At 40.5% G+C, this 144,179-nt stretch overlaps 3 long non-coding RNA genes across 5 annotated transcripts; all 3 read right to left on the reverse strand.

Moving 5' to 3' along the window:
• Positions 1-56,824: 56,824 nt before the first annotated feature.
• Positions 56,825-58,037, reverse strand: LOC148314884 (uncharacterized). Its single transcript, XR_015841436.1, has 3 exons — positions 57,733-58,037; positions 57,113-57,166; positions 56,825-57,023 (listed from the first exon to the last, which is right to left on the reverse strand). It is a non-coding gene; the product is annotated as an uncharacterized LOC148314884 (long non-coding RNA).
• Positions 58,038-59,211: 1,174 nt separating this feature from the next.
• On the reverse strand, positions 59,212-65,410 carry LOC148314885 (uncharacterized). 3 transcript variants are annotated; one of them, XR_015841438.1, is made up of 7 exons: positions 65,200-65,410; positions 64,420-64,539; positions 63,648-63,811; positions 63,117-63,305; positions 60,747-60,842; positions 59,535-59,687; positions 59,212-59,427 (listed from the first exon to the last, which is right to left on the reverse strand). It is a non-coding gene; the product is annotated as an uncharacterized LOC148314885 (long non-coding RNA). The 3 variants fall into 3 exon arrangements; XR_015841439.1 differs by having other exon boundaries at positions 59,278-59,427; positions 59,535-59,751; XR_015841440.1 differs by lacking the exons at positions 59,212-59,427; positions 59,535-59,687; positions 60,747-60,842 and adding an exon at positions 62,162-62,176 and having other exon boundaries at positions 65,200-65,381.
• Positions 65,411-102,008: 36,598 nt separating this feature from the next.
• LOC148314886 (uncharacterized) lies at positions 102,009-109,425 on the reverse strand. The gene is made up of 5 exons (XR_015841437.1): positions 109,402-109,425; positions 108,859-109,028; positions 107,921-108,058; positions 107,715-107,805; positions 102,009-102,115 (listed from the first exon to the last, which is right to left on the reverse strand). It is a non-coding gene; the product is annotated as an uncharacterized LOC148314886 (long non-coding RNA).
• Positions 109,426-144,179: the final 34,754 nt, after the last annotated feature.

Here is a 144,179-nt window from a genome sequence, read left to right on the forward strand (position 1 = left end):
CAGTCATTAATTTGATTGTCCAATATTTCCCTTATGAGATAATGCCTCTCATAGCAAATGTGTACAGTGCGAGCTGAAAATGCATTTACAGCACTAAAAAAACAAACTTTTATAACAGCTAAACCAAACGTTTCCAATGTAAATTTCCACCTTTATATAGTGTAAAAAGACATCCTGAAGCCTGGGCAGTCATTAATTTGATTGTCCAATATTTCCCTTATGAGATAATGCCTCTCATAGCAAATGTGTACAGCGCGAGCTGAAAATGCATTTACAGCACTAAAAAACCAAACTTTTATAACAGCTAAACCAAACGTTTCCAATGTAAATTTCCACCTTTATATAGTCTAGAAAGGCATCCTGAAGCCTGGAAAGTCATTAATTTGATTGTCCAGTATTTCCTTCATGAGATATTGCAACACTTAGAAAAAGTGTACAGCGCCAGCAGACAATGAATTTTCAGCACTAAAAAAAACGAAACTTCATTAACAGCTAAACCAAACGTTTCCAATGTAAATTTCCACATTTATAGAGTGTAAAAAGGCATCCTGAAGCCTGGGAAGTCATTAATTTGATTGTCCAGTATTTCCCTTATGAGATAATACCTCTCATTGCAAATGTGTACAGCGCGAGCTGAAAATGCATTTTCAGCACTAAAAAACCAAACTTTTATAACACCTAAACCAAACGTTTCCAATGTAAATTTCCTCCTTTATATAGTGTAAAAAGACATCCTGAAGCCTGGGCAGTCATTAATTTGATTTTCCAATATTTCCCTTATGAGATAATGCCTCTCATAGCAAATGTGTACAGCGCGAGCTGAAAATGCATTTACAGCACTAAAAAACCAAACTTTTATAACAGCTAAACCAAACGTTTCCAATGTAAATTTCCACCTTTATATAGTGTAGAAAGGCATCCTGAAGCCTGGAAAGTCCTTAATTTGATTGTCCAGTATTTCCTTCATGAGATATTGCAACATTTAGAAAAAGTGTACAGCGCCAGCAGACAATGAATTTTCAGCACTAAAAAAACGAAACTTCATTAACAGCTAAACTAAACGTTTCCAATGTAAATTTCCACCTTTATATAGTGTAAAAAGACATCCTGAAGCCCGGGCAGCCATTAATTTGATTGTCCAATATTTCCCTTATGAGATAATGCCTCTCATAGCAAATGTGTACAGCGCGAGCTGAAAATACATTTACAGCACTAAAAAACCAAACTTTTATAACAGCTAAACCAAACGTTTCCAATGTAAATTTCCACCTTTATATAGTGTAAAAAGACATCCTGAAGCCTGGGCAGTCATTAATTTGATTGTCCAATATTTCCCTTATGAGATAATGCCTCTCATAGCAAATGTGTACAGCGCGAGCTGAAAATGCATTTACAGCACTAAAAAAACAAACTTTTATAACAGCTAAACCAAACGTTTCCAATGTAAATTTCCACCTTTATATAGTGTAGAAAGGCATCCTGAAGCCTGGAAAGTCATTAATTTGATTGTCCAGTATTTCCTTCATGAGATATTGCAACACTTAGAAAAAGTGTACAGCGCCAGCAGACAATGAATTTTCAGCACTAAAAAAACGAAACTTCATTAACAGCTAAACTAAATGTTTCCAATGTAAATTTCCACCTTTATATAGTGTAAAAAGACATCCTGAAGCCTGGGCAGTCATTAATTTGATTGTCCAATATTTCCCTTATGAGATAATGCCTCTCATAGCAAATGTGTACAGCGCGAGCTGAAAATGCATTTACAGCACTAAAAAACCAAACTTTTATAACAGCTAAACCAAACGTTTCCAATGTAAATTTCCACCTTTATATAGTGTAAAAAGGCATCCTGAAGCCTGGAAAGTCTTTAATTTGATTGTCCAGTATTTCCTTCATGAGATATTGCAACACTTAGAAAAAGTGTACAGCGCCAGCAGACAATGAATTTCCAGCACTAAAAAAACGAAACTTCATTAACAGCTAAACTAAACGTTTCCAATGTAAATTTCCACCTTTATATAGTGTAAAAAGACATCCTGAAGCCTGGGCAGTCATTAATTTGATTGTCCAATATTTCCCTTATGAGATAATGCCTCTCATAGCAAATGTGTACAGCGCGAGCTGAAAATGCATTTACAGCACTAAAAAACCAAACTTTTATAACAGCTAAACCAAACGTTTCCAATGTAAATTTCCACCTTTATATAGTGTAGAAAGGCATCCTGAAGCCTGGAAAGTCATTAATTTGATTGTCCAGTATTTCCTTCATGAGATATTGCAACACTTAGAAAAAGTGTACAGCGCCAGCAGACAATGAATTTTCAGCACTAAAAAAACGAAACTTCATTAACAGCTAAACCAAACGTTTCCAATGTAAATTTCCACATTTATAGAGTGTAAAAAGGCATCCTGAAGCCTGGGAAGTCATTAATTTGATTGTCCAGTATTTCCCTTATGAGATAATGCCTCACATAGCAAATGTGTACAGTGCGAGCTGAAAATGCATTTTCAGCACTAAAAAACCAAACTTTTATAACAGCTAAACCAAACGTTTCCAATGTAAATTTCCACCTTTATATAGTGTAAAAAGACATCCTGAAGCCTGGGCAGTCATTAATTTGATTGTCCAATATTTCCCTTATGAGATAATGCCTCTCATAGCAAATGTGTACAGCGCGAGCTGAAAATGCATTTACAGCACTAAAAAACCAAACTTTTATAACAGCTAAACCAAACGTTTCCAATGTAAATTTCCACCTTTATATAGTGTAAAAAGACATCCTGAAGCCTGGGCAGTCATTAATTTGATTGTCCAATATTTCCCTTATGAGATAATGCCTCTCATAGCAAATGTGTACAGCGCGAGCTGAAAATGCATTTACAGCACTAAAAAAACAAACTTTTATAACAGCTAAACCAAACGTTTCCAATGTAAATTTCCACCTTTATATAGTGTAGAAAGGCATCCTGAAGCCTGGAAAGTCATTAATTTGATTGTCCAGTATTTCCTTCATGAGATATTGCAACACTTAGAAAAAGTGTACAGCGCCAGCAGACAATGAATTTTCAGCACTAAAAAAACGAAACTTCATTAACAGCTAAACTAAATGTTTCCAATGTAAATTTCCACCTTTATATAGTGTAAAAAGACATCCTGAAGCCTGGGCAGTCATTAATTTGATTGTCCAATATTTCCCTTATGAGATAATGCCTCTCATAGCAAATGTGTACAGCGCGAGCTGAAAATGCATTTACAGCACTAAAAAACCAAACTTTTATAACAGCTAAACCAAACGTTTCCAATGTAAATTTCCACCTTTATATAGTGTAAAAAGGCATCCTGAAGCCTGGAAAGTCTTTAATTTGATTGTCCAGTATTTCCTTCATGAGATATTGCAACACTTAGAAAAAGTGTACAGCGCCAGCAGACAATGAATTTCCAGCACTAAAAAAACGAAACTTCATTAACAGCTAAACTAAACGTTTCCAATGTAAATTTCCACCTTTATATAGTGTAAAAAGACATCCTGAAGCCTGGGCAGTCATTAATTTGATTGTCCAATATTTCCCTTATGAGATAATGCCTCTCATAGCAAATGTGTACAGCGCGAGCTGAAAATGCATTTACAGCACTAAAAAACCAAACTTTTATAACAGCTAAACCAAACGTTTCCAATGTAAATTTCCACCTTTATATAGTGTAGAAAGGCATCCTGAAGCCTGGAAAGTCATTAATTTGATTGTCCAGTATTTCCTTCATGAGATATTGCAACACTTAGAAAAAGTGTACAGCGCCAGCAGACAATGAATTTTCAGCACTAAAAAAACGAAACTTCATTAACAGCTAAACCAAACGTTTCCAATGTAAATTTCCACATTTATAGAGTGTAAAAAGGCATCCTGAAGCCTGGGAAGTCATTAATTTGATTGTCCAGTATTTCCCTTATGAGATAATGCCTCACATAGCAAATGTGTACAGTGCGAGCTGAAAATGCATTTTCAGCACTAAAAAACCAAACTTTTATAACAGCTAAATCAAACGTTTCCAATGTAAATTTCCACCTTTATATAGTGTAAAAAGACATCCTGAAGCCTGGGCAGTCATTAATTTGATTGTCCAGTATTTCCCTTATGAGATAATGCCTCACATAGCAAATGTGTACAGCGCGAGCTGAAAATGCATTTACAGCACTAAAAAAACAAACTTTTATAACAGCTAAACCAAACGTTTCCAATGTAAATTTCCACATTTATAGAGTGTAAAAATGCATCCTGAAGCCTGGGAAGTCATTAATTTGATTGTCCAGTATTTCCCTTATGAGATAATGCCTCACATAGCAAATGTGTACAGTGCGAGCTGAAAATGCATTTTCAGCACTAAAAAACCAAACTTTTATAACAGCTAAACCAAACGTTTCCAATGTAAATTTCCACCTTTATATAGTGTAAAAAGACATCCTGAAGCCTGGGCAGTCATTAATTTGATTGTCCAATATTTCCCTTATGAGATAATGCCTCTCATAGCAAATGTGTACAGCGCGAGCTGAAAATGCATTTACAGCACTAAAAAACCAAACTTTTATAACAGCTAAACCAAACGTTTCCAATGTAAATTTCCACCTTTATATAGTGTAGAAAGGCATCCTGAAGCCTGGAAAGTCATTAATTTGATTGTCCAGTATTTCCTTCATGAGATATTGCAACACTTAGAAAAAGTGTACAGCGCCAGTAGACAATGAATTTTCAGCACTAAAAAAACGAAACTTCATTAACAGCTAAACTAAACGTTTCCAATGTAAATTTCCACCTTTATATAGTGTAAAAAGACATCCTGAAGCCTGGGCAGTCATTAATTTGATTGTCCAATATTTCCCTTATGAGATAATGCCTCTCATAGCAAATGTGTACAGCGCGAGCTGAAAATGCATTTACAGCACTAAAACACCAAACTTTTATAACAGCTAAACCAAACGTTTCCAATGTAAATTTCCACCTTTATATAGTGTAGAAAGGCATCCTGGAGCCTGGAAAGTCATTAATTTGATTGTCCAGTATTTCCTTCATGAGATATTGCAACACTTAGAAAAAGTGTACAGCGCCAGCAGACAATGAATTTTCAGCACTAAAAAAACCAAACTTTTATAACAGCTAAACCAAACGTTTCCAATGTAAATTTCCACCTTTATATAGTGTAAAAAGACATCCTGAAGCCTGGGCAGTCATTAATTTGATTGTCCAGTATTTCCCTTATGAGATAATGCCTCACATAGCAAATGTGTACAGCGCGAGCTGAAAATGCATTTACAGCACTAAAAAAACAAACTTTTATAACAGCTAAACCAAACGTTTCCAATGTAAATTTCCACCTTTATATAGTGTAGAAAGGCATCCTGAAGCCTGGAAAGTCATTAATTTGATTGTCCAGTATTTCCTACATGAGATATTGCAAAACTTAGAAAAAGTGTACAGCGCCAGCAGACAATGAATTTTCAGCACTAAAAAAACGAAACTTCATTAACAGCTAAACCAAACGTTTCCAATGTAAATTTCCACATTTATAGAGTGTAAAAAGGCATCCTGAAGCCTGGGAAGTCATTAATTTGATTGTCCAGTATTTCCCTTATGAGATAATGCCTCACATAGCAAATGTGTACAGTGCGAGCTGAAAATGCATTTTCAGCACTAAAAAACCAAACTTATATAACACCTAAACCAAACGTTTCCAATGTAAATTTCCACCTTTATATAGTGTAAAAAGACATCCTGAAGCCTGGGCAGTCATTAATTTGATTGTCCAATATTTCCCTTATGAGATAATGCCTCTCATAGCAAATGTGTACAGCGCGAGCTGAAAATGCATTTACAGCACTAAAAAACCAAACTTTTATAACAGCTAAACCAAACGTTTCCAATGTAAATTTCCACCTTTATATAGTGTAAAAAGACATCCTGAAGCCTGGGCAGTCATTAATTTGATTGTCCAATATTTCCCTTATGAGATAATGCCTCTCATAGCAAATGTGTACAGCGCGAGCTGAAAATGCATTTTCAGCACTAAAAAACCAAACTTTTATAACAGCTAAACCAAACGTTTCAAATGTAAATTTCCACCTTTATATAGTGTAAAAGGACATCCTGAAGCCTGGGCAGTCATTAATTTGATTGTCCAATATTTCCCTTATGAGATAATGCCTCTCATAGCAAATGTGTACAGCGCGAGCTGAAAATGCATTTACAGCACTAAAAAACCAAACTTTTATAACAGCTAAACCAAACGTTTCCAATGTAAATTTCCACCTTTATATAGTGTAGAAAGGCATCCTGAAGCCTGGAAAGTCATTAATTTGATTGTCCAGTATTTCCTTCATGAGATATTGCAACACTTAGAAAAAGTGTACAGCGCCAGCAGACAATGAATTTTCAGCACTAAAAAAACGAAACTTCATTAACAGCTAAACCAAACGTTTCCAATGTAAATTTCCACATTTATAGAGTGTAAAAAGGCATCCTGAAGCCTGGGAAGTCATTAATTTGATTGTCCAGTATTTCCCTTATGAGATAATGCCTCTCATAGCAAATGTGTACAGCGCGAGCTGAAAATGCATTTACAGCACTAAAAAACCAAACTTTTATAACAGCTAAACCAAACGTTTCCAATGTAAATTTCCACCTTTATATAGTGTAAAAAGACATCCTGAAGCCTGGGCAGTCATTAATTTGATTGTCCAATATTTCCCTTATGAGATAATGCCTCTCATAGCAAATGTGTACAGCGCGAGCTGAAAATGCATTTACAGCACTAAAAAAACAAACTTTTATAACAGCTAAACCAAACGTTTCCAATGTAAATTTCCACCTTTATATAGTGTAGAAAGGCATCCTGAAGCCTGGAAAGTCATTAATTTGATTGTCCAGTATTTCCTTCATGAGATATTGCAACACTTAGAAAAAGTGTACAGCGCCAGCAGACAATGAATTTTCAGCACTAAATAAACGAAACTTCATTAACAGCTAAAGTAAACGTTTCCAATGTAAATTTCCACCTTTATATAGTGTAAAAAGACATCCTGAAGCCTGGGCAGTCATTAATTTGATTGTCCAATATTTCCCTTATGAGATAATGCCTCTCATAGCAAATGTGTACAGTGCGAGCTGAAAATGCATTTACAGCACTAAAAAAACAAACTTTTATAACAGCTAAACCAAACGTTTCCAATGTAAATTTCCACCTTTATATAGTGTAAAAAGACATCCTGAAGCCTGGGCAGTCATTAATTTGATTGTCCAATATTTCCCTTATGAGATAATGCCTCTCATAGCAAATGTGTACAGCGCGAGCTGAAAATGCATTTACAGCTCTAAAAAACCAAACTTTTATAACAGCTAAACCAAACGTTTCCAATTTAAATTTCCACCTTTATATAGTGTAGAAAGGCATCCTGAAGCCTGGAAAGTCATTAATTTGATTGTCCAGTATTTCCTTCATGAGATATTGCAACACTTAGAAAAAGTGTACAGCGCCAGCAGACAATGAATTTTCAGCACTAAAAAAACGAAACTTCATTAACAGCTAAACCAAACGTTTCCAATGTAAATTTCCACATTTATAGAGTGTAAAAAGGCATCCTGAAGCCTGGGAAGTCATTAATTTGATTGTCCAGTATTTCCCTTATGAGATAATGCCTCACATAGCAAATGTGTACAGTGCGAGCTGAAAATGCATTTTCAGCACTAAAAAACCAAACTTATATAACACCTAAACCAAACGTTTCCAATGTAAATTTCCACCTTTATATAGTGTAAAAAGACATCCTGAAGCCCGGGCAGCCATTAATTTGATTGTCCAATATTTCCCTTATGAGATAATGCCTCTCATAGCAAATGTGTACAGCGCGAGCTGAAAATGCATTTACAGCACTAAAAAACCAAACTTTTATAACAGCTAAACCAAACGTTTCCAATGTAAATTTCCACCTTTATATAGTGTAAAAAGACATCCTGAAGCCTGCGCAGTCATTAATTTGATTGTCCAATATTTCCCTTATGAGATAATGCCTCTCATAGCAAATGTGTACAGCGCGAGCTGAAAATGCATTTACAGCACTAAAAAACCAAACTTTTATAACAGCTAAACCAAACGTTTCCAATGTAAATTTCTACCTTTATATAGTGTAGAAAGGCATCCTGAAGCCTGGAAAGTCATTAATTTGATTGTCCAGTATTTCCTTCATGAGATATTGCAACACTTAGAAAAAGTGTACAGCGCCAGCAGACAATGAATTTTCAGCACTAAAAAAACGAAACTTCATTAACAGCTAAACTAAACGTTTCCAATGTAAATTTCCACCTTTATATAGTGTAAAAAGACATTCTGAAGCCTGGGCAGTCATTAATTTGATTGTCCAATATTTCCCTTATGAGATAATGCCTCTCATAGCAAATGTGTACAGCGCGAGCTGAAAATGCATTTACAGAACTAAAAAACCAAACTTTTATAACAGCTAAACCAAACGTTTCCAATGTAAATTTCCACCTTTATATAGTGTAGAAAGGCATCCTGAAGCCTGGAAAGTCATTAATTTGATTGTCCAGTATTTCCTTCATGAGATATTGCAACACTTAGAAAAAGTGTACAGCGCCAGCAGACAATGAATTTTCAGCACTAAAAAAACGAAACTTCATTAACAGCTAAACCAAACGTTTCCAATGTAAATTTCCACATTTATAGAGTGTAAAAAGGCATCCTGAAGCCTGGGAAGTCATTAATTTGATTGTCCAGTATTTCCCTTCTGAGATAATGCCTCACGTAGCAAATGTGTACAGTGCGAGCTGAAAATGCATTTTCAGCACTAAAAAAACAAACTTTTATAACAGCTAAACTAAACGTTTCCAATGTAAATTTCCACCTTTATATAGTGTAAAAAGACATCCTGAAGCCTGGGCAGTCATTAATTTGATTGTCCAATATTTCCCTTATGAGATAATGCCTCTCATAGCAAATGTGTACAGCGCGAGCTGAAAATGCATTTACAGCACTAAAAAAACAAACTTTTATAACAGCTAAACTAAACGTTTCCAATGTAAATTTCCACCTTTATATAGTGTAAAAAGACATCCTGAAGCCTGGGCAGTCATTAATTTGATTGTCCAATATTTCCCTTATGAGATAATGCCTCTCATAGCAAATGTGTACAGCGCGAGCTGAAAATGCATTTACAGCACTAAAAACCCAAACTTTTATAACAGCTAAACCAAACGTTTCCAATGTAAATTTCCACCTTTATATAGTGTAGAAAGGCATCCTGAAGCCTGGAAAGTCATTAATTTGATTGTCCAGTATTTCCTTCATGAGATATTGCAACACTTAGAAAAGGTGTCCAGCGCCAGCAGACAATGAATTTTCAGCACTAAAAAAACGAAACTTCATTAACAGCTAAACCAAACGTTTCCAATGTAAATTTCCACATTTATAGAGTGTAAAAATGCATCCTGAAGCCTGGGAAGTCATTAATTTGATTGTGCAGTATTTCCCTTATGAGATAATGCCTCACATAGCAAATGTGTACAGTGCGAGCTGAAAATGCATTTTCAGCACTAAAAAACCAAACTTTTATAACAGCTAAACCAAACGTTTCCAATGTAAATTTCCACCTTTATATAGTGTAAAAAGGCATCCTGAAGCCTGGAAAGTCATTAATTTGATTGTCCAGTATTTCCTTCATGAGATATTGCAACACTTAGAAAAAGTGTACAGCGCCAGTAGACAATGAATTTTCAGCACTAAAAAAACGAAACTTCATTAACAGCTAAACTAAACGTTTCCAATGTAAATTTCCACCTTTATATAGTGTAAAAAGACATCCTGAAGCCTGGGCAGTCATTAATTTGATTGTCCAATATTTCCCTTATGAGATAATGCCTCTCATAGCAAATGTGTACAGCGCGAGCTGAAAATGCATTTACAGCACTAAAAAACCAAACTTTTATAACAGCTAAACCAAACGTTTCCAATGTAAATTTCCACCTTTATATAGTGTAAAAAGGCATCCTGAAGCCTGGAAAGTCTTTAATTTGATTGTCCAGTATTTCCTTCATGAGATATTGCAACACTTAGAAAAAGTGTACAGCGCCAGCAGACAATGAATTTTCAGCACTAAAAAAACGAAACTTCATTAACAGCTAAACTAAATGTTTCCAATGTAAATTTCCACCTTTATATAGTGTAAAAAGACATCCTGAAGCCTGGGCAGTCATTAATTTGATTGTCCAATATTTCCCTTATGAGATAATGCCTCTCATAGCAAATGTGTACAGCGCGAGCTGAAAATGCATTTACAGCACTAAAAAACCAAACTTTTATAACAGCTAAACCAAACGTTTCCAATGTAAATTTCCACCTTTATATAGTGTAAAAAGGCATCCTGAAGCCTGGAAAGTCTTTAATTTGATTGTCCAGTATTTCCTTCATGAGATATTGCAACACTTAGAAAAAGTGTACAGCGCCAGCAGACAATGAATTTCCAGCACTAAAAAAACGAAACTTCATTAACAGCTAAACTAAACGTTTCCAATGTAAATTTCCACCTTTATATAGTGTAAAAAGACATCCTGAAGCCTGGGCAGTCATTAATTTGATTGTCCAATATTTCCCTTATGAGATAATGCCTCTCATAGCAAATGTGTACAGCGCGAGCTGAAAATGCATTTACAGCACTAAAAAACCAAACTTTTATAACAGCTAAACCAAACGTTTCCAATGTAAATTTCCACCTTTATATAGTGTAGAAAGGCATCCTGAAGCCTGGAAAGTCATTAATTTGATTGTCCAGTATTTCCTTCATGAGATATTGCAACACTTAGAAAAAGTGTACAGCGCCAGCAGACAATGAATTTCCAGCACTAAAAAAACGAAACTTCATTAACAGCTAAACTAAACGTTTCCAATGTAAATTTCCACCTTTATATAGTGTAAAAAGACATCCTGAAGCCTGGGCAGTCATTAATTTGATTGTCCAATATTTCCCTTATGAGATAATGCCTCTCATAGCAAATGTGTACAGCGCGAGCTGAAAATGCATTTACAGCACTAAAAAACCAAACTTATATAACACCTAAACCAAACGTTTCCAATGTAAATTTCCACCTTTATATAGTGTAAAAAGACATCCTGAAGCCTGGGCAGTCATTAATTTGATTGTCCAATATTTCCCTTATGAGATAATGCCTCTCATAGCAAATGTGTACAGCGCGAGCTGAAAATGCATTTACAGCACTAAAAAACCAAACTTTTATAACAGCTAAACCAAACGTTTCCAATGTAAATTTCCACCTTTATATAGTGTAAAAAGACATCCTGAAGCCTGGGCAGTCATTAATTTGATTGTCCAATATTTCCCTTATGAGATAATGCCTCTCATAGCAAATGTGTACAGCGCGAGCTGAAAATGCATTTTCAGCACTAAAAAACCAAACTTTTATAACAGCTAAACCAAACGTTTCAAATGTAAATTTCCACCTTTATATAGTGTAAAAGGACATCCTGAAGCCTGGGCAGTCATTAATTTGATTGTCCAATATTTCCCTTATGAGATAATGCCTCTCATAGCAAATGTGTACAGCGCGAGCTGAAAATGCATTTACAGCACTAAAAAACCAAACTTTTATAACAGCTAAACCAAACGTTTCCAATGTAAATTTCCACCTTTATATAGTGTAGAAAGGCATCCTGAAGCCTGGAAAGTCATTAATTTGATTGTCCAGTATTTCCTTCATGAGATATTGCAACACTTAGAAAAAGTGTACAGCGCCAGCAGACAATGAATTTTCAGCACTAAAAAAACGAAACTTCATTAACAGCTAAACCAAACGTTTCCAATGTAAATTTCCACATTTATAGAGTGTAAAAAGGCATCCTGAAGCCTGGGAAGTCATTAATTTGATTGTCCAGTATTTCCCTTATGAGATAATGCCTCTCATAGCAAATGTGTACAGCGCGAGCTGAAAATGCATTTACAGCACTAAAAAACCAAACTTTTATAACAGCTAAACCAAACGTTTCCAATGTAAATTTCCACCTTTATATAGTGTAAAAAGACATCCTGAAGCCTGGGCAGTCATTAATTTGATTGTCCAATATTTCCCTTATGAGATAATGCCTCTCATAGCAAATGTGTACAGCGCGAGCTGAAAATGCATTTACAGCACTAAAAAAACAAACTTTTATAACAGCTAAACCAAACGTTTCCAATGTAAATTTCCACCTTTATATAGTGTAGAAAGGCATCCTGAAGCCTGGAAAGTCATTAATTTGATTGTCCAGTATTTCCTTCATGAGATATTGCAACACTTAGAAAAAGTGTACAGCGCCAGCAGACAATGAATTTTCAGCACTAAATAAACGAAACTTCATTAACAGCTAAAGTAAACGTTTCCAATGTAAATTTCCACCTTTATATAGTGTAAAAAGACATCCTGAAGCCTGGGCAGTCATTAATTTGATTGTCCAATATTTCCCTTATGAGATAATGCCTCTCATAGCAAATGTGTACAGTGCGAGCTGAAAATGCATTTACAGCACTAAAAAAACAAACTTTTATAACAGCTAAACCAAACGTTTCCAATGTAAATTTCCACCTTTATATAGTGTAAAAAGACATCCTGAAGCCTGGGCAGTCATTAATTTGATTGTCCAATATTTCCCTTATGAGATAATGCCTCTCATAGCAAATGTGTACAGCGCGAGCTGAAAATGCATTTACAGCTCTAAAAAACCAAACTTTTATAACAGCTAAACCAAACGTTTCCAATTTAAATTTCCACCTTTATATAGTGTAGAAAGGCATCCTGAAGCCTGGAAAGTCATTAATTTGATTGTCCAGTATTTCCTTCATGAGATATTGCAACACTTAGAAAAAGTGTACAGCGCCAGCAGACAATGAATTTTCAGCACTAAAAAAACGAAACTTCATTAACAGCTAAACCAAACGTTTCCAATGTAAATTTCCACATTTATAGAGTGTAAAAAGGCATCCTGAAGCCTGGGAAGTCATTAATTTGATTGTCCAGTATTTCCCTTATGAGATAATGCCTCACATAGCAAATGTGTACAGTGCGAGCTGAAAATGCATTTTCAGCACTAAAAAACCAAACTTATATAACACCTAAACCAAACGTTTCCAATGTAAATTTCCACCTTTATATAGTGTAAAAAGACATCCTGAAGCCCGGGCAGCCATTAATTTGATTGTCCAATATTTCCCTTATGAGATAATGCCTCTCATAGCAAATGTGTACAGCGCGAGCTGAAAATGCATTTACAGCACTAAAAAACCAAACTTTTATAACAGCTAAACCAAACGTTTCCAATGTAAATTTCCACCTTTATATAGTGTAAAAAGACATCCTGAAGCCTGCGCAGTCATTAATTTGATTGTCCAATATTTCCCTTATGAGATAATGCCTCTCATAGCAAATGTGTACAGCGCGAGCTGAAAATGCATTTACAGCACTAAAAAACCAAACTTTTATAACAGCTAAACCAAACGTTTCCAATGTAAATTTCTACCTTTATATAGTGTAGAAAGGCATCCTGAAGCCTGGAAAGTCATTAATTTGATTGTCCAGTATTTCCTTCATGAGATATTGCAACACTTAGAAAAAGTGTACAGCGCCAGCAGACAATGAATTTTCAGCACTAAAAAAACGAAACTTCATTAACAGCTAAACTAAACGTTTCCAATGTAAATTTCCACCTTTATATAGTGTAAAAAGACATTCTGAAGCCTGGGCAGTCATTAATTTGATTGTCCAATATTTCCCTTATGAGATAATGCCTCTCATAGCAAATGTGTACAGCGCGAGCTGAAAATGCATTTACAGAACTAAAAAACCAAACTTTTATAACAGCTAAACCAAACGTTTCCAATGTAAATTTCCACCTTTATATAGTGTAGAAAGGCATCCTGAAGCCTGGAAAGTCATTAATTTGATTGTCCAGTATTTCCTTCATGAGATATTGCAACACTTAGAAAAAGTGTACAGCGCCAGCAGACAATGAATTTTCAGCACTAAAAAAACGAAACTTCATTAACAGCTAAACCAAACGTTTCCAATGTAAATTTCCACATTTATAGAGTGTAAAAAGGCATCCTGAAGCCTGGGAAGTCATTAATTTGATTGTCCAGTATTTCCCTTCTGAGATAATGCCTCACGTAGCAAATGTGTACAGTGCGAGCTGAAAATGCATTTTCAGCACTAAAAAAACAAACTTTTATAACAGCTAAACTAAACGTTTCCAATGTAAATTTCCACCTTTATATAGTGTAAAAAGACATCCTGAAGCCTGGGCAGTCATTAATTTGATTGTCCAATATTTCCCTTATGAGATAATGCCTCTCATAGCAAATGTGTACAGCGCGAGCTGAAAATGCATTTACAGCACTAAAAAAACAAACTTTTATAACAGCTAAACTAAACGTTTCCAATGTAAATTTCCACCTTTATATAGTGTAAAAAGACATCCTGAAGCCTGGGCAGTCATTAATTTGATTGTCCAATATTTCCCTTATGAGATAATGCCTCTCATAGCAAATGTGTACAGCGCGAGCTGAAAATGCATTTACAGCACTAAAAACCCAAACTTTTATAACAGCTAAACCAAACGTTTCCAATGTAAATTTCCACCTTTATATAGTGTAGAAAGGCATCCTGAAGCCTGGAAAGTCATTAATTTGATTGTCCAGTATTTCCTTCATGAGATATTGCAACACTTAGAAAAGGTGTCCAGCGCCAGCAGACAATGAATTTTCAGCACTAAAAAAACGAAACTTCATTAACAGCTAAACCAAACGTTTCCAATGTAAATTTCCACATTTATAGAGTGTAAAAATGCATCCTGAAGCCTGGGAAGTCATTAATTTGATTGTGCAGTATTTCCCTTATGAGATAATGCCTCACATAGCAAATGTGTACAGTGCGAGCTGAAAATGCATTTTCAGCACTAAAAAACCAAACTTTTATAACAGCTAAACCAAACGTTTCCAATGTAAATTTCCACCTTTATATAGTGTAAAAAGGCATCCTGAAGCCTGGAAAGTCATTAATTTGATTGTCCAGTATTTCCTTCATGAGATATTGCAACACTTAGAAAAAGTGTACAGCGCCAGTAGACAATGAATTTTCAGCACTAAAAAAACGAAACTTCATTAACAGCTAAACTAAACGTTTCCAATGTAAATTTCCACCTTTATATAGTGTAAAAAGACATCCTGAAGCCTGGGCAGTCATTAATTTGATTGTCCAATATTTCCCTTATGAGATAATGCCTCTCATAGCAAATGTGTACAGCGCGAGCTGAAAATGCATTTACAGCACTAAAAAACCAAACTTTTATAACAGCTAAACCAAACGTTTCCAATGTAAATTTCCACCTTTATATAGTGTAAAAAGGCATCCTGAAGCCTGGAAAGTCTTTAATTTGATTGTCCAGTATTTCCTTCATGAGATATTGCAACACTTAGAAAAAGTGTACAGCGCCAGCAGACAATGAATTTTCAGCACTAAAAAAACGAAACTTCATTAACAGCTAAACTAAATGTTTCCAATGTAAATTTCCACCTTTATATAGTGTAAAAAGACATCCTGAAGCCTGGGCAGTCATTAATTTGATTGTCCAATATTTCCCTTATGAGATAATGCCTCTCATAGCAAATGTGTACAGCGCGAGCTGAAAATGCATTTACAGCACTAAAAAACCAAACTTTTATAACAGCTAAACCAAACGTTTCCAATGTAAATTTCCACCTTTATATAGTGTAAAAAGGCATCCTGAAGCCTGGAAAGTCTTTAATTTGATTGTCCAGTATTTCCTTCATGAGATATTGCAACACTTAGAAAAAGTGTACAGCGCCAGCAGACAATGAATTTCCAGCACTAAAAAAACGAAACTTCATTAACAGCTAAACTAAACGTTTCCAATGTAAATTTCCACCTTTATATAGTGTAAAAAGACATCCTGAAGCCTGGGCAGTCATTAATTTGATTGTCCAATATTTCCCTTATGAGATAATGCCTCTCATAGCAAATGTGTACAGCGCGAGCTGAAAATGCATTTACAGCACTAAAAAACCAAACTTTTATAACAGCTAAACCAAACGTTTCCAATGTAAATTTCCACCTTTATATAGTGTAGAAAGGCATCCTGAAGCCTGGAAAGTCATTAATTTGATTGTCCAGTATTTCCTTCATGAGATATTGCAACACTTAGAAAAAGTGTACAGCGCCAGCAGACAATGAATTTCCAGCACTAAAAAAACGAAACTTCATTAACAGCTAAACTAAACGTTTCCAATGTAAATTTCCACCTTTATATAGTGTAAAAAGACATCCTGAAGCCTGGGCAGTCATTAATTTGATTGTCCAATATTTCCCTTATGAGATAATGCCTCTCATAGCAAATGTGTACAGCGCGAGCTGAAAATGCATTTACAGCACTAAAAAAACAAACTTTTATAACAGCTAAACCAAACGTTTCCAATGTAAATTTCCACCTTTATATAGTGTAAAAAGACATCCTGAAGCCTGGGCAGTCATTAATTTGATTGTCCAATATTTCCCTTATGAGATAATGCCTCTCATAGCAAATGTGTACAGCGCGAGCTGAAAATGCATTTACAGCACTAAAAAACCAAACTTTTATAACAGCTAAACCAAACGTTTCCAATGTAAATTTCCACCTTTATATAGTGTAGAAAGGCATCCTGAAGCCTGGAAAGTCATTAATTTGATTGTCCAGTATTTCCTTCATGAGATATTGCAACACTTAGAAAAAGTGTACAGCGCCAGCAGACAATGAATTTTCAGCACTAAAAAAACGAAACTTCATTAACAGCTAAACCAAACGTTTCCAATGTAAATTTCCACATTTATAGAGTGTAAAAAGGCATCCTGAAGCCTGGGAAGTCATTAATTTGATTGTCCAGTATTTCCCTTATGATATAATGCCTCACATAGCAAATGTGTACAGCGCGAGCTGAAAATGCATTTACAGCACTAAAAAACCAAACTTTTATAACAGCTAAACCAAACGTTTCCAATGTAAATTTCCACCTTTATATAGTGTAGAAAGGCATCCTGAAGCCTGGAAAGTGATTAATTTGATTGTCCAGTATTTCCTTCATGAGATATTGCAACACTTAGAAAAAGTGTACAGCGCCAGCAGACAATGAATTTTCAGCACTAAAAAACCGAAACTTCATTAACAGCTAAACTAAACGTTTCCAATGTAAATTTCCACCTTTATATAGTGTAAAAAGACATCCTGAAGCCTGGGCAGTCATTAATTTGATTGTCCAATATTTCCCTTATGAGATAATGCCTCTCATAGCAAATGTGTACAGCGCGAGCTGAAAATGCATTTACAGCACTAAAAAACCAAACTTTTGTAACAGCTAAACCAAACGTTTCCAATGTAAATTTCCACCTTTATATAGTGTAAAAAGACATCCTGAAGCCTGGGCAGTCATTAATTTGATTGTCCAGTATTTCCCTTATGAGATAATGCCTCACATAGCAAATGTGTACAGCGCGAGCTGAAAATGCATTTACAGCACTAAAAAAACAAACTTTTATAACAGCTAAACCAAACGTTTCCAATGTAAATTTCCACATTTATAGAGTGTAAAAATGCATCCTGAAGCCTGGGAAGTCATTAATTTGATTGTCCAGTATTTCCCTTATGAGATAATGCCTCACATAGCAAATGTGTACAGTGCGAGCTGAAAATGCATTTTCAGCACTAAAAAACCAAACTTTTATAACAGCTAAACCAAACGTTTCCAATGTAAATTTCCACCTTTATATAGTGTAAAAAGACATCCTGAAGCCTGGGCAGTCATTAATTTGATTGTCCAATATTTCCCTTATGAGATAATGCCTCTCATAGCAAATGTGTACAGCGCGAGCTGAAAATGCATTTACAGCACTAAAAAACCAAACTTTTATAACAGCTAAACCAAACGTTTCCAATGTAAATTTCCACCTTTATATAGTGTAGAAAGGCATCCTGAAGCCTGGAAAGTCATTAATTTGATTGTCCAGTATTTCCTTCATGAGATATTGCAACACTTAGAAAAAGTGTACAGCGTCAGTAGACAATGAATTTTCAGCACTAAAAAAACGATACTTCATTAACAGCTAAACTAAACGTTTCCAATGTAAATTTCCACCTTTATATAGTGTAAAAAGACATCCTGAAGCCTGGGCAGTCATTAATATGATTGTCCAATATTTCCCTTATGAGATAATGCCTCTCATAGCAAATGTGTACAGCGCGAGCTGAAAATGCATTTACAGCACTAAAAAACCAAACTTTTATAACAGCTAAACCAAACGTTTCCAATGTAAATTTCCACCTTTATATAGTGTAGAAAGGCATCCTGGAGCCTGGAAAGTCATTAATTTGATTGTCCAGTATTTCCTTCATGAGATATTGCAACACTTAGAAAAAGTGTACAGCGCCAGCAGACAATGAATTTTCAGCACTAAAAAAACCAAACTTTTATAACAGCTAAACCAAACGTTTCCAATGTAAATTTCCACCTTTATATAGTGTAAAAAGGCATCCTGAAGCCTGGGAAGTCATTAATTTGATTGTCCAGTATTTCCCTTATGAGATAATGCCTCACATAGCAAATGTGTACAGTGCGAGCTGAAAATGCATTTTCAGCACTAAAAAAACAAACTTATATAACACCTAAACCAAACGTTTCCAATGTAAATTTCCACCTTTATATAGTGTAAAAAGACATCCTGAAGCCTGGGCAGTCATTAATTTGATTGTCCAATATTTCCCTTATGAGATAATGCCTCTCATAGCAAATGTGTACAGCGCGAGCTGAAAATGCATTTACAGCACTAAAAAAACAAACTTTTATAACAGCTAAACCAAACGTTTCCAATGTAAATTTCCACCTTTATATAGTGTAAAAAGACATCCTGAATCCTGGGCAGTCATTAATTTGATTGTCCAATATTTCCCTTATGAGATAATGCCTCTCATAGCAAATGTGTACAGCGCGAGCTGAAAATGCATTTACAGCACTAAAAAACCAAACTTTTATAACAGCTAAACCAAACGTTTCCAATGTAAATTTCCACCTTTATATAGTGTAGAAAGGCATCCTGAAGCCTGGAAAGTCATTAATTTGATTGTCCAGTATTTCCTTCATGAGATATTGCAACACTTAGAAAAAGTGTACAGCGCCAGCAGACAATGAATTTTCAGCACTAAAAAAAACGAAACTTCATTAACAGCTAAACCAAACGTTTCCAATGTAAATTTCCACATTTATAGAGTGTAAAAAGGCATCCTGAAGCCTGGGAAGTCATTAATTTGATTGTCCAGTATTTCCCTTATGAGATAATGCCTCACATAGCAAATGTGTACAGTGCGAGCTGAAAATGCATTTACAGCACTAAAAAAACAAACTTTTATAACAGCTAAACCAAACGTTTCCAATGTAAATTTCCACCTTTATATAGTGTAGAAAGGCATCCTGAAGCCTGGAAAGTCATTAATTTGATTGTCCAGTATTTCCTTCATGAGATATTGCAACACTTAGAAAAAGTGTACAGCGCCAGCAGACAATGAATTTTCAGCACTAAATAAACGAAACTTCATTAACAGCTAAAGTAAACGTTTCCAATGTAAATTTCCACCTTTATATAGTGTAAAAAGACATCCTGAAGCCTGGGCAGTCATTAATTTGATTGTCCAATATTTCCCTTATGAGATAATGCCTCTCATAGCAAATGTGTACAGTGCGAGCTGAAAATGCATTTACAGCACTAAAAAAACAAACTTTTATAACAGCTAAACCAAACGTTTCCAATGTAAATTTCCACCTTTATATAGTGTAAAAAGACATCCTGAAGCCTGGGCAGTCATTAATTTGATTGTCCAATATTTCCCTTATGAGATAATGCCTCTCATAGCAAATGTGTACAGCGCGAGCTGAAAATGCATTTACAGCACTAAAAAACCAAACTTTTATAACAGCTAAACCAAACGTTTCCAATGTAAATTTCCACCTTTATATAGTGTAGAAAGGCATCCTGAAGCCTGGAAAGTCATTAATTTGATTGTCCAGTATTTCCTTCATGAGATATTGCAACACTTAGAAAAAGTGTACAGCGCCAGCAGACAATGAATTTTCAGCACTAAAAAAAACGAAACTTCATTAACAGCTAAACCAAACGTTTCCAATGTAAATTTCCACATTTATAGAGTGTAAAAAGGCATCCTGAAGCCTGGGAAGTAATTAATTTGATTGTCCAGTATTTCCCTTATGAGATAATACCTCTCATTGCAAATGTGTACAGCGCGAGCTGAAAATGCATTTTCAGCACTAAAAAACCAAACTTTTATAACACCTAAACCAAACGTTTCCAATGTAAATTTCCTCCTTTATATAGTGTAAAAAGACATCCTGAAGCCTGGGCAGTCATTAATTTGATTGTCCAATATTTCCCTTATGAGATAATGCCTCTCATAGCAAATGTGTACAGCGCGAGCTGAAAATGCATTTACAGCACTAAAAAACCAAACTTTTATAACAGCTAAACCAAACGTTTCCAATGTAAATTTCCACCTTTATATAGTGTAGAAAGGCATCCTGAAGCCTGGAAAGTCCTTAATTTGATTGTCCAGTATTTCCTTCATGAGATATTGCAACATTTAGAAAAAGTGTACAGCGCCAGCAGACAATGAATTTTCAGCACTAAAAAAACGAAACTTCATTAACAGCTAAACTAAACGTTTCCAATGTAAATTTCCACCTTTATATAGTGTAAAAAGACATCCTGAAGCCCGGGCAGCCATTAATTTGATTGTCCAATATTTCCCTTATGAGATAATGCCTCTCATAGCAAATGTGTACAGCGCGAGCTGAAAATGCATTTACAGCACTAAAAAACCAAACTTTTATAACAGCTAAACCAAACGTTTCCAATGTAAATTTCCACCTTTATATAGTGTAAAAAGACATCCTGAAGCCTGGGCAGTCATTAATTTGATTGTCCAATATTTCCCTTATGAGATAATGCCTCTCATAGCAAATGTGTACAGCGCGAGCTGAAAATGCATTTACAGCACTAAAAAAACAAACTTTTATAACAGCTAAACCAAACGTTTCCAATGTAAATTTCCACCTTTATATAGTGTAGAAAGGCATCCTGAAGCCTGGAAAGTCATTAATTTGATTGTCCAGTATTTCCTTCATGAGATATTGCAACACTTAGAAAAAGTGTACAGCGCCAGCAGACAATGAATTTTCAGCACTAAAAAAACGAAACTTCATTAACAGCTAAACTAAATGTTTCCAATGTAAATTTCCACCTTTATATAGTGTAAAAAGACATCCTGAAGCCTGGGCAGTCATTAATTTGATTGTCCAATATTTCCCTTATGAGATAATGCCTCTCATAGCAAATGTGTACAGCGCGAGCTGAAAATGCATTTACAGCACTAAAAAACCAAACTTTTATAACAGCTAAACCAAACGTTTCCAATGTAAATTTCCACCTTTATATAGTGTAAAAAGGCATCCTGAAGCCTGGAAAGTCTTTAATTTGATTGTCCAGTATTTCCTTCATGAGATATTGCAACACTTAGAAAAAGTGTACAGCGCCAGCAGACAATGAATTTCCAGCACTAAAAAAACGAAACTTCATTAACAGCTAAACTAAACGTTTCCAATGTAAATTTCCACCTTTATATAGTGTAAAAAGACATCCTGAAGCCTGGGAAGTCATTAATTTGATTGTCCAGTATTTCCCTTATGAGATAATGCCTCACATAGCAAATGTGTACAGTGCGAGCTGAAAATGCATTTTCAGCACTAAAAAACCAAACTTTTATAACAGCTAAACCAAACGTTTCCAATGTAAATTTCCACCTTTATATAGTGTAAAAAGACATCCTGAAGCCTGGGCAGTCATTAATTTGATTGTCCAGTATTTCCCTTATGAGATAATGCCTCACATAGCAAATGTGTACAGCGCGAGCTGAAAATGCATTTACAGCACTAAAAAAACAAACTTTTATAACAGCTAAACCAAACGTTTCCAATGTAAATTTCCACATTTATAGAGTGTAAAAATGCATCCTGAAGCCTGGGAAGTCATTAATTTGATTGTCCAGTATTTCCCTTATGAGATAATGCCTCACATAGCAAATGTGTACAGTGCGAGCTGAAAATGCATTTTCAGCACTAAAAAACCAAACTTTTATAACAGCTAAACCAAACGTTTCCAATGTAAATTTCCACCTTTATATAGTGTAAAAAGACATCCTGAAGCCTGGGCAGTCATTAATTTGATTGTCCAATATTTCCCTTATGAGATAATGCCTCTCATAGCAAATGTGTACAGCGCGAGCTGAAAATGCATTTACAGCACTAAAAAACCAAACTTTTATAACAGCTAAACCAAACGTTTCCAATGTAAATTTCCACCTTTATATAGTGTAAAAAGACATCCTGAAGCCTGGGCAGTCATTAATTTGATTGTCCAATATTTCCCTTATGAGATAATGCCTCTCATAGCAAATGTGTACAGCGCGAGCTGAAAATGCATTTACAGCACTAAAAAAACAAACTTTTATAACAGCTAAACCAAACGTTTCCAATGTAAATTTCCACCTTTATATAGTGTAGAAAGGCATCCTGAAGCCTGGAAAGTCATTAATTTGATTGTCCAGTATTTCCTTCATGAGATATTGCAACACTTAGAAAAAGTGTACAGCGCCAGCAGACAATGAATTTTCAGCACTAAAAAAACGAAACTTCATTAACAGCTAAACTAAATGTTTCCAATGTAAATTTCCACCTTTATATAGTGTAAAAAGACATCCTGAAGCCTGGGCAGTCATTAATTTGATTGTCCAATATTTCCCTTATGAGATAATGCCTCTCATAGCAAATGTGTACAGCGCGAGCTGAAAATGCATTTACAGCACTAAAAAACCAAACTTTTATAACAGCTAAACCAAACGTTTCCAATGTAAATTTCCACCTTTATATAGTGTAAAAAGGCATCCTGAAGCCTGGAAAGTCTTTAATTTGATTGTCCAGTATTTCCTTCATGAGATATTGCAACACTTAGAAAAAGTGTACAGCGCCAGCAGACAATGAATTTCCAGCACTAAAAAAACGAAACTTCATTAACAGCTAAACTAAACGTTTCCAATGTAAATTTCCACCTTTATATAGTGTAAAAAGACATCCTGAAGCCTGGGCAGTCATTAATTTGATTGTCCAATATTTCCCTTATGAGATAATGCCTCTCATAGCAAATGTGTACAGCGCGAGCTGAAAATGCATTTACAGCACTAAAAAACCAAACTTTTATAACAGCTAAACCAAACGTTTCCAATGTAAATTTCCACCTTTATATAGTGTAGAAAGGCATCCTGAAGCCTGGAAAGTCATTAATTTGATTGTCCAGTATTTCCTTCATGAGATATTGCAACACTTAGAAAAAGTGTACAGCGCCAGCAGACAATGAATTTTCAGCACTAAAAAAACGAAACTTCATTAACAGCTAAACCAAACGTTTCCAATGTAAATTTCCACATTTATAGAGTGTAAAAAGGCATCCTGAAGCCTGGGAAGTCATTAATTTGATTGTCCAGTATTTCCCTTATGAGATAATGCCTCACATAGCAAATGTGTACAGTGCGAGCTGAAAATGCATTTTCAGCACTAAAAAACCAAACTTTTATAACAGCTAAACCAAACGTTTCCAATGTAAATTTCCACCTTTATATAGTGTAAAAAGACATCCTGAAGCCTGGGCAGTCATTAATTTGATTGTCCAGTATTTCCCTTATGAGATAATGCCTCACATAGCAAATGTGTACAGCGCGAGCTGAAAATGCATTTACAGCACTAAAAAAACAAACTTTTATAACAGCTAAACCAAACGTTTCCAATGTAAATTTCCACATTTATAGAGTGTAAAAATGCATCCTGAAGCCTGGGAAGTCATTAATTTGATTGTCCAGTATTTCCCTTATGAGATAATGCCTCACATAGCAAATGTGTACAGTGCGAGCTGAAAATGCATTTTCAGCACTAAAAAACCAAACTTTTATAACAGCTAAACCAAACGTTTCCAATGTAAATTTCCACCTTTATATAGTGTAAAAAGACATCCTGAAGCCTGGGCAGTCATTAATTTGATTGTCCAATATTTCCCTTATGAGATAATGCCTCTCATAGCAAATGTGTACAGCGCGAGCTGAAAATGCATTTACAGCACTAAAAAACCAAACTTTTATAACAGCTAAACCAAACGTTTCCAATGTAAATTTCCACCTTTATATAGTGTAAAAAGACATCCTGAAGCCTGGGCAGTCATTAATTTGATTGTCCAATATTTCCCTTATGAGATAATGCCTCTCATAGCAAATGTGTACAGCGCGAGCTGAAAATGCATTTACAGCACTAAAAAAACAAACTTTTATAACAGCTAAACCAAACGTTTCCAATGTAAATTTCCACCTTTATATAGTGTAGAAAGGCATCCTGAAGCCTGGAAAGTCATTAATTTGATTGTCCAGTATTTCCTTCATGAGATATTGCAACACTTAGAAAAAGTGTACAGCGCCAGCAGACAATGAATTTTCAGCACTAAAAAAACGAAACTTCATTAACAGCTAAACTAAATGTTTCCAATGTAAATTTCCACCTTTATATAGTGTAAAAAGACATCCTGAAGCCTGGGCAGTCATTAATTTGATTGTCCAATATTTCCCTTATGAGATAATGCCTCTCATAGCAAATGTGTACAGCGCGAGCTGAAAATGCATTTACAGCACTAAAAAACCAAACTTTTATAACAGCTAAACCAAACGTTTCCAATGTAAATTTCCACCTTTATATAGTGTAAAAAGGCATCCTGAAGCCTGGAAAGTCTTTAATTTGATTGTCCAGTATTTCCTTCATGAGATATTGCAACACTTAGAAAAAGTGTACAGCGCCAGCAGACAATGAATTTCCAGCACTAAAAAAACGAAACTTCATTAACAGCTAAACTAAACGTTTCCAATGTAAATTTCCACCTTTATATAGTGTAAAAAGACATCCTGAAGCCTGGGCAGTCATTAATTTGATTGTCCAATATTTCCCTTATGAGATAATGCCTCTCATAGCAAATGTGTACAGCGCGAGCTGAAAATGCATTTACAGCACTAAAAAACCAAACTTTTATAACAGCTAAACCAAACGTTTCCAATGTAAATTTCCACCTTTATATAGTGTAGAAAGGCATCCTGAAGCCTGGAAAGTCATTAATTTGATTGTCCAGTATTTCCTTCATGAGATATTGCAACACTTAGAAAAAGTGTACAGCGCCAGCAGACAATGAATTTTCAGCACTAAAAAAACGAAACTTCATTAACAGCTAAACCAAACGTTTCCAATGTAAATTTCCACATTTATAGAGTGTAAAAAGGCATCCTGAAGCCTGGGAAGTCATTAATTTGATTGTCCAGTATTTCCCTTATGAGATAATGCCTCACATAGCAAATGTGTACAGTGCGAGCTGAAAATGCATTTTCAGCACTAAAAAACCAAACTTTTATAACAGCTAAATCAAACGTTTCCAATGTAAATTTCCACCTTTATATAGTGTAAAAAGACATCCTGAAGCCTGGGCAGTCATTAATTTGATTGTCCAGTATTTCCCTTATGAGATAATGCCTCACATAGCAAATGTGTACAGCGCGAGCTGAAAATGCATTTACAGCACTAAAAAAACAAACTTTTATAACAGCTAAACCAAACGTTTCCAATGTAAATTTCCACATTTATAGAGTGTAAAAATGCATCCTGAAGCCTGGGAAGTCATTAATTTGATTGTCCAGTATTTCCCTTATGAGATAATGCCTCACATAGCAAATGTGTACAGTGCGAGCTGAAAATGCATTTTCAGCACTAAAAAACCAAACTTTTATAACAGCTAAACCAAACGTTTCCAATGTAAATTTCCACCTTTATATAGTGTAAAAAGACATCCTGAAGCCTGGGCAGTCATTAATTTGATTGTCCAATATTTCCCTTATGAGATAATGCCTCTCATAGCAAATGTGTACAGCGCGAGCTGAAAATGCATTTACAGCACTAAAAAACCAAACTTTTATAACAGCTAAACCAAACGTTTCCAATGTAAATTTCCACCTTTATATAGTGTAGAAAGGCATCCTGAAGCCTGGAAAGTCATTAATTTGATTGTCCAGTATTTCCTTCATGAGATATTGCAACACTTAGAAAAAGTGTACAGCGCCAGTAGACAATGAATTTTCAGCACTAAAAAAACGAAACTTCATTAACAGCTAAACTAAACGTTTCCAATGTAAATTTCCACCTTTATATAGTGTAAAAAGACATCCTGAAGCCTGGGCAGTCATTAATTTGATTGTCCAATATTTCCCTTATGAGATAATGCCTCTCATAGCAAATGTGTACAGCGCGAGCTGAAAATGCATTTACAGCACTAAAACACCAAACTTTTATAACAGCTAAACCAAACGTTTCCAATGTAAATTTCCACCTTTATATAGTGTAGAAAGGCATCCTGGAGCCTGGAAAGTCATTAATTTGATTGTCCAGTATTTCCTTCATGAGATATTGCAACACTTAGAAAAAGTGTACAGCGCCAGCAGACAATGAATTTTCAGCACTAAAAAAACCAAACTTTTATAACAGCTAAACCAAACGTTTCCAATGTAAATTTCCACCTTTATATAGTGTAAAAAGACATCCTGAAGCCTGGGCAGTCATTAATTTGATTGTCCAGTATTTCCCTTATGAGATAATGCCTCACATAGCAAATGTGTACAGCGCGAGCTGAAAATGCATTTACAGCACTAAAAAAACAAACTTTTATAACAGCTAAACCAAACGTTTCCAATGTAAATTTCCACCTTTATATAGTGTAGAAAGGCATCCTGAAGCCTGGAAAGTCATTAATTTGATTGTCCAGTATTTCCTACATGAGATATTGCAAAACTTAGAAAAAGTGTACAGCGCCAGCAGACAATGAATTTTCAGCACTAAAAAAACGAAACTTCATTAACAGCTAAACCAAACGTTTCCAATGTAAATTTCCACATTTATAGAGTGTAAAAAGGCATCCTGAAGCCTGGGAAGTCATTAATTTGATTGTCCAGTATTTCCCTTATGAGATAATGCCTCACATAGCAAATGTGTACAGTGCGAGCTGAAAATGCATTTTCAGCACTAAAAAACCAAACTTATATAACACCTAAACCAAACGTTTCCAATGTAAATTTCCACCTTTATATAGTGTAAAAAGACATCCTGAAGCCTGGGCAGTCATTAATTTGATTGTCCAATATTTCCCTTATGAGATAATGCCTCTCATAGCAAATGTGTACAGCGCGAGCTGAAAATGCATTTACAGCACTAAAAAACCAAACTTTTATAACAGCTAAACCAAACGTTTCCAATGTAAATTTCCACCTTTATATAGTGTAAAAAGACATCCTGAAGCCTGGGCAGTCATTAATTTGATTGTCCAATATTTCCCTTATGAGATAATGCCTCTCATAGCAAATGTGTACAGCGCGAGCTGAAAATGCATTTTCAGCACTAAAAAACCAAACTTTTATAACAGCTAAACCAAACGTTTCAAATGTAAATTTCCACCTTTATATAGTGTAAAAGGACATCCTGAAGCCTGGGCAGTCATTAATTTGATTGTCCAATATTTCCCTTATGAGATAATGCCTCTCATAGCAAATGTGTACAGCGCGAGCTGAAAATGCATTTACAGCACTAAAAAACCAAACTTTTATAACAGCTAAACCAAACGTTTCCAATGTAAATTTCCACCTTTATATAGTGTAGAAAGGCATCCTGAAGCCTGGAAAGTCATTAATTTGATTGTCCAGTATTTCCTTCATGAGATATTGCAACACTTAGAAAAAGTGTACAGCGCCAGCAGACAATGAATTTTCAGTTCTAAAAAAACGAAACTTCATTAACAGCTAAACCAAACGTTTCCAATGTAAATTTCCACATTTATAGAGTGTAAAAAGGCATCCTGAAGCCTGGGAAGTCATTAATTTGATTGTCCAGTATTTCCCTTATGAGATAATGCCTCACATAGCAAATGTGTACAGTGCGAGCTGAAAATGCATTTACAGCACTAAAAAAACAAACTTTTATAACAGCTAAACCAAACGTTTCCAATGTAAATTTCCACCTTTATATAGTGTAGAAAGGCATCCTGAAGCCTGGAAAGTCATTAATTTGATTGTCCAGTATTTCCTTCATGAGATATCGCAACACTTAGAAAAAGTGTACAGCGCCAGCAGACAATGAATTTTCAGCACTAAATAAACGAAACTTCATTAACAGCTAAAGTAAACGTTTCCAATGTAAATTTCCACCTTTATATAGTGTAAAAAGACATCCTGAAGCCTGGGCAGTCATTAATTTGATTGTCCAATATTTCCCTTATGAGATAATGCCTCTCATAGCAAATGTGTACAGTGCGAGCTGAAAATGCATTTACAGCACTAAAAAAACAAACTTTTATAACAGCTAAACCAAACGTTTCCAATGTAAATTTCCACCTTTATATAGTGTAAAAAGACATCCTGAAGCCTGGGCAGTCATTAATTTGATTGTCCAATATTTCCCTTATGAGATAATGCCTCTCATAGCAAATGTGTACAGCGCGAGCTGAAAATGCATTTACAGCTCTAAAAAACCAAACTTTTATAACAGCTAAACCAAACGTTTCCAATTTAAATTTCCACCATTATATAGTGTAGAAAGGCATCCTGAAGCCTGGAAAGTCATTAATTTGATTGTCCAGTATTTCCTTCATGAGATATTGCAACACTTAGAAAAAGTGTACAGCGCCAGCAGACAATGAATTTTCAGCACTAAAAAAACGAAACTTCATTAACAGCTAAACCAAACGTTTCCAATGTAAATTTCCACATTTATAGAGTGTAAAAAGGCATCCTGAAGCCTGGGAAGTCATTAATTTGATTGTCCAGTATTTCCCTTATGAGATAATGCCTCACATAGCAAATGTGTACAGTGCGAGCTGAAAATGCATTTTCAGCACTAAAAAACCAAACTTATATAACACCTAAACCAAACGTTTCCAATGTAAGTTTCCACCTTTATATAGTGTAAAAAGACATCCTGAAGCCTGGGCAGTCATTAATTTGATTGTCCAATATTTCCCTGATGAGATAATGCCTCTCATAGCAAATGTGTACAGCGCGAGCTGAAAATGCATTTACAGCACTAAAAAAACCAAACTTTTATAACAGCTAAACCAAACGTTTCCAATGTAAATTTCCACCTTTATATAGTGTAGAAAGGCATCCTGAAGCCTGGAAAGTCATTAATTTGATTGTCCAGTATTTCCTTCATGAGATATTGCAACATTTAGAAAAAGTGTACAGCGCCAGCAGACAATGAATTTTCAGCACTAAAAAAACGAAACTTCATTAACAGCTAAACTAAACGTTTCCAATGTAAATTTCCACCTTTATATAGTGTAAAAAGACATCCTGAAGCCCGGGCAGCCATTAATTTGATTGTCCAATATTTCCCTTATGAGATAATGCCTCTCATAGCAAATGTGTACAGCGCGAGCTGAAAATGCATTTACAGCACTAAAAAACCAAACTTTTATAACAGCTAAACCAAACGTTTCCAATGTAAATTTCCACCTTTATATAGTGTAAAAAGACATCCTGAAGCCTGCGCAGTCATTAATTTGATTGTCCAATATTTCCCTTATGAGATAATGCCTCTCATAGCAAATGTGTACAGCGCGAGCTGAAAATGCATTTACAGCACTAAAAAACCAAACTTTTATAACAGCTAAACCAAACGTTTCCAATGTAAATTTCTACCTTTATATAGTGTAGAAAGGCATCCTGAAGCCTGGAAAGTCATTAATTTGATTGTCCAGTATTTCCTTCATGAGATATTGCAACACTTAGAAAAAGTGTACAGCGCCAGCAGACAATGAATTTTCAGCACTAAAAAAACGAAACTTCATTAACAGCTAAACTAAACGTTTCCAATGTAAATTTCCACCTTTATATAGTGTAAAAAGACATTCTGAAGCCTGGGAAGTCATTAATTTGATTGTCCAATATTTCCCTTATGAGATAATGCCTCTCATAGCAAATGTGTACAGCGCGAGCTGAAAATGCATTTACAGAACTAAAAAACCAAACTTTTATAACAGCTAAACCAAACGTTTCCAATGTAAATTTCCACCTTTATATAGTGTAGAAAGGCATCCTGAAGCCTGGAAAGTCATTAATTTGATTGTCCAGTATTTCCTTCATGAGATATTGCAACACTTAGAAAAAGTGTACAGCGCCAGCAGACAATGAATTTTCAGCACTAAAAAAACGAAACTTCATTAACAGCTAAACCAAACGTTTCCAATGTAAATTTCCACATTTATAGAGTGTAAAAAGGCATCCTGAAGCCTGGGAAGTCATTAATTTGATTGTCCAGTATTTCCCTTCTGAGATAATGCCTCACGTAGCAAATGTGTACAGTGCGAGCTGAAAATGCATTTTCAGCACTAAAAAAACAAACTTTTATAACAGCTAAACTAAACGTTTCCAATGTAAATTTCCACCTTTATATAGTGTAAAAAGACATCCTGAAGCCTGGGCAGTCATTAATTTGATTGTCCAATATTTCCCTTATGAGATAATGCCTCTCATAGCAAATGTGTACAGCGCGAGCTGAAAATGCATTTACAGCACTAAAAAAACAAACTTTTATAACAGCTAAACTAAACGTTTCCAATGTAAATTTCCACCTTTATATAGTGTAAAAAGACATCCTGAAGCCTGGGCAGTCATTAATTTGATTGTCCAATATTTCCCTTATGAGATAATGCCTCTCATAGCAAATGTGTACAGCGCGAGCTGAAAATGCATTTACAGCACTAAAAACCCAAACTTTTATAACAGCTAAACCAAACGTTTCCAATGTAAATTTCCACCTTTATATAGTGTAGAAAGGCATCCTGAAGCCTGGAAAGTCATTAATTTGATTGTCCAGTATTTCCTTCATGAGATATTGCAACACTTAGAAAAGGTGTCCAGCGCCAGCAGACAATGAATTTTCAGCACTAAAAAAACGAAACTTCATTAACAGCTAAACCAAACGTTTCCAATGTAAATTTCCACATTTATAGAGTGTAAAAATGCATCCTGAAGCCTGGGAAGTCATTAATTTGATTGTGCAGTATTTCCCTTATGAGATAATGCCTCACATAGCAAATGTGTACAGTGCAAGCTGAAAATGCATTTTCAGCACTAAAAAACCAAACTTTTATAACAGCTAAACCAAACGTTTCCAATGTAAATTTCCACCTTTATATAGTGTAAAAAGGCATCCTGAAGCCTGGAAAGTCATTAATTTGATTGTCCAGTATTTCCTTCATGAGATATTGCAACACTTAGAAAAAGTGTACAGCGCCAGTAGACAATGAATTTTCAGCACTAAAAAAACGAAACTTCATTAACAGCTAAACTAAACGTTTCCAATGTAAATTTCCACCTTTATATAGTGTAAAAAGACATCCTGAAGCCTGGGCAGTCATTAATTTGATTGTCCAATATTTCCCTTATGAGATAATGCCTCTCATAGCAAATGTGTACAGCGCGAGCTGAAAATGCATTTACAGCACTAAAAAACCAAACTTTTATAACAGCTAAACCAAACGTTTCCAATGTAAATTTCCACCTTTATATCGTGTAGAAAGGCATCCTGGAGCCTGGAAAGTCATTAATTTGATTGTCCAGTATTTCCTTCATGAGATATTGCAACACTTAGAAAAAGTGTACAGCGCCAGCAGACAATGAATTTTCAGCACTAAAAAAACCAAACTTTTATAACAGCTAAACCAAACGTTTCCAATGTAAATTTCCACCTTTATATAGTGTAAAAAGACATCCTGAAGCCTGGGCAGTCATTAATTTGATTGTCCAGTATTTCCCTTATGAGATAATGCCTCACATAGCAAATGTGTACAGCGCGAGCTGAAAATGCATTTACAGCACTAAAAAAACAAACTTTTATAACAGCTAAACCAAACGTTTCCAATGTAAATTTCCACCTTTATATAGTGTAGAAAGGCATCCTGAAGCCTGGAAAGTCATTAATTTGATTGTCCAGTATTTCCTACATGAGATATTGCAAAACTTAGAAAAAGTGTACAGCGCCAGCAGACAATGTTTTTTCAGCACTAAAAAAACGAAACTTCATTAACAGCTAAACCAAACGTTTCCAATGTAAATTTCCACATTTATAGAGTGTAAAAAGGCATCCTGAAGCCTGGGAAGTCATTAATTTGATTGTCCAGTATTTCCCTTATGAGATAATGCCTCACATAGCAAATGTGTACAGCGCGAGCTGAAAATGCATTTACAGCACTAAAAAACCAAACTTTTATAACAGCTAAACCAAACGTTTCCAATGTAAATTTCCACCTTTATATAGTGTAGAAAGGCATCCTGAAGCCTGGAAAGTCATTAATTTGATTGTCCAGTATTTCCTTCATGAGATATTGCAACACTTAGAAAAAGTGTACAGCGCCAGCAGACAATGAATTTTCAGCACTAAAAAAACGAAACTTCATTAACAGCTAAACCAAACGTTTCCAATGTAAATTTCCACATTTATAGAGTGTAAAAAGGCATCCTGAAGCCTGGGAAGTCATTAATTTGATTGTCCAGTATTTCCCTTATGAGATAATGCCTCACATAGCAAATGTGTACAGTGCGAGCTGAAAATGCATTTTCAGCACTAAAAAACCAAACTTTTATAACACCTAAACCAAACGTTTCCAATGTAAATTTCCACCTTTATATAGTGTAGAAAGGCATCCTGAAGCCTGGAAAGTCATTAATTTGATTGTCCAGTATTTCCTTCATGAGATATTGCAACACTTAGAAAAAGTGTACAGCGCCAGCAGACAATGAATTTTCAGCACTAAAAAAACGAAACTTCATTAACAGCTAAACCAAACGTTTCCAATGTAAATTTCCACATTTATAGAGTGTAAAAAGGCATCCTGAAGCCTGGGAAGTCATTAATTTGATTGTCCAGTATTTCCCTTATGAGATAATGCCTCACATAGCAAATGTGTACAGTGCGAGCTGAAAATGCATTTTCAGCACTAAAAAACCAAACTTTTATAACAGCTAAACCAAACGTTTCCAATGTAAATTTCCACCTTTATATAGTGTAAAAAGACATCCTGAAGCCTGGGCAGTCATTAATTTGATTGTCCAGTATTTCCCTTATGAGATAATGCCTCACATAGCAAATGTGTACAGCGCGAGCTGAAAATGCATTTACAGCACTAAAAAAACAAACTTTTATAACAGCTAAACTAAACGTTTCCAATGTAAATTTCCACCTTTATATAGTGTAAAAAGACATTCTGAAGCCTGGGCAGTCATTAATTTGATTGTCCAGTATTTCCCTTATGAGATAATACCTCTCATAGCAAATGTGTACAGCGCGAGCTGAAAATGCATTTACAGCACTAAAAAACCAAACTTTTATAACAGCTAAACCAAACGTTTCCAATGTAAATTTCCACCTTTATATAGTGTAGAAAGGCATCATGAAGCCTGGAAAGTCATTAATTTGATTGTCCAGTATTTCCTTCATGAGATATTGCAACACTTAGAAAAAGTGTACAGCGCCAGCAGACAATGAATTTTCAGCACTAAAAAAACGAAACTTCATTAACAGCTAAACCAAACGTTTCCAATGTAAATTTCCACATTTATAGAGTGTAAAAAGGCATCCTGAAGCCTGGGAAGTCATTAATTTGATTGTCCAGTATTTCCCTTATGAGATAATGCCTCACATAGCAAATGTGTACAGTGCGAGCTGAAAATGCATTTTCAGCACTAAAAAAACAAACTTTTATAACAGCTAAACTAAACGTTTCCAATGTAAATTTCCACCTTTATATAGTGTAAAAAGACATCCTGAAGCCTGGGCAGTCATTAATTTGATTGTCCAATATTTCCCTTATGAGATAATGCCTCTCATAGCAAATGTGTACAGCGCGAGCTGAAAATGCATTTACAGCACTAAAAAAACAAACTTTTATAACAGCTAAACTAAACGTTTCTAATGTAAATTTCCACCTTTATATAGTGTAAAAAGACATCCTGAAGCCTGGGCAGTCATTAATTTGATTGTCCAATATTTCCCTTATGAGATAATGCCTCTCATAGCAAATGTGTACAGCGCGAGCTGAAAATGCATTTACAGCACTAAAAAACCAAACTTTTATAACAGCTAAACCAAACGTTTCCAATGTAAATTTCCACCTTTATATAGTGTAGAAAGGCATCCTGAAGCCTGGAAAGTCATTAATTTGATTGTCCAGTATTTCCTTCATGAGATATTGCAACACTTAGAAAAGGTGTACAGCGCCAGCAGACAATGAATTTTCAGCACTAAAAAAACGAAACTTCATTAACAGCTAAACCAAATGTTTCCAATGTAAATTTCCACATTTATAGAGTGTAAAAATGCATCCTGAAGCCTGGGCAGTCATTAATTTGATTGTCCAATATTTCCCTTATGAGATAATGCCTCTCATAGCAAATGTGTACAGCGCGAGCTGAAAATGCATTTACAGCACTAAAAAACCAAACTTTTATAACAGCTAAACCAAACGTTTCCAATGTAAATTTCCACCTTTATATAGTGTAGAAAGGCATCCTGAAGCCTGGAAAGTCATTAATTTGATTGTCCAGTATTTCCTTCATGAGATATTGCAACACTTAGAAAAAGTGTACAGCGCCAGCAGACAATGAATTTTCAGCACTAAAAAAACGAAACTTCATTAACAGCTAAACCAAACGTTTCCAATGTAAATTTCCACATTTATAGAGTGTAAAAAGGCATCCTGAAGCCTGGGAAGTCATTAATTTGATTGTCCAGTATTTCCCTTATGAGATAATGCCTCACATAGCAAATGTGTACAGTGCGAGCTGAAAATGCATTTTCAGCACTAAAAAACCAAACTTTTATAACAGCTAAACCAAACGTTTCCAATGTAAATTTCCACCTTTATATAGTGTAAAAAGACATCCTGAAGCCTGGGCAGTCATTAATTTGATTGTCCAGTATTTCCCTTATGCGATAATGCCTCACATAGCAAATGTGTACAGCGCGAGCTGAAAATGCATTTACAGCACTAAAAACCCAAACTTTTATAACAGCTAAACCAAACGTTTCCAATGTAAATTTCCACCTTTATATAGTGTAGAAAGGCATCCTGAAGCCTGGAAGGTCATTAATTTGATTGTCCAGTATTTCCTTCATGAGATATTGCAACACTTAGAAAAGGTGTACAGCGCCAGCAGACAATGAATTTTCAGCACTAAAAAATCGAAACTTCAATAACAGCTAAACCAAACGTTTCCAATGTAAATTTCCACCTTTATATAGTGTAGAAAGGCATCCTGAAGCCTGGAAAGTCATTAATTTGATTGTCCAGTATTTCCTTCATGAGATATTGCAACACTTAGAAAAGGTGTACAGCGCCAGCAGACAATGAATTTTCAGCACTAAAAAAACGAAACTTCATTAACAGCTAAACCAAACGTTTCCAATGTAAATTTCCACATTTATAGAGTGTAAAAAGGCATCCTGAAGCCTGGGAAGTCATTAATTTGATTGTCCAGTATTTCCCTTATGAGATAATGCCTCACATAGCAAATGTGTACAGTTCGAGCTGAAAATGCATTTACAGCACTAAAAAACCAAACTTTTATAACAGCTAAACCAAACGTTTCCAATGTAAATTTCCACCTTTATATAGTGTAGAAAGGCATCCTGAAGCCTGGAAAGTCATTGATTTGATTGTCCAGTATTTCCTTCATGAGATATTGCAACACTTAGAAAAAGTGTACAGCGCCAGCAGACAATGAATTTTCAGCACTAAAAAAACGAAACTTCATTAACAGCTAAACTAAACGTTTCCAATGTAAATTTCCACCTTTATATAGAGTAAAAAGACATCCTGAAGCCTGGGCAGCCATTAATTTGATTGTCCAATATTTCCCTTATGAGATAATGCCTCTCATAGCAAATGTGTACAGCGCGAGCTGAAAATGCATTTACAGCACTAAAAAACCAAACTTTGATAACAGCTAAACCAAACGTTTCCAATGTAAATTTCCACATTTATAGAGTGTAAAAAGGCATCCTGAAGCCTGGGAAGTCATTAATTTGATTGTCCAGTATTTCCCTTATGAGATAATGCCTCACATAGCAAATGTGTACAGCGCGAGCTGAAAATGCATTTACAGCACTAAAAAACCAAACTTTTATAACAGCTAAACCAAACGTTTCCAATGTAAATTTCCACCTTTATATAGTGTAGAAAGGCATCCTGAAGCCTGGAAAGTGATTAATTTGATTGTCCAGTATTTCCTTCATGAGATATTGCAACACTTAGAAAAAGTGTACAGCGCCAGCAGACAATGAATTTTCAGCACTAAAAAACCGAAACTTCATTAACAGCTAAACTAAACGTTTCCAATGTAAATTTCCACCTTTATATAGTGTAAAAAGACATCCTGAAGCCTGGGCAGTCATTAATTTGATTGTCCAATATTTCCCTTATGAGATAATGCCTCTCATAGCAAATGTGTACAGCGCGAGCTGAAAATGCATTTACAGCACTAAAAAACCAAACTTTTATAACAGCTAAACCAAACGTTTCCAATGTAAATTTCCACCTTTATATAGTGTAGAAAGGCATCCTGAAGCCTGGAAAGTCATTAATTTGATTGTCCAGTATTTCCTTCATGAGATATTGCAACACTTAGAAAAAGTGTACAGCGCCAGCAGACAATGAATTTCCAGCACTAAAAAAACGAAACTTCATTAACAGCTAAACTAAACGTTTCCAATGTAAATTTCCACCTTTATATAGTGTAAAAAGACATCCTGAAGCCTGGGCAGTCATTAATTTGATTGTCCAATATTTCCCTTATGAGATAATGCCTCTCATAGCAAATGTGTACAGCGCGAGCTGAAAATGCATTTACAGCACTAAAAAACCAAACTTTTATAACAGCTAAACCAAACGTTTCCAATGTAAATTTCCACCTTTATATAGTGTGGAAAGGCATCCTGAAGCCTGGAAAGTCATTAATTTGATTGTCCAGTATTTCCTTCATGAGATATTGCAACACTTAGAAAAAGTGTACAGCGCCAGCAGACAATGAATTTTCAGCACTAAAAAAACGAAACTTCATTAACAGCTAAACCAAACGTTTCCAATGTAAATTTCCACATTTATAGAGTGTAAAAAGGCATCCTGAAGCCTGGGAAGTCATTAATTTGATTGTCCAGTATTTCCCTTATGAGATAATGCCTCACATAGCAAATGTGTACAGTGCGAGCTGAAAATGCATTTTCAGCACTAAAAAACCAAACTTTTATAACAGCTAAACCAAACGTTTCCAATGTAAATTTCCACCTTTATATAGTGTAAAAAGACATCCTGAAGCCTGGGCAGTCATTAATTTGATTGTCCAGTATTTCCCTTATGAGATAATGCCTCACATAGCAAATGTGTACAGCGCGAGCTGAAAATGCATTTACAGCACTAAAAAAACAAACTTTTATAACAGCTAAACTAAACGTTTCCAATGTAAATTTCCACCTTTATATAGTGTAAAAAGACATCCTGAAGCCTGGGCAGTCATTAATTTGATTGTCCAATATTTCCCTTATGAGATAATGCCTCTCATAGCAAATGTGTACAGCGCGAGCTGAAAATGCATTTACAGCACTAAAAAACCAAACTTTTATAACAGCTAAACCAAACGTTTCCAATGTAAATTTCCACCTTTATATAGTGTAGAAAGGCATCCTGAAGCCTGGAAAGTCATTAATTTGATTGTCCAGTATTTCGTTCATGAGATATTGCAACACTTAGAAAAAGTGTACAGCGCCAGCAGACAATGAATTTTCAGCACTAAAAAAACGAAACTTCATTAACAGCTAAACCAAACGTTTCCAATGTAAATTTCCACATTTATAGAGTGTAAAAAGGCATCCTGAAGCCTGGGAAGTCATTAATTTGATTGTCCAGTATTTCCCTTATGAGATAATGCCTCACATAGCAAATGTGTACAGTGCGAGCTGAAAATGCATTTTCAGCACTAAAAAAACAAACTTTTATAACAGCTAAACTAAACGTTTCCAATGTAAATTTCCACCTTTATATAGTGTAAAAAGACATCCTGAAGCCTGGGCAGTCATTAATTTGATTGTCCAATATTTCCCTTATGAGATAATGCCTCTCATAGCAAATGTGTACAGCGCGAGCTGAAAATGCATTTACAGCACTAAAAAAACAAACTTTTATAACAGCTAAACTAAACGTTTCCAATGTAAATTTCCACCTTTATATAGTGTAAAAAGACATCCTGAAGCCTGGGCAGTCATTAATTTGATTGTCCAATATTTCCCTTATGAGATAATGCCTCTCATAGCAAATGTGTACAGCGCGAGCTGAAAATGCATTTACAGCACTAAAAACCCAAACTTTTATAACAGCTAAACCAAACGTTTCCAATGTAAATTTCCACCTTTATATAGTGTAGAAAGGCATCCTGAAGCCTGGAAAGTCATTAATTTGATTGTCCAGTATTTCCTTCATGAGATATTGCAACACTTAGAAAAGGTGTACAGCGCCAGCAGACAATGAATTTTCAGCACTAAAAAAACGAAACTTCATTAACAGCTAAACCAAACGTTTCCAATGTAAATTTCCACATTTATAGAGTGTAAAAATGCATCCTGAAGCCTGGGAAGTCATTAATTTGATTGTCCAGTATTTCCCTTATGAGATAATGCCTCACATAGCAAATGTGTACAGTGCAAGCTGAAAATGCATTTTCAGCACTAAAAAACCAAACTTTTATAACAGCTAAACCAAACGTTTCCAATGTAAATTTCCACCTTTATATAGTGTAAAAAGACATCCTGAAGCCTGGGCAGTCATTAATTTGATTGTCCAATATTTCCCTTATGAGATAATGCCTCTCATAGCAAATGTGTACAGCGCGAGCTGAAAATGCATTTACAGCACTAAAAAACCAAACTTTTATAACAGCTAAACCAAACGTTTCCAATGTAAATTTCCACCTTTATATAGTGTAGAAAGGCATCCTGAAGCCTGGAAAGTCATTAATTTGATTGTCCAGTATTTCCTTCATGAGATATTGCAACACTTAGAAAAAGTGTACAGCGCCAGTAGACAATGAATTTTCAGCACTAAAAAAACGAAACTTCATTAACAGCTAAACTAAACGTTTCCAATGTAAATTTCCACCTTTATATAGTGTAAAAAGACATCCTGAAGCCTGGGCAGTCATTAATTTGATTGTCCAATATTTCCCTTATGAGATAATGCCTCTCATAGCAAATGTGTACAGCGCGAGCTGAAAATGCATTTACAGCACTAAAAAACCAAACTTTTATAACAGCTAAACCAAACGTTTCCAATGTAAATTTCCACCTTTATATAGTGTAGAAAGGCATCCTGGAGCCTGGAAAGTCATTAATTTGATTGTCCAGTATTTCCTTCATGAGATATTGCAACACTTAGAAAAAGTGTACAGCGCCAGCAGACAATGAATTTTCAGCACTAAAAAAACCAAACTTTTATAACAGCTAAACCAAACGTTTCCAATGTAAATTTCCACCTTTATATAGTGTAAAAAGACATCCTGAAGCCTGGGCAGTCATTAATTTGATTGTCCAGTATTTCCCTTATGAGATAATGCCTCACATAGCAAATGTGTACAGCGCGAGCTGAAAATGCATTTACAGCACTAAAAAAACAAACTTTTATAACAGCTAAACCAAACGTTTCCAATGTAAATTTCCACCTTTATATAGTGTAGAAAGGCATCCTGAAGCCTGGAAAGTCATTAATTTGATTGTCCAGTATTTCCTACATGAGATATTGCAAAACTTAGAAAAAGTGTACAGCGCCAGCAGACAATGAATTTTCAGCACTAAAAAAACGAAACTTCATTAACAGCTAAACCAAACGTTTCCAATGTAAATTTCCACATTTATAGAGTGTAAAAAGGCATCCTGAAGCCTGGGAAGTCATTAATTTGATTGTCCAGTATTTCCCTTATGAGATAATGCCTCACATAGCAAATGTGTACAGCGCGAGCTGAAAATGCATTTACAGCACTAAAAAACCAAACTTTTATAACAGCTAAACCAAACGTTTCCAATGTAAATTTCCACCTTTATATAGTGTAGAAAGGCATCCTGAAGCCTGGAAAGTGATTAATTTGATTGTCCAGTATTTCCTTCATGAGATATTGCAACACTTAGAAAAAGTGTACAGCGCCAGCAGACAATGAATTTTCAGCACTAAAGAACCGAAACTTCATTAACAGCTAAACTAAACGTTTCCAATGTAAATTTCCACCTTTATATAGTGTAAAAAGACATCCTGAAGCCTGGGCAGTCATTAATTTGATTGTCCAATATTTCCCTTATGAGATAATGCCTCTCATAGCAAATGTGTACAGCGCGAGCTGAAAATGCATTTACAGCACTAAAAAACCAAACTTTTATAACAGCTAAACCAAACGTTTCCAATGTAAATTTCCACCTTTATATAGTGTAGAAAGGCATCCTGAAGCCTGGAAAGTCATTAATTTGATTGTCCAGTATTTCCTTCATGAGATATTGCAACACTTAGAAAAAGTGTACAGCGCCAGCAGACAATGAATTTCCAGCACTAAAAAAACGAAACTTCATTAACAGCTAAACTAAACGTTTCCAATGTAAATTTCCACCTTTATATAGTGTAAAAAGACATCCTGAAGCCTGGGCAGTCATTAATTTGATTGTCCAATATTTCCCTTATGAGATAATGCCTCTCATAGCAAATGTGTACAGCGCGAGCTGAAAATGCATTTACAGCACTAAAAAACCAAACTTTTATAACAGCTAAACCAAACGTTTCCAATGTAAATTTCCACCTTTATATAGTGTAGAAAGGCATCCTGAAGCCTGGAAAGTCATTAATTTGATTGTCCAGTATTTCCTTCATGAGATATTGCAACACTTAGAAAAAGTGTACAGCGCCAGCAGACAATGAATTTTCAGCACTAAAAAAACGAAACTTCATTAACAGCTAAACCAAACGTTTCCAATGTAAATTTCCACATTTATAGAGTGTAAAAAGGCATCCTGAAGCCTGGGAAGTCATTAATTTGATTGTCCAGTATTTCCCTTATGAGATAATGCCTCACATAGCAAATGTGTACAGTGCGAGCTGAAAATGCATTTTCAGCACTAAAAAACCAAACTTTTATAACAGCTAAACCAAACGTTTCCAATGTAAATTTCCACCTTTATATAGTGTAAAAAGACATCCTGAAGCCTGGGCAGTCATTAATTTGATTGTCCAGTATTTCCCTTATGAGATAATGCCTCACATAGCAAATGTGTACAGCGCGAGCTGAAAATGCATTTACAGCACTAAAAAAACAAACTTTTATAACAGCTAAACTAAACGTTTCCAATGTAAATTTCCACCTTTATATAGTGTAAAAAGACATCCTGAAGCCTGGGCAGTCATTAATTTGATTGTCCAATATTTCCCTTATGAGATAATGCCTCTCATAGCAAATGTGTACAGCGCGAGCTGAAAATGCATTTACAGCACTAAAAAACCAAACTTTTATAACAGCTAAACCAAACGTTTCCAATGTAAATTTCCACCTTTATATAGTGTAGAAAGGCATCCTGAAGCCTGGAAAGTCATTAATTTGATTGTCCAGTATTTCCTTCATGAGATATTGCAACACTTAGAAAAAGTGTACAGCGCCAGCAGACAATGAATTTTCAGCACTAAAAAAACGAAACTTCATTAACAGCTAAACCAAACGTTTCCAATGTAAATTTCCACATTTATAGAGTGTAAAAAGGCATCCTGAAGCCTGGGAAGTCATTAATTTGATTGTCCAGTATTTCCCTTATGAGATAATGCCTCACATAGCAAATGTGTACAGTGCGAGCTGAAAATGCATTTTCAGCACTAAAAAAACAAACTTTTATAACAGCTAAACTAAACGTTTCCAATGTAAATTTCCACCTTTATATAGTGTAAAAAGACATCCTGAAGCCTGGGCAGTCATTAATTTGATTGTCCAATATTTCCCTTATGAGATAATGCCTCTCATAGCAAATGTGTACAGCGCGAGCTGAAAATGCATTTACAGCACTAAAAAAACAAACTTTTATAACAGCTAAACTAAACGTTTCCAATGTAAATTTCCACCTTTATATAGTGTAAAAAGACATCCTGAAGCCTGGGCAGTCATTAATTTGATTGTCCAATATTTCCCTTATGAGATAATGCCTCTCATAGCAAATGTGTACAGCGCGAGCTGAAAATGCATTTACAGCACTAAAAACCCAAACTTTTATAACAGCTAAACCAAACGTTTCCAATGTAAATTTCCACCTTTATATAGTGTAGAAAGGCATCCTGAAGCCTGGAAAGTCATTAATTTGATTGTCCAGTATTTCCTTCATGAGATATTGCAACACTTAGAAAAGGTGTACAGCGCCAGCAGACAATGAATTTTCAGCACTAAAAAAACGAAACTTCATTAACAGCTAAACCAAACGTTTCCAATGTAAATTTCCACATTTATAGAGTGTAAAAATGCATCCTGAAGCCTGGGAAGTCATTAATTTGATTGTCCAGTATTTCCCTTATGAGATAATGCCTCACATAGCAAATGTGTACAGTGCAAGCTGAAAATGCATTTTCAGCACTAAAAAACCAAACTTTTATAACAGCTAAACCAAACGTTTCCAATGTAAATTTCCACCTTTATATAGTGTAAAAAGACATCCTGAAGCCTGGGCAGTCATTAATTTGATTGTCCAATATTTCCCTTATGAGATAATGCCTCTCATAGCAAATGTGTACAGCGCGAGCTGAAAATGCATTTACAGCACTAAAAAACCAAACTTTTATAACAGCTAAACCAAACGTTTCCAATGTAAATTTCCACCTTTATATAGTGTAGAAAGGCATCCTGAAGCCTGGAAAGTCATTAATTTGATTGTCCAGTATTTCCTTCATGAGATATTGCAACACTTAGAAAAAGTGTACAGCGCCAGTAGACAATGAATTTTCAGCACTAAAAAAACGAAACTTCATTAACAGCTAAACTAAACGTTTCCAATGTAAATTTCCACCTTTATATAGTGTAAAAAGACATCCTGAAGCCTGGGCAGTCATTAATTTGATTGTCCAATATTTCCCTTATGAGATAATGCCTCTCATAGCAAATGTGTACAGCGCGAGCTGAAAATGCATTTACAGCACTAAAAAACCAAACTTTTATAACAGCTAAACCAAACGTTTCCAATGTAAATTTCCACCTTTATATAGTGTAGAAAGGCATCCTGGAGCCTGGAAAGTCATTAATTTGATTGTCCAGTATTTCCTTCATGAGATATTGCAACACTTAGAAAAAGTGTACAGCGCCAGCAGACAATGAATTTTCAGCACTAAAAAAACCAAACTTTTATAACAGCTAAACCAAACGTTTCCAATGTAAATTTCCACCTTTATATAGTGTAAAAAGACATCCTGAAGCCTGGGCAGTCATTAATTTGATTGTCCAGTATTTCCCTTATGAGATAATGCCTCACATAGCAAATGTGTACAGCGCGAGCTGAAAATGCATTTACAGCACTAAAAAAACAAACTTTTATAACAGCTAAACCAAACGTTTCCAATGTAAATTTCCACCTTTATATAGTGTAGAAAGGCATCCTTGAAGCCTGGAAAGTCATTAATTTGATTGTCCAGTATTTCCTACATGAGATATTGCAAAACTTAGAAAAAGTGTACAGCGCCAGCAGACAATGAATTTTCAGCACTAAAAAAACGAAACTTCATTAACAGCTAAACCAAACGTTTCCAATGTAAATTTCCACCTTTATATAGTGTAGAAAGGCATCCTGAAGCCTGGAAAGTGATTAATTTGATTGTCCAGTATTTCCCTTATGAGATAATGCCTCACATAGCAAATGTGTACAGCGCGAGCTGAAAATGCATTTACAGCACTAAAAAACCAAACTTTTATAACAGCTAAACCAAACGTTTCCAATGTAAATTTCCACCTTTATATAGTGTAGAAAGGCATCCTGAAGCCTGGAAAGTGATTAATTTGATTGTCCAGTATTTCCTTCATGAGATATTGCAACACTTAGAAAAAGTGTACAGCGCCAGCAGACAATGAATTTTCAGCACTAAAAAACCGAAACTTCATTAACAGCTAAACTAAACGTTTCCAATGTAAATTTCCACCTTTATATAGTGTAAAAAGACATCCTGAAGCCTGGGCAGTCATTAATTTGATTGTCCAATATTTCCCTTATGAGATAATGCCTCTCATAGCAAATGTGTACAGCGCGAGCTGAAAATGCATTTACAGCACTAAAAAACCAAACTTTTATAACAGCTAAACCAAAACTGGGTTTAGCTAGTCAGTAAAACACTCTTTATAGTGTAGCAACGTTAGTAACGCTAAATTCTTACCTAGTTTATGAGACGAGTGCTGTACTTGACTATTTTTTGTAATTTATTATTATTATTTTTTTTTAATGCTTTATAGAGCAAATTGCACCTATGACAGTTGTTATTACCACAGAAGCCATCTCAAATGGTTGCAAACTCTGAGGGTGACTTTGAACCGGAAGTCCCGCCTCAATCGTCATCTGATTGACAGCGGAATCCTGGAGCCAGAGAAGAGAAAAGAATCAGACACGAAGTTGAAGAAGCGAAAAAAAATAAACATCGAATCTTAAAGTTCTCGCAACGAGGGTGACTGTTGGGGTCTGGAGAAGTGACCGGGAGATGGGGAGCCCCGTATTTTGGTCTTGGTAAGAGGGTAACTCACTTGATGTTGACGAGGGAACCTATGCCGCTATGCTATATACCGTCGTGAGAAAACTACGGCCTGGGGGCCACATGCGGCCCGTTAAACGTTTTAATCCGGCCCGCCGAATTTGAAAAAAAAAAAAATAAACCTTGTTAATGTTTTATTTTCAAAATAGTGTGGTTTTTCAAAGACAAGCTTTTGTTCACTTTCATTTAAAATTAAATGTATTTTTTTTCTCAGATGAGATGAGGTTACCAAAACACTCCATCCATCTGCTCCTGGTCCAGCCCCTCTGTCAAATTTTAGAACCCATTGTGGCCCGCCAATAAAAAAGTTTTCCCACCCCTGCTATATACTATAAACTATGTTGATGTCGTCAGGCCATTATAGAGTATTTCTTCTGACATTTTGAAGGAGAAATAATACTCAACGTTTTATTTTTTTATGATGTTTGAGGCATTCTGACTGAAATACAGTTAAATTGAGGTTACCAGTAGTCATTTCCATTACCTGTAAATGTAAATTAGAATGTAACTTACTACAGTGAACCCTCGGTTATCGCGGTTAATGGGGACCGAGACCACCCGCGAAAACTGAAAATCCGCGAAGTAGCGGCGCACCTTCAAAAATGCTTAAAAAAAAAAAGTGCGAAGTAGCGGCGCACCTTCAAAAATGCTTAAAAAAATAAATAAATAAAATAATATATATATATATATATATATATATATATATATATATATACGGGTAGAGAGAGAGAGGGTGAAATTCATGTTATAACAAAAAAAAAAATTATTAAAACATTTTTTTATTCCCCAGCCATTATTTTTGTATTTATTCAATTACTTCTTTTTGTATTTATTTAATTACTTCGACTTTTACCTGCTGGTACGCCGTCCGGTGTGCCCTGGCATTCTTCATTTATTTATTCATTTATTCATTCATAACTGACAGCCTCGCGCTCCGCTCATGCCCGGGCGGAAGGTGTTCCTCTTCGGCTTAACAACCACGCACGCCGGCCGGTCTCCTCCGGAGCTCTCGCACGGTCCCGAACGGAGCGAAATGTCGCCCCGCTAGTGCCCGGGCGGAAGTTGTTCCTCTTCGGCTTAACTGCCACGCACGCTGGCCGGAGCTCTGGTACGGTCCGAACCGCGCGAAACGTCGCCCCAAATCGTGCCCGGGGGAACGTGCTCTTCTTTGTCCACTCTCCTCTTCGCCCACGTTCTTCTTCGGCGCACGCCGGCCGTCTAACCACTCCAGCGCCCCGTCGTGCCGCTCGGCGAAACTACAATGCCCCCGAATATTTTTTAGACCCGCGAAGCACTGAACCCGCGAAAGGTGAACCGCGAAGTAGCGAGGGTTCACTGTATTGCAGCCAGATACCTATAAAATGTCATTTAATTTGCACTGTTTTGATCGCCACTGTTTTGCTCATTGAACAACAAATGAAAAGATGAATCATACACAGTGTTTGTAAAGATAATTGTCAATGTTTTATTAAATGAAATTCCAATGTAAAATTGTGTAATATTGTGTTATATAATGGGTCTACAACATACATTTCTCACAGACAAGTAGAGCTTTTTCTCATGAAATGTGTTGAAAAAAAACTAACATTTGAACATTGTTTTGCGTTACAACATCCGTGTTTACTGGTCATAAATTATTAACTTAAGTTTAATATACACTACACGAGCTGGGTAGCCACCACGCCTCAACCACCATAACAAGTTCGCTAACCCTTTAAGTCGAACGAGGTAGCTAACATATCGGGTTCAATTTGTACCAAAAATATGCTGTTGTGCCTTGTGTCTCTGTATATGTCGTCATGACGTGTCATTTGACAAAGCCTTGTGTCGATGTTAGTTGTCGATGTAACAGTCTTTGTTAGATGTCAATGTATGTCTATGTTAGATCTCAATGTGTCGATGTTAGATGTCAATCTATGTGTCTATATTAGATGTGTTTATGTTAGATGTCTATGTAAATGTTTGTTAGATGTCGATGTGTGTAAGATGTCTATGTAAAGGTTGGTTAGATGTCGATGTCTATGTAAATGTTTATGATGGATGTCGATGTGTCTGTTAGATGTCCGTGTTTGTTAGATGTGATTGTAATGGTTTATGTTATAGACGTCAATGTAAGTGTCAATGTTAGATGCCCATGCATGTTTGTTAGATGTCGATATATGTGTCATTGTTACATTTCAACGTAAATGTTGTTCGTGCAAGTTTCCAGTCCTCCAGCCACGTGACATCATGCGCGTCAAAGTGATAACTCGTACATTTCACGGAGGGAAAAAAAACAGACACCATTGGTAGTTTTGACCGGGAAAAAAAATCATTTATTTTTTTCGAACACCTCATGTCTCTTTCAGCGTAAGAATAAACATGACACGACCAAAATAAAATATACCAACACAGGCAAATATTTAAGGAGCACTCAAGAGATACACTTCAGCTCATTTAATCCCACCTATTTTTACTAACGCAAACCCTTCAATTCTAGCGCCCACAGAATAGTGTGCTATAATGCTATAAAAATATGGAGCCTTTACCTGACAGCGTTTGAATATAACTGAATTCCCATTGCTCACGAAAAACTGAGAAACTAAGAACAAACATTTCAAGCACAAGCTTGACTTGACTTCAACAGTTCTATTTTTTCTTTTGTGACAGCTCAGACATCAAAATAATGCTTTCCTTCTATAAAATAAAAACAGCATGACAAAAGGTGCTGAAATAAACTATATACGGAAGTGCGTGAGTGACAGTGTGTGCATGTGTTTTTGCAACGCATGTGTACACCCCGCCATACAAATTACACAATTCGTTGGGTATGTGGTATACACTTAAAAACAATTGCCTTGGAGCAAGTGAACACAACACGTCTCACACTGTATACATGCTGTAGAAGGGCTGGGCGATATGACCTCAAATCAATATCGCGAGAAATCGAGCAATTTTACCTCGATAACGATAAATGCACAATAAATTCCCACGTGGACTAAAATCAAAATAAATGCAGGAATTGCATATTGACTGTTTTTTTTATTGACCAACTGGTACACTTTACTTTCAATGAAAAATAAAAGTACAAAAATCATTTGTATGAACATTCCAAATAGCTTGCAGGGTTCGCGGTTAACTTTAAAAACTGCTTGCCCATAGGGCAAGTGCCACTAAAATTTGCCTTGCCCGAGTGGCCAAATTACTTGCCCGACTTGGGCAAGTGACAATTTTTTTTCTCTAAGAATAAAATGTTTATGGTTGTAAAATGTGCGCCACAAATGTAAATAAACATATAATCTGATAAGCATAAATTAATCTTGTTTTCATCGTCAACCATGAAACCCTACTCACAAGAGCAAATGTATCATCCTGTGCAGTTATTGAAAATGTTAATTGTAGTTTTAATAATTAACAAATCTGCATGTTAAATTGGGAAAATGATATTACAGCAATCCAGATGATCAATTTTAAGTCCAGGAGAGCGTATTAATTGAGGAATCACATGAGTAAATTATGAGTGTGGCAAATTTGTGTATTCCTTTAAGACCAGTGCCTGTGGTGCTGCCTCCATAAGTTTCATAGCATAAACAGAACACAGTCACTGACACTATGTCAGGTCACATCATGGAGCTAATGAATTAACAGCCAATAATCAAATATTACTCCCTTCCTTACTCACAACTGAATTGTCTACTTAAAAATATTCGAGCTATTTTAGTCATGTCAGAGGAATCCGAAATGTTCGGATTTGAACGAACTCGTCGCCAATTTTCGGCCAAAATATCGTAGGTTTTTGTTGTGTTTTTCAAACTTCAAATGAGGATGCTACGACAGCGAGTTCCAATACTGCGGGATTTATTGACGTCCACTTTAACTCGACATTCACTGAACTAACTGATCCCCGTAGCGCCCGCCCATTGCCCCCGATAAGGCCAATGGACCATACCAAAACATAAGGGGTTGTCTGGGTTAAACCATCACCATACAGTGCACACAAACAGATCACACCACCGTTTTCGTCAAAATTAAAGATATTTGGCTGCTTTAAAAAATGCTTGCCCGGTCGGGCAAGTTGCCCATAATTTTACCTTGCCCGTGGCCAAATTTCACTTGCCCCGGGCAATCGGGAAGCGGTTAACCGCGAACCCTGAGCTTGCTTTGCATGACTTGAACAATGTCACAAAGAAAAAGGGTACCTCTTGCGAAATCTTTTTCTGCAAATAGATTGCGCCAAGATGCTCTCATGATGTAAATAATGGCAAATAAAAAAACGCTAAATAAAATGAAAGAAAATGTCAATGCAAGCCAAATAAACAAGTGGGTATTATCGGGGAAAATGTGCCGTCTCGAGTACTCTGCTGCGCAGTCGCCACTTGTCATCTATGTAATGCACAGTTAGGCTCAATCAGGGATCCATGTTGCGACCCGACCACAAGTCGGATGTAGATGCAAAATGCTTGACATGTCTAAGCTCCCGGCCCGATGTAGTCCATATCGGGAAATACGGCTTTCATGAAGCGTTTAAATCCTGTGCGCGCCACGTAGCTAGAGGAGCTTTATCTTTAGCTATGTGCTAAGCTATCGCGTCCACCTCTGAGACGTTCTCTCGTATGGTGTCGCCTCCGTTCATGGGCTGTTGTCACTTGTCGAACCTTGCTTCTCACTTTGAACTTTCAGCACAGCATGGTTGTGTTGTGGGTGGTGAGAAAGCTTCTGGATTTGAATCGCCAGCAACGAGAGCGACAGACGGGTGGAGTCACATGACTAGAGGCGCTGTAGCGGTCTTAAAGGGGCATGAACATTGCCGCAGACAAAAGGCTTTTCTTTTTTTATTCATCGAATTTACCGACATGGGCAAAATGATTTCGGTCATTGTAATAAATTTCGGTAACGGTAAATTTTCGGTTTATCGCCCAGCCCTATGCTGTAGCATGGCTTTTTTTGCCGTGGGTGTCAAATATTTTACTTTGTTTTCAGAGTGCTTACAGACCTCTTGGTTTTGCCTCAAAATAATTGTCTGCAAAGCAGTCTGTGCCATCCGCATCATTGATGTGCAGGAGTAGCTTGTTGGTAATAAATAGCTGCAAGAAGTCCGCTGTTTGCCGCAGCATCCAGTGGTCCAGCGCTCGCAGTGAAAGTCTTGTCTGGCAGCCCGAACCATCCCCAAACATTTCGAGATGCACGCCCACTAAATTCCAGAAATATAAACATGGACAAACTTGACATTCTTCCAGATTCTGTCTCTTTGCATTGTTTTGAAGTTACTCCTGCAACTTTTCCACTTCTTCGATCCTCCCCATTGTCTGAAAAAGAAGTGTATATTTTGATTTGAAATAATGACCTCAACATACCAATACATTTGTTTATCATCTGAACTGGATTATTTTGAAACAACATTTGGGTTGGACATCTGGGATTTGTTGTTGTGTATATTCAGAGTAATCCTTTTCTTGTATATAGCTAAAGCAATAGTCGCTGGCCTTGAAAATGGGTACAAGACTTGACCAAATTAAGATGCCATAAGGTCTAATTTGCCCCTTCTCTACCACAACTGATTTAGAGGCCATTAGTAACAGATTTGAGAAGACCACTTTTAAAGATATGAAGCCAGAGCTCGGCACCGGACCCATTTTAATTATTTATTATAATTTTAATGTATTATTGAGCAAATGACACAATATGTCAGTAGTGATTACCACAGAAGTCATGTCAAAATAGTGCAAATTCTGAGGTCGACTTCAAATCAGACAGGCGGAGACGAGCGCCAGAGAAGAGATGAGAATCAGAAGAGATGTTGAAGAAGCTAATAACAAAAAAAACAAAAAAACACATCAAATCTCCATGTAGTAGCAACGGGGATGGCTCATGGGGTCAGGAGAAGTGAGCGGGAGATGGGGAGTATGAGGTGCCGTTGGGGACAAAAGTCAGGAATCGCTTCACACTTCTGAAATGCACTCTTACACACCAGTGAAATTGTTGTTGCTCATGCATACTTATGAAACGCTATCATACATACGAGTGAAACGCTCTCATACACACTAGTGAAATAGTTGTTGCTCATACACTCGTCAAATGCGCTCATACACATAGGTGAAACATTCTCATACACACCAGTGAAAGGCGCTCAGGCACAATTGTGAAATTATTGTTATTCATAAATACAACTGAAACATGCTCATGCCCATACACGAGTGAAATGCTTTCATACAAACACCCACACTGTTGAAAATGCTGTCATGAACACAAGATCGCACAAATACTAAAATGTAAAAATTAATCATTTATTTAGCAGGGATGCATGGTGGGCGACTTGTTAGCACGATGGTCTCACAATGCAGAGGTCGCGGGATTGATTCCGGCTTTCCTGTTTGGAGTTTGCATGTTTCCCACACGCCTGCGTGGGTTCTCCGGTTTCCTCCCACATTCCAAACACATGCATGGCAGGTTGTTTGGACACCCTAAATTGGTGTGAGTGTGAGCGCGGATGGTTGTTTGTCTTTGTGTGACCTGCGATTGGCTGGCAACCAGTTTAGGGTGTACCCCACCTACTGCCCCAAGATAGCTGGGATAGGCTCCAGCACCCCCCGCAACCCTTGTGAGGAGAAGCCGTACAGATAATGGATGGTGGGATGGCATTCATAATGGACGGCCGCCACGGTGGGCGACTTGTGAGCACGATGGTCTCACAATGCAGAGGTTGTGGGATCGATTCCGGCTCCGGCCTTCCTGTGTAGAGTTTGCATGTTCTCCCAAGCCTGCGTAGTTTTCTCTGAGTTCGCCAGTTTCCTCGCACATTGCAAAAACATGCATCCATTTACTCTGATGCCAATGTTTTCTGTACCTTATGGCAGATTTTTCTCTTTGCCGAAGACTATTAGCACTTGTAGAGCGAGGACCTGTGCCACAGTCGTCAACTGCACCCTAAAATCTGATCATTTTGTATTTTAGACATTACACACTACACAGTTAAAGATGGTCCAAAAAAGAAAAATGGATTAATGTATTTCAACTTACATAATACTCTTTAAAGAGCTGACCAGCTCATTCCCAGAGGTACGTATTGGGGCGTATTGGTCGTCTTTACAGAAGACTCCAGGAGGTAACTCAGGTTTGACCTTCAGCCACAACAGAGTGTTGGGTGTGAGTGCTTCCAAGTCGTTGAGGTCGGAAGATGTCCTTGTGATAGGCCTGCTGTTTATAACTGCTTCAGCCTCACCAAGCAAGGTATATTGACTTTCTTCACCCGAAATTTGTTCTTTTACAGTGACATTCAGGATTTTTCTCACAGACCAAATAAGTCGCTCACAGCTTCCTCCGTGGTGGGAACCTGCTGGGGGATTGCTATGCCACTGAATACCTTTTTGCAGCAAGTGTTTCTCGATTTACTTAGTGTTCCATTCTTTGATTGATTTCTTCATTTCACTGTCAGCTGATCTAAAGTTGGTTCCGTTATCAGAATACATCTCTCTCACTTGTCCTCTTCTGACAAGAAATCTTCGGATTGCGTTGAGACAAGCATCTGTGTCACGTGAAGATGCAATTTCCAGATGTACGGCTCGTACAGCGAGACATGTAAAAATCACGCCGTATCTCTTTACTTGTCCTCTAACCCTACTTACTTAGAATGGACCAAAATAATCAACGCCAATTCTCTTGAAAGGCGGATCGTCAGGTAGCACTCTTCTGATGACTCTAGCAGCTCGAGGTATCCAAAACTGTTGATGCAGATTAGCCATCATGTGGTTCCTTCCAGCGTGAGCTGTAATCTCATGAATGTATCTCAGGACTAGCTTTGTGTTATGTGAATCCTTGGCAAGATGGCTTGCTGTTTTGCTGTTTCAGGCATGGCTGCGTGGCTCAACTGTCCACCAACCCTCATGACACCATCTTGAAGTACTATATTGAACTTGTAAAGTGGGCTACTTTTCTTCACCCTTTTTTGTTTTTCAAATATGGCTAAATCTTTTTTGAAACTTCGCCTTTGACAGTATTTCACAAGTTCTCTTTCTGCTTTATCCAAGTCGTCGCAGGTCAAATACTTTCCTTTGACAGTTCTCTTGAATAAATTCATCTTGCCTTCTTCACCTAATGTGATTAACTCCTTTCTATTTTCCTTTACTCTGTCAGTAAGTCTTTCAGCTTTAGAAACCAGGCTACGGCCTGCTTCAATGCTGTCCAAGACGAATAATGGTTCATCCACTGGCCCAGAGAATCTTTGGGCTACAGTGACTGAATTACATGCACTTGAGTCACTCATTTGACCTCCAGGTCATTAATTGGTAATTTGAAGTGGTTTTTGTGTTTAACTAAATTCCTGGACACTGCCTGATTTTTTTCAGAGCTGTACAACCACTAGAAAGGGTGGTTCCCACAATGTGAGTTTTGCTCAGGTGGCCCAACAATGTCACAAAAACAAGTAGGGGTGTGTGTGTGTGTTTGTATAAGCTACATGTTGGGGACCAACATCGGACAGCACACCCACTGTAGGGGACCAAAATTTTTGTGGGGACCAAAAATCTGGGCCCCACAAAAAAGAGCATTGAATTCAGTGATAAGAAGCTCAGGGGGAGGTCCTGTCAAAGTTTCAGGGCTTCCCAGGAAGGTCACAAAAACAAGACGAGTGTGCTAGAAATGTGTGTGCGGAAAAATTACTCAGGATCGCTGTCTAGTGGTCGGTCCCGGTACTGCACTTACGCACACTTCACACACTCGGCTGGTCTGCGCATGTGCAGGACAGTCTGCTTTATGTCAGGCAGCCACCCTCCCCTCCCCCACAGCCCAACCCGAAAAATTGAGATGTTAGTTAAGTATTTATTCCTATTATTGAGTGAGATTACATATTTTTACTTGGCAGCTGGCACAACAGCTAAGCTTGGAGCACAGTTATTGCAAAATAAAATAAATAAACAGTAACAACAATAACGATTGTTAATATTGTTATACTTTATAGCGTAACCTATTTATACTAATTTTCTGTATGCAATTTCAAGTGCAACTAATATAGTTGTGCATATAGATAGCCACCAAACTCCATACATTAGATAAAAATAAGAGCCACGATGTTAACCAATTAACAGTTCAAGAAAAAAGCAGACATCCAAGAACTTGCTTTGTTACTTTTGCGTGGCCAGAACTACAAACCCCAAAGCAGAGCAAACCCAAAACATCAGAGAAAGTACAATACTTTTGTCAAGGAGTGGTGCTGCTGCTTTGCGATCGCTGCCACCATAGTGAACGCGCTCCCACATTCGTGCACACGCACACATGCCACACACCTGTTTTCCACGTCCTGTCAGTCCACTCCGTCGGTCCGCATTTATTTCGTTGGTCAGCCATCACGGTTGGGTGCGCACTAGATCGCTGTTAAACCATCTTCTACGCCACAGTCCTCGTGTTCAACAAACATTTCTCCCGAATTCGCCTACCATGCACAACTCTCCACTTTCAAACCGAGCGCCGCTGTTACTTCCGGGTTTTTAGCGCCAAGCACTTGACGCTAGCGTGTGACGTCATGGCGAAATACTAGGTTTTAAAATAAAAATTTTCTTTTTTTTGTACAGTCTAAGTGCATGGGGTTATGATAGATCGAATGAGTATACCTTTATGTACTCACTAACATTTATGTTGATCATAAAATGTTGTTTTGATGAAGAAAACTGTTATTTTTTAGAATCAATTGGCTTAGGGCACTTGGGCAAACTACGGCCCGGGGGCCACTTGTGGCCCGTTAAACGTTTCAATCCAGCCCCCCAAACTTGAAAAAAATTAAATGAATAAGCCTTGTTAATGGTTTATTTTCTAAATACTGTGGTTTTTCAAAGACATATATATTGTTGTAATGCTTTTGTTCACTTTCGTTTAAAATTAAATGTATTTTAGGACTCATTGTGCCCCCCCCCTCCCAATCCAAAAGTTTGCCCATCCCTGGCATAGTGGATGGGCCGAGGAGTTTAAAAGGCACACATCATGCATTTTTCAGTCAGTTTTAGCCAGGGCTTGGTATGGGGAAGACCAGCTGGTTTACATGTAATCATTAAATTTTCCCAAGTTTTATTTAAGTTAATTGGACAAAACAAAAAAAACGCAATATTCTTCTGCCAGAGAGTATGTAATATTCTTCTGCCATTTTATTGTAGAGGGCCATTTTGAGCCCCTAACAATATTATTCAACCAAGAGATCATGAGTCGTCGCCCACTTACTTTCTGAAGTCAGCTGGGATGTCACGGCTGTGACCCTCGTGAGGATAAAGTGGTTCAGATGGAAAAGTAGGACTAAGGGCTTTTTCTCAGGTTTCCATGCGCAAATCCATGTATATTAGGTTAATTGGAGACTCTAAATTCTCTACTCATCAAATGACATTCGTGACCCTGATGGATAGATAAAATAGATTATTAATCTGCCATGGGAAGTCCAAGGTGTCTGGTAGAAAGAAATGCATTCATACACTCATTACACAGTCAACCAAGCAAAGACACAAAGCCTAGGGCAGGGGCGGGCAAACTTTTTGATTGGAGGACCACAATGGGTTCTAAAATATGACAGAGGGGCCGGACCAGGAGCAGATGGATGGAGTGTTTTGGAAACCTCACCTCATCTGAGAAAAAAAATACATTTAATTTTAAATGAAAGTGAATAAAAGCATTCCAACAATAATATTTGTCTTTGAAAACCACAGTGTTTAGAAAATAAAACATTAACAAGGTTTATTCATTAAATTTTTTTCAAGTTCGGCGGCCCGGATTAAAACTTAACGGGCCGCATGTGGCCCCCGGGCCGTAGTTTGCCCTCGCCTGGCCTAGGGCATAAACACATACATGTAATATCCAATCCGCTTATTCTCACAAGGATAGCGTGCTGGAGCCTACCCAGCTGTCAACGGACAGTAGGCGGGGCACACCCTGAAGTGGTTGCCAGCCAATCGCAGGGCACGCAAAGACGAACAACCATCTGCGCTCAAACTCACTCACAAATGCAACCTCCACACAGGAAAGCTGGGTCCCGGGATCGAACCCTGCACCTTGGGACTGCGAGCCGGATGTCCTAACCAGTCTTAACTCATTAAATACCAGCCATTTTCACTGGAGCAACCCGCTCAATCCCAGCGTTTTCCTGGGTTTTGACTAATATTGCAAGGCCCACAGAATATAGTATTCTAATGCTATATAGACATGGAGCACACCCGAAGAAAGATGAGACTCTCTTCTTTCAACAGAAAAAAATGTTTGTTCCTATCTTTTTCCATTCTTGAGCAATCGGCATTTGAAAATAGCTAAATTTCATGAAAACTCCAATCCCTGGGGAAAAAACTGAGAAAATGAGCTTTTTGTAAACTGATGCATTTTGACCATAATTTGAATTTTGACACTATTATTTATGGCTTTTATGACACCTCTAACATCTAAATAATGCATGCCTTCTATAAAATAACAAAAAAAAGCACAAAAAATGTTTTTGATAAAATAAATTTATTTGCACATAACACTAAACGACTGAACTGTTGAACTATGTACAAAAATGAAATACATCAGTGTCATACATACTTTTTTTTTGTGTGATATAAAATAAAACAGTTGCCTTGATGCAAGGGCACACAACATAGTTCACACCACATTCTTGTTTCACTCCGTTTGCCTTTGCACAAACAGACCCGACACTTTCGTTGTGGTCTGGCTTTGCTGGTCCGTGGAAAATAGGCGAGCTTGTGTTTGTCCACTGGGGTTTGTGTGAAAATAATTGTCTGGGAAGTGATTGCTGGCATCCGCGATGTGCTGCAGAAGCTCATCCGTGAGAAACAGCTGCAGGAAATCAGCTGGCTCCTCAGACTCCAAATGGGCAGCGGCATTCAGTGGTCCAGGGGTTGCTGTAAAGTCGATTTTCCTCGGTTGCCATCCAGTGTGACGCCATCCGGAACCACTGCTTCCTGATGCACAACCTGTAAATTACAGAAATACAAACAATTGGAAATATATATTTATTGCTGCATTTTATTGCTGGCGTGTGAAGTTTCATATTATAATTTACCTTTCTTTACACCAACAAGACGAGGAGGAACTTTCTTGCCGCGGGATGCACAATCTGTGAATTTTAGAAAGTATGCATGATTACCACACCATTCAGTATTGTTGTTTCCTCGTCGGGGAGGAGATGCGCTCGCGCGTAACTGCACATTTACGCGACATTTTCTGCCCGCAAGATGCATGATATGTACAATAAAAGCATGAGGGCTAAAACCACATGTTCAATGGTAACTTGCGAGCGTTTACTTCCTCGTCGGCGAGGACTTACGCTCGCGTGTAATTGTGCAATAGGCGCCCGGACGAGAAAGTCAGCGAGCAAGCTTGCGTCTAACTGCACATTTACGCGACATTTTCTGCCCGCAAGATGCATGATATGTACAATAAAAGCATGAGGGCTAAAACCACATGTTTAATGGTAACTTGCGAGCGTTTACTTCCTCGTCGGCGAGGACTTACGCTCGCGTGTAATTGTGCAATAGAGGCGGCCGGATGAGGAAGTCAGCGAGCAAGCTCGCGTCTAACTGCACATTTACGCGACATTTTCTGCCCGCAAGATGCATGATATGTACAATAAAAGCATGAGGGGTAAAACCACATGTTCAATGGTAACTTGCGAGCGCTTACCTCCTCGTTCGGGGGGGATCTGGTGAGGACTCTCAGCTGCTTTGGCTATTGTCCGAAGGCAGGCGATGCAGGCCGCAAGGCACGCGCACCCTCTTTAGACGCCGTTTTGTTGTGACGACGACGAAGCGTCATCCTCTCAACCAAAGCGTCTCCATCGCCTTGATGCTTTTAGGAAGCTTTTTTTTTACAAAAAAGCATTCCTCGATCGTCATTTGCTTGGAGGATTTCATTGCTAACGCTACTAATGCGACTGCTGCTAGTGCTGCCGATGCTGCTGCTACCCACGCTGCTCTCCACACTTATAAGTCTACCCCAGGATCCCGCCCCCCCATTTGTACCTCTGGCGCAGATTCAAGGCGGATCTTTTGCACCTCTGCCCCCTGCTGGGTGATTTTTACATGATTCACAATGCGGACAAGGCTGATTCTCAGTCAGAGGTTGCATCAGACCCTTATGTACACTATGACGTAAAAAAGACAGGAAACGTACTTATACGTCTTTGGTAGAGGGCGCCATTGCATTAAAAGACGTCTTTGTACGTCTAAGGGAGTAAATGAGTTGAACAAAGTACAGGGTCCTTCACCTGACTACAGATGATCTTCTGGGGACTTTATTTGGTTTTAATCACTTTTGGGGTCTGTATCTATGCACACTCCCTGGTTTTGCTACCTTCCCGGGTACCACATACACACTGCTTAGTTTCTCTGCCTTCGTGGGTACCACATACATATTGCTTGGTTTCTCTGCCTTCCTGGGTACGACATACACACTGCCTGGTTTTGCTACCTTCCTGGGTACCAGTCACACAAACGTCAGACGACTCAGCACATACCGACTGTCTCAGCACTACACACTTTCACTCCAAGGCAGTGCTGTGAACCAACTTACTGACAAGAGGTAGTATTTAGAATTTTAAAAAGTGCTTGAAAGGTTTTGTTCATGTAAAACCAACAGATTATGACATTATTATTATTATTTAAATCAGTATTAAACAGCATCAGCATAGGTTAAAGATATTATACAGACTATATACGATAAAAAAATACTAAACCACCCTTGCTTTTCCGTCATTTCTTGTATAAGTTAACACACAGATGTATAACATTTGTTTATACAAATATAACGATTAAAAAGTAGCTGATTAGAGTTTTAATTTTGTATTCATTAATCTGTAATAAAAATGGACATATTTTGGTTAATAAAATTAACAAGAAATAAAAGTAAAGGGTGTTCTAATACTTTTTTCAAGATTGTCCTAACATACATTTAATGTTTACAGTATATGTCTTCGGAAGAAGCGCAGCATTAGATTTTTTTTTTTGTTCTCTCTCTTTGACTTCTGAATTTGAATTTCTGTCACAGATGTGCTTGAATTCTATTTTGGATGATTTGTGTTAAACTGCACAAATATTTGAAGAGCCATAGAATTCAAGAATCACACCAGTGCTGCTACTCCTCCGAACGGGTGAACGCCCTTGATTAACAACCTGCGTTGAGGTGGCTTTTGAGATTCGTGGTGTGGGAGAAAAATCTCTGAAGGCATTCTTAGACTTCAAGAGAGGGTCCACAATTTTCAAAGATTCACTTCCGTCTGAATCAGAGGCCTCACTTGTATCCGGAATATATTCATCTCCACTGTCATCTGAGTTGGAGTAATAATGCTTATCCATTCCAAAGTCAGCCTGTTTTTTTAATCTAAAAAACAACAACAACAACGAAATATAAAGGATAGAAGGCAGGAGACCAATAAAATATATGCAATTTGCTTGTAAGATTCCCTGAAATCTATATGGGTTGTTTACCTGTATACTTTTGGTCCTCCTGAGCCTTGAGATAGTAATATGGTCTGGGTCTGAGGCACAAAGTTCAGGGGCAGGATTTGACAATGATTCGTCAGAATCTGTGTCGTTATTCCAAGGAAGATTCAGCCCATATTTTTTGTCCAAGGGAGGAGACTGGGTTGCATCAGAGTCCAAGAGAAAATTGAGAACCCATTAAATACTTAATCCCCAGAGGAATCTGCACAGAAAAAGGTCTTAATTCTATTTGAAAAAAAAAAAAACTAAAATATTGATGAATGATATTATGACAAAATAATGTAATAACAAAATTAGAATGATTTTAGGAAATTATTTGCAAAACCAAAACATTGTGGTACGATAATAATGCATATAATTATTCTACGCAGCTATATTTAACAAAAACACTTAATTGACCGTAACAAAAAGCTCCCGGGAGGAAAACTACATTAAATGTTTTTTTAACAGGGCAGTGAAAATATTGGAAAATAAAAAAAATAATGAATAAAATAATATGAAAAAAGAATTCAATGTGTATCGATGGACCCATATGAAATACTTATATCGCTATGTACTTATCAGCCATATCGCCCAGCCCAATATGTAACTGCAACTTCAAAACCTCGGGCCATAACAGGATTGTAACATGGAATGCATATCTTCATTCCTAAATTTGTAGATCCCGAGGAGGCTGCTCAATGGTCCTGGTAATGTAAACCTCAACCAATTCGGTCACAGCCAATGTTCTCCATCCTTGTTAAGAAGTTTTGAAATGATTTAATAGATATACTATTGCAAACTATACCAGAATTTTATACATTTTAAACTTTTGATCACAATTTTACCTATTTTCTAAAAATCTGAAGAATCCACATGCCAAATCACCTGCTGTGGACACATAGGTTCTGTTCTGACAGATAATTCAGTTACAGGTTGTGTACTTAAAGCCAATAAGAGGGCAATGCAGCAGTCGACAGCCTGACGAAAGCTTAAGTCTCCCAATGAGAGAACTGTAGTGGCTGGTAGGTTCTTAGATTGTAACATAGTAAAGACATACACTACGCATAACTGTATATCATATGATGATGAGGGAAAATATTATTAGCTACGATTTATGTCCAGATATATTAGAAAACTTGTCCAACCAGCACAGGTCTATCTAACTGTAATTTTAACATCTCAAGACACGACAGGATGACCACATGATACGCATACCTCCTTTTCAGAGTCTGTCAAACCTTGAGAAGGCTGCTTCGATGTTCTGGTGGCATCAACCTCAGCCGATTCAGTCATTGTCGGTTGTCCTCCATCCTAATGAACAAGTTGAATATTAATTTAATGAATTAAAAAAAAGAAAATGGATCAGAATTTTACACATTTTAACGAACAAGTTCACGAATGAAACAAAACCAATTACTTTAGCGCATGACAATTAATCTTCAGTAGAGATATGTTGTGACTGATATTTCAGTCACAGGTTGTCTTTTGAACGCCACCAGGGCCGCAATGGAGCACAGGACAGCCAAAAGTCTTCTTGTCGGACAGCTGTAGTGGCTGGTAGGTTCTAAGATTATAACATAGTAAAGGCACATACAACTCCTAACTGTATTTCATATGATAATGAAGGAAAAGATGATTAGCTATGATTTATGTCAACAATAAAAATGGCTCTACGGGGTCCCCACGAACGCAAACCTGACAGTTGGGTGTCAGATGGCCAACATACCTGACTCGCAATTCAACTCAACTGGACCCCACAACACAAGAAAAAGCTGAGTGAGCCTCAAACCAGACATACACATTCACTGACAAATATCCTGTGACACCAGATATATTAGAAGTCTTGTCTAATCAGCACACGTCTATCTAACTGCAATTTTAACATCTCGAGACACGACAGGATGAGCACACGATACGCATACCTCCATTTCTGAGTCTGTAAAGCCTGGAGGAGGCTGCTTCGATGTTTTAGTAGCATCATAAATTTATTGAATTAATTATATTTGAGGTTGGATTAGATTTTTACACATTTTAAGCCTTAGCCACCCAAAACAAAACATAAGCTCATGAATGAAATAAAACTAATTAATTTCGCCCATGCCAATTAATCTTCTGTAGACACGTGTTGTGACCAGTGTTGTTTTTGGCAGGCATTTTAGATTTTGTCCAAGTCATTTGGACAAAGTGCTGATTTGTTTACATCACATTTAGTCATCCCAATTCGTTATAGTTTTAGTCCAGTTTTAGTCAACGAAAACTAAAAAAAGGGTTTTAGTCCAGTTTTAATCGACGGAAACGCAAAAAAAGTTTTACCCTAGTTTTCGTCAATTTATTCACAAAGGTTTTAGTCCAAGCGGCACGGTGGCCCAACTGGTTAGCATGATGGCCTCACAATATTGAGGTCGTAGGTACGATTCTGGCTCCGGCCTTCCTGCGTGGGTTTCCTCTGGGTAATCCGGTTTCCTCCCATATTCTTAAAACATGCATGGCAAGTTGCTTGGACACTCTAATTGCCCCGAGGCATGAGTGTGAGCGTGGATGGTTGTTCGTCTATGCATGTCCTGCGATTGGCTGGACACCAATTCAGGGTGTACCTCGCCTACTGCCGAAGACAGCTGGGATAGGCTCCAACACCCCCCGCGACCCTAGTGAGGAGAAGCGGTTCAGATAACGGATGGATGGATGGATGGATGGGTTTAAGTCCATTTGAGTTAAAACAAGGCATTCAAGGTTTCCACCCAATAACAAAGACTTTTGGATGGACTACTAAGGATTCTTCATTACAAACAGAAAAAAGTGGCAACAGTGGAATCAATACTCACTGCTCCAAAATAAGCAGAGAAGCAAAACATTTTGTTGGGCAACTGTTGTGGCTTTATTTCACTAAAAGCAACATAAAATAATTTATGAACCACATGCTAACAATTTTGTCTAGTCAACGAAAAAAATTCATGTACATCACGTCATGTTTTCGTCATAAAAGAACCTCGTATAGCTTGTCATCGTCATTAAAAAAGGGGCGTTAACGAAGTATTTTCGTCATAGTCATCAGTGACGAAAACAACACTGGTTGTGACTGATATTTCAGTCCCAGGTTGTCTCCTGAACACCACCAATTGGGCAAGGGCGCGCAGGAAAGCCTGGGGTCTTCTATTTTTACAGTATAGAAAGGCTAAATATCAAATTGAAACAGTGTTTTATATCATGAATATACAGGGTTGGTGCTGGTTCTGGTAGGGAAACCACAACATAAAGATGTCCTTAATTAGTCCCACAATGGGGATATTTGCAATATGGCATATGATGGCCTAACAGGGCCACCGCCCAGAAAGGAGTAACGCAGAACTTTGTAATACTGTCACTCCCTGACCAGTTCGTTGTTCCTGCAGAGCCAAACTTTGACTCAGACCCACAAATTTGAATTACAGATAGTGGACAATGGAGAACTCCCCCAGTCAGTCATCATGTTCAACTTCCATAGAAACTTCACATACATTTATTAGATTGCCAAACTAATTGGAAACTACATCACCAGAACACCACAAGTGGGCTCTGTTATTGTACTTAAAGATGCATCTTACAAACCTGTGTTCTCCAAGGCCAGCTGGTCCATAGTCTTAAGTTATTTCTTCGCCAACATCAATGTCTCGGAGCGCAAACAGACAGAGGTGTGGTCTGTCCTCTGTTGTCATCTTCTTCATTTTACAGTTGGGGTGCATGTGGTCATCATTAACCAGTCTTCCCAGACTGCCATCTTCTTGAGCTGCATCAACACTTAAAATAGATTAAAAAAAAAAAAAACAATTATTCAATCAATGTCAGAAATTAATCTTTGAGACAATCTTGTGTACACAAAACATAAAAATAGGAAATCCACAATTTTTAAATCTAAATCAAATCATACAAGAAATTTCTATTGGAATCAGACCCTATTAACAGCTTGTCTTTGAGACTTCATGATCTATATTTTCATTTGTACAGATTCAACGCATGAATAAAAGTAATTATACATTTTTGCTTAGAGAATGATTTTTCCCCTAACACTTATGGGATGAGTATGTGTTTATTTTTTTAAATAAAAACAAAAATAAGATAACATCTCAATCTTTGCCTCACCTCCAAGTTTTTTCTTGCCGGCGGAAGTCAAACAAAAAGACAGTGCCTCTTCCATCCATCTTCCTGCGTTGAGATTCATCAGAATCTATCAATTTTCCTCTGTACTCCATAATAAAGAATAAAGTCGTCTTTCCTGAAAGGGGCCTTGGTAAATACTCCTTGACCTAGTTAACAGGGAAATCAAGTTAGCTTCGTCATATTTTTAAGCACACAAATAAGGAGTCATCATATTCATTTGGGCCACTATACTAATGTAGGGTGGTTTGAAACATTGCTTCTTGTGAGGGATAGAGCAGAGCCCTTCTTTATGATTTTAAAGGAACAGACCAGCCAAAATTCATTTTCCAGCATTGCATTAGCCAGTATGTATTAGGACTGAAAGTACAAATGTCAATTGCACCTGGTTACGTAAAAAAAAAAACTTTAAGATTATTTAGTTTCAAAACAATGACATACACTGTACACAGTCATATTGGATCGCGTCACGTGATCTCTGTGACGTATTACGTGCTTTACACTAGACTATCAATATCGGACTTGTTCACCGGTCTATTGTGGTATAAAAATGCCGGAGGGCGTCATCAAGTACAGCCTTAATTTAGATAGAACTCCTACCATCAGGTTTCACACTCACTGAAATAACTTGAAACTGACAAAAGTGGCAAAAGAAAAGGTCAAGACACTCTTAATGTAAAATAACCACTTAAAAAACGATGTCAGCTTGGTTATCAGAAAACAATAATATATCTTAGCAAAAGCGTTAACATCATACCTTTAAATTAGTTTATATACTTCGCTTCTAACTCTGCAGTCTTGTCCAGACCCTTGACTGCATGTTCAATAGTATCCTGCTTTGGGGACTTCCTGCATCTCAGGGAAGGCATTGTTTATTCTATAAAGAAAAAAGACAGTATTGTGTTGAGAATTATTAATACTATGGGCTAAATGGAGTTTTAACAATATCAGTGTAAGAAAAATAAATTATAAATTAAAAAAATATCAATTCCTCCATCCCAATTAACGATTTCAACCATAATAGTTTATATTGAAGTTTAAACAACAGACACAGACAGATTTATGCAGTGTGACTACAAAAATCTTACCAAAATTGCATTCACAGTAACCTTTGCTTTAAGAATCATGTAATTAACCAGTGAACATCGTGTCTTACACAAAAATTAATGACAGAAATTATCATGGTACTTGCATTCTGTGGTTCTATAACAAAAGTGCAAGCTGTTAGCTCCGCAAAGCTAACGCAACAAGCTAGCGTCCCTCGTGCTCACATTCAATGCAAACCTGACCACCGGATGACAATACGCGTCGGTTTAGTTCTTTAAATGAGTAAAAGCACCATGACGTTTTATAATTATTCAATGCTTAACTGGAGCTCGTCAATTATGTCGATGTAGGAGCACATGTTTGCTAGGCCAGTGTTGTAGGCCCACATCCATGGTGCTACTTTGTATAGTGTTTTCCACACAACTATCTCTAACTATGAACAAATGCACTCGACGCATGTTTTGAAAAAAACCCAACGAAAAACACTTACCTCTCCGTTTCAACAGCAGTTCGAACTTCGAAGTGGTGATATTCTCCAGCGTTAAGCACCTGCTCGAACTGCGAATAGGTCAAATTCAACAGCGTCTTTTTTCTGTCTTAATAAGGACGCGATGAGAGGAGGAGCGCTTGCCTTTTCGTCAGCACGCCCCGCGCGGGTGGTGCTGATTTATCACTCTCTATCTGTGCCCGCCCGCCGGCACGTCGATAGAAAAATAATATTCCTTCAAACATTACTTTCATCTTCTTAACGTTTTGTAGTGAATTTAACAGGTTCACCACTTTTTTCAAATACACCAATGGAAAACAGGTCTTAATTGAGGAAACATACAAAGAGCGTCTCACAAACACCTTATGATGAGCAATGTAATTTGATCACGTTTTTTGTCACTGCCTGGACGTTGGGTTCACTGGCCTGGTGGCAGTGGCTTGTAGACACTGTCACTGAGTGGGAACGGATCTCAAGGTGGGTCAAACTAACCCAAGCAGTGGATCGGTCCGTTTTTTAAATTTATTAATTTTTTTATTTTATGTATTTATTTATTATTTAATACAAGGGCTTCGGCTCACTACCAGTGGGCGGGACCAAAGAATTTGGGTTTCCTTTGAGCTAGGAGGCAGTCAAAGGCAGTCCAATCCCCGGCAACATAAAGCGCCTAGCTCTGGGGACATGGAATGTCATTTCTCTGGTAGGGAATGAACCCGAGCTGGTGTGTGACTAGACCAGTGGTTCTCAATTATTTCCTGTCATGCCCCCCCTACCAAGAAGAAAACAATTCGCACCCCCCCACCACAATTTTCTTTTACATTTCGTACTAATGTACATGTTCTTTGCATATTAATGTTAGATTGTCAATAAAATATCTTACCTTAACAAAGCTAAATTGATAAAAATAAAATATCATTTTGAGAACGACTATTGTGAGGATCTCGAAACTCAGTACTCTGTGGTGCTAATATTGATGAGATGATAAATATGTTGAAGCCACAGAACAAAAAGATTAGATATTGTTTGGAAATTAATGACGTACATAAAGGAATATCAGCCTTGATTGGAGTACATTACTGCATTTAAATTTTTAATAAAAATGAAACAATTATTGATGTTATGACCACTATGAAGAATTTAAAAAACAATATATAGGGATAATTATAGTTTTCATTTTGTTATGTGTAGTCTGTTCATGTTGCATTATTTTTATGACAAAGACGATGGTTAATCGTAGGTTTGTTGCCCAAATGTACCATTACAACCTGATTAATGTTGAGAATGACGAACTCAAACTGGACACTGAAACGTAAAAACACATGGACTTCTTGCCCCTGTCCTCACACGTGCACACACACACACACCATACACGAAGATCCGGGAGGTAAGGACGGCTGTCCTACAGGATGCGGATGGAAGAACAACTGCAGCGGAACAATGCCAGGGATGTCTGGAGGGGCCTGAAGACCATCTCAGGCCACGGACAAGCAGGTAAGACCCAGAAGGGGGGGGGGGGGCTTCAGTGGGCAAATGAGTTGAACCTATTTTTCAATAGGTTTGATCAAATGTCTGACCCCGCTCAGGCTTCCCTGATGCAGCCCCCACCCACCCCTCCTGCCACTGCGAACAAGACCCTCTCTCCCCCTCTCTCGCCCCTCTCTCTCTCCACAGGCTCCAGTTCCCAGCCTCATCAGACAACCACCACTTCCTCCTGCTCAGCCTTGTTCCTCACAACATCTCAGGTGAAGAACCAGCTGAGGAAGATGAAGGCGAGGAAGGCGGCAGGCCCAGATGGGACCAGCTCCCAGCTCCTCAAATCCTGCGCAGACCAGCTGTGTGGAATCGTCCAGCACATGTTCAACCTGAGCTTGAAGCTGGGCAGAGTCCCCCAGCTGTGGAAAACATCCTGCCTGGTTCCGGTTCCAAAGACACCCCATCCGAAGGAGCTCAACAACTTCAGACCAGTGGCGCTGACGTCTCATCTGATGAAGACCCTGGAGAGACTGGTCCTCGTCCATCTGCGCCCCCTGGTCAGCTCCTCAATGGACCCACTCCAATTTGCATACCAGCCTGGCATCAATGTGGATGATGCCATCATCTACCTGCTCCACACTTCACTCTTCCACCTGGAGAAGGCGGGGGGCACGGTGAGGATCATGTTCTTTGATTTCTCAAGTGCTTTCAACACCATCCAGCCCGCCTTATTGGGAGACAAGCTGGAGCAGGCGGGAGTGGCCCACCACCTCATCACATGGATTCACAACTACCTCACAAACCGGCCACAGTACGTGAGAACACAGGACTGTGTGTCTGACGTGCTCCTCTGCAGCACGGGAGCGCCGCAGGGAACTGTGCTGGCTCCCTTCCTGTTCACCCTCTACACCTCGGACTACAAATACAATTCCACAACCTGTCACCTGCAGAAGTTCTCTGATGACTCTGCGATTGTCGGCCTCATCACTGACGATGACGATCGGGAGTACAGAGGGGTTACGCAGGGGTTCGTGGACTGGTGTCAGCAGAACCGCCTCCAAATCAACGCTGGGAAATCCAAAGAGCTGGTGGTGGATTTCCGCAAGCGTCGGCACTCTCCACCTGCACCAGTGAATATCCAGGGAACAGACGTTGAGAGGGTCTCAACTTACAAGTACCTGGGTGTTCATCTGAACAATAAACTGGACTGGAGCGACAACACAGACGCTCTCTATAGGAAGGGTCAGAGCAGACTCTTCCTACTCAGGCGGCTGAGGTCCTTTGGCGTTCGGGGAACACTCCTCAGGAACTTCTATGACTCGGTGGTTTCATCAGTCATCTTCTATGGAGTGGTCTCCTGGGCAGGAGGCATCTCGGGCCGAGACAAAAAGAGACTGGACAAACTGGTGAGGAGGGCCAGCTCTGTCCTGGGCTGCTCCCTGGACTCTGTGGACTCAGTGGGGGGCAGAAGGATGACGGCAAAACTGTCATCAATGCTGGACAAACCAGCCCACCCATTCAATGACACTCTGAGAACACTTTACAGCTCCTTCAGTGACAGACTTTTACACCCTCGCTGTACCAAAGAGAGATTTCGCCGCTCCTTCCTGCCAACTGCTGTCAGACTTTTTAACAAGAACATTGGGTCAGGCCTACAAACGGGAGGGCATTAGTGCAATTGTGCAGTCCTAGGATGCAATATTAACTACTACTGTACTTTCAGCCAAGGGTGTACTTAAATATTGACCAATGATGTATTTTGTTTACCATTACAGTATTCTTATTACAATACTTCTATCACTGTAGTATTTCTACCACTGCAGGATGTTCACTATTACAGTACTTTTATCATTGCAGTACTTTTATCATTGCAGTATTTTTCTATCATTGCGGTACTTTTACTATTACAGTACTTTTACCATTGCAGTACTTTTACCATTGCAGTACTTTCATCATTGCAGTATTTTTCTATCGTTGCAGTACTTTTACTATTACAGTACTTTTACCATTGCAGTATTTTCTATCATGCAGTACTTTTCTATCATTTCAGTACTCTTACCATTACAGTACTTTTATCATTGGAATATTTTTATGATTGCAGTATTTTCAATCATTCAGTAGTTTTTATCATTACAGCGTTTCCCCCTCCGTATAATGGACAAACATTAGGAGTGTTTCCTTACACTTAGATACGTTTATACTGTGTATATTTGCATGCTTTTTCTGAATGTCTGCTGCTAATGTTATACATTAACGGCTACATTACGCCGCCGACTCTGTGTGATCTATATCTTTGCTGCTGTAACACCTCAAATTTCCCCATTGTGGGACTAATAAAGGACATCTTATCTTATCTTATCTTATCTTATCTCTCCTACAACGAGGCAAGGGCCTCCACCAAGTCACCCCAGGGACAAGTTTTATTCCCTGATGGTCATCAAATTATGAGGATCTCATTCTACGCCGGAAGGGAGGAGGGGAATTTTTCCCTAATGTGAGGTTTTCGCTCCTCCACTGATGATCACACTGTTGTATGATTTCATTATGATGATCTGTCTTAAAGCCGTAAGGACATGATTTTTAAATCCACAACAGGGGGGAAATGTAAGATGGGCTGAGGATAGGTAATCAGTTTGTGTATTCATAATCATGTTTTTATACACTCATTAATGTTGAACACACACAGAGACACTTACTTGTTATTTTAACACACACACACACAGACACCGTATCCTGAAGATGTGTTTAGTTAAACTGACCTTGGGTTATGATTTTCTGCCTGCTGGAGTCCCTGGTGATTAGTTATTGATGCTTTAGTTAAACTGACCTTTATACCGTGAGTTATTGATGTTTTCTGTCTCTTGGTGATTAGTTGTTGATGCTTTTCTGTCTTCTGGTGATTAGTTATTGATGAGTTAGTTTCAATAAAAAGGCAGAACGGAGGGTGAGAGTCAGAGGGTGTGCGGGATTGAACTGGCAAGACGGCTGTTTCACCTCCTGGCTCCCTCTCCCATTCTGAATGGCACAAAACGAAAACTTTAGTAAGTTATTTCAGTCTAAAAAAGGCGTCAGGGCATTTTTAAACCGGACAGTAAGTCGCCACTGTCTTGGTTCCTTTTTGTGCCTTGACCCATACCGGAATTATTGAAAGGATGCAGTCCTATTTACAGGCCCCAGTGACACCCCAGGTTTCTGTTGTTTGTACGAGGGCGCTTAATAGGTACTGCTATTCACAATCGTCTTAGGCTGTTTCTTTGCAGAAGTTTATGGACAATGTGTAGTGCTGTAGGATGCAGTCTAGAGCATTCTTGACATTGAAGCTTTTGTTTCCAGCAACTGCTAATGCGACCGTGCATCAAACATGCAAAACACAGACCCTTGCTCCTCAAGAAGTCAATCTTATCCTTGTGATGCTTTCTCCTAAATTCCTTACCAATTGTGAGACTGTGTTGCTCTCCATTACAATTAGCACATGGTTTGGCAATAGCATCCACTGAAACAGGTTCTGCCTTTGGCGTGGTGGTTTTGTTGTTTTCCATCTTGGCGGGCACAATGACTGTTGTGAAGACTTTCTTTGATTTTGTTGTTTCTGTGTGTTGTGATTTTGTTTTCTGTTTTATAGAAATCTTTCGTGCTTGTCAACAAAATCCTTAAACTTCACTCTTCTATTTGTTCTTTCTTGGAGATTGCAGGCAAATTTTCTCCAAGATTCTATAAGTCTGTATGGAAGTTTGTTTGCCAATGCCTTTATATTAGCCATGTTGTCCAAGTCCTCCATGTAATTAACATCTGCCATTATGTTCGAACAGCCCATAAGGAATAATGTGAAAGACTGAAGTGCAACACCATCTTCAGACTTGATTGTTGGCCAATCCATGGCTTCCTTTAAATATGCTTCTGCTATCATGAAGTCATCACCATAAAACTCCTTCAAGATTTGTTTTGCTTTGGTATATCCTGTCAGAGGTTCCATATGGATGCAGCTCTTCACCAACTCATGTGGTTGTTCACTAGTATACTGCAGCTAAAATTGAAGATGATCACGGTTATCACTTGTACGGCCTTCAATCCCATGTTCAATGGCACCTATACAGGTTTTATAATGCAGAGGGTCGCCTGTAAAACGTAGGAATGGAAAGTTCGGGAAGAAGCGATGCTTTTTGACTCTTTGCTAAGTATTCTGCGACACTGGCTTGCTGTGAGATTGCGTGGCAAAGGCCATCAAGCACATGTCCCTGTTGTTCTCTACTTTCTGTCTGATGTGGAAATCTAGCCATTGGAATAGTCGAAGTGGGAGCATTTCAGGTCAACACTGCTTGTTGCTCTGATAGGCTGTGATGGTAATTGAATGTTTTTCCTTGTTTAAATTGTAACACACTCATCAGGAATGTGGATACCATCCTCCTGGGTATTTTCATATCTTCTCAAGACATCCAATTTAGCATCAGACTCAGGGAGTGCCGTTTGCATTGCATGCATTTCCTTCTTTGCTTTAATTGCAGCTTCTTCTTGCTCAAGTGCCAACCTTTGTTGTAAATCAGCAGCCTTTGCCTTTAAACATGCTCGTTCCATTTGAGCCTTTAATTTAATTGAAGACGTTGACAGAAGTGAGCTTCTGTCTGTTAGATTCTTTACTTCTACTTCTATGGGTGTAGTTAGTTGATGCAGATCTACTATCAGCAGGTGATATTTGTTTATTGCATCCTTCCTCTGCACGTTTCAAAACGTCCTTCTTCCATTGCTCACATTTCCATTAATTACATTTTTTGGATCAAACCAGTTATTTTGGTCATCGGCAAAATCCTCTTCAGTCTTTAAATTTTGCAGACCGGAATTGAGGTCCACAAATTCTTGCTCCATGCCGCTAAAGCAAACACGAACCTCAGTTTTTTACAGCGTCAACATTTGCATCATCCTCCATCAATTGTTCAATTTGACGTTGCATGGAGGTCAATTGAGCAAATTTGCAGCTGCGTGCCTGCATCCGTTTAGGCTTGTGATCTTCTACAGCTTTTCTCCGTCATTTTTAATGTCCGCTTTCCACTGTCTTGTTCCTCCATGTCAATCCACAATGAAGCAAACAAAAACGTCAAACTGACTGTAGCGTCTCAATTTGTAGGTCAGCCGAATGACGATCAAAGTTTTAAGCAGTTTACTCACGCACCTGTTACGTGCGCGTCCTTGTTAACTCGCGATGCTTGTCAAGTATGGACGCATGCTAACAGCTAGCAGCTCATTGTCCCGACTGGAAAGTTGCTCCTTAGCTGTGATGTGCCTAGGGTTACACTATCTATCATTAACAAACACAGCCAGCCCTCCTCTTTCCTCTTACCGCTTTCCAGTGTCCTGTCCGCAAGTAGTATTTGGAAGCCGTCAAATTCCACAACGGTGTCCGGCGTTAGCTCTGTTAGCCATGAATCCGTGAACATCAGCAAGCTAGCTCATTGGAAGTTCCTCTCGTGCCGCGTTAGCGCTGTTAGCTCGTCCATTTTCTTGGGAAGGTATCTAACATTTCCCATAAAAACGGACGGGAGGACGGGGTGGTCACGCCTCCTCTTTGCCTGGCGTTTCGCCCCCGCGCGACATCCCCCGTCTCTTCCTCCTCAACTCGTGGGGGATATCGGGTCTCGCTCCGGGAGTCGGCACGGGGTTAGCACGAAGTGCTAACAGCTGATCTCTTGTGTAAACGATTGATCCGTAGCTCCCAGTGACATCTCCGGACACGATCACGCAAAAAACAGCCCTCAGCAGCAATAAAACCACCGCAATTTGGATGTCCATTGCTGCGATGAGGTAAAATAAATAAAACTGGGTAAAGGGAAAAACACGCGAAAAAGGCTCAAATAGTGAGCCGTGCTGCTCTAGCAGGTAGCCACTCGCGTGGCGACGGAACCGGAAAAACAAATGTGGTCCCATCAAAATCTGATTGGATATTTAAAAATAAAAGCGTGAAAATTTGCTTATTTGTCTGTCGTCACCAATGATTAAAAAAATTAAAATCATTACAAAATCCTCAAGCTATCGTGATACCAGACGAGTTCTGCGGGACACCAGACCACCCCAGTTGTCCACAAAAAGTGGTCACTTCAAAATTTGATGTGGCATTTCAAAATAAAAAAATCACCTGAAATATGCACTGTGATCAACACTGATTTAAAAGAAAAATCTTTAAAAAATATCCTCAAACTATCGTGATACCAAACCAGGACTGGGGATACTAGACCACACCAGCTGTCCACCAAAAGTGGTCACATCAAAATGTGATGTGGCACTTCAAAATAAAAGTAGCCTGAAATTCGCTTATTTCACGGTCATCACCACTGAGTTAAAAAAAAACATAGCTCGAGCTTTCGTGATACCAGACCAGTTTTGTGGGACACGAGACTACCCCAGCTGTCCATAAAAAGTGGTCCCATTGAAATCTAATTTGTAATTTCAAACTAAAAGTTGCCTGAAATCTGCACATTTCACTGTCATCATGCCTGACTTTAAAATTTCATTAAAAAATATCCTCTAGCTATGGTAATACCAAACCAGGTTTGGAGGACACTAGACAACACAGCTTTCCACCAAAAGTAGTCCCATCAAAATGTAAGGAGGCATTTTAAAATAAAAGAGCTGGAGCTGTCGTAATACCAGACTAGTTTTGTTGGACACTCGACGACCCCAGCTGTTCATCAAAAGTGGTCCCATCAAAATCTGGTGTAATTTCACAATAAAAAAAAAAACACCTGAAATATGCACATTTCATTGTCATCAACACTGATTTTAAAATAATCATTTCAAAATACCCTCGAGCTATCGTGATATCAGACCCATTTTGGGGGACACTAGACAACCCCAGTTGTCCATCAATTGCGGTCCCACCAAAATGTGATACGGCATTTCAAAATAAAAGTAGCCTGAAATCAGCATACATCACTGTTATCAGGCCTGACTAAAATATCATGACAAAATATCCTCCAGCTATCATGATACCAGACCAGACATATTTCACTGTCATCACCATTGATTTTAAAAAATTAATTAAAAACTAGAGCTGCGAGCAGCTATAAAGGGCCCTCGCCACCCGGACAACGTTGGGGTACTGGCACGTTGGAAATGTGAAATATTTCCGAGAAATAACGTGAGGAATCTTCAAGAGGAATTTGCTTGTAGTTAAAGTTAGAGCAGCTTTTGTTTTCAAAGCCTCGTCAATGTTTGAAGTAAATTTGTTGGCAGGCACTACAGGTGCATCAAATCAAAGACTAATAGACTGAAAAACATTTTCTTTCCGAGCGCCATCACCATTCTGAACTCTCACACACATGCACACACACACGACCACCCTTACCTTGCTGAACAGCGACGTATTGTGTTGTATTTCTCCAATTTCATACTATTTTCCATCACAATATTTATTCTCTTATTTATCTAATTTATATATTTGATTAAATTATTGTTGTATTGCACTGGAGAGGGGAGCTCCCTAATCTTGTTGCACACTGTACAATGACAATAAAAGGATTTCGGATTCTGATAAATTTAGAATGGCCGACTTCCTGTTCAATTTAGCATACGGCTCCATGAGACTTTTTATTAGGTCTTGGCTTTGTACACACTTCATCAAATTTTCAGTTTGGTGAAACAGAGATATGGGGCTGTTTTTTTTTGTTGTTTTTTTTTTCTAGGGGGCGATAGCGAGCCATTTTTAAACAACTGTACGACAAAATAATAAAATATTGTGAATATTGAATCAACTCCCGGTTGGGTGGACGCTGGCACGTTTGGCTGCCACTGCTCACCGGTAACTCTCAGAAATTTTTTGGATCCGCTTGTTGTACCTGCTTTAGCAGTTTACAATCCCTCCAGTTACAGTGATTTTATTTATTATCTGTATGTTGAGCGATCCCGATTCTCATGAATGCCACCCACCGATTGCATAGTCGCTGACGCGTCTACTGTGGCTAAAGTTTAGCTTACCTATCAAAGTTAGCACCTTATGTACAGGGTAAGTTTGGGATTTTTTTAGAGCATGAGCAGGGGAGTTTTTAAGCATTTAGTCCATTGTGGTGAACCGCCCCCATTTAAGTAAATTCAAAATGGCCGACTTCCTGTAAAACCTAGCGCATGGCTCCAAGAGACTTTTTTGTAGGTCTTGGCCTTATACATACTCCATCGAATTTACAAAAAGTAGGTGAATCACTCAACCAGGGCTGAAGTTTTTGAATATTTCTAGAGGGCCATGGCAAGCCATTTTAAAAAAGCTGCACATTCCATTCCGCAGGATTGCTATGGACATTGTGGGTCCTTTGACAAAAAGCAGTGGTGTAGTGTGTGACAACGCCACACGTTTCCCAGAGGCATTTCCATTGCGCACAATCACTGCTCCGGCAGTACTTTGTGCCTTGGTGCAACTCCTTTCCAGAGTTGGCATACCAGATGAGATTCTAACAGACCAGGGAACCAATTTCACTTCAAGGTTAATGCAACTGTTCAACAAACAACTGGGCATCTCCGCCATCAAAACCACTCCATACCACCCATAGACTGATGGACTAGTGGAAAGGTTCAATCAGACCTTAAAGAAGATGCTCCAGAAATTTGTGGATGATACTGGAAAAGACTGGGACCGGTGGCTGCCCTTTTTGCTGTTTGCCTATCGCGAAGTTCCTCAGGCGTCAACAGGTTTCTCTCCCTTTGAACTCTTGCATGCTTGGGAGGTTCAGGGGCCATTGGACTTGCTCCGAAAGGCCTAGGAGGCACCTTCCACCACGTGAAGTGATCGGGGGGTGGTGAAATTTGTGCTGGAAATGAGGGAGAGACTGGCCAGGTACCAGTAGGAGGCAGAGGTCAACCTGCGGGAGGCCCAGAAAAGCCAGAAGACCTGGTATGACCAGCAAGCTCGCCACCGGGAGTTTAAACCCGGCCAAAAAGTATTGCGGCTTCTCCCCACATGCAACAACAAGCTTTTAGTAAAGTGGCAGGGGCCATATGAGGTCACCCGGAAGATGGGTCCAGTGACCTATGAGATTTTCCATCCGGAGAAGAAAAAAAATAAACAAACTTATCATGTGAACCTCCTCAAAGAGTGGAAGGAGCGTTCAAACCAGGCTCCAAAGGAGGTCATACTCGCGCGGAAGGTGGAGGAGGACGACGACGACGACAAGGACGAGGACGACGACAATGATGATGATGATGATGATGATGACGAGGCAGAGCTGGAGTCCTCGACGACGACAGATGCGCCTGCACTGGCACGTCGGAAACCCAAGCAAGTCACAGAGATGTGCTTAATTTTCAAGACGGTGCCTTCTCTTTTTTCCGCCAGCCCAGGGAAGACGACGGTGGTAGAACACGTCATTCGTCTCAAAGAAGGATTACCAATTCGTCAGCGCCCCTACCGAGTTCCGCAACACTTGGTGGAGAGACTAACCAAGGAGCTCCAGGAAATGCTGAAGCTTGGAGTCATTGAGCCTTCCAAGTCGGAGTGGTGCAGTCCGGTGGTTATCATCTCCAAGAAAGATGTGTGCTGATTTAGAAAGAGAGTGAAAGACGTTTAAGAGAAGAAGCAGAAAGTACTTAATATGGAGATAAAGAAAGACGAAGAAACAGGAGCGAGAAAAAAAGGAGGAAATGCACCAGCCGAGGATCAAAGAGACAGTGACAGTGAAAAAGGAAGTCAGGGTGAGAGAGCTGAGGAGGAGGGCCAGCGAGAAAAGGAGCCGGGATTGCCTCAACAAGTGGACAACAGCGCCCTGGGAAGCCTGCCACAAGAGATGAATGCAAAGCGGCCTGCCAAACAATCACACCAATCCAAGATAATATGCGTAAATGGGCTGCGGGCCTCACGACCACCCCGTCAGCACCGATCTTCTACCAAGGACGTGGAAGAGGAAGAGGACACCTGCCAACAAAAGACGACGTCTGCTACAACTGTAGGAAACATGGCCACTTTGCTCGAAACTGCCGTCAACCACCCAGGAAAACCGATTACAATTTACACAGACAGAATCAAGTTTGATAAGAAATTTGTGATTTGTCAGGACCAGTCGTGAAAGCAACGGAGGATCACGTGACGTAAAAAACAAACAAAAAAAGCAAGTGGAGAAGCAGTTCTACATGAACGTGCGTTTTACTTATTAGGCCGTGATACACTGACACAATTGGACCTTAATATCAGAGTCAATAAGCAAGGGCGAATTCAAACAAACGTCAAAACTTTAAAAGGGCACATTATTATCGGTTGCTACATTTGGAAGAACAAAATAGGACGTCAATAAATTATTAGAAGTAGCTCACAATAGAGTCTGTTTGGGCGATGACGTGCAACACATGGTTAGTCTGCAAGGGACTATCAGATACAATGTATCAAAAGTAAGTGAAAACGCAACTATGGTTTCGTGCACCACCACATGCAACACTTGCACCATTCTCATGGAAAGACTCTCCCTGCTGGAGGGACGTGTCCGCCAGCTAGAGCAGAGTAATGTGGTAAGCGTAAATGTGGCGGACAGCACCGGTTAGCATTGGCCGTAAACGGCTTGCTAATCGCGTTGAGCCTGTTAAGACACAGAGCAGTTCCATTCCACCTCGGTCTCCTGGCTCCCGCACTTTAGTGAAAGGTGACTCCATTACTCGATACATTAAGCTTGAAAATCCAACCACAGAATGTGTATTGCTGGGGCCAGAGCACCCGACATTGAAGCTAATCTTATGGAGCTAGCACGCAAGAGACCTAGACACCAGCGCAGTGCAAACAACGCTAGCTATTCAGATATAGTAATACACGTCGGCTCCAATGACACTAGTGTTACTGCCGTTTCAATGATACGCTGGCTAAAGAAAGTTTTAACGCGCACTCACTCACCATGGGTTGAAGTTGCGATGACGTTCGCTCGGCTTCACTGGTCTTGATGTTGATGTGTAGTTATGTATGTCACGTCAAACAGTCAAGGGTTAGTCTTAATCGTAGTCATTTCAGTCCAGATGTCATGCCGTGAAGTCAAGTAAATCAAATAAATAAATCAATGGCTACGGTCTTCCAAACTTCAAATCAAAAACATCCGCGCATATGCGGTAATCAATACAATATACTATCTTCTATCTTCCAGTTTGTACATAAATAATGCGTCTTGAGTAAGTGCGGTTGAAAAACGGTATCCGACCAGCGTTCCCCCACCTGTCCTGCATTTGTTATTTATGGATGAACGCAACCAGTGCTGACGTCATCAATTGCCCTAGTGGTGGTGTTGCCATACTGCATTACTCAAAAGAAAACTGCTCCAACAACTAGGATGAAGCAATCAGAGATCACAAAGAAAAAACATAGCAAGGACTTGTGATCTCGCCAGAAAGATGAGTCTGAGTCGAGTAATTGTCTCTGGCCCCTTGCCTGCGAGAGGCAATGATGAGAAAGATGGGGGTGTAGCCCTCATTTCCGAATTTAATCTAAAACTTAGTCCTCGTCCTAGCAATTCCTTCAAAACATTTGAAGTTCTCATTATGCGATCCACGGCCGCACTGCCGTTTTATCTTGCCGTTTTTTACCGTCCCCCTGGCTCTTACTCAGGCTTTTTAGATGAATTTTCTGAATTTGTGGCTGATTTGGTAACTCATGCGGATAATATATCATGGGCGACTTCAACATTCATATGAATCTCCCGTCGGAACCACTTACCGTGGCGTTTCGGACAATAATTGATATGTTTGGTTTCATGCAAATAATAGATGAAGCAACGCATATAAATGGTAACACGTTAGATTTGGTATTAACCCGGGGCTTAGCATCCTCAAAAATAATTGTATTACCATATACTAGTGCTATAGCTGACCATTACTTAATCAAATTTGAAGTCTTGGCGCATTGCCATCGTTCTGACCATGATCAAAGCTATAGCAGCCGCAACATTAGCTCCTTAACCACCGCTGCGCTCTCTGAGCTACTCCCTTTAGTAACCGATTCGTTTCCTAATTATATTGGTACGATTGATGATCTTACAAACAACTTTAATGTCGCTCTGTTAAATGCGCCTGACTCCGTCGCACCTTTAAAAACTAAAACTTGTCCAAAGAGGCTGACTCCGTGGTTTTATGAGGAAACACGCATACTGAAACGATTCTTGTAGGAAGCTTGAGCGCAAATGGCGTGCGACCAAACTGGAGGTCTTCCGTCAGGCATGGTGCGCTAGTTTATACAAGGAAGCGCTCAATCTAGCCAAAACTAATTATTACTCTAGATTAATTGTTTTACATAAAAACAACCCTAAATATTTATTTGCTACTGTAGCAATGCTAACGCAACAGCAACCAACCTCGGATAGCTCTTCCTATTCAGCTCACGATTTCATGCAATTCTTTACTCAGAAGATTGAGTGTATTCGTGATGAGATTAAAGACACTGTTCTTACAATTCCGTTGAATTCCGTCATAAATGGTGTTAATAGGGACATTAGGGCTGATAACTGTCCGATAACCTTATCTCAATTTAAAAAAGTATCTCTTGAAAGCCAAACAAAATTGGTTAGTGGGGCAAAACCGACAACTTGTGTGCTCGATCCGCTTCCTGGCAAACTAATTAAAGAACTGTTTATGACCCTAGGACCGTCTGTCTTAAATATTATTAATCTATCACTTACCACGGGTATAGTACCAGCAGCTTTAGGACCGCCATTATGCGACCGCTACTTAAGCAACCAAACCTCGACCCAGAGAGTCTCAACAACTATAGACCGGTTTCAAATCTTCCGTTTATTGCAAAAATCTTGAAAAACTTAATGAATATATGACTAGTAATAATCAATTTGAACCTTTCCAATCAGGTTTTACCGAATGGAAGCTACGGAGGAGGAGGGCATGCTCGCGTCACAGTTAAGCCGAAGAGGAGCACCTTCCCCGGGCACGGGCGGTGTCAAGCGGCCCCTAAGTTTAACCGAATGGAAGCTCCGGAGGAGGAGGGCATGCTCGCGTCACAGTTAAGCCGAAGAGGAGCACCTCTTCCCCCCGGGCACGAGCGGAGCGCGAGGCTGTCAGTTATGAATGAATAAATGAATAAATAAATAAATGAAGAATGCCACCTTTCATTTCACTGGCATGATCCGTGCCTGTCATGCCGCGTGTGTTTTTGTTTTTTCAGCTGTGTGGGCGTTCCTCCAGCGATCGTCTCGCGCCATGCGGTCAGCTGCTGCGAGACGCGCCCACCAGCCCCGCACCGGATTCCCATTCACTCACTGATTACACTCACTACCACCTACACTGACTACCTGGCGTCGGATTGTTATCCTACTTGTGTCTGCGTTTGGAGAGTCCTGCTCAATCCTCCAGCTCTGCTGGAGGATCATAACATTCACAGGGCACACCGGACGGCGTACCAGAAGTTAAAAGTCGAAGTAATTAAATAAATACAAAAATAAGTAATTGAATAAATACAAAAATAATGGCTGGGGAATAAAAAAATAAGAAGTTTTAATAATAATTTTTTTTTGTTATAACATGAATTTCACTCTCTCTCTCTCTCCCCGTATATATATATATATATATATATATATATATATATAATTTAAGCATTTTTGAAGGTGCGCCGCTACTTCGCGGATTTTCAGTTTTCGCGGGTGGTCTCGGTCCCCATTAACCGCGATAACCGAGGGTTCACTGTATTACTCTTACTCGATCTTGGCGCCGCTTTTGACACTTGATCATAACATATTATTAAAACGCCTTGAAACTTGTGTTGGCATTTCAGGTTCAGCGCTTTCTTGGTTTAATTCGTATCTGTCGGAGAGGAAGCACCGTGTAATTCATGGCAATGCGACTTCTGATCTTTGTAAGATCACACGCGGAGTTCCGCAGGGATTGGTACTAGATGCTACCGCTTGGTGATATTATACGGAAATATAACATTAGTTTTCATTGTTATGCTGATGATACGCAATTATACATGCCGTTGGATATAACGAATCCGTGTGATTGCTATAAATTAGAGGCATGCCTTGCCGAAATTAAACTATGAATGTCTTTCAATTTTTTGCGTCTTAACTCAGATAAAACCGAGATGCTGATCATTGGACCAGCGCGTCATCGGTACCTTTTTCAAAGACACCACTATGAGTATCGATAAATTGCCCAAAAGGATTCAACAAGATCAATGTCTAAAGTCATTTTTGGCCAATTTTCAATCAGATTCGTTAAAAGGGCACCGTGCAGTACGTCAAAATGTAAAAAATTATAATTTTTGTCACCACTGGGTGGTGCAAGGTGGTCGCTGCTCAGGCCCTAATAATAATAATAATAATAATAATAATAAAAGTAATAATATTTTCTACAAAAACAATAGGGACCTCGCAGCCGTCGCAGCTCGGGCCCTAATAACAATTTCTACAAAAACAATAGGGACCTCGCCGCGGTCGCTGCTCGGGCCCCAATAATAATTTCTACACAAAGTCCATTGTGGTGACCCGCCCCCTTTTAAGTAAATTCAAAATGGCCGACTTCCTGTAAAACCTAGCTCATTGCTCCAAGAGACTATTTTGTAGGTCTTGGTCTTATACATACAGTGAACCCTCGCTACTTCGCGGTTCACCTTTCGCGGGTTCAGTGCTTCGCGGGTCTAAAAAATATTCGGGGGCATTGTAGTTTCGCCGAGCGACACAACGGGGCGCTGGAGCGGTTAGACGGCCGGCGTGCGCCGAAGAAGAGCGTGGGCGAAGAGGAGAGTGGACGAAGAAGAGCACGTTCCCCCGGACACGATCGGTGGCGACGTTTCGCGCGGTTCGGACCGTACCAGAGCTCCGGCCAGCGTGCGTGGCAGTTAAGCCGTAGAGGAGCACCTTCCCCGGGCACGGGCGGTTCCAAGCGGCCCCTAAGTTTAACCGAATGGAAGCTCCGGAGGAGGAGGGCATGCTCGCGTCACAGTAAGCCGAAGAGGAGCACCTTCCCCGGGCACGGGCGGTGCCAAGCGGCCCCTAAGTTTAACCGAATGGAAGCTCCGGGGGAGGAGGGCGGGCGTGTGTCACAGTTAAGCCAAATTGGAGCACCTCTTCTGCCCGGGCACGAGCGGAGCGCGAGGCTGTCAGTTATGAATGAATAAATGAATAAATAAATAAAGAATGCCACCTTTCATTTCACAGGGCACACCGGACGGCGTACCAGCAGGTAAAAGTCGGAGTAATTAAATAAATACAAAAAGAATGGCTGGGGAATAAAAAAATAATACGTTTTAATAATAATTTGGTTTTTTTGTTATAACATGAATTTCACTCTCTCTCTCCCCGTATATATATATATATATATATATATATATATATATATATATATATATATATATATATATATATATATATATATTTATTATATATATTGTATATTTTTTTTAAGCATTTTTGAAGGTGCGCCGCTACTTCGCGGATTTTCAGTTTTCGCGGGTGGTCTCGGTCCCCATTAACCGCGATAACCGAGGGTTCACTGTACTCCATAAAATTTACAAAAAGCGAGGTGAAACACTCAACCAGAGCTGCTTTTTTTAACATTTCTCGAGGGCCATGGCGAGCCATTTCAAAAAAGCTGCACAACTAACGTATAAAATATTGATAAATTTGCTCGGCCTGATGTGTGTGTAAAGTTTTACGAGTTGTCGTTCATATTTAGAACCTCATAATCAGCTTTGTTTTATTGCCGAACAGTGCAATGCCACTCCCACAACTTTTCACGAAAAAGGACGAATTTCGTATTGTGACATCCTCATGGCCGAAACAGTCATCCGAGCATATATGAGGGCGACCTTGTTGAGTTGCACGGAGAAAAACATCCAAGAAAATAACTTGTATTAGCTTTTACCAGTTGGTGGCGCTACTACTACGATGTAAAATAAGTTGGTAGATGTCTTCAGGGCTGAAGTATCCTCAAATGTGTACAACTTCGAGAAGATAGGATCATCTGAGTCATGTTGCCGGAGCTTTTGTTGCCACAGAGTACAATCGGACTTTTCAGCACCTTAATAGCCACGCCTTTTGCCAAAACGTCACAAAATTCGGCAGAGAGTAAGATCATTGTCTTGAGTCTTTTCTGACTAATTTTCAGTCGGATTCGTCAAAAGGGCACCGTGCAGTACGTGAAAATTAAAATAAAAACAAATTTTTGATTCCACTTGGCGGCACTGTGTGTATAACAAAATAATAACATTACGATGTCTTCAGGTCGGGACGTTTTATTTACAGGTGAAGGTTTGGATTTTTAGGAGCATGTGCAGGGGAGTTATTAAGCATTCATTTATTTGTATTAGGTTCATTTTGTCTTCTTATTATTGATATTTGACTGATTCATTAAAAGCAGACAATTATGTTTTAGGTAAAATTTTTACCTGACATCTTTCGGCGAGTCTTTCGCCTTCTTCAGAGTGTCGCATGATGGTGTCTTGAGCTGATGTTCCATGAGGGTGTGACTTACCTGTCAAAAAAATGAAAAAAATCAGAGCAGTAAAAGAACAAGCACAACATGAACATTACAAATCAGCAATCACTGACCACTGCAAAAGGGAAAACTACATCATGGACCGGGAGAAGGGCAGGGTCATCCGCACAGAAGAGAACAAACAACAGCGCTGGATCAGAGAGGCCATTGAGATCTGCAAGCGAGGCATAAAAACCATGAACAGAGACAAGGGAGCCTTCATCCTCTCTACCACCTGGACCAGCATCTTGGCGGAGTGAACGGACAGCGGGGGCGTGACTTGCCTTCATTCTTGTGACAGGTAAGTCACGCCCTCATGGAACATCAGCTGATAAAGACGGGTCACAAGACAGCATCATGTGACACTCTGAAGAAGGCGAAAGACTTTCGTATTGTGACATGCTCAAGGCCTAAACACTCATCCGAGCAAATATAAGGTAGATTTTGTTCACCTGCCCGGAGAAAAACATCAACGAAAATAATTTGTATTTGTTTTAACCAGTTGGTGGCGCTACCACTGCGATCAAAAATAAGTTGGCAGCCGTCTTCAGGGCCTGAATATCCTCAAATGTGAAAAATTTCGAGAAGATGGATCATCTGAATCATTTTGCAGGAACTTTTGTTGCCACGGAGAATAATCAGACTCTGCGGCACCGTAATAGCCACGCCCTTCGAAGGAAAGTCACAAAAATAGGGATAGAGTAAGATCAATGTCTTGAGTCTTTTCTAGCCAATTTTCAATCAGATTCGTTAAAAGGGCACCGTGCAGTAAGTCAAAATGTAAAAAATGATATTGATTGGCGCAAGGTGTATAACTGAATATAAACATATAGATGTCTTCAGGTACAGACTTTTTATGTACATGTGAAGTTTTGGATTTTTAGCAGCATGTGCAGGAGAGTTATTAAGCATTTTGTCCATTGCGGCGAAGGAAATCTTAAGTGAAAACTTTGAAGCCCCGCCCCCGTCATATAGTATTTCGGAAACAAAAAATTTTAGCCCCAGTGTTTGTCCCAGGTCTTCAGATGCTACAGACAGAATTTTAAGGCAATCAGATGAAGCCTTTAGGATCAGGGTGCAAAAGAATGACCCCTGTAAACATGCAAAAAAGGGCAAAAGTCGGACTTTCAAAAATTCATAACTCACTTCCTGTTCATATTAGACGTTAAAATAACAAATTTTTCGCCATGCCCGATGAGACTGCCAAGTTTGGTGAGTTTTTGTGCATGTTTCGGGGGTCAAAAATGCGATCGAACAATCGGAAAAATAATAATAATAATAATTTCTACAAAAACAATAGGGACTTCGCAGCGGTCGCTGCTCAGGCCCTAATAATAATAATAATAAAAGTAATAATATTTTCTACAAAAACAATAGGGACCTCGCCGCGGTCGCTGCTCGGGCCCCAATAATAATTTCTACACAAAGTCCATTGTGGTGACCCGCCCCCTTTTAAGTAAATTCAAAATGGCCGACTTCCTGTAAAACCTAGCTCATTGCTCCAAGAGACTTTTTTGTAGGTCTTGGTCTTATACATACAGTGAACCCTCGCTACTTCGCGGTTCACCTTTCGCGGGTTCAGTGCTTCGCGGGTCTAAAAAATATTCGGGGGCATTGTAGTTTCGCCGAGCGGCACGACGGGGCGCTGGAGCGGTTAGACGGCCGGCGTGCGCCGAAGAAGAGCGTGGGCGAAGAGGAGAGTGGACGAAGAAGAGCACGTTCCCCCGGACACGATCGGTGGCGACGTTTCGCGCGGTTCGGACCGTACCAGAGCTCCGGCCGGCGTGCGTGGCAGTTAAGCCGTAGAGGAGCACCTTCCCCGGGCACGGGCGGTGCCAAGCGGCCCCTAAGTTTAACCGAATGGAAGCTCCGGAGGAGGAGGGCATGCTCGCGTCACAGTAAGCCGAAGAGGAGCACCTTCCCCGGGCACGGGCGGTTCCAAGCGGCCCCTAAGTTTAACCGAATGGAAGCTCCGCAGGAGGAGGGCATGCTCGCGTCACAGTAAGCCGAAGAGGAGCACCTTCCCCGGGCACGGGCGGTGCCAAGCGGCCCCTAAGTTTAACCGAATGGAAGCTCCGGGGGAGGAGGGCGGGCGTGTGTCACAGTTAAGCCAAATTGGAGCACCTCTTCTGCCCGGGCACGAGCGGAGCGCGAGGCTGTCAGTTATGAATGAATAAATGAATAAATAAATAAAGAATGCCACCTTTCATTTCACAGGGCACACCGGACGGCGTACCAGCAGGTAAAAGTCGGAGTAATTAAATAAATACAAAAAGAATGGCTGGGGAATAAAAAAATAATACGTTTTAATAATAATTTGGTTTTTTTGTTATAACATGAATTTCACTCTCTCTCTCCCCGTATATATATATATATATATATATTTATTATATATATTGTATATTTTTTTAAGCATTTTTGAAGGTGCGCCGCTACTTCGCGGATTTTCAGTTTTCGCGGGTGGTCTCGGTCCCCGTTAACCGCGATAACCGAGGGTTCACTGTACTCCATAAAATTTACAAAAAGCGAGGTGAAACACTCAACCAGAGCTGCTTTTTTTAACATTTCTCGAGGGCCATGGCGAGCCATTTCAAAAAAGCTGCACAACTAACGTATAAAATATTGATAAATTTGCTCGGCCTGATGTGTGTGTAAAGTTTTACGAGTTGTCGTTCATATTTAGAACCTCATAATCAGCTTTGTTTTATTGACGAACAGTGCAATGCCACTCCCACAACTTTTCATGAAAAAGGACGAATTTCGTATTGTGACATCCTCATGGCCGAAACAGTCATCCGAGCATATATGAGGGCGACCTTGTTGAGTTGCACGGAGAAAAACATCCAAGAAAATAACTTGTATTAGCTTTTACCAGTTGGTGGCGCTACTACTACGATGTAAAATAAGTTGGTAGATGTCTTCAGGGCTGAAGTATCCTCAAATGTGTACAACTTCGAGAAGATAGGATCATCTGAGTCATGTTGCCGGAGCTTTTGTTGCCACAGAGTACAATCGGACTTTTCAGCACCTTAATAGCCACGCCTTTTGCCAAAACGTCACAAAATTCGGCAGAGAGTAAGATCATTGTCTTGAGTCTTTTCTGACTCATTTTCAGTCGGGTTCGTCAAAAGGGCACCGTGCAGTACGTGAAAATTAAAATAAAAACAAATTTTTGATTCCACTTGGCGGCACTGTGTGTATAACAAAATAATAACATTAAGATGTCTTCAGGTCGGGACGTTTTATTTACAGGTGAAGGTTTGGATTTTTAGGAGCATGTGCAGGGGAGTTATTAAGCATTCATTTATTTGTATTAGGTTCATTTTGTCTTCTTATTATTGATATTTGACTGATTCATTAAAAGCAGACAATTATGTTTTAGGTTAATTTTTTACCTGACATGTTTCGGCGAGTCTTTCGCCTTCTTCAGAGTGTCGCATGATGGTGTCTTGAGCTGATGTTCCATGAGGGTGTGACTTACCTGTCAAAAAAATGAAAAAAATCAGAGCAGTAAAAGAACAAGCACAACATGAACATTACAAATCAGCAATCACTGACCACTGCAAAAGGGAAAACCACATCATGGACCTGGAGAAGGGCAGGGTCATCCGCACAGAAGAGAACAAACAACAGCGCTGGATCAGAGAGGCCATTGAGATCTGCAAGCGAGGCATAAAAACCATGAACAGAGACAAGGGAGCCTTCATCCTCTCTACCACCTGGACCAGCATCTTGGCGGAGTGAACGGACAGCGGGGGGCGTGACTTGCCTTCATTCTTGTGACAGGTAAGTCACGCCCTCATGGAACATCAGCTGATAAAGACGGGTCACAAGACAGCATCATGTGACACTCTGAAGAAGGCGAAAGACTTTCGTATTGTGACATGCTCAAGGCCTAAACACTCATCCGAGCAAATATAAGGTAGATTTTGTTCACTTGCCCGGAGAAAAACATCAACAAAAATAATTTGTATTTGTTTTAACCAGTTGGTGGCACTACCACTGCGATCAAAAATAAGTTGGCAGCCGTCTTCAGGGCCTGAATATCCTCAAATGTGAAAGATTTCCAGAAGATGGATCATCTGAATCATTTTGCAGGAACTTTTGTTGCCACGGAGAATAATCAGAATCTGCGGCACCGTAATAGCCACGCCCTTTGAGGGAAAGTCATAAAAATAGGGATAGAGTAAGATCAATGTCTTGAGTCTTTTCTAGCCAATTTTCAATCGGATTCGTTAAAAGGGCACCGTGCAGTACGTCAAAATGTAAAAATTGATATTGATTGGCGCAAGGTGTATAACTGAATATAAACATATAGATGTCTTCAGGTACCGACTCTTTATGTACATGTGAAGTTTTGGATTTTTAGCAGCATGTGCAGGAGAGTTATTAAGCATTTTGTCCATTGCGGCGAAGGAAATCTTAAGTGAAAACTTTGAAGCCCCGCCCCCGTCATATAGTATTTCGGAAACAAAAAATTTTAGCCCCAGTGTTTGTCCCAGGTCTTAAGATGCTCCAGACAGAACTTTAAGGCAATCAGATGAAGCCTTTAGGATCAGGGTGCAAAAGAATGACCCCTGTAAACATGCAAAAAAGGGCAAAAGTCGGACTTTCAAAAATTCATAACTCACTTCCTGTTCATATTAGACGTTAAAAAATATAAAATTTTTCGCCATGCCCGATGAGACTGCCAAGTTTGGTGAGTTTTTGTGCATGTTTCGGGGGTCAAAAATGCGATCGAACAATCGGAAAAATAATAATAATACTAATTTCTACAAAAACAATAGGGACTTCGCAGCGGTCGCTGCTCAGGCCCTAATAATAATAATAATAATAATAATAATAATAAAAGTAATAATATTTTCTACAAAAACAATAGGGACCTCGCCGCGGTCGCTGCTCGGGCCCCAATAATAATTTCTACACAAAGTCCATTGTGGTGACCCGCCCCCTTTTAAGTAAATTCAAAATGGCCGACTTCCTGTAAAACCTAGCTCATTGCTCCAAGAGACTTTTTTGTAGGTCTTGGTCTTATACATACAGTGAACCCTCGCTACTTCGCGGTTCACCTTTCGCGGGTTCAGTGCTTCGCGGGTCTAAAAAATATTCGGGGGCATTGTAGTTTCGCCAAGCGGCACGACGGGGCGCTGGAGCGGTTAGACGGCCGGCGTGCGCCGAAGAAGAACGTGGGCGAAGAGGAGAGTGGACGAAGAAGAGCACGTTCCCCCGGACACGATCGGTGGCGACGTTTCGCGCGGTTCGGACCGTACCAGAGCTCCGGCCGGCGTGTGTGGCAGTTAAGCCGTAGAGGAGCACCTTCCCCGGGCACGGGCGGTGCCAAGCGGCCCCGAAGTTTAACCGAATGGAAGCTCCGGAGGAGGAGGGCATGTTCGCGTCACAGTAAGCCGAAGAGGAGCACCTTCCTCGGGCACGGGCGGTTCCAAGCGGCCCCTAAGTTTAACCGAATGGAAGCTCCGGAGGAGGAGGGCATGCTCGCGTCACAGTAAGCCGAAGAGGAGCACCTTCCCCGGGCACGGGCGGTTCCAAGCGGCCCCTAAGTTTAACCGAATGGAAGCTCCGGAGGAGGAGGGCATGCTCGCGTCACAGTAAGCCGAAGAGGAGCACCTTCCCCGGGCACGGCGGTGCCAAGCGGCCCCTAAGTTTAACCGAATGGAAGCTCCGGGGGAGGAGGGCGGGCGTGTGTCACAGTTAAGCCGAATTGGAGCACCTCTTCTGCCCGGGCACGAGCGGAGCGCGAGGCTGTCAGTTATGAATGAATAAATGAATAAATAAATAAAGAATGCTACCTTTCATTTCACAGGGCACACCGGACGGCGTACCAGCAGGTAAAAGTCGGAGTAATTAAATAAATACAAAAAGAATGGCTGGGGAATAAAAAAATAATACGTTTTAATAATAATTTGTTTTTTTTGTTATAACATGAATTTCACTCTCTCTCTCCCCGTATATATATATATATATATATATATATATATATATATATATATATATATATATATATATATATATATATATATATATATATATATATATATATATATATTTATTATATATATTGTATATTTTTTTTAAGCATTTTTGAAGGTGCGCCGCTACTTCGCGGATTTTCAGTTTTCGCGGGTGGTCTCGGTCCCCATTAACCGCGATAACCGAGGGTTCACTGTACTCCATAAAATTTACAAAAAGCGAGGTGAAACACTCAACCAGAGCTGCTTTTTTTTTACATTTCTCGAGGGCCATGGCGAGCCATTTAAAAAAAGCTGCACAACTAACGTATAAAATATTGATAAATTTGCTCGGCCTGATGTGTGTGTAAAGTTTTACGAGTTGTCGTTCATATTTAGAACCTCATAATCAGCTTTGTTTTATTGCCGAACAGTGCAATGCCACTCCCACAACTTTTCACGAAAAAGGACGAATTTCGTATTGTGACATCCTCATGGCCGAAACAGTCATCCGAGCATATATGAGGGCGACCTTGTTGAGTTGCACGGAGAAAAACATCCAAGAAAATAACTTGTATTAGCTTTTACCAGTTGGTGGCGCTACTACTACGATGTAAAATAAGTTGGTAGATGTCTTCAGGGCTGAAGTATCCTCAAATGTGTACAACTTCGAGAAGATAGGATCATCTGAGTCATGTTGCCGGAGCTTTTGTTGCCACAGAGTACAATCGGACTTTTCAGCACCTTAATAGCCACGCCTTTTGCCAAAACGTCACAAAATTCGGCAGAGAGTAAGATCATTGTCTTGAGTCTTTTCTGACTAATTTTCAGTCGGATTCGTCAAAAGGGCACCGTGCAGTACGTGAAAATTAAAATAAAAACACATTTTTGATTCCACTTGGCGGCACTGTGTGTATAACAAAATAATAACATTAAGATGTCTTCAGGTCGGGACGTTTTATTTACAGGTGAAGGTTTGGATTTTTAGGAGCATGTGCAGGGGAGTTATTAAGCATTCATTTATTTGTATTAGGTTCATTTTGTCTTCTTATTATTGATATTTGACTGATTCATTAAAAGCAGACAATTATGTTTTAGGTTAATTTTTTACCTGACATGTTTCGGCGAGTCTTTCGCCTTCTTCAGAGTGTCGCATGATGGTGTCTTGAGCTGATGTTCCATGAGGGTGTGACTTACCTGTCAAAAAAATGAAAAAATCAGAGCAGTAAAAGAACAAGCACAACATGAACATTACAAATCAGCAATCACTGACCACTGCAAAAGGGAAAACCACATCATGGACCGGGAGAAGGGCAGGGTCATCCGCACAGAAGAGAACAAACAACAGCGCTGGATCAGAGAGGCCATTGAGATCTGCAAGCGAGGCATAAAAACCATGAACAGAGACAAGGGAGCCTTCATCCTCTCTACCACCTGGACCAGCATCTTGGCGGAGTGAACGGACAGCGGGGGGCGTGACTTGCCTTCATTCTTGTGACAGGTAAGTCACGCCCTCATGGAACATCAACTGATAAAGACGGGTCACAAGACACCATCATGTGACACTCTGAAGAAGGCGAAAGACTTTCGTATTGTGACATGCTCAAGGCCTAAACACTCATCCGAGCAAATATAAGGTAGATTTTGTTAACCTGCCCGGAGAAAAACATCAACGAAAATAATTTGTATTTGTTTTAACCAGTTGGTGGCGCTACCACTGCGATCAAAAATAAGTTGGCAGCCGTCTTCAGGGCCTGAATATCCTCAAATGTGAAAGATTTCCAGAAGATGGATCATCTGAATCATTTTGCAGGAACTTTTGTTGCCACGGAGAATAATCAGACTCTGCGGCACCGTAATAGCCACGCCCTTTGAAGGAAAGTCATAAAAATAGGGATAGAGTAAGATCAATGTCTTGAGTCTTTTCTAGCCAATTTTCAATCGGATTCGTTAAAAGGGCACCGTGCAGTACGTCAAAATGTAAAAATTTATATTGATTGGCGCAAGGTGTATAACTGAATATAAACATATAGATGTCTTCAGGTACCGACTCTTTATGTACATGTGAAGTTTTGGATTTTTAGCAGCACGTGCAGGAGAGTTATTAAGCATTTTGTCCATTGCGGCGAAGGAAATCTTAAGTGAAAACTTTGAAGCCCCGCCCCCGTCATATAGTATTTCGGAAACAAAAAATTTTAGCCCCAGTGTTTGTCCCAGGTCTTAAGATGCTCCAGACAGAACTTTAAGGCAATCAGATGAAGCCTTTAGGATCAGGGTGCAAAAGAATGACCCCTGTAAACATGCAAAAAAGGGCAAAAGTCGGACTTTCAAAAATTCATAACTCACTTCCTGTTCATATTAGACGTTAAAATATCAAATTTTTCGCCATGCCCGATGAGACTGCCAAGTTTGGTGAGTTTTTGTGCATGTTTCGGGGGTCAAAAATGCGATCGAACAATCGGAAAAATAATAATAATAATAATTTCTACAAAAACAATAGGGACTTCGCAGCGGTCGCTGCTCAGGCCCTAATAATAATAATAATAATATTATTAATAATAAAAGTAATAATATTTTCTACAAAAACAATAGGGACCTCGCAGCCGTCGCAGCTCGGGCCCTAATAACAATTTCTAGAAAAACAATAGGGACCTCGCAGCGGTCACTGCTCGGGCCCTAATAATAATAATAAAAATAATAATAATTTCCACAAAAACAATGGGGACCTCGTAGCGGTCGCTGCTCGGGCCCTAATAATAATTTCTACAAAAACAATAGGGACCTCGCCGCCGTCGCTGCTCGGGCCCCAATAATAATTTCTACACAAAGTCCATTGTGGTGACCCGCCCCCTTTTAAGGAAATTAAAAATGGCCGACTTCCTGTAAAACCTAGCTCATTGCTCCAAGAGACTTTTTTGTAGGTCTTGGTCTTATACATACAGTGAACCCTCGCTACTTCGCGGTTCACCTTTCGCGGGTTCAGTGCTTCGCGGGTCTAAAAAATATTCGGGGGCATTGTAGTTTCGCCGAGCGGCACGACGGGGCGCTGGAGCGGTTAGACGGCCGGCGTGCGCCGAAGAAGAGCGTGGGCGAAGAGGAGAGTGGACGAAGAAGAGCACGTTCCCCCGGACACGATCGGTGGCGACGTTTCGCGCGGTTTGGACCGTACCAGAGCTCCGGCCGGCGTGCGTGACAGTTAAGCCGTAGAGGAACACCTTCCCCGGGCACGGGCGGTGCCAAGCGGCCCCTAAGTTTAACCGAATGGAAGCTCCGGAGGAGGAGGGCATGCTCGCGTCACAGTAAGCCGAAGAGGAGCACCTTCCACGGGCACGGGCGGTTCCAAGCGGCCCCTAAGTTTAACCGAATGGAAGCTCCGGAGGAGGAGGGCATGCTCGCGTCACAGTAAGCCGAAGAGGAGCACCTTCCCCGGGCACGGGCGGTTCCAAGCGGCCCCTAAGTTTAACCGAATGGAAGCTCCGGAGGAGGAGGGCATGCTCGCGTCACAGTAAGCCGAAGAGGAGCACCTTCCCCGGGCACGGCGGTGCCAAGCGGCCCCTAAGTTTAACCGAATGGAAGCTCCGGGGGAGGAGGGCGGGCGTGTGTCACAGTTAAGCCGAATTGGAGCACCTCTTCTGCCCGGGCACGAGCGGAGCGCGAGGCTGTCAGTTATGAATGAATAAATGAATAAATAAATAAAGAATGCTACCTTTCATTTCACAGGGCACACCGGACGGCGTACCAGCAGGTAAAAGTCGGAGTAATTAAATAAATACAAAAAGAATGGCTGGGGAATAAAAAAATAATACGTTTTAATAATAATTTGTTTTTTTTGTTATAACATGAATTTCACTCTCTCTCTCCCCGTATATATATATATATATATATATATATATATATATATATATATATATATATATATATATATATATATATATATATATATATATATATATATATATATATATATATATTTATTATATATATTGTATATTTTTTTTAAGCATTTTTGAAGGTGCGCCGCTACTTCGCGGATTTTCAGTTTTCGCGGGTGGTCTCGGTCCCCATTAACCGCGATAACCGAGGGTTCACTGTACTCCATAAAATTTACAAAAAGCGAGGTGAAACACTCAACCAGAGCTGCTTTTTTTTAACATTTCTCGAGGGCCATGGCGAGCCATTTAAAAAAAGCTGCACAACTAACGTATAAAATATTGATAAATTTGCTCGGCCTGATGTGTGTGTAAAGTTTTACGAGTTGTCGTTCATATTTAGAACCTCATAATCAGCTTTGTTTTATTGCCGAACAGTGCAATGCCACTCCCACAACTTTTCACGAAAAAGGACGAATTTCGTATTGTGACATCCTCATGGCCGAAACAGTCATCCGAGCATATATGAGGGCGACCTTGTTGAGTTGCACGGAGAAAAACATCCAAGAAAATAACTTGTATTAGCTTTTACCAGTTGGTGGCGCTACTACTACGATGTAAAATAAGTTGGTAGATGTCTTCAGGGCTGAAGTATCCTCAAATGTGTACAACTTCGAGAAGATAGGATCATCTGAGTCATGTTGCCGGAGCTTTTGTTGCCACAGAGTACAATCGGACTTTTCAGCACCTTAATAGCCACGCCTTTTGCCAAAACGTCACAAAATTCGGCAGAGAGTAAGATCATTGTCTTGAGTCTTTTCTGACTAATTTTCAGTCGGATTCGTCAAAAGGGCACCGTGCAGTACGTGAAAATTAAAATAAAAACACATTTTTGATTCCACTTGGCGGCACTGTGTGTATAACAAAATAATAACATTAAGATGTCTTCAGGTCGGGACGTTTTATTTACAGGTGAAGGTTTGGATTTTTAGGAGCATGTGCAGGGGAGTTATTAAGCATTCATTTATTTGTATTAGGTTCATTTTGTCTTCTTATTATTGATATTTGACTGATTCATTAAAAGCAGACAATTATGTTTTAGGTTAATTTTTTACCTGACATGTTTCGGCGAGTCTTTCGCCTTCTTCAGAGTGTCGCATGATGGTGTCTTGAGCTGATGTTCCATGAGGGTGTGACTTACCTGTCAAAAAAATGAAAAAATCAGAGCAGTAAAAGAACAAGCACAACATGAACATTACAAATCAGCAATCACTGACCACTGCAAAAGGGAAAACCACATCATGGACCGGGAGAAGGGCAGGGTCATCCGCACAGAAGAGAACAAACAACAGCGCTGGATCAGAGAGGCCATTGAGATCTGCAAGCGAGGCATAAAAACCATGAACAGAGACAAGGGAGCCTTCATCCTCTCTACCACCTGGACCAGCATCTTGGCGGAGTGAACGGACAGCGGGGGGCGTGACTTGCCTTCATTCTTGTGACAGGTAAGTCACGCCCTCATGGAACATCAACTGATAAAGACGGGTCACAAGACACCATCATGTGACACTCTGAAGAAGGCGAAAGACTTTCGTATTGTGACATGCTCAAGGCCTAAACACTCATCCGAGCAAATATAAGGTAGATTTTGTTAACCTGCCCGGAGAAAAACATCAACGAAAATAATTTGTATTTGTTTTAACCAGTTGGTGGCGCTACCACTGCGATCAAAAATAAGTTGGCAGCCGTCTTCAGGGCCTGAATATCCTCAAATGTGAAAGATTTCCAGAAGATGGATCATCTGAATCATTTTGCAGGAACTTTTGTTGCCACGGAGAATAATCAGACTCTGCGGCACCGTAATAGCCACGCCCTTTGAAGGAAAGTCATAAAAATAGGGATAGAGTAAGATCAATGTCTTGAGTCTTTTCTAGCCAATTTTCAATCGGATTCGTTAAAAGGGCACCGTGCAGTACGTCAAAATGTAAAAATTTATATTGATTGGCGCAAGGTGTATAACTGAATATAAACATATAGATGTCTTCAGGTACCGACTCTTTATGTACATGTGAAGTTTTGGATTTTTAGCAGCACGTGCAGGAGAGTTATTAAGCATTTTGTCCATTGCGGCGAAGGAAATCTTAAGTGAAAACTTTGAAGCCCCGCCCCCGTCATATAGTATTTCGGAAACAAAAAATTTTAGCCCCAGTGTTTGTCCCAGGTCTTAAGATGCTCCAGACAGAACTTTAAGGCAATCAGATGAAGCCTTTAGGATCAGGGTGCAAAAGAATGACCCCTGTAAACATGCAAAAAAGGGCAAAAGTCGGACTTTCAAAAATTCATAACTCACTTCCTGTTCATATTAGACGTTAAAATATCAAATTTTTCGCCATGCCCGATGAGACTGCCAAGTTTGGTGAGTTTTTGTGCATGTTTCGGGGGTCAAAAATGCGATCGAACAATCGGAAAAATAATAATAATAATAATTTCTACAAAAACAATAGGGACTTCGCAGCGGTCGCTGCTCAGGCCCTAATAATAATAATAATAATATTATTAATAATAAAAGTAATAATATTTTCTACAAAAACAATAGGGACCTCGCAGCCGTCGCAGCTCGGGCCCTAATAACAATTTCTAGAAAAACAATAGGGACCTCGCAGCGGTCACTGCTCGGGCCCTAATAATAATAATAAAAATAATAATAATTTCCACAAAAACAATGGGGACCTCGTAGCGGTCGCTGCTCGGGCCCTAATAATAATTTCTACAAAAACAATAGGGACCTCGCCGCCGTCGCTGCTCGGGCCCCAATAATAATTTCTACACAAAGTCCATTGTGGTGACCCGCCCCCTTTTAAGGAAATTAAAAATGGCCGACTTCCTGTAAAACCTAGCTCATTGCTCCAAGAGACTTTTTTGTAGGTCTTGGTCTTATACATACAGTGAACCCTCGCTACTTCGCGGTTCACCTTTCGCGGGTTCAGTGCTTCGCGGGTCTAAAAAATATTCGGGGGCATTGTAGTTTCGCCGAGCGGCACGACGGGGCGCTGGAGCGGTTAGACGGCCGGCGTGCGCTTCGCGGGTTCAGTGCTTCGCGGGTCTAAAAAATATTCGGGGGCATTGTAGTTTCGCCAAGCGGCACGACGGGGCGCTGGAGCGGTTAGACGGCCGGCGTGCGCCGAAGAAGAACGTGGGCGAAGAGGAGAGTGGACGAAGAAGAGCACGTTCCCCCGGACACGATCGGTGGCGACGTTTCGCGCGGTTCGGACCGTACCAGAGCTCCGGCCGGCGTGTGTGGCAGTTAAGCCGTAGAGGAGCACCTTCCCCGGGCACGGGCGGTGCCAAGCGGCCCCGAAGTTTAACCGAATGGAAGCTCCGGAGGAGGAGGGCATGTTCGCGTCACAGTAAGCCGAAGAGGAGCACCTTCCTCGGGCACGGGCGGTTCCAAGCGGCCCCTAAGTTTAACCGAATGGAAGCTCCGGAGGAGGAGGGCATGCTCGCGTCACAGTAAGCCGAAGAGGAGCACCTTCCCCGGGCACGGGCGGTTCCAAGCGGCCCCTAAGTTTAACCGAATGGAAGCTCCGGAGGAGGAGGGCATGCTCGCGTCACAGTAAGCCGAAGAGGAGCACCTTCCCCGGGCACGGCGGTGCCAAGCGGCCCCTAAGTTTAACCGAATGGAAGCTCCGGGGGAGGAGGGCGGGCGTGTGTCACAGTTAAGCCGAATTGGAGCACCTCTTCTGCCCGGGCACGAGCGGAGCGCGAGGCTGTCAGTTATGAATGAATAAATGAATAAATAAATAAAGAATGCTACCTTTCATTTCACAGGGCACACCGGACGGCGTACCAGCAGGTAAAAGTCGGAGTAATTAAATAAATACAAAAAGAATGGCTGGGGAATAAAAAAATAATACGTTTTAATAATAATTTGTTTTTTTTGTTATAACATGAATTTCACTCTCTCTCTCCCCGTATATATATATATATATATATATATATATATATATATATATATATATATATATATATATATATATATATATATATATATATATATATATATATATATATATATATATTTATTATATATATTGTATATTTTTTTTAAGCATTTTTGAAGGTGCGCCGCTACTTCGCGGATTTTCAGTTTTCGCGGGTGGTCTCGGTCCCCATTAACCGCGATAACCGAGGGTTCACTGTACTCCATAAAATTTACAAAAAGCGAGGTGAAACACTCAACCAGAGCTGCTTTTTTTTAACATTTCTCGAGGGCCATGGCGAGCCATTTAAAAAAAGCTGCACAACTAACGTATAAAATATTGATAAATTTGCTCGGCCTGATGTGTGTGTAAAGTTTTACGAGTTGTCGTTCATATTTAGAACCTCATAATCAGCTTTGTTTTATTGCCGAACAGTGCAATGCCACTCCCACAACTTTTCACGAAAAAGGACGAATTTCGTATTGTGACATCCTCATGGCCGAAACAGTCATCCGAGCATATATGAGGGCGACCTTGTTGAGTTGCACGGAGAAAAACATCCAAGAAAATAACTTGTATTAGCTTTTACCAGTTGGTGGCGCTACTACTACGATGTAAAATAAGTTGGTAGATGTCTTCAGGGCTGAAGTATCCTCAAATGTGTACAACTTCGAGAAGATAGGATCATCTGAGTCATGTTGCCGGAGCTTTTGTTGCCACAGAGTACAATCGGACTTTTCAGCACCTTAATAGCCACGCCTTTTGCCAAAACGTCACAAAATTCGGCAGAGAGTAAGATCATTGTCTTGAGTCTTTTCTGACTAATTTTCAGTCGGATTCGTCAAAAGGGCACCGTGCAGTACGTGAAAATTAAAATAAAAACACATTTTTGATTCCACTTGGCGGCACTGTGTGTATAACAAAATAATAACATTAAGATGTCTTCAGGTCGGGACGTTTTATTTACAGGTGAAGGTTTGGATTTTTAGGAGCATGTGCAGGGGAGTTATTAAGCATTCATTTATTTGTATTAGGTTCATTTTGTCTTCTTATTATTGATATTTGACTGATTCATTAAAAGCAGACAATTATGTTTTAGGTTAATTTTTTACCTGACATGTTTCGGCGAGTCTTTCGCCTTCTTCAGAGTGTCGCATGATGGTGTCTTGAGCTGATGTTCCATGAGGGTGTGACTTACCTGTCAAAAAAATGAAAAAATCAGAGCAGTAAAAGAACAAGCACAACATGAACATTACAAATCAGCAATCACTGACCACTGCAAAAGGGAAAACCACATCATGGACCGGGAGAAGGGCAGGGTCATCCGCACAGAAGAGAACAAACAACAGCGCTGGATCAGAGAGGCCATTGAGATCTGCAAGCGAGGCATAAAAACCATGAACAGAGACAAGGGAGCCTTCATCCTCTCTACCACCTGGACCAGCATCTTGGCGGAGTGAACGGACAGCGGGGGGCGTGACTTGCCTTCATTCTTGTGACAGGTAAGTCACGCCCTCATGGAACATCAACTGATAAAGACGGGTCACAAGACACCATCATGTGACACTCTGAAGAAGGCGAAAGACTTTCGTATTGTGACATGCTCAAGGCCTAAACACTCATCCGAGCAAATATAAGGTAGATTTTGTTAACCTGCCCGGAGAAAAACATCAACGAAAATAATTTGTATTTGTTTTAACCAGTTGGTGGCGCTACCACTGCGATCAAAAATAAGTTGGCAGCCGTCTTCAGGGCCTGAATATCCTCAAATGTGAAAGATTTCCAGAAGATGGATCATCTGAATCATTTTGCAGGAACTTTTGTTGCCACGGAGAATAATCAGACTCTGCGGCACCGTAATAGCCACGCCCTTTGAAGGAAAGTCATAAAAATAGGGATAGAGTAAGATCAATGTCTTGAGTCTTTTCTAGCCAATTTTCAATCGGATTCGTTAAAAGGGCACCGTGCAGTACGTCAAAATGTAAAAATTTATATTGATTGGCGCAAGGTGTATAACTGAATATAAACATATAGATGTCTTCAGGTACCGACTCTTTATGTACATGTGAAGTTTTGGATTTTTAGCAGCACGTGCAGGAGAGTTATTAAGCATTTTGTCCATTGCGGCGAAGGAAATCTTAAGTGAAAACTTTGAAGCCCCGCCCCCGTCATATAGTATTTCGGAAACAAAAAATTTTAGCCCCAGTGTTTGTCCCAGGTCTTAAGATGCTCCAGACAGAACTTTAAGGCAATCAGATGAAGCCTTTAGGATCAGGGTGCAAAAGAATGACCCCTGTAAACATGCAAAAAAGGGCAAAAGTCGGACTTTCAAAAATTCATAACTCACTTCCTGTTCATATTAGACGTTAAAATATCAAATTTTTCGCCATGCCCGATGAGACTGCCAAGTTTGGTGAGTTTTTGTGCATGTTTCGGGGGTCAAAAATGCGATCGAACAATCGGAAAAATAATAATAATAATAATTTCTACAAAAACAATAGGGACTTCGCAGCGGTCGCTGCTCAGGCCCTAATAATAATAATAATAATATTATTAATAATAAAAGTAATAATATTTTCTACAAAAACAATAGGGACCTCGCAGCCGTCGCAGCTCGGGCCCTAATAACAATTTCTAGAAAAACAATAGGGACCTCGCAGCGGTCACTGCTCGGGCCCTAATAATAATAATAAAAATAATAATAATTTCCACAAAAACAATGGGGACCTCGTAGCGGTCGCTGCTCGGGCCCTAATAATAATTTCTACAAAAACAATAGGGACCTCGCCGCCGTCGCTGCTCGGGCCCCAATAATAATTTCTACACAAAGTCCATTGTGGTGACCCGCCCCCTTTTAAGGAAATTAAAAATGGCCGACTTCCTGTAAAACCTAGCTCATTGCTCCAAGAGACTTTTTTGTAGGTCTTGGTCTTATACATACAGTGAACCCTCGCTACTTCGCGGTTCACCTTTCGCGGGTTCAGTGCTTCGCGGGTCTAAAAAATATTCGGGGGCATTGTAGTTTCGCCGAGCGGCACGACGGGGCGCTGGAGCGGTTAGACGGCCGGCGTGCGCCGAAGAAGAGCGTGGGCGAAGAGGAGAGTGGACGAAGAAGAGCACGTTCCCCCGGACACGATCGGTGGCGACGTTTCGCGCGGTTTGGACCGTACCAGAGCTCCGGCCGGCGTGCGTGACAGTTAAGCCGTAGAGGAACACCTTCCCCGGGCACGGGCGGTGCCAAGCGGCCCCTAAGTTTAACCGAATGGAAGCTCCGGAGGAGGAGGGCATGCTCGCGTCACAGTAAGCCGAAGAGGAGCACCTTCCACGGGCACGGGCGGTTCCAAGCGGCCCCTAAGTTTAACCGAATGGAAGCTCCGGAGGAGGAGGGGATGCTCGCGTCACAGTAAGCCGAAGAGGAGCACCTTCCCCGGGCACGGGCGGTTTCAAGCGGCCCCTAAGTTTAACTGAATGGAAGCTCCGGAGGAGGAGGGCATGCTCGCGTCACAGTAAGCCGAAGAGGAGCACCTTCCCCGGGCACGGGCGGTGCCAAGCGGCCCCTAAGTTTAACCGAATGGAAGTTCCGGGGGAGGAGGGCGGGCGTGTGTCACAGTTAAGCCGAATTGGAGCACCTCTTCCGCCCGGGCACGAGCGGAGCGCGAGGCTGTCAGTTATGAATGAATAAATGAATAAATAAATAAAGAATGCCACCTTTCATTTCACAGGGTACACCGGACGGCGTACCAGCAGGTAAAAGTCGGAGTAATTAAATAAATACAAAAAGAATGGCTGGGGAATTAAAAAATAATATGTTTTAATAATAATTTGTTTTTTTTGTTATAACATGAATTTCACTCTCTCTCTCCCCGTATATATATATATATATATATATATATATATATATATATATATATATTTATATATTTATTATATATATTGTATTTTTTTTAAGCATTTTTGAAGGTGTGCCGCTACTTCGCGGATTTTCAGTTTTCGCGGGTGGTCTCGGTCCCCATTAACCGCGATAACCGAGGGTTCACTGTACTCCATAAAATTTACAAAAGGCGAGGTGAAACACTCAACCAGGGTTGCTTTTTTGAACATTTCTCGAGGGCCATGGCGAGCCATTTCAAAAAAGCTGCACAACTAACGTATAAAATATTGATAAATTTGCTCGGCCTGATGTGTGTGTAAAGTTTCACGAGTTGTCGTTCATATTTACAACCTCATAATCAGCGTTGTTTTATTGCCGAACAGTGCAATGCCACTCCCACAACCTTTCACGAAAAAGGACGAATTTCGTATTGTGACATCCTCATGGCCGAAACAGTAATCCGAGCATATATGAGGGCGACCTTGTTGAGTTGCACGGAGAAAAACATCCAAGAAAATAACTTGTATTAGCTTTTACCAGTTGGTGGCGCTACTACTACGATGAAAAATAAGTTGGTAGAAGTCTTCAGAGCTGAAGTATCCTCAAATGTGTACAACTTCGAGAAGATAGGATCATCTGAGTCATGTTGCCGGAGCTTTTGTTGTCACAAAGTACAATCGGACTTTTCAGCACCGTAATAGCCACGCCTTTTGCCAAAACGTCACAAAATTCGGCAGAGAGTAAGATCATTGTCTTGAGTCTTTTCTGACTAATTTTCAGTCGGATTCGTCAGAAGGGCACCGTGCAGTACGTGAAAATTTAAATAAAAACAAATTTTTGATTCCACTTGGCGGCGCTGTGTGTAAAACAAAATAATAACATTAAGATGTCTTCAGGTCGGGACGTTTTATTTACAGGTGAAGGTTTGGATTTTTAGGAGCATGTGCAGGGGAGTTATTAAGCATTCATTTATTTGTATTAGGTTCATTTTGTCTTCTTATTATTGATATTTGACTGATTCATTAAAAGCAGACATTTATGTTTTAGGTTAATTTTTTACCTGACATGTTTCAGCGAGTCTTTCGCCTTCTTCAGAGTGTCGCATGATGGTGTCTTGAGACCAGTCTTTATCAGCTGATGTTCCATGAGGGTGTGACTTACCTGTCAAAAAAATTAAAAAATCAGAGCAGTAAAAGAACAAGCACAACATGAACATTACAAATCAGCAATCACTGACCACTGCAAAAGGGAAAACCACATCATGGACCGGGAGAAGGGCAGGGTCATCCGCACAGAAGAGAACAAACTACAGCGCTGGATCAGAGAGGCCATTGAGATCTGCAAGCGAGGCATAAAAACCATGAACAGAGACAAGGGAGCCTTCATCCTCTCTACCACCTGGAGCAGCGTCTTGGCGGAGTGAATGGACAGCGGGGGGCGTGACTTGCCTTCATTCTTGTGACAGGTAAGGCACGCCTTCATGGAACATCAGCTGATAAAGACAGGTCACAAGACACCATCACAGGGTTCGAAGTTAACTTTAAAAACTGCTTGCCCATAGGGCAAGTGCCACTAAAATTTGCCTTGCCCGAGTGGCCAAATTACTTGCCCAACTTGGGCAAGTGACAATTTTTTTTCTCTTGCCCTGAGTGACTTTTTGTATGACAAAGTGTCTAATTACAAATTGCATGAATTTTTTGTTCGGACAGTTCCCGCCTAGAAAGAATTAAAAATACGTTACAATCATAAGGGTTGCTTATAGAAAAATGTATCATGTATTAACACATTAATTAGGTGTCTGCTGACCCAGGATTATGTTATTGTTATGTTATGTTATATATGAAAGAGAATGTGGAATGACACTGAACGATGGAAGGTGGAAGGATGTGGAAAGATTGTGAATGACATTGAATGATTTGGAATGACACTGAAAGATTTTGAATAATACTGAATGACACTGAATGAAGTAAAACTTTCTGGGAACGGGCCAATTCAAGATAGCTGCCGCACTGTGGGGGAGGCTTTGGTACCAAATTTGGAAAGAGACCCAAACGGTTGGGTCCATTTTATATCAGTGTGGGGGTGAAACGTTGGTCTCGGCGGAGCTGTCTGAATATTGGAGAAGTTAGAAGACAAAGTAAAACAGAACAATTAAAATCACTCTTCAAATACATATTGTTTGGTGGGCAGAGCATGATTTACAGCTCACCATTTTATTGCATGCACCAAGCATGTTATACATTTTTCTGTCCATGGGATGGCGTAGTCAAGAAAAATGAAGCATCTCGAAGCCCATTCGTGTGTGAAGTATTTCCCTGCAGGGCTTGGCTGCTTTATGGGGCTTCATTTTGCCATCACTAGTTTTAGATAGTTTTAATTTTTGAAAGAGCATTTTTGTTTTAGTATTAAGGTAGGCCAGAAATGGAATGAAATGCAGAGATAGAAATGACACAGGAAAAATTTGGCTAGAAGGGCTATAATTTTCATTAAAGCAGAGAAGAAAATAGAAACTACAAAAAACATTGATGTGTACTTGTCCACTTTAAGGTAGAACTGGTTGAAGTGAAATGAGTCACAAGATTGGAAAAATAGGAAATAAAATAGAATTAACATGTTCATTTTTGTGATAAGAAATTTGTGATTAGGTGAAAAGGGGAAAAAAAAGAGAATTACAGGCTTTTCAAATAAAACAACCTAATTTAAATTGGCCAACTTGTAAAATGGAAAAGAAAATTCTAAATTATGCACAGAAAGCATGAACGTGTTGGGCAGAAGGAAGGAAAAAGAAAAGAAAGAAAGGAGGAAGCAGTAAGTCTTGTTACAAAACATTAACTTTTCAGGACGAGATGTGGTAGCAATGGAGGATCACGTGACGTAAAAAGTCAAACATAAAAGTGTGTGTAGAAGGAGTTCTACATCAACATGCGTTTTACTCATTAGGCCGTGATACACTGGCAAAATTGGACTTCAATAGAATTAATAAGCACGGGCGAATTCAAACAAACGTCAAAACTTTAAAGGGGCGCATTGTCAGTGATAAGAAAGAGAAAAGATATTGCCAGACCACTTTTCTGTAAAAACTTTCCTTGGGACGCCTCGGTGACCCCCATTAAATCCCTGACCCTTCATAGATAAAGTTGAGGCCCAGTGCCTCTCAGGGCTGTAATTTATGTGGCAGAGAAAGGTCCAACAAGCCTTGGTAATCTTTAAAACAGTATCGTCATGGCCATGGAATGGGTTGTGTATGTTGGAACTTGTGAAGATACACTACAAGATTGTATCGACAAAGCATCTTAACGCACTACCAAATTATTATAAGCCATTTGAGCAAAACAGTGACTGCAAAAAATGACTTCATTAGCCTGGGTTACTGCAGGAACCAGGGCAAAATGAATTCATTTGCATATTTAGTCACAACAATTTGGATTTCGTGGCAGAGAACCACTTAGAGTGTGATTAAGAGCTTTCACTGCTGCTTTAAGGAATCAAAAAATTACATTCTTTTCCCACCACATTCACATTGCACGCCGGCCTAATTGTCACAGGGACACATTATACTGATAAGTTGCGGTGCATTTCAGCCCAGCGTCATTTTTTCCCCGCATCATCTAGGAGGCGCCACACGACTGTGGAGCCGTCCAAATTATCACCAAACCGCGACTTGACCTTCCTCCCGACTGGAGGAACTCAGACTTGTAACACAGACCAGGTGCGCATTCCAGACTGATAAGAAGTAAAAGTGTTTGAGAACCAAGGTCGCAGCCTGAAATCAAACTGACTTTTATGCGATGGGAGTACTAACATTGTGATACCAACGGATAAGAGATTGTTAGGATAAGCAGGAAGAGCGTAGGCGGGTGTGAGCTAATTAAAATTTGGGGTTTCCCATCTTGTATGAGTTGTATGGTTACAATGTGGACTGACAGTCAAGATAAATGTTCATGCGTTCTGTCGACATTGGGCTTTAAAAACCACAACAGGAAAAGAAAAGTTGTGCATAAAGCACGTCTAAAATAGTTATTTGTGAACGCAAAATTCACTTAACAGAAAATGACACAATTACAATTGGAAACTGCCTCGCCTTTATATCGACACAGCGCAGCTAAAAGGGAAAATGAACACACCCCCACACGCACACACACGCAGAAAATCAACTTGACAATTTGATCCCACGCCAGGGAAAAAGGTACCAGTAATTGAACGCACACATTGGGAGAACAAAGGTGCAAACATTGCTGAGGACAGGATCAGCAAATTGGCAGATGGCAAATCCTGGCTGCCTAATTCATTGATTGGAAAAGTAATAAGAGTGACACAAGAGCATAACTATGTGTCAAGAGAGGGGTAGTATGATATGAAATTGTTCCCACATACAGACTTTTCAACAAAAAACTTTTTTTTAGACAGTGTTATTTGTTTGAGATGCAATATTGTTTGGTTGTAATTCATATGTTTTCAAAATGGATTAAGTTGTTTCCGACAACATATGTTGATGCTAAAACAGTTGGAAAAAGTGTTGTGTAATCAAATTGTCAGGTTCAATCACCTAAGCATTCACTGAACATAGGCTAAATGAATGGAAGGAAGACAAGAGTTGATCTTTTACTCGCGAGGAGAACGAACGGAGGTGTGCTCAGTTACATCTCCAAATTCGTTCTGGAGCACACTCCGCCGAGCCCTCTATTTTATTAGGGAAGTCCCTAACAATACAATGTATTTGCACTAAGGGATGAAGGGGGGAGCACCAGCAGGAACATGTAAACATCTCAGACACAAGAGGAAAGACAGACATCAATGGCAGTCATCCACTGATTGAAAAGGCAGATATGCCCTTTTAGTGCTCTGGTACTAAAGTCTCAGTCCTTTTGTTTCAGAGGTGTGTCTCAGCACACCTCCTTTGATGTTGCAGACGTTGATCCAGTCTTCAGGCATCCGCTTCTCTGTGAAGTCTTCTCATCCATATGGTCAAACATGGGTCACGCTGTGGAACAATTCTTTTGCAATACTAATAGAGTAAAATATGGGATAAAATACATCTTCAACCTAACACAAATTATCCTGACATTTGGAATTTCAAGAAGTGATTTGAAGTGAAAATTATGCATTTTGTGAATGATGTTGTAACAAGTGGGACAGTTGTTGCAAAATTGACTCAAAGCGTCATTGTGCATACAGTCTGCAGGACTTGTGGAACGCACTAATGGGACTGTTAAGGGCAGACTTATCAAGACAATGAGGGAAAAAAAGGAGACAATGACCAGACTGTGTTTCAATCACAACAATGAGGATAGTGCCAGCCGAAGTTAGGACACTATCCCCTATCGACTCTCAGGTTCATCAGAACCACCAGCGACTGGCACATCAGTCCCAGTCCACATGGGAAACATGTTTTGACCAAAAAGAAAAAAAAAAAAAAGACGCAATTACTGGTCAGTGTGTTCTGATCCACAGAGAAATCACGTCCGTGTGGGAGACCAACTCTTCTTCAAGGTGCTGAAACGACTTCGTTGGGACAAGTGAATGCTGAGATGGCCCTCGCCAGATGATTGCAGTGACCCCGACGGCAGCAAAGGTCGCGGGGCGTGGCAGCTGGATCCACCAGTTGCAGTACAAGCTTCTCCGGTTTCCAGCTAAAGGCCGAGCAACGCGAATCCCTCGAACAGGAGCCCACCTGAGTCACAATATCGGACCACACGCACATCGGAACCGCACAACCAGCCACAGATACGAATGTTGAAGCCACAGAACAAAAAGATTAGATATTGTTTGGAAATTAATGACGTACATAAAGAATTTTAGCCTTGATTGGAGAACATTACTGCATTTACATTTTTAATAAAATGAAACAATTATTGATGTTATGACCACTACGAAGAATTTGAAAGACAATATATCGGGATAATTATGGTTTTCATTTTTGTTATGTGTAGTCTGTTCATGTTGCATTATTCTTATGACAAAGATGATTATTAACTGCATGTTTGTTGCCCAAATGTACCATTACAACCTGATTGATGTTGAGAATGACGAATTCGAACTGGACAATGACAAACTCGAACTGGACACTGAAACCTAAATAACACATGGACCCTTTTGCCCCTGCCCCCACACATGCACACACATACACCACACACGAAGATCCGGGAGGTAAAGACGGCTGTCCCCTCCTACAACGAGGCAAGGGCCTCGATCAAGTCGCCGCAGAGACAAGCTCTGCGTGGAGACAAACTCTGCGTGGAGACAGTTTTGTTATTTTTCACTAGGTATATTGAAGTTTTTTTATGTTTTATTCCCAAGTGACCAACATACCATGAGAATCTCGTTCCACGCCGGAAGGGAGGAGGGGAATTTTGTCCCTACTGAGGGTTTTCGCCCCTCCACGGATGACCACACTGTTGTATGATTTCATTATGATGATCTGTCTTAAAGCCGTAAGGACATGATTTAAACCCACAAACGGGTGAATGTGAGATGGGATGAGGATATGTAAATAGTTTGTGTATTTCTAATCATGTTTTTATACACTATTTGTATCAGTTATAATTGCGCACACACACAGACACTCACATTATTGCTTTAGCACACACGCGCACAACTGGAACACACGCACACACTTTAGTTTCGAATTCCTGACTGACTACTGTGGTTGATTGCTTCCTGCCTGCCTGCTAGAATTTCAGACAGACCTCCATTGTCTGCTTAGGTTGCTGATAAAAGACCGAACGGGTGGTAGAGAGTGAGAGAGAGTGCGCGAGATTGAACTGGCAAGACGCCTGCTTCACCTCCTGACTTCCTCTCCCATTCGCGAATGGTCAAAAACAAAACTCTAACTGGTTTGGTCTGGATTTATGCCACCTTCAGTCTAAAAATGGCGTCAGGACGTTTTAAACCTGACAGTTGCCTTGAGATCTCCGAGCTCGAACTGCCCTATTCCCACCTTGATCACAAGCTCCCATGAACCACTTGGACAGGGTTGCCTGTGTCCTTCTCGTTGATGTCCTTTGTGGCTCCATTCCTTTTCAGTGCTCCTAAAACAAAAAAGACAAGAAGCCAACTTAGTAAAGCTATTTAATGATTGTGAAACCTTATGGGACATGCTGAAATGTCTTCACACCACAATCCCTTAAAAAAAAAATATATTACCGTATAGAACATCAGAAAAAGGCAGGTCTCGGCGCTTGTTCTTGCTACGATGTCCAAAGAGATTGTACTTCAGAGACAGAGGATTTGTCATGATGAACGCCATCATTGTTCTGACACTATCGTCCAATCCACCAATACCTGCAACCATTATAACATGGGTGTCACTCGATCCAGATAATCATCACACACTTAAAAATATTTTGGCAGTTAAACTGGTTATGATAAACGTCACAGGAAAGGAATTGTCGATTAAGTGAACAGCTTCGGTAACGCCATATACACTCAAAGGGCAAGAGCCCAACATTCTACCAAAATGATTATGATTAGGGAGGTAACGATTCACTCAAGCCCCGATTCGATTTTTGATTTTCAGTTCCCGATTTCGATTCGATATTTTAATTGTTTTAAGTTGCTGCCACGTTTGTCTCTGTGCGCTCGTGTGATGCTGCAGCGATCCACAAACAAAATATGTCTATACGTCTTGTGCATTTTGAATGGAACCAAAAAACAATACACGATGCCAAATTGTACTATTATTATGAAACTGCCTATGAGTAGTAAAAGAAATACTTGTAAAAATATTTCACATTTTTAGAGCCCCAATACATTCTTTTAAATATAGAAGGGACTGAAATCATGTGAAAATTGAGTCTTTTTCTCAGTTTCCGACTTGGGGTGAACACATTCGGCTTATCATAGTTGCAGTTGACCATCTTGAACTCTGAAGTCTTTCAACTCGGCCTTCCGAATCAGGGTTTTAGAGGTGGGGCTATTTAGTGATACAGTAGGATGGTTTGATCTCTGTAGCTCCAGAATCAGGAATGTACTGGGACTGGGGTTCCTACTTGGGTTTAGGGTACCTAATTTTATATTTCAAGAAATTAAATAATTATTTATAATTTTGAAGATAATACATTAAAATTTCATCATTTTCATACCTGCATTAGATCCTGCAGTAGACTCACAGACTCAACATGTTGGACGTACTCAAGGACCTTCTGCAGCGCCTCTCTTGGTTAGGAAGCTTTTTCTCTGTGACAATCCATGGGGAGGTGTAGATGGTACTTCGTCATCACAGGCTTCAGACTCGTCACTTGAGAAAACATCCCTGCAATGGATGCATAGACACTTGGGCATGAATGTCATTTAACAACAAAAGCTAGAACAAAGAGCTTTGCATTTAAAAGAATACATCTGTGATGGGGAAGCCAGGTTAAAGTGTTAATTTTATAATTATGTAATTAGCTGCAGGTTAGTCTAGTGAAGGTGTAATCACTTCTATTTTGGAGCATAGCTTTTGCTCTGTCCAATCATTGCCTCACCTGCTGAAACCCACATTCGGGTATTTTACAAACCAAAAACTTAAATACCTGTACAGCTCTCATTTTTAACTTATTTTCTCTAACCTTTACCCACAAAATTTGAATATTCAAAATAAAAGTACACAAAGAAGTCACAATTTTTCCACATTAGTTACTTACGTAGTTCCTCTCAAATGCAGCTCAACACTGCATTGAATTAGAGCTTGATAAGCCTACACACAAAACATACAAAGCACATTGTGGCATGATTCTGAATGAGCCAATCTAGCATTTCAACATCTGTTCAACTGTTGGAATTTTAACTATTATCTGACTCTATTAACCAACATTCATCCAACAATTATGCGCGCTCGTTTTGGACACTGCATTGAATTAGAGCTTGATAAACCCACACACAAAACATACAAAGCACATTGTGGCATGATTCTGAATGAGCCAATCTAGCATTTCAATATCTGTTCAACTTTCATCTTGAATTTCTATTATTTAAATAACAGGCAACATTCAACAGTTAATATGTTTTGCTTTACTTACCCAAATCAAACACATCACAAAAAAGCCTTAAATGAGCTAGTGGAGTAGATTGTATTAATTTGAGTGAAAGCTTAAGTCTTTTGGAGAATTTTGGAGAGAGATCGAGGGACACTGTGTTTAGCGTCGTAGGCCCAATGCTAACAATATGTAGCTCGTTGTAAAGGTCCTCATAAAAATAAATAAAACACACAACGCTTATCAGTATTATTAAAAGGGTGATTATAATGTACTTAAGTTTTCCCCAAAATAATTCGAGTACGTACGTTGTTGATATACCCTCTGTGTTCTCGTCACTTATCATTTTAGCATACTGTGTTTTAGCTAACGCACCAAGCAGTTTTCCAACACAGGCAACCTTGAAAAATTACAAAACACATTGTAAAGTAAGTCTAAAAAATGAGAGCCAGACATTTACCCAAGATTAATTAATTAATTCAATTATCGTTCGGGACTCACCGTGCTTTCAGCTCTTCTGCCGCACCTCAAAGACCGCGTAGCTTGCATTCGCTCCTTTTCTCACAGTTTGAATATGCTGCCTTCAAAAGAATCTGTAATTTTGACAACTCCAACTTGAATCTACAAAAATCAAGCAATAAGGTAGAAATAACTTCAAATATACTTTGAATAAAGATCTTTCACAGCATACAGAATTAATAAAATAACATTAATTAATAATGTTGATTTTGTTTATTTAAAAAAAAGTAACTGTGTTGACTGTTGGATGTGGCTGACAATGCTGGACCTGCCTTGTCAAATAGTTCATAGATGACAATCTTAGCTGTCTGGTATATTATAAAATGTTATCTTGTCCCTTAAGGGTTATTAAGTCACAGTTGGGGGTACATGTAAATTCACAAAATATAACGTCCAGCCTTGTTAAATTTAGCATAGATAAATACATGAATTTAATTTTAATTTTAATAAATCAATCAATCCTCTGTACTGCTTCTTGTCCTCACAAGGGTCCCCGGGAGTGCTGGAGCCTATCCCAGCTGTCTTCGGGCAGTCGACAGGGTACACCCTGAACTGGTTGCCAGTCAATCGCAGGGCACACAGAGACAAGCAACCATCCGCTCTCACACTCAGACCTTGGACCAGTGACCAATCAACCTATCATGGATGTTTTTGGAAAGTGGGAGGAAACCGGCGAAAACCCTAGCAGGCACAGGGAGAACCTTGCACTTCTGTACTGTGATGCGGACTTGCTAACCAGTCCGCCACCGTGCCGCTTGTTCTAAAGAGTCCCAGAAAATAAAAACACCCGTCCCTTAGTCAAAAGCGGAAAAAGTCCAACAACAACCCGACCATAATTTGCATTGTTCCATAAGTTAAATCAATGTCAAACCTAATAAAAGCTGACTTCTGGTCCTCAAAAATCCTACACTTATTTTAGTCCTTTCACAATCTCGCAGCATAGGCTCCATGGCCATGTCTCTATCGTTTTGGCATCCATTGAATAGTTCTACTGAGAATAGTCTTCAGGGTGGTTACTATTAGCATAGCATGCATTAAATATCAAAAAGGCTCCAGAACAAATTTTCAAACCCATGCCCGCTTAGCTCATCTATAACCCATACAGGACCCAGACATGGTTGACCAGCTCTAACCTATGCCCACTTATCCCACACATAACCCAAACAGGACCGATAAATGGTGACCACTTCTAACCCATGCCCACTTAGCCCACACATAACCCAAATAGGACCCAGACATGGTTGACCAGCTCTAACCCATGCCCACTTGGCCCATATACAGCCCATATGAGACCCTCACATGGTTGACCAGTTCTAACCCATGCCCACTTAGCCCACACATAACCCAAATAGGACCTATAAATGGTTTCAGTAGTAGATTCAGTAGTTTTTATCATTACAGCATTTTCCCCTCTGTATAATGGACAGACATTAGGAGTGTTTCCTTACACTTAGATACGTTTATACTGTGTATATTTGCATGCTTTTTATGAATGTCTGCTGCTAATGTTATACATTAACGGCTACATTACGCCGCCGACTCTGTGTGAGCTATATCTTTGCTGCTGTAACACCTCAAATTTCCCCATTGTGGGACTAATAAAGGACATCTTTATCTTTATCTTTACCAGTTCTAACCCATGCCCACTTAGCCCATACACAACCCGTATTGCACCCACAACATTTGCCCAGTTTAAGCCCATGCCCACCAATCCCAGATGGCGCCCACATGGAACCCTGTACCATTGCCCACTTCTAGCCCATTCCCACTTGGTACCCAGGAATCCCGCATTTACCCCATTTGGGGCCCAGTTGGACATGTTGGCTGGGTACAGTACTTTTATTCTTGCAGTATTTTTATCATTGCAGTATTTTCAATCATTCAGTATTTTTTTTTATCATTGCAGCATTTTTATTTATTTCCCCTCTGAACCATAGACAGGCATTAGGAGTGTTTCCTTACACTTGTATATGTTGTGGGCTGTAAGTGTGTATATACATGGGGATCTGTGTATATACGTATATACTGTGTATATTTGCATGCTTTTTATGAATGCCTGCTGCCAATGTTATACATTAACGGCTACATTACGTCGGTGCCACTGTGTGATGTATATCTTTGCTGCTGTAACACTGCAAATGTCCCCGTTATTGGACAATTAAAAGACATCTTTATCTTTAGAAATTGAAGATTCACTTGCGAGGCCATTTTCAACACGGACCTTTCAAGAGAAGCTATATCGTCCAACACTCGGTCAGTGCTGTCTAAGTGCTTTTCTGTATATTGTTTGTCCACCCGTGGTGTCATAAATTATGGTATTATGAGGGGGATTTATTCAAGTAGGACTAAGTAGGACTTCATTGAAGGCCCAGGTGTGAAATGCATGGCCCTCCACTGGTTCAAATAATATCTAAAACTAAATTACCAGTTACATGTGCAATTTCAATATTCAACAATTATCTCAACAAAAAAGGACAATCTGAATTTTTTTTAAATGCACAATAAAACAGAAAAGCCATTTCCGGGTATTTTACAATTCAGTCTTCATTGGGGAAAAAACATTCAACAATTTGCTTTTCTTATTTAATACATAGTTCAGCACAGCAGGTGGCGGACAAGCACCTTAAAACGTCATTCGCCTACACAAGGAAGAAGAACATGCCCGAGGCGCTCCCGTGTCCTCGTCTTTCGGTCAACCTGAGAATAATGTTCTTGAGGATTAAAGTTTATAAATGTAAGTATGATGTGATTTTTTATTTTATTTTATGTTGTTGAACAGTGTTTTTGTTTATTTTATAATTTCGTCATTAAAAGGCTGTGGCGGTTGGAGAGTCAGCTTCGTGTTAGGGCGTGTTAAAGATCCCGATACCCACACTACACCCTCATTGAAGTATATACGAGTAAAATTATTCGAGCGCGCAGCCAAAGTATATTGTCCACAATTATTTGCGGACTTAACCAAAATCCCATTGAACTGGCGATGTTCGGTGGAATTCTTGTGCCCATGCTGAAAAAAATTCTCTTCAAATGTACATATCAAATTATGACATTATGATAAACAGTTGCATGTGTGCAATTTCGGTCACTCTTTTAAAGTCACCTACGTGTTTTGTCCGAGTGCAGCTAGCGTACTTAGCGACCTTGTGTGCATGCGCCGCAGATTGTGAGAGCGCCTCAAATAGTACAAATGAAGCTATAGCTTGTTCCGGTGGGTCCCAAGCCAGGGTTTTTTCTTAACTACCACATTACTTAAGTTTTAATATCACTCTCAACGTCAAAATTGTTACAAATAAATACATAATGATAACGTGCCGCCAAGCTCGATGACATAGGAGGCGGAAGTTGGTGTCGTCACACGCATTGTCCCAATTTTGCAATATCGGTACGCTTGGAACCTGTGCTCTGCAACACCCCATGTACACGTCAACGAGGAACGTATGGTGTAGAGTGTTTATTGCGATTGGGCCATTCTTTGTCACGGTCTTCTCTCTGACAAATTGGCATATTTAGCAGCCAAAATATAATGAGCCGTTGCTGTGATAGTAGTTGCAGCCCAAGGTTATTTTAGTAAACGAAAATGAACTCAAAACTTGAATAGAAAAAAATAAAATTCGATAATGAAAAAAATACAGTGAACCCTCGGTTATCGCGGTTAATGGGGACCGAGACCACCCGCGAAAACTGAAAATCCGCGAAGTAGCGGCGCACCTTCAAAAATGCTTAAAAAAAAAAAGTGCGAAGTAGTGGTGCACCTTCAAAAATGCTTAAAAAAAAAATAATAATAAATATGTATATATATATATATATATGTATATATATATATATATACACGGGTAGAGAGAGAGAGAGTGAAATTCATGCTATAACAAAAAAAAAAAAATTATTATTAAAACTTATTATTTTTTTATTCCCCAGCCATTATTTTTGTATTTATTCAATTACTTCTTTTTGTATGAAAGGTGGCATTCTTCATTTATTTTTTTTATTCATTTATTCATTCATAACTGACAGCCTCGCGCTCCGCTCGTGCTCGGGCGGAAGAGGTGCTCCTCTTCGGCTTAATTGTCATGTCAAAGCGTGTCTCCGTTCGGTTGAACTCGGTTTCATTTCGCCCCGCCCGTGCCCGGGGAAGGTGCTTCTCTTCGGCTTAACTGTGACGCGAGCATGCCCTCCTCCTCCGGAGCTTCCATTCGGTTAAACTTAGGGGCCGCTTGACACCGCCCGTGCCCGGGGAAGGTGCTCCTCTTCGGCTTAACTGCCACGCACGCCGGCCGGCCTCCTCCGGAGCTCTCGTACGCTCCCGAACAGAGCGAAATGTCGCCCCGCTAGTGCCCGGGCGGAAGTTGTTCCTCTTCGGCTTAACTGCCACGCACGCTGGCCGGAGCTCTGGTACGGTCCGAACCGCGCGAAACGTCGCCCCAAATCGTGCCCGGGGGAACGTGCTCTTCTTCGTCCACTCTCCTCTTCGCCCACGCTCTTCTTCGGCGCATGCCGGCCGTCTTACAGCTCCAGCGCCCCGTCGTGCCGCTCGGCGAAACTACAATGCCCCCGAATATTTTTTAGACCCGCGAAGCACTGAACCCGCGAAAGGTGAACTGCGAAGTAGCGAGGGTTCACTGTAAAATGAAAATGCTCTTTCAAAAATTAAAACTATCTAAAACTAGTGATGGCAAAATGAAGCCCCATAAAGCAGCCAAGCCCTGCAGGGAAATACTTCACACACGAATGGGCTTCGAGATGCTTCATTTTTCTTGACTACGCCATCCCGTGGACAGAAAAATGTATAACATGCTTGGTGCATGCAATAAAATGGTGAGCTGTAAATCATGCTCTGCTTACCAAACAATATGTATTTGAAGAGTGATTTTAATTGTTCTGTTTTACTTTGTCTTCTCACTTCTCCAATATTCAGACAGCTCCGCAGAGACCAACGTTTCACCCCCACACTGATATAAAATGGACCCAACCGTTTGGGTCTCTTTCCAAATTTGGTACCAAAGCCTCCCCCACAGTGCGGCAGCTATCTTGAATTGGCCCGTTCCCAGAGAGTTTTACTTCATTCAGTGTCATTCAGTATTATTCAAAATCTTTCAGTGTCATTCCAAATCATTCAATGTCATTCACGATCTTTCCACATCCTTCCACCTTCCATCGTTCAGTGTCATTCCACATTCTCTTTGATATATAACATAACATAACAATAACATAATCCTGGGTCAGCAGACACCTAATTAATGTGTTAATACATGATACATTTTTATATAAGCAACACTTATGATTGTAACGTATTTTTAATTCTTTCTAGGCGGGAACTGTCCGAACAAAAAATTCATGCAATTTGTAATTATACACTTTGTCATACAAAAAGTCACTCAGGGCAAGAGAAAAAGAATTGTCACTTGCCCAAGTTGGGCAAGTAATTTGGCCACTCGGGCAAGGCAAATTTTAGTGGCACTTGCCCTATGGGGAAGCAGTTTTTAAAGTTAACTTCGAACCCTGTGATGGTGTCTTGTGACCAGTCTTAATCAGCTGATGTTCCATGAAGGCGTGCCTTACCTGTCACAAGAATGAAGGCAAGTCACGCCCCCCGCTGTCCGTTCACTCCGCCAAGATGCTGCTCCAGGTGGTAGAGAGGATGAAGGCTCCCTTGTCTCTGTTCATGGTTTTTATGCCTCGCTTGCAGATCTCAATTGCTTCTTTGATCCAGCGCTGTAGTTTGTTCTCTCCGGTGCGGATGACCCTGCCCTTCTCCCAGTCCATGATGTGGTTTTCCCTTTTGCAGTGGTCAGTGATTGCTGATTTGTAATGTTCATGTTGTGCTTGTTCTTTTACTGCTCTGATTTTTTAATTTTTTTGACAGGTAAGTCACACCCTCATGGAACATCAGCTGATAAAGACGGGTCTCAAGACACCATCATGCGACACTCTGAAGAAGGCGAAAGACTCGCCGAAACATGTCAGGTAAAAAATTAACCTAAAACATAATTGTCTGCTTTTAATGAATCAGTCAAATATCAATAATAAGAAGACAAAATGAACCTAATACAAATAAATGAATGCTTAATAACTCCCCTGGACATGCTCCTAAAAATCCAAACCTTCACCTGTAAATAAAACGTCCCGACCTGAAGACATCTTAATGTTATTATTTTGTTATACACACAGCGCCGCCAAGTGGAATCAAAAATTTGTTTTTATTTTAATTTTCACGTACTGCACGGTGCCCTTTTGACGAATCCGACTGAAAATTAGTCAGAAAAGACTCACTTACTCTCTGCCGAATTTTGTGACGTTTTGGCAAAAGGCGTGGCTATTACGGTGCTGAAAAGTCCGATTGTACTCTGTGGCAACAAAAGCTCCGGCAACATTACTCAGATGATACTATCTTCTCGAAGTTGTACACATTTGAGGATACTTCAGCCCTGAAGACATCCACCAACTTATTTTTCATCGTAGTAGTAGCGCCACCAACTGGTAAAAGCTAATACAAGTTATTTTTTTGGATGTTTTTCTCCGTGCAACTCAACAAGGTCGCCCTCATATATGCTCGGATGACTGTTTCGGCCATGAGGATGTCACAATACGAAATTCATCCTTTTTCGTGAAAAGTTGTGGGAGTGGCATTGCACTGTTCGGCAATAAAACAACGCTGATTATGAGGTTCTAAATATGAACGACAACTCGTGAAACTTTACACACACATCAGGCAGAGCAAATTTATCAATATTTTATACGTTAGTTGTGCAGCTATTTTGAAATGGCTCGCCATGGCCCTCGAGAAATGTTAAAAAAAGCAGCCCTGGTTGAGTGTTTCACCTCGCTTTTTGTAAATTTTATGGAGTACAGTGAACCCTCGGTTATCGCGGTTAATGGGGACCGAGACCACCCGCGAAAACTGAAAATCCGCGAAGTAGCGGCGCACCTTCAAAAATGCTTAAAAAAAAATACAATATATATAATAAATATATAAATATATATATACGGGGAGAGAGAGAGAGAGTGAAATTGATGTTATAACAAAAAAACCAAATTATTATTAAAACGTATTATTTTTTTATTCCCCAGCCATTCTTTTTGTATTTATTTAATTACTCAGACTTTTACCTGCTGGTACGCCGTCTGGTGTGCCCTGTGAAATGAAAGGTGCCATTCTTTCTTTCTTTATTTATTTATTCATTCATAACTGACAGCTTCGCGCTCCGCTCGTTCCCGGGCGGAAGAGGTGCTCCAATTCGGCTTAACTGTGACACACGCCCACCCTCCTCCCCCGGAGCTTCCATTCGGTTAAACTTAGGGGCCGCTTGGCACCGCCCGTGCCCGGGGAAGGTGCTCCTCTTCGGCTTACTGTGACGCGAGCATGCCCTCCTCCTCCGGAGCTTCCATTCGGTTAAACTTAGGGGCCGCTTGGAACCGCCCGTGGCCGGGGAAGGTGCTCCTCTTCGGCTTACTGTGACGCGAGCATGCCCTCCTCCTCCGGAGCTTCCATTCGGTTAAACTTAGGGGACGCTTGGAACCGCCCGTGCCCGGGGAAGGTGCTCCTTTTCGGCTTACTGTGACGCGAGCATGCCCTCCTCCTCCGGAGCTTCCATTCGGTTAAACTTAGGGGCCGCTTGGCACCGCCCGTGCCCGGGGAAGGTGCTCCTCTACGGCTTAACTGCCACGCACGCCGGCCGGAGCTCTGGTACTGTCCGAACCGCGCGAAACGTCGCCACCGATCGTGTCCGGGGGAACGTGCTCTTCTTCGTCCACTCTCCTCTTCGCCCACGCTCTTCTTTGGCGCACGCCGGCCGTCTAACCGCTCCAGCGCCCCGTCGTGCCGCTCGGCGAAACTACAATGCCCCCGAATATTTTTTAGACCCGCGAAGCACTGAACCCGCGAAAGGTGAACCGCCAAGTAGCGAGGGTTCACTGTATGTATAAGACCAAGACCTACAAAAAAGACTCTTGGAGCAATGAGCTAGGTTTTACAGGAAGTCGGCCATTTTGAATTTACTTAAAAGGGGGCGGGTCACCACAATGGACTTTGTGTAGAAATTATTATTGGGGCCCGAGCAGCGACCGCGGCGAGGTCCCTATTGTTTTTGTAGAAATTATTATTAGGGCCCGAGCAGCGACCGCTACGAGGTCCCCATTGTTTTTGTGGAAATTATAATTATTATTATTATTAGGGCCCGAGCAGTGACCTGTTTATTTTTTTTAAGCATTTTTGAAGGTGCGCCGCTACTTCGCGGATTTTCAGTTTTCGCGGGTGGTCTCGGTCCCCGTTAACCGCGATAACCGAGGGTTCACTGTACTCCATAAAATTTACAAAAAGCGAGGTGAAACACTCAACCAGAGCTGCTTTTTTTAACATTTCTCGAGGGCCATGGCGAGCCATTTAAAAAAAGCTGCACAACTAACGTATAAAATATTGATAAATTTGCTCGGCCTGATGTGTGTGTAAAGTTTTACAAGTTGTCGTTCATATTTAGAACCTCATAATCAGCTTTGTTTTATTGCCGAACAGTGCAATGCCACTCCCACAACTTTTCATGAAAAAGGACGAATTTCGTATTGTGACATCCTCATGGCCGAAACAGTCATCCGAGCATATATGAGGGCGACCTTGTTGAGTTGCACGGAGAAAAACATCCAAGAAAATAACTTGTATTAGCTTTTACCAGTTGGTGGCGCTACTACTACGATGTAAAATAAGTTGGTAGATGTCTTCAGGGCTGAAGTATCCTCAAATGTGTACAACTTCGAGAAGATAGGATCATCTGAGTCATGTTGCCGGAGCTTTTGTTGCCACAGAGTACAATCGGACTTTTCAGCACCTTAATAGCCACGCCTTTTGCCAAAACGTCACAAAATTCGGCAGAGAGTAAGATCATTGTCTTGAATCTTTTCTGACTCATTTTCAGTCGGATTCGTCAAAAGGGCACCGTGCAGTACGTGAAAATTAAAATAAAAACAAATTTTTGATTCCACTTGGCGGCACTGTGTGTATAACAAAATAATAACATTAAGATGTCTTCAGGTCGGGACGTTTTATTTACAGGTGAAGGTTTGGATTTTTAGGAGCATGTGCAGGGGAGTTATTAAGCATTCATTTATTTGTATTAGGTTCATTTTGTCTTCTTATTATTGATATTTGACTGATTCATTAAAAGCAGACAATTATGTTTTAGGTTAATTTTTTACCTGACATGTTTCGGCGAGTCTTTCGCCTTCTTCAGAGTGTCGCATGATGGTGTCTTGAGCTGATGTTCCATGAGGGTGTGACTTACCTGTCAAAAAAATGAAAAAATCAGAGCAGTAAAAGAACAAGCACAACATGAACATTACAAATCAGCAATCACTGACCACTGCAAAAGGGAAAACCACATCATGGACCGGGCGAAGGGCAGGGTCATCCGCACAGAAGAGAACAAACAACAGCGCTGGATCAGAGAGGCCATTGAGATCTGCAAGCGAGGCATAAAAACCATGAACAGAGACAAGGGAGCCTTCATCCTCTCTACCACCTGGACCAGCATCTTGGCGGAGTGAACGGACAGCGGGGGGCGTGACTTGCCTTCATTCTTGTGACAGGTAAGTCACGCCCTCATGGAACATCAGCTGATAAAGACGGGTCACAAGACAGCATCATGTGACACTCTGAAGAAGGCGAAAGACTTTCGTATTGTGACATGCTCAAGGCCTAAACACTCATCCGAGCAAATATAAGGTAGATTTTGTTCACCTGCCCGGAGAAAAACATCAACGAAAATAATTTGTATTTGTTTTAACCAGTTGGTGGCGCTACCACTGCGATCAAAAATAAGTTGGCAGCCGTCTTCAGGGCCTGAATATCCTCAAATGTGAAAAATTTCGAGAAGATGGATCATCTGAATCATTTTGCAGGAACTTTTGTTGCCACGGAGAATAATCAGACTCTGCGGCACCGTAATAGCCACGCCCTTCGAAGGAAAGTCACAAAAATAGGGATAGAGTAAGATCAATGTCTTGAGTCTTTTCTAGCCAATTTTCAATCAGATTCGTTAAAAGGGCACCGTGCAGTACGTCAAAATGTAAAAATAGATATTGATTGGCGCAAGGTGTATAACTGAATATAAACATATAGATGTCTTCAGGTACAGACTTTTTATGTACATGTGAAGTTTTGGATTTTTAGCAGCATGTGCAGGAGAGTTATTAAGCATTTTGTCCATTGCGGCGAAGGAAATCTTAAGTGAAAACTTTGAAGACCCGCCCCCGTCATATAGTATTTCGGAAACAAAAAATTTTAGCCCCAGTGTTTGTCCCAGGTCTTCAGATGCTCCAGACAGAATTTTAAGGCAATCAGATGAAGCCTTTAGGATCAGGGTGCAAAAGAATGACCCCTGTAAACATGCAAAAAAGGGCAAAAGTCGGACTTTCAAAAATTCATAACTCACTTCCTGTTCATATTAGACGTTAAAATATCAAATTTTTCGCCATGCCCGATGAGACTGCCAAGTTTGGTGAGTTTTTGTGCATGTTTCGGGGGTCAAAAATGCGATCGAACAATCGGAAAAATAATAATAATAATAATTTCTACAAAAACAATAGGGACTTCGCAGCGGTCGCTGCTCAGGCCCTAATAATAATAATAATAATATTAATAATAATAAAAGTAATAATATTTTCTACAAAAACAATAGGGACCTCGCAGCCGTCGCAGCTCGGGCCCTAATAACAATTTCTAGAAAAACAATAGGGACCTCGCAGCGGTCACTGCTCGGGCCCTAATAATAATAATAATAAAAATAATAATAATTTCCACAAAAACAATGGGGACCTCGTAGCGGTCGCTGCTCAGGCCCTATTAATAATTTCTACAAAAACAATAGGGACCTCGCCGCCGTCGCTGCTCGGGCCCCAATAATAATTTCTACACAAAGTCCATTGTGGTGACCCGCCCCCTTTTAGGTAAATTCAAAATGGCCGACTTCCTGTAAAACCTAGCTCATTGCTCCAAGAGACTTTTTTGTAGGTCTTGGTCTTATACATACAGTGAACCCTCGCTACTTCGCGGTTCACCTTTCGCGGGTTCAGTGCTTCGCGGGTCTAAAAAATATTCGGGGGCATTGTAGTTTCGCCGAGCGGCACGACGGGGCGCTGGAGCGGTTAGACGGCCGGCGTGCGCCGAAGAAGAGCGTGGGCGAAGAGGAGAGTGGACGAAGAAGAGCACGTTCTCCCGGACACGATCGGTGGCGACGTTTCGCGCGGTTCGGACCGTACCAGAGCTCCGGCCGGCGTGCGTGGCAGTTAAGCCGTAGAGGAGCACCTTCCCCGGGCACGGGCGGTGCCAAGCGGCCCCTAAGTTTAACCGAATGGAAGCTCCGGAGGAGGAGGGCATGCTCGCGTCACAGTAAGCCGAAGAGGAGCACCTTCCCCGGGCACGGGCGGTTCCAAGCGGCCCCTAAGTTTAACCGAATGGAAGCTCCGGAGGAGGAGGGCATGCTCGCGTCACAGTAAGCCGAAGAGGAGCACCTTCCCCGGGCACGGGCGGTTCCAAGCGGCCCCTAAGTTTAACTGAATGGAAGCTCCGGAGGAGGAGGGCATGCTCGCGTCACAGTAAGCCGAAGAGGAGCACCTTCCCCGGGCACGGGCGGTGCCAAGCGGCCCCTAAGTTTAACAGAATGGAAGTTCCGGGGGAGGAGGGCGGGCGTGTGTCACAGTTAAGCCGAATTGGAGCACCTCTTCCGCCCGGGCACGAGCGGAGCGCGAGGCTGTCAGTTATGAATGAATAAATGAATAAATAAATAAAGAATGCCACCTTTCATTTCACAGGGCACACCGGACGGCGTACCAGCAGGTAAAAGTCGGAGTAATTAAATAAATACAAAAAGAATGGCTGGGGAATAAAAAAATAATACGTTTTAATAATAATTTGGTTTTTTTGTTATAAAATGAATTTCACTCTCTCTCTCCCCGTATATATATATATATATATATATATATATATATATATATATATATATATATATTGTATATTTTTTTTAAGCATTTTTGAAGGTGCGCCGCTACTTCGCGGATTTTCAGTTTTCGCGGGTGGTCTCGGTCCCCATTAACCGCGATAACCGAGGGTTCACTGTACTCCATAAAATTTACAAAAAGCGAGGTGAAACACTCAATCAGGGCTGCTTTTTTGAACATTTCTCGAGGGCCATGGCGAGCCATTTCAAAAAAGCTGCACAACTAACGTATAAAATATTGATAAATTTGCTCGGCCTGATGTGTGTGTAAAGTTTCACGAGTTGTCGTTCATATTTAGAACCTCATAATCAGCGTTGTTTTATTGCCGAACAGTGCAATGCCACTCCCACAACTTTTCACGAAAAAGGACTAATTTCGTATTGTGACATCCTCATGGCCGAAACAGTCATCCGAGCATATATGAGGGCGACCTTGTTGAGTTGCACGGAGAAAAACATCCAAGAAAATAACTTGTATTAGCTTTTACCAGTTGGTGGCGCTACTACTACGATGTAAAATAAGTTGGTAGATGTCTTCTGGGCTGAAGTATCCTCAAATGTGTACAACTTCGAGAAGATAGGATCATCTGAGTCATGTTGCCGGAGCTTTTGTTGCCACAGAGTACAATCGGACTTTTCAGCACCGTAATAGCCACGCCTTTTGCCAAAACGTCACAAAATTCGGCAGAAAGTAAGATCATTGTCTTGAGTCTTTTCTGACTAATTTTCAGTCGGATTCGTCAAAAGGGCACCGTGCAGTACGTGAAAATTAAAATAAAAACAAATTTTTGATTCCACTTGGCGGCGCTGTGTGTATAACAAAATAATAACATTAAGATGTCTTCAGGTCGGGACGTTTTATTTACAGGTGAAGGTTTGGATTTTTAGGAGCATGTGCAGGGGAGTTATTAAGCATTCATTTATTTGTATTAGGTTCATTTTGTCTTCTTATTATTGATATTTGACTGATTCATTAAAAGCAGACAATTATGTTTTAGGTTAATTTTTTACCTGACATGTTTCGGCGAGTCTTTTGCCTTCTTCAGAGTGTCGCATGATGGTGTCTTGAGACCCGTCTTTATCAGCTGATGTTCCATGAGGGTGTGACTTACCTGTCAAAAAAATGAAAAAATCAGAGCAGTAAAAGAACAAGCACAACATGAACATTACAAATCAGCAATCACTGACCACTGCAAAAGGGAAAACCACATCATGGACCGGGAGAAGGGCAGGGTCATCCGCACCGAAGAGAACAAACAACAGCGCTGGATCAGAGAGGCCATTGAGATCTGCAAGCGAGGCATAAAAACCATGAACAGAGACAAGGGAGCCTTCATCCTCTCTACCACCTGGAGCAGCATTTTGGCGGAGTGAACGGACAGCGGGGGGCGTGACTTGCCTTCATTCTTGTGACAGGTAAGTCACGCCCTCATGGAACATCAGCTGATAAAGACGGGTCACAAGACAGCATCATGTGACACTCTGAAGAAGGCGAAAGACTTTCGTATTGTGACATGCTCAAGGCCTAAACACTCATCCGAGCAAATATAAGGTAGATTTTGTTCACCTGCCCGGAGAAAAACATCAACGAAAATAATTTGTATTTGTTTTAACCAGTTGGTGGCGCTACCACTGCGATCAAAAATAAGTTGGCAGCCGTCTTCAGGGCCTGAATATCCTCAAATGTGAAAAATTTCGAGAAGATGGATCATCTGAATCATTTTGCAGGAACTTTTGTTGCCACTGAGAATAATCAGACTCTGCGGCACCGTAATAGCCACGCCCTTCGAAGGAAAGTCACAAAAATAGGGATAGAGTAAGATCAATGTCTTGAGTCTTTTCTAGCCAATTTTCAATCAGATTCGTTAAAAGGGCACCGTGCAGTACGTCAAAATGTAAAAAATGATATTGATTGGCGCAAGGTGTATAACTGAATATAAACATATAGATGTCTTCAGGTACAGACTTTTTATGTACATGTGAAGTTTTGGATTTTTAGCAGCATGTGCAGGAGAGTTATTAAGCATTTTGTCCATTGCGGCGAAGGAAATCTTAAGTGAAAACTTTGAAGACCCGCCCCCGTCATATAGTATTTCGGAAACAAAAAATTTTAGCCCCAGTGTTTGTCCCAGGTCTTCAGATGCTCCAGACAGAATTTTAAGGCAATCAGATGAAGCCTTTAGGATCAGGGTGCAAAAGAATGACCCCTGTAAACATGCAAAAAAGGGCAAAAGTCGGACTTTCAAAAATTCATAACTCACTTCCTGTTCATATTAGACGTTAAAATATCAAATTTTTCGCCATGCCCGATGAGACTGCCAAGTTTGGTGAGTTTTTGTGCATGTTTCGGGGGTCAAAAATGCGATCGAACAATCGGAAAAATAATAATAATAATAATTTCTACAAAAACAATAGGGACTTCGCAGCGGTCGCTGCTCAGGCCCTAATAATAATAATAATAATATTAATAATAATAAAAGTAATAATATTTTCTACAAAAACAATAGGGACCTCGCAGCCGTCGCAGCTCGGGCCCTAATAACAATTTCTAGAAAAACAATAGTGACCTCGCAGCGGTCACTGCTCGGGCCCTAATAATAATAATAATAAAAATAATAATAATTTCCACAAAAACAATGGGGACCTCGTAGCGGTCGCTGCTCAGGCCCTAATAATAATTTCTACAAAAACAATAGGGACCTCGCCGCCGTCGCTGCTCGGGCCCCAATAATAATTTCTACACAAAGTCCATTGTGGTGACCCGCCCCCTTTTAAGTAAATTCAAAATGGCCGACTTCCTGTAAAACCTAGCTCATTGCTCCAAGAGACTTTTTTGTAGGTCTTGGTCTTATACATACAGTGAACCCTCGCTACTTCGCGGTTCACCTTTCGCGGGTTCAGTGCTTCGCGGGTCTAAAAAATATTCGGGGGCATTGTAGTTTCGCCGAGCGAAAATAATTTGTATTTGTTTTAACCAGTTGGTGGCGCTACCACTGCGATCAAAAATAAGTTGGCAGCCGTCTTCAGGGCCTGAATATCCTCAAATGGGGCGCTGGAGCGGTTAGACGGCCGGCGTGCGCCGAAGAAGAGCGTGGGTGAAGAGGAGAGTGGACGAAGAAGAGCACGTTCTCCCGGACACGATCGGTGGCGACGTTTCGCGCGGTTCGGACCGTACCAGAGCTCCGGCCGGCGTGCGTGGCAGTTAAGCCGTAGAGGAGCACCTTCCCCGGGCACGGGCGGTGCCAAGCGGCCCCTAAGTTTAACCGAATGGAAGCTCCGGAGGAGGAGGGCATGCTCGCGTCACAGTAAGCCGAAGAGGAGCACCTTCCCCGGGCACGGGCGGTTCCAAGCGGCCCCTAAGTTTAACCGAATGGAAGCTCCGGAGGAGGAGGGCATGCTCGCGTCACAGTAAGCCGAAGAGGAGCACCTTCCCCGGGCACGGGCGGTTCCAAGCGGCCCCTAAGTTTAACTGAATGGAAGCTCCGGAGGAGGAGGGCATGCTCGCGTCACAGTAAGCCGAAGAGGAGCACCTTCCCCGGGCACGGGCGGTGCCAAGCGGCCCCTAAGTTTAACAGAATGGAAGTTCCGGGGGAGGTGGGCGGGCGTGTGTCACAGTTAAGCCGAATTGGAGCACCTACCACCTGGAGCAGCATTTTGGCGGAGTGAACGGACAGCGGGGGGCGTGACTTGCCTTCATTCTTGTGACAGGTAAGTCACGCCCTCATGGAACATCAGCTGATAAAGACGGGCCACAAGACACCATCATGTGACACTCTGAAGAAGGCGAAAGACTTTCGTATTGTGACATCCTCAAGGCCTAAACACTCATCCGAGCAAATGTAAGGTAGATTTTGTTAACCTGCCCGGAGAAAAAAATCAACGAAAATAATTTGTATTTGTTTTAACCAGTTGGTGGCGCTACCACTGCGATCAAAAATAAGTTGGCAGCCGTCTTCAGGGCCTGAATATCCTCAAATGGGGCGCTGGAGCGGTTAGACGGCCGGCGTGCGCCGAAGAAGAGCGTGGGCGAAGAGGAGAGTGGACGAAGAAGAGCACGTTCTCCCGGACACGATCGGTGGCGACGTTTCGCGCGGTTCGGACCGTACCAGAGCTCCGGCCGGCGTGCGTGGCAGTTAAGCCGTAGAGGAGCACCTTCCCCGGGCACGGGCGGTGCCAAGCGGCCCCTAAGTTTAACCGAATGGAAGCTCCGGAGGAGGAGGGCATGCTCGCGTCACAGTAAGCCGAAGAGGAGCACCTTCCCCGGGCACGGGCGGTTCCAAGCGGCCCCTAAGTTTAACCGAATGGAAGCTCCGGAGGAGGAGGGCATGCTCGCGTCACAGTAAGCCGAAGAGGAGCACCTTCCCCGGGCACGGGCGGTTCCAAGCGGCCCCTAAGTTTAACTGAATGGAAGCTCCGGAGGAGGAGGGCATGCTCGCGTCACAGTAAGCCGAAGAGGAGCACCTTCCCCGGGCACGGGCGGTGCCAAGCGGCCCCTAAGTTTAACAGAATGGAAGTTCCGGGGGAGGAGGGCGGGCGTGTGTCACAGTTAAGCCGAATTGGAGCACCTCTTCCGCCCGGGCACGAGCGGAGCGCGAGGCTGTCAGTTATGAATGAATAAATGAGTAAATAAATAAAGAATGCCACCTTTCATTTCACAGGGCACACCGGACGGCGTACCAGCAGGTAAAAGTCGGAGTAATTAAATAAATACAAAAAGAATGGCTGGGGAATAAAAAAATAATACGTTTTAATAATAATTTGGTTTTTTTGTTATAAAATGAATTTCACTCTCTCTCTCCCCGTATATATATATATATATATATATATATATATATATATATATATATTGTATATTTTTTTTAAGCATTTTTGAAGGTGCGCCGCTACTTCGCGGATTTTCAGTTTTCGCGGGTGGTCTCGGTCCCCATTAACCGCGATAACCGAGGGTTCACTGTACTCCATAAAATTTACAAAAAGCGAGGTGAAACACTCAATCAGGGCTGCTTTTTTGAACATTTCTCGAGGGCCATGGCGAGCCATTTCAAAAAAGCTGCACAACTAACGTATAAAATATTGATAAATTTGCTCGGCCTGATGTGTGTGTAAAGTTTCACGAGTTGTCGTTCATATTTAGAACCTCATAATCAGCGTTGTTTTATTGCCGAACAGTGCAATGCCACTCCCACAACTTTTCACGAAAAAGGACTAATTTCGTATTGTGACATCCTCATGGCCGAAACAGTCATCCGAGCATATATGAGGGCGACCTTGTTGAGTTGCACGGAGAAAAACATCCAAGAAAATAACTTGTATTAGCTTTTACCAGTTGGTGGCGCTACTACTACGATGTAAAATAAGTTGGTAGATGTCTTCTGGGCTGAAGTATCCTCAAATGTGTACAACTTCGAGAAGATAGGATCATCTGAGTCATGTTGCCGGAGCTTTTGTTGCCACAGAGTACAATCGGACTTTTCAGCACCGTAATAGCCACGCCTTTTGCCAAAACGTCACAAAATTCGGCAGAGAGTAAGATCATTGTCTTGAGTCTTTTCTGACTAATTTTCAGTCGGATTCGTCAAAAGGGCACCGTGCAGTACGTGAAAATTAAAATAAAAACAAATTTTTGATTCCACTTGGCGGCGCTGTGTGTATAACAAAATAATAACATTAAGATGTCTTCAGGTCGGGACGTTTTATTTACAGGTGAAGGTTTGGATTTTTAGGAGCATGTGCAGGGGAGTTATTAAGCATTCATTTATTTGTATTAGGTTCATTTTGTCTTCTTATTATTGATATTTGACTGATTCATTAAAAGCAGACAATTATGTTTTAGGTTAATTTTTTACCTGACATGTTTCGGCGAGTCTTTTGCCTTCTTCAGAGTGTCGCATGATGGTGTCTTGAGACCCGTCTTTATCAGCTGATGTTCCATGAGGGTGTGACTTACCTGTCAAAAAAATGAAAAAATCAGAGCAGTAAAAGAACAAGCACAACATGAACATTACAAATCAGCAATCACTGACCACTGCAAAAGGGAAAACCACATCATGGACCGGGAGAAGGGCAGGGTCATCCGCACCGAAGAGAACAAACAACAGCGCTGGATCAGAGAGGCCATTGAGATCTGCAAGCGAGGCATAAAAACCATGAACAGAGACAAGGGAGCCTTCATCCTCTCTACCACCTGGAGCAGCATTTTGGCGGAGTGAACGGACAGCGGGGGGCGTGACTTGCCTTCATTCTTGTGACAGGTAAGTCACATCAGCTGATAAAGACGGGCCACAAGACACCATCATGTGACACTCTGAAGAAGGCGAAAGACTTTCGTATTGTGACATCCTCAAGGCCTAAACACTCATCCGAGCAAATGTAAGGTAGATTTTGTTAACCTGCCCGGAGAAAAAAATCAACGAAAATAATTTGTATTTGTTTTAACCAGTTGGTGGCGCTACCACTGCGATCAAAAATAAGTTGGCAGCCGTCTTCAGGGCCTGAATATCCTCAAATGTGAAAAATTTCGAGAAGATGGATCATCTGAATCATTTTGCAGGAACTTTTGTTGCCACGGAGAATAATCAGACTCTGCGGCACCGTAATAGCCACGCCCTTCGAAGGAAAGTCACAAAAATAGGGATAGAGTAAGATCAATGTCTTGAGTCTTTTCTAGCCAATTTTCAATCAGATTCGTTAAAAGGGCACCGTGCAGTACGTCAAAATGTAAAAATTGATATTGATTGGCGCAAGGTGTATAACTGAATATAAACATATAGATGTCTTCAGGTACAGACTCTTTATGTACATGTGAAGTTTTGGATTTTTAGCAGCATGTGCAGGAATGTTATTAAGCATTTTGTCCATTGCGGCGAAGGAAATCTTAAGTGAAAACTTTGAAGCCCCGCCCCCGTCATATAGTATTTCGGAAACAAAAAATTTTAGCCCCAGTGTTTGTCCCAGGTCTTCAGATGCTACAGACAGAATTTTAAGGCAATCAGATGAAGCCTTTAGGATCAGGGTGCAAAAGAATGACCCCTGTAAACATGCAAAAAAGGGCAAAAGTCGGACTTTCAAAAATTCATAACTCACTTCCTGTTCATATTAGACGTTAAAATATCAAATTTTTTGCCATGCCCGATGAGACTGCCAAGTTTGGTGAGTTTTTGTGCATGTTTCGGGGGTCAAAAATGCGATCGAACAATCGGAAAAATAATAATAATAATAATTTCTACAAAAACAATAGGGACTTCGCAGCGGTCGCTGCTCAGGCCCTAATAATAATAATAATAATAATAATAAAAGTAATAATGTTTTCTACAAAAACAATAGGGACCTCGCCGCGGTCGCTGCTCGGGGCCCAATAATAATTTCTACACAAAGTCCATTGTGGTGACCCGCCCCCTTTTAAGTAAATTCAAAATGGCCGACTTCCTGTAAAACCTAGCTCATTGCTCCAAGAGACTTTTTTGTAGGTCTTGGTCTTATACATACAGTGAACCCTCGCTACTTCGCGGTTCACCTTTCGCGGGTTCAGTGCTTCGCGGGTCTAAAAAATATTCGGGGGCATTGTAGTTTCGCCGAGCGGCACGACGGGGCGCTGGAGCGGTTAGACGGCCGGCGTGCGCCGAAGAAGAGCGTGGGCGAAGAGGAGAGTGGACGAAGAAGAGCACGTTCCCCCGGACACGATCGGTGGCGACGTTTCGCGCGGTTCGGACCGTACCAGAGCTCCGGCCGGCGTGCGTGGCAGTTAAGCCGTAGAGGAGCACCTTCCCCGGGCACGGGCGGTTCCAAGCGGCCCCTAAGTTTAACCGAATGGAAGCTCCGGAGGAGGAGGGCATGCTCGCGTCACAGTAAGCCGAAGAGGAGCACCTTCCCCGGGCACGGGCGGTGCCAAGCGGCCCCTAAGTTTAACCGAATGGAAGCTCCGGGGGAGGAGGGCGGGCGTGTGTCACAGTTAAGCCAAATTGGAGCACCTCTTCTGCCCGGGCACGAGCGGAGCGCGAGGCTGTCAGTTATGAATGAATAAATGAATAAATAAATAAAGAATGCCACCTTTCATTTCACAGGGCACACCGGACGGCGTACCAGCAGGTAAAAGTCGGAGTAATTAAATAAATACTAAAAGAATGGCTGGGGAATAAAAAAATAATACGTTTTAATAATAATTTGGTTTTTTTGTTATAACATGAATTTCACTCTCTCTCTCCCCGTATATATATATATATATATATATATATATATATATATATATATATTTATTATATATATTGTTTATTTTTTTTAAGCATTTTTGAAGGTGCGCCGCTACTTCGCGGATTTTCAGTTTTCGCGGGTGGTCTCGGTCCCCGTTAACCGCGATAACCGAGGGTTCACTGTACTCCATAAAATTTACAAAAAGCGAGGTGAAACACTCAACCAGAGCTGCTTTTTTTAACATTTCTCGAGGGCCATGGCGAGCCATTTCAAAAAAGCTGCACAACTAACGTATAAAATATTGATAAATTTGCTCGGCCTGATGTGTGTGTAAAGTTTTACGAGTTGTCGTTCATATTTAGAACCTCATAATCAGCTTTGTTTTATTGCCGAACAGTGCAATGCCACTCCCACAACTTTTCATGAAAAAGGACGAATTTCGTATTGTGACATCCTCATGGCCGAAACAGTCATCCGAGCATATATGAGGGCGACCTTGTTGAGTTGCACGGAGAAAAACATCCAAGAAAATAACTTGTATTAGCTTTTACCAGTTGGTGGCGCTACTACTACGATGGAAAATAAGTTGGTAGATGTCTTCAGGGCTGAAGTATCCTCAAATGTGTACAACTTCGAGAAGATAGGATCATCTGAGTCATGTTGCCGGAGCTTTTGTTGCCACAGAGTACAATCGGACTTTTCAGCACCTTAATAGCCACGCCTTTTGCCAAAACGTCACAAAATTCGGCAGAGAGTAAGATCATTGTCTTGAGTCTTTTCTGACTCATTTTCAGTCGGATTCGTCAAAAGGGCACCGTGCAGTACGTGAAAATTAAAATAAAAACTAATTTTTGATTCCACTTGGCGGCACTGTGTGTATAACAAAATAATAACATTAAGATGTCTTCAGGTCGGGACGTTTTATTTACAGGTGAAGGTTTGGATTTTTAGGAGCATGTGCAGGGGAGTTATTAAGCATTCATTTATTTGTATTAGGTTCATTTTGTCTTCTTATTATTGATATTTGACTGATTCATTAAAAGCAGACAATTATGTTTTAGGTTAATTTTTTACCTGACATGTTTCGGCGAGTCTTTCGCCTTCTTCAGAGTGTCGCATGATGGTGTCTTGAGACCCGTCTTTATCAGCTGATGTTCCATGAGGGTGTGACTTACCTGTCAAAAAAATGAAAAAATCAGAGCAGTAAAAGAACAAGCACAACATGAACATTACAAATCAGCAATCACTGACCACTGCAAAAGGGAAAACCACATCATGGACCGGGAGAAGGGCAGGGTCATCCGCACAGAAGAGAACAAACAACAGCGCTGGATCAGAGAGGCCATTGAGATCTGCAAGCGAGGCATAAAAACCATGAACAGAGACAAGGGAGCCTTCATCCTCTCTACCACCTGGACCAGCATCTTGGCGGAGTGAACGGACAGCGGGGGGCGTGACTTGCCTTCATTCTTGTGACAGGTAAGTCACGCCCTCATGGAACATCAGCTGATAAAGACGGGTCACAAGACAGCATCATGTGACACTCTGAAGAAGGCGAAAGACTTTTGTATTGTGACATGCTCAAGGCCTAAACACTCATCCGAGCAAATATAAGGTAGATTTTGTTCACCTGCCCGGAGAAAAACATCAACGAAAATAATTTGTATTTGTTTTAACCAGTTGGTGGCGCTACCACTGCGATCAAAAATAAGTTGGCAGCCGTCTTCAGGGCCTGAATATCCTCAAATGTGAAAGATTTCCAGAAGATGGATCATCTGAATCATTTTGCAGGAACTTTTGTTGCCACGGAGAATAATCAGACTCTGCGGCACCGTAATAGCCACGCCCTTTGAAGGAAAGTCATAAAAATAGGGATAGAGTAAGATCAATGTCTTGAGTCTTTTCTAGCCAATTTTCAATCGGATTCGTTAAAAGGGCACCATGCAGTACGTCAAAATGTAAAAAATGATATTGATTGGCGCAAGGTGTATAACTGAATATAAACATATAGATGTCTTCAGGTACAGACTCTTTATGTACATGTGAAGTTTTGGATTTTTAGCAGCATGTGCAGGAGAGTTATTAAGCATTTTGTCCATTGCGGCGAAGGAAATCTTAAGTGAAAACTTTGAAGCCCCGCCCCCGTCATATAGTATTTCGGAAACAAAAAATTTTAGCCCCAGTGTTTGTCCCAGGTCTTCAGATGCTACAGACAGAATTTTAAGGCAATCAGATGAAGCCTTTAGGATCAGGGTGCAAAAGAATGACCCCTGTAAACATGCAAAAAAGGGCAAAAGTCGGACTTTCAAAAATTCATAACTCACTTCCTGTTCATATTAGACGTTAAAATATCAAATTTTTCGCCATGCCCGATGAGACTGCCAAGTTTGGTGAGTTTTTGTGCATGTTTCGGGGGTCAAAAATGCGATCGAACAATCGGAAAAATAATAATAATAATAATTTCTACAAAAACAATAGGGACTTCGCAGCGGTCGCTGCTCAGGCCCTAATAATAATAATAATAATAATAATAAAAGTAATAATATTTTCTACAAAAACAATAGGGACCTCGCCGCGGTCGCGGCTCGGGCCCCAATAATAATTTCTACACAAAGTCCATTGTGGTGACCCGCCACCTTTTAAGTAAATTCAAAATGGCCGACTTCCTGTAAAACCTAGCTCATTGCTCCAAGAGACTTTTTTGTAGGTCTTGGTCTTATACATACAGTGAACCCTCGCTACTTCGCGGTTCACCTTTCGCGGGTTCAGTGCTTCGCGGGTCTAAAAAATATTCGGGGGCATTGTAGTTTCGCCGAGCGGCACGACGGGGCGCTGGAGCGGTTAGACGGCCGGCGTGCGCCGAAGAAGAGCGTGGGCGAAGAGGAGAGTGGACGAAGAAGAGCACGTTCTCCCGGACACGATCGGTGGCGACGTTTCGCGCGGTTCGGACCGTACCAGAGCTCCGGCCAGCGTGCGTGGCAGTTAAGCCGTAGAGGAGCACCTTCCCCGGGCACGGGCGGTGCCAAGCGGCCCCTAAGTTTAACCGAATGGAAGCTCCGGAGGAGGAGGGCATGCTCGCGTCACAATAAGCCGAAGAGGAGCACCTTCCCCGGGCACGGGCGGTTCCAAGCGGCCCCTAAGTTTAACCGAATGGAAGCTCCGGGGGCGGAGGGCGGGCGTGTGTCACAGTTAAGCCAAATTGGAGCACCTCTTCTGCCCGGGCACGAGCGGAGCGCGAGGCTGTCAGTTATGAATGAATAAATGAATAAATAAATAAAGAATGCCACCTTTCATTTCACAGGGCACACCGGACGGCGTACCAGCAGGTAAAAGTCGGAGTAATTAAATAAATACTAAAAGAATGGCTGGGGAATAAAAAAATAATACGTTTTAATAATAATTTGGTTTTTTTGTTATAACATGAATTTCACTCTCTCTCCCCCCGTATATATATATATATATATATATATATATATATATAAATATATATATATTTATTATATATATTGTTTATTTTTTTTAAGCATTTTTTAAGGTGCGCCGCTACTTCGCGGATTTTCAGTTTTCGCGGGTGGTCTCGGTCCCCGTTAACCGCGATAACCGAGGGTTCACTGTACTCCATAAAATTTACAAAAAGCGAGGTGAAACACTCAACCAGAGCTGCTTTTTTTAACATTTCTCGAGGGCCATGGCGAGCCATTTCAAAAAAGCTGCACAACTAACGTATAAAATATTGATAAATTTGCTCGGCCTGATGTGTGTGTAAAGTTTTACGAGTTGTCGTTCATATTTAGAACCTCATAATCAGCTTTGTTTTATTGCCGAACAGTGCAATGCCACTCCCACAACTTTTCACGAAAAAGGACGAATTTCGTATTGTGACATCCTCATGGCCGAAACAGTCATCCGAGCAAATATAAGGTAGATTTTGTTCACCTGCCCGGAGAAAAACATCAACGAAAATAATTTGTATTTGTTTTAACCAGTTGGTGGCGCTACCACTGCGATCAAAAATAAGTTGGCAGCCGTCTTCAGGGCCTGAATATCCTCAAATGTGAAAAATTTCGAGAAGATGGATCATCTGAATCATTTTGCAGGAACTTTTGTTGCCACGGAGAATAATCAGACTCTGCGGCACCGTAATAGCCACGCCCTTCGAAGGAAAATCACAAAAATAGGGATAGAGTAAGATCAATGTCTTGAGTCTTTTCTAGCCAATTTTCAATCAGATTCGTTAAAAGGGCACCGTGCAGTACGTCAAAATGTAAAAAATGATATTGATTGGCGCAAGGTGTATAACTGAATATAAACATATAGATGTCTTCAGGTACAGACTTTTTATGTACATGTGAAGTTTTGGATTTTTAGCAGCATGTGCAGGAGAGTTATTAAGCATTTTGTCCATTGCGGCGAAGGAAATCTTAAGTGAAAACTTTGAAGCCCCGCCCCCGTCATATAGTATTTCGGAAACAAAAAATTTTAGCCCCAGTGTTTGTCCCAGGTCTTCAGATGCTACAGACAGAATTTTAAGGCAATCAGATGAAGCCTTTAGGATCAGGGTGCAAAAGAATGACCCCTGTAAACATGCAAAAAAGGGCAAAAGTCGGACTTTCAAAAATTCATAACTCACTTCCTGTTCATATTAGACGTTAAAATATCAAATTTTTCGCCATGCCCGATGAGACTGCCAAGTTTGGTGAGTTTTTGTGCATGTTTCGGGGGTCAAAAATGCGATCGAACAATCGGAAAAATAATAATAATAATAATTTCTACAAAAACAATAGGGACTTCGCAGCGGTCGCTGCTCAGGCCCTAATAATAATAATAATAATATTAATAATAATAAAAGTAATAATATTTTCTACAAAAACAATAGGGACCTCGCAGCCGTCGCAGCTCGGGCCCTAATAACAATTTCTAGAAAAACAATAGGGACCTCGCAGCGGTCACTGCTCGGGCCCTAATAATAATAATAATAAAAATAATAATAATTTCCACAAAAACAATGGGGACCTCGTAGCGGTCGCTGCTCAGGCCCTAATAATAATTTCTACAAAAACAATAGGGACCTCGCCGCCGTCGCTGCTCGGGCCCCAATAATAATTTCTACACAAAGTCCATTGTGGTGACTCGCCCCCTTTTAAGTAAATTCAAAATGGCCGACTTCCTGTAAAACCTAGCTCATTGCTCCAAGAGACTTTTTTGTAGGTCTTGGTCTTATACATACAGTGAACCCTCGCTACTTCGCGGTTCACCTTTCGCGGGTTCAGTGCTTCGCGGGTCTAAAAAATATTCGGGGGCATTGTAGTTTCGCCGAGCGGCACGACGGGGCGCTGGAGCGGTTAGACGGCCGGCGTGCGCCGAAAAAGAGCGTGGGCGAAGAGGAGAGTGGACGAAGAAGAGCACGTTCTCCCGGACACGATCGGTGGCGACGTTTCGCGCGGTTCGGACCGTACCAGAGCTCCGGCCGGCGTGCGTGGCAGTTAAGCCGTAGAGGAGCACCTTCCCCGGGCACGGGCGGTGCCAAGCGGCCCCTAAGTTTAACCGAATGGAAGCTCCGGAGGAGGAGGGCATGCTCGCGTCACAGTAAGCCGAAGAGGAGCACCTTCCCCGGGCACGGGCGGTTCCAAGCGGCCCCTAAGTTTAACCGAATGGAAGCTCCGGAGGAGGAGGGCATGCTCGCGTCACAGTAAGCCGAAGAGGAGCACCTTCCCCGGGCACGGGCGGTTCCAAGCGGCCCCTAAGTTTAACTGAATGGAAGCTCCGGAGGAGGAGGGCATGCTCGCGTCACAGTAAGCCGAAGAGGAGCACCTTCCCCGGGCACGGGCGGTGCCAAGCGGCCCCTAAGTTTAACCGAATGGAAGTTCCGGGGGAGGAGGGCGGGCGTGTGTCACAGTTAAGCCGAATTGGAGCACCTCTTCCGCCCGGGCACGAGCGGAGCGCGAGGCTGTCAGTTATGAATGAATAAATGAATAAATAAATAAAGAATGCCACCTTTCATTTCACAGGGCACACCGGACGGCGTACCAGCAGGTAAAAGTCGGAGTAATTAAATAAATACAAAAAGAATGGCTGGGGAATAAAAAAATAAAACGTTTTAATAATAATTTGGTTTTTTTGTTCTAAAATGAATTTCACTCTCTCTCTCCCCGTATATATATATATATACATATATATATATATATATATATATTTATTATATATATTGTATATTTTTTTTAAGCATTTTTGAAGGTGCGCCGCTACTTCGCGGATTTTCAGTTTTCGCGGGTGGTCTCGGTCCCCATTAACCGCGATAACCGAGGGTTCACTGTACTCCATAAAATTTACAAAAAGCGAGGTGAAACACTCAACCAGAGCTGCTTTTTTTTAACATTTCTCGAGGGCCATGGCGAGCCATTTCAAAAAAGCTGCACAACTAACTTATAAAATATTGATAAATTTGCTCGGCCTGATGTGTGTGTAAAGTTTTACGAGTTGTCGTTCATATTTAGAACCTCATAATCAGCTTTGTTTTATTGCCGAACAGTGCAATGCCACTCCCACAACTTATCACGAAAAATCATGAATTTCGTATTGTGACATCCTCATGGCCGAAACAGTCATCCGAGCATATATGAGGGCGACCATGTTGAGTTGCACGGAGAAAAACATCCAAGAAAATAACTTGTATTAGCTTTTACCAGTTGGTGGCGCTACTACTACGATGGAAAATAAGTTGGTAGATGTCTTCAGGGCTGAAGTATCCTCAAATGTGTACAACTTCGAGAAGATAGGATCATCTGAGTCATGTTGCCGGAGCTTTTGTTGCCACAAAGTACAATCGGACTTTTCAGCACCTTAATAGCCACGCCTTTTGCCAAAACGTCACAAAATTCGGCAGAGAGTAAGATCATTGTCTTGAGTCTTTTCTGACTAATTTTCAGTCGGATTCGTCAAAAGGGCACCGTGCAGTACGTGAAAATTAAAATAAAAACAAATTTTTGATTCCACTTGGCGGCACTGTGTGTATAACAAAATAATAACATTAAGATGTCTTCAGGTCGGGACGTTTTATTTACAGGTGAAGGTTTGGATTTTTAGGAGCATGTGCAGGGGAGTTATTAAGCATTCATTTATTTGTATTAGGTTCATTTTGTCTTCTTATTATTGATATTTGACTGATTCATTAAAAGCAGACATTTATGTTTTAGGTTAATTTTTTACCTGACATGTTTCGGCGAGTCTTTCGCCTTCTTCAGAGTGTCGCATGATGGTGTCTTGAGACCAGTCTTTATCAGCTGATGTTCCATGAGGGTGTGACTTACCTGTCAAAAAAATTAAAAAATCAGAGCAGTAAAAGAACAAGCACAACATGAACATTACAAATCAGCAATCACTGACCACTGCAAAAGGGAAAACCACATCATGGACCGGGAGAAGGGCAGGGTCATCCGCACAGAAGAGAACAAACAACAGCGCTGGATCAGAGAGGCCATTGAGATCTTCAAGCGAGGCATAAAAACCATGAACAGAGACAAGGGAGCCTTCATCCTCTCTACCACCTGGAGCAGCATTTTGGCGGAGTGAACGGACAGCGGGGGGCGTGACTTGCCTTCGTTCTTGTGACAGGTAAGTCACGCCCTCATGGAACATCAGCTGATAAAGACGGGCCACAAGACACCATCATGTGACACTCTGAAGAAGGCGAAAGACTTTCGTATTGTGACATCCTCAAGGCCTAAACACTCATCCGAGCAAATGTAAGGTAGATTTTGTTAACCTGCCCGGAGAAAAAAATCAACGAAAATAATTTGTATTTGTTTTAACCAGTTGGTGGTGCTACCACTGCGATCAAAAATAAGTTGGCAGCCGTCTTCAGGGCCTGAATATCCTCAAATGTGAAAAATTTCGAGAAGATGGATCATCTGAATCATTTTGCAGGAACTTTTGTTGCCACGGAGAATAATCAGACTCTGCGGCACCGTAATACCCACGCCCTTCGAAGGAAAGTCACAAAAATAGGGATAGAGTAAGATCAATGTCTTGAGTCTTTTCTAGCCAATTTTCAATCGGATTCGTTAAAAGGGCACCATGCAGTACGTCAAAATGTAAAAAATGATATTGATTGGCGCAAGGTGTATAACTGAATATAAACATATAGATGTCTTCAGGTACAGACTCTTTATGTACATGTGAAGTTTTGGATTTTTAGCAGCATGTGCAGGAGAGTTATTAAGCATTTTGTCCATTGCGGCGAAGGAAATCTTAAGTGAAAACTTTGAAGCCCCGCCCCCGTCATATAGTATTTCGGAAACAAAAAATTTTAGCCCCAGTGTTTGTCCCAGGTCTTCAGATGCTACAGACAGAATTTTAAGGCAATCAGATGAAGCCTTTAGGATCAGGGTGCAAAAGAATGACCCCTGTAAACATGCAAAAAAGGGCAAAAGTCGGACTTTCAAAAATTCATAACTCACTTCCTGTTCATATTAGACGTTAAAATATCAAATTTTTCGCCATGCCCGATGAGACTGCCAAGTTTGGTGAGTTTTTGTGCATGTTTCGGGGGTCAAAAATGCGATCGAACAATCGGAAAAATAATAATAATAATAATTTCTACAAAAACAATAGGGACTTCGCAGCGGTCGCTGCTCAGGCCCTAATAATAATAATAATAATAATAATAAAAGTAATAATGTTTTCTACAAAAACAATAGGGACCTCGCCGCGGTCGCTGCTCGGGCCCCAATAATAATTTCTACACAAAGTCCATTGTGGTGACCCGCCCCCTTTTAAGTAAATTCAAAATGGCCGACTTCCTGTAAAACCTAGCTCATTGCTCCAAGAGACTTTTTTGTAGGTCTTGGTCTTATACATACAGTGAACCCTCGCTACTTCGCGGTTCACCTTTCGCGGGTTCAGTGCTTCGCGGGTCTAAAAAATATTCGGGGGCATTGTAGTTTCGCCGAGCGGCACGACGGGGCGCTGGAGCGGTTAGACGGCCGGCGTGCGCCGAAGAAGAGCGTGGGCGAAGAGGAGAGTGGACGAAGAAGAGCACGTTCCCCCGGACACGATCGGTGGCGACGTTTCGCGCGGTTCGGAACGTACCAGAGCTCCGGCCGGCGTGCGTGGCAGTTAAGCCGTAGAGGAGCACCTTCCCCGGGCACGGGCGGTTCCAAGCGGCCCCTAAGTTTAACCGAATGGAAGCTCCGGAGGAGGAGGGCATGCTCGCGTCACAGTAAGCCGAAGAGGAGCACCTTCCCCGGGCACGGGCGGTGCCAAGCGGCCCCTAAGTTTAACCGAATGGAAGCTCCGGGGGCGGAGGGCGGGCGTGTGTCACAGTTAAGCCAAATTGGAGCACCTCTTCTGCCCGGGCACGAGCGGAGCGCGAGGCTGTCAGTTATGAATGAATAAATGAATAAATAAATAAAGAATGCCACCTTTCATTTCACAGGGCACACCGGACGGCGTACCAGCAGGTAAAAGTCGGAGTAATTAAATAAATACTAAAAGAATGGCTGGGGAATAAAAAAATAATACGTTTTAATAATAATTTGGTTTTTTTGTTATAACATGAATTTCACTCTCTCTCTCCCCGTATATATATATATATATATATATATATATATATATATATATATATATATATATTTATTATATATATTGTTTATTTTTTTTAAGCATTTTTGAAGGTGCGCCGCTACTTCGCGGATTTTCAGTTTTCGCGGGTGGTCTCGGTCCCCGTTAACCGCGATAACCGAGGGTTCACTGTACTCCATAAAATTTACAAAAAGCGAGGTGAAACACTCAACCAGAGCTGCTTTTTTTAACATTTCTCGAGGGCCATGGCGAGCCATTTCAAAAAAGCTGCACAACTAACGTATAAAATATTGATAAATTTGCTCGGCCTGATGTGTGTGTAAAGTTTTACGAGTTGTCGTTCATATTTAGAACCTCATAATCAGCTTTGTTTTATTGCCGAACAGTGCAATGCCACTCCCACAACTTTTCACGAAAAAGGACGAATTTCGTATTGTGACATCCTCATGGCCGAAACAGTCATCCGAGCAAATATAAGGTAGATTTTGTTCACCTGCCCGGAGAAAAACATCAACGAAAATAATTTGTATTTGTTTTAACCAGTTGGTGGCGCTACCACTGCGATCAAAAATAAGTTGGCAGCCGTCTTCAGGGCCTGAATATCCTCAAATGTGAAAAATTTCGAGAAGATGGATCATCTGAATCATTTTGCAGGAACTTTTGTTGCCACGGAGAATAATCAGACTCTGCGGCACCGTAATAGCCACGCCCTTCGAAGGAAAGTCACAAAAATAGGGATAGAGTAAGATCAATGTCTTGAGTCTTTTCTAGCCAATTTTCAATCAGATTCGTTAAAAGGGCACCGTGCAGTACGTCAAAATGTAAAAAATGATATTGATTGGCGCAAGGTGTATAACTGAATATAAACATATAGATGTCTTCAGGTACAGACTTTTTATGTACATGTGAAGTTTTGGATTTTTAGCAGCATGTGCAGGAGAGTTATTAAGCATTTTGTCCATTGCGGCGAAGGAAATCTTAAGTGAAAACTTTGAAGCCCCGCCCCCGTCATATAGTATTTCGGAAACAAAAAATTTTAGCCCCAGTGTTTGTCCCAGGTCTTCAGATGCTACAGACAGAATTTTAATTGCCTTTAATTTTAAGGCAATCAGATGAAGCCTTTAGGATCAGGGTGCAAAAGAATGACCCCTGTAAACATGCAAAAAAGGGCAAAAGTCGGACTTTCAAAAATTCATAACTCACTTCCTGTTCATATTAGACGTTAAAATATCAAATTTTTCGCCATGCCCGATGAGACTGCCAAGTTTGGTGAGTTTTTGTGCATGTTTCGGGGGTCAAAAATGCGATCGAACAATCGGAAAAATAATAATAATAATAATTTCTACAAAAACAATAGGGACTTCGCAGCGGTCGCTGCTCAGGCCCTAATAATAATAATAATAATATTAATAATAATAAAAGTAATAATATTTTCTACAAAAACAATAGGGACCTATATATACCGTCGCAGCTCGGGCCCTAATAACAATTTCTAGAAAAACAATAGGGACCTCGCAGCGGTCACTGCTCGGGCCCTAATAATAATAATAATAAAAATAATAATAATTTCCACAAAAACAATGGGGACCTCGTAGCGGTCGCTGCTCAGGCCCTAATAATAATTTCTACAAAAACAATAGGGACCTCGCCGCCGTCGCTGCTCGGGCCCCAATAATAATTTCTACACAAAGTCCATTGTGGTGACTCGCCCCCTTTTAAGTAAATTCAAAATGGCCGACTTCCTGTAAAACCTAGCTCATTGCTCCAAGAGACTTTTTTGTAGGTCTTGGTCTTATACATACAGTGAACCCTCGCTACTTCGCGGTTCACCTTTCGCGGGTTCAGTGCTTCGCGGGTCTAAAAAATATTCGGGGGCATTGTAGTTTCGCCGAGCGGCACGACGGGGCGCTGGAGCGGTTAGACGGCCGGCGTGCGCCGAAGAAGAGCGTGGGCGAAGAGGAGAGTGGACGAAGAAGAGCACGTTCTCCCGGACACGATCGGTGGCGACGTTTCGCGCGGTTCGGACCGTACCAGAGCTCCGGCCGGCGTGCGTGGCAGTTAAGCCGTAGAGGAGCACCTTCCCCGGGCACGGGCGGTGCCAAGCGGCCCCTAAGTTTAACCGAATGGAAGCTCCGGAGGAGGAGGGCATGCTCGCGTCACAGTAAGCCGAAGAGGAGCACCTTCCCCGGGCACGGGCGGTTCCAAGCGGCCCCTAAGTTTAACCGAATGGAAGCTCCGGAGGAGGAGGGCATGCTCGCGTCACAGTAAGCCGAAGAGGAGCACCTTCCCCGGGCACGGGCGGTTCCAAGCGGCCCCTAAGTTTAACTGAATGGAAGCTCCGGAGGAGGAGGGCATGCTCGCGTCACAGTAAGCCGAAGAGGAGCACCTTCCCCGGGCACGGGCGGTGCCAAGCGGCCCCTAAGTTTAACCGAATGGAAGTTCCGGGGGAGGAGGGCGGGCGTGTGTCACAGTTAAGCCGAATTGGAGCACCTCTTCCGCCCGGGCACGAGCGGAGCGCGAGGCTGTCAGTTATGAATGAATAAATGAATAAATAAATAAAGAATGCCACCTTTCATTTCACAGGGCACACCGGACGGCGTACCAGCAGGTAAAAGTCGGAGTAATTAAATAAATACAAAAAGAATGGCTGGGGAATAAAAAAATAATACGTTTTAATAATAATTTGGTTTTTTTGTTCTAAAATGAATTTCACTCTCTCTCTCCCCGTATATATATATATATATATATATATATATATATATATATATATATTATTATATATATTGTATATTTTTTTTAAGCATTTTTGAAGGTGCGCCGCTACTTCGCGGATTTTCAGTTTTCGCGGGTGGTCTCGGTCCCCATTAACCGCGATAACCGAGGGTTCACTGTACTCCATAAAATTTACAAAAAGCGAGGTGAAACACTCAACCAGAGCTGCTTTTTTTTAACATTTCTCGAGGGCCATGGCGAGCCATTTCAAAAAAGCTGCACAACTAACGTATAAAATATTGATAAATTTGCTCGGCCTGATGTGTGTGTAAAGTTTTACGAGATGTCGTTCATATTTAGAACCTCATAATCAGCTTTGTTTTATTGCCGAACAGTGCAATGCCACTCCCACAACTTTTCACGAAAAATCACGAATTTCGTATTGTGACATCCTCATGGCCGAAACAGTCATCCGAGCATATATGAGGGCGACCTTGTTGAGTTGCACGGAGAAAAACATCCAAGAAAATAACTTGTATTAGCTTTTACCAGTTGGTGGCGCTACTACTACGATGTAAAATAAGTTGGTAGATGTCTTCAGGGCTGAAGTATCCTCAAATGTGTACAACTTCGAGAAGATAGGATCATCTGAGTCATGTTGCCGGAGCTTTTGTTGCCACAGAGTACAATCGGACTTTTCAGCACCTTAATAGCCACGCCTTTTGCCAAAACGTCACAAAATTCGGCAGAGAGTAAGATCATTGTCTTGAGTCTTTTCTGACTAATTTTCAGTCGGATTCGTCAAAAGGGCACCGTGCAGTACGTGAAAATTAAAATAAAAACACATTTTTGATTCCACTTGGCGGCACTGTGTGTATAACAAAATAATAACATTAAGATGTCTTCAGGTCGGGACGTTTTATTTACAGGTGAAGGTTTGGATTTTTAGGAGCATGTGCAGGGGAGTTATTAAGCATTCATTTATTTGTATTAGGTTCATTTTGTCTTCTTATTATTGATATTTGACTGATTCATTAAAAGCAGACAATTATGTTTTAGGTTAATTTTTTACCTGACATGTTTCGGCGAGTCTTTCGCCTTCTTCAGAGTGTCGCATGATGGTGTCTTGAGACCCGTCTTTATCAGCTGATGTTCCATGAGGGTGTGACTTACCTGTCAAAAAAATGAAAAATCAGAGCAGTAAAAGAACAAGCACAACATGAACATTACAAATCAGCAATCACTGACCACTGCAAAAGGGAAAACCACATCATGGACCGGGAGAAGGGCAGGGTCATCCGCACCGAAGAGAACAAACAACAGCGCTGGATCAGAGAGGCCATTGAGATCTGCAAGCGAGGCATAAAAACCATGAACAGAGACAAGGGAGCCTTCATCCTCTCTACCACCTGGAGCAGCATTTTGGCGGAGTGAACGGACAGCGGGGGGCGTGACTTGCCTTCATTCTTG

This window comes from Idiotropiscis lumnitzeri, unplaced genomic scaffold (assembly GCF_059441095.1).
Source record: "Idiotropiscis lumnitzeri isolate Australia: NSW breed Sydney's pygmy pipehorse unplaced genomic scaffold, RoL_Ilum_1.0 HiC_scaffold_190, whole genome shotgun sequence".
Taxonomy (NCBI): Eukaryota; Metazoa; Chordata; class Actinopteri; order Syngnathiformes; family Syngnathidae; genus Idiotropiscis; species Idiotropiscis lumnitzeri.